The 125,543-nt window shown below is 41.4% G+C and overlaps 2 protein-coding genes across 2 annotated transcripts; both read right to left on the reverse strand.

Annotated features, from left to right (window-relative positions):
* Window positions 1–11,436: 11,436 nt before the first annotated feature.
* On the reverse strand, window positions 11,437–62,127 carry ZNF33B (zinc finger protein 33B). Its single transcript, XM_043925587.1, is given in 6 exon segments — window positions 11,437–15,718; window positions 15,720–17,791; window positions 38,570–38,665; window positions 39,324–39,468; window positions 61,333–61,465; window positions 61,552–62,127. Coding segments are annotated over 5 exon segments (2,439 nt in total). The 5' UTR covers window positions 61,348–61,465; window positions 61,552–62,127; the 3' UTR covers window positions 11,437–15,607.
* Window positions 62,128–75,814: 13,687 nt separating this feature from the next.
* Window positions 75,815–105,197, reverse strand: LOC122709172. Its single transcript, XM_043926318.1, has 7 exons — window positions 105,128–105,197; window positions 104,117–104,302; window positions 79,376–79,475; window positions 78,409–78,519; window positions 77,581–77,774; window positions 76,889–76,948; window positions 75,815–75,951 (listed from the first exon to the last, which is right to left on the reverse strand). The coding sequence occupies exons 1-6, from the start codon at window positions 105,195–105,197 to the stop codon at window positions 76,893–76,895; spliced, it is 717 nt and encodes a 238-aa protein (XP_043782253.1). The 3' UTR covers window positions 75,815–75,951; window positions 76,889–76,892.
* Between the last annotated feature and the right edge of the window lie 20,346 nt (window positions 105,198–125,543).

Raw genomic sequence — 125,543 nt, forward strand, 5'->3', positions numbered from 1 at the left:
TCTGAAATAAATTTTTTTTTTTTTTGAAATAAATTTTAAGTATCTAAATTATGTATCTCTCATCAATTAAATTTCTGATATATTGGCTCTCCTTAATGATTCCTTGTTTTAAAGAATTGAGTTACATAATTTATTCCAGAGACTGTCCATTTACATGGTTCCATTTTCATTATATGTTACTTATTTCATAGTTGTATCTCACTTATTTTGTCCTTTGGACATTCATTAATGAGAAAACACATTTAGGTTTATGAACAGATATAATGGCATAAAGTTAACAACTCTGGGAACTGCTCTTCAAATTTGATTTGTTAAACACATAAGACCATCATTCATGGCAGAACTTGCCTTTTCCACTCTTCCGGATCACGTTGGATCTCTCTGATTAATAATTTTTTTAACATGTCCACTAACAAAAAAACTTTTTGTCAGTTTTTTCCTTTCCCTTTTAACACTATGATACTTTCACTTGTCCATATGCTAGAAAAGCAGTTAGTAACATCCATGTAAAAAAATAAAATTCTTTAAGAGATGAAACTCATTTCAAAATACAGTCATAGCAAGTACAATAATGATTATCCACATAATCATTTTATAATCATTATTGAAAGAGGAGAAATTGCTCTTCTCTCAATTTCCATATTTCTATTGTTAGAGATACTGAAAACTACAAAGAAGAAATAAGCAAATTAGCTTCATTTAATGGAATATTTAAAAAGTTAAATAAGAATTTGGGGCCTTTTCTGGAGAATTAAAATATTTCAGTGCTTTAAATATTAAAACTGAGAACTCTTCCAGCTGTATTTGTTAAAGAGTGTCAATGAATTTCTGAATGCAAGAGAAATGAAGAATACTGACTGCCAACAAAAATTACAGAAGTCCTTTAATCATTCAATTCAAATGTTAATAGTATAAATGCTGAAGTAAGAGAACAACTTCATGTCAATTACTTCAACATCAATAGAAAAACTATCTCTATTTGAAGAGCAAGTATTATGAAGAATGTGGCCCGACAGTCAACACCTTCCACATAATCTCTCATGCTTTGTTTATCCTCAGAATAAACATGTCTTCACCTTTATGTAAACATCCACCAAAATTTGTATTTGTATTACATCGATCAAAAGCAGTGTAGAAACAAGGGGAAATATGTATTTTCTACATCGTAATTGCTTGCACCCATGGCTATGCTGAAAAAAAAATGAGGCTATTAAAACACTGATAATCTCTGTAATCATAAGTGAAGCTATTATTTTTGTTGTTGCAGTGGACTTTATCTTGGCACTTGAAATTATGATTGCAACTTTGGAATCAGAAAATACTCTGCTAGTACTATGTTAGGTCATTTGAGCTGAAAGAATGATGATGGTATGGAGGGTTTTTGACCTAACTGCATGGGAATTGTAGAGGAAAAGGAATAAGTAGACTGATGCAAAATACTAACAGTGTGTAACCATCTGTTGTTACCAGATGGAAAATGAGAAATTCCTGAGGAAATTGCAGGATAAGCAGAACTTTTATCAGAACAGGCAAAGAGATTAGCCTGAGGAAAGTTACCGACACATATGGTTCACCAGTTCCCACCTCTGAGATTCTCTCAATCTATCCATTTTGAGCTGTTTGCCAAGGATTTCCTAGCTGGAGGTTTTGTTCTTCTCCATTCTCCTGATTCGCTTGTCCCTGCAGTCCCTGCCTCCTCCAGACCCTGCCTCCTCTGATTCCTTCAGGAGTTGACCAGAGTAGGGATTTCTCCCTTTAGTAAAGAGTTCTGATCAGCCAACACAGAAGTCTTCAATTCTTTTCTTGGATGTCTTTCTCTAGATTATCCCCACAGTGAGTCCCTGCTGCTCAGATTTGACGTCTGTTCTTGTCGTCCTACCACTTTCCCTTAATTTGGATTTGGATAGCTGGCAAGAGAGTCAAAACAAAGGTTGCTAAAACTAGAGCACGTTTTGATCTGACCCCAAGCTCCAACCAGGGAGTTCCGAGAAGGCCTCAACAAAGCACTGATGAAAATCAGTGGGGGACGCCCATGTCTTCTAGGTGCACTGCTGCAACATCGTCCAGCTCAACATTTCTGGAAAGGCTTCAAGTACAGCCCAGCAATCCTTTTCTGAGTTCGTAACTGCCTTGGTTACTCCACAGATGCGAGGGGTGGGGTGCCAGATAGCTTCCCCTGATGTAGTGACCTTCCAGACCCCAATGTGATTGCTCTACCAAAGGAGCAAAATCTCCTAACTGCAGAATTCCATGCAGTTGCTGGTTGCTCAATTTCATTTAATAATCAGTATATATTCCCATGTGTGGGCTGTAAACTGAATACGCACTGAGGTGTACTTTTGCAAATTTCTGGGGCATGGAGGAAAGAAGCCTTTAAATAAGAAACATCAGCTGGTAATAAAGGCATTTGAATTACATGGGCATCCTGAGTCTCAATGGCATCGGTGCTGCTGGTGACCCAAATAGACTGGCTGGCTTCCTTCACATTGAGACCAAAACAAAACAAAACTGTAATCAGGGCACTTTGGTTTCCCTTCCTGTGTTTACATTATTTCAACACCTTGTTTCTTTGCTTTTTTCCAAGTGACTAGTATAGCTACTCTCCCTGTTTCTTCCATGCAGAAATCTTAATCTTCCCATGATGCTCTATCATTTCTGGCTTTCTATTAATAGCTATGCAGTGTGTGGAGCATAAGGGACTCCTGAAGGAGTCACCTTGTCTAAGACATGAAGTGGACTCAATCTAGGCAATAAAGTACATTAACTGTGTCCTCAAATTGAGCAGGTAATTTATTACCAGTTAAAGAAGCTGTGCCTAGATGGGAACCACCCATCTGAAAGATTATCACCTCCCTCTTCCCCTGATTCAGTCTGAGGCATGGAGGGGTAAAGACATCCAGGGAGCAGAGTGAGGAGAAGCAGGGTTATGAGAGAGAAAATGTATTTGTCTTGCATTACCTCTTTAATTTTTTCAATAGTTTCTTCTGGTTATCCAAATAATTTTTAAATTTCCTCTTGGAATGGTTAGAATTATATTCATCCCATAAATATCAGCAACTCGTTTACTGGGATAGACCCCCTTCTAAGAACCTCTGCAAAACTGCAAAAATTGTCCTCTGGCTACTGCAGGACTGGAATCTCATATGTATGCCAATTCCAAATGCGACAGACAGATATTAACTGTTTTAAAAAAGAGACCAGCAGGCAACATTACTGGCTTCCCATATTTTCCAACCATCCAGTGATCATGATGAGATTTTGGAGCCTATTATTACCCATAATTATTCAAAAGTAAAATCTTGAATTTGGGTGGTTTTTTTAAGATAGTATTCCAAAAGAACAGAGGGCTAGGAGGAAGAGTATTTATAATTTAGGGTCTTTTACCTGACTGTTGTGCGGCCAAGACTTTCAGCTGATCTGCCCAAATCAGGAACTACCAGACTCGTCCCATTCTTATCAAAATTGCTGAAGAAATATAATTAAAAATTTCTCCCAACATGAAAACCTATTCACCAAGGTAGAAGACGAAAGAATTTTATTAGTGAATAATCATAAAAGAAGAATGTGATGTGCACTATAGGAAGTCTGCTAAGAGATTACAAAGTCAGAAAGAAACCTCATCCTTTTATAAAGCTGACTGGATACAACTCATTACATACATGTTCTCAAGATAAACAATAACTAAACCTTAAGTAAGAGGACTTGACACCATCATTTATCATAGTTTACCCTAAATTCATCCAGTAATTGGGATGAGCATCTGTGTTAATTGAAGCTTCTCATATCTATATGAAGGGAGGTAGTTTTGCAACTTGGAGCAAGGCACCCATAGAAGAAGTTAGGCTTCTACCCTCCTACAGAAACTGAGAAATTGGGAGTGCGAACACCCTGGAAGGGTACACTTCAAAGAGATAACTCCAAGGCTTCCTGAGAAAGATATTGTAGGGGTGTAAAACTGCCAAAAGGCTTCTTAAAAGGTTCATATTCATCCTAAAGGGATGGATAAAGCATTTAGTTACAAATTTACAAAAGAAAATGTTCTAAGAAAAATAAGTGGGGATATCTCTTCTATCATTAATCCTCTTTTCATTTCTATTTGCTCTTACTCTTACCACTTCTAGGTAATATTGTACTGCAGGTCTTAGGGCAACTAAGAAAGAAAATGGGGTAAGTGGCATAAGATGGGAAATAAAGAGGTGATGCTATTGCTATATGCAGATGGCTTGACCTTGTATGTAGAAAATGCTCAGGGACTCACTGAAAAATATTAGAACCAATAAATGAGCTAAGTAAAGTTAAGGATAAAGGATCAATAATATAAATATCAGTGGAACTTGTATACATTAGCAATGAGCAATCCAAATACAAAGTTAAGACAACAGACTCATTTGCAATAGCATCAAAAGAAAAATTCTTGAGTGAATAAAACAAAAGAAGTGTAATACTTCTACAATGAAAAGTGAAAGAGATGTACACGACTTGCCAATGAAAATGTCACTGAAAGATTTTTGAAGATCTAGATAAATGGAAAGTTAGCAAGATAGCAAAAATAAAATTCCAGCCACCTCTCCCTACAGAAACACCAATTTTAACAACAATCCATGGATGAAAAACCAATATGTGCTTTGCATTATGGAAGTCACTGGACAAGAGAAAGAGAAAAGGGCAGAAATGTATTTGCATGTCAAACGGTGGAAAATAAATCTGAAAAAATTCAGGGGAATTTTACCTTAGTGAAGTTCTAGGCATTCAGTGGTGTGGAGCATGCCAAGACAGCCCCCTTCTATATGCTTGAAATGACAGTGACAGATACAGATGCTGTCGCAAAGAGCTGGACACAACAGAGTGACTAACACTTTCACTTCTCACTTGGAGCCTCTGGCAGTCTTCTTGTGAGCCACTTTCTGAAAAATCAGTCACTTGATCTCTGGAGTGTATGCATGTTTTAAATCGGATGGGGTGACAATTTTCTAATTTACAGGCAATTATACCTCTATCATTTATTAAGTTAACATCAAAACTTTTAGTAACGTAACACCTCATTTACCACTGAACAATATTCCATTGTGTAGATGTGCCACATTTTGCTTATCCATTTACCTACTGAAAGGTATCTTGGTTGATTCTAATTTTGGAAATATTAAACCTGCTATATTTTTATGCCTGCTTTTGTGTTAATGTAAGCTTTAGAATAAGTTGAGTAATCACCTAGGACAGCAATGGCTAGATTGTATAAGACTATGTTTCTTTGTAAGACATTGCCAAAGCTTGCAAGTATCTTCAACTTTAATTTACTTAAACTCATGATCCAATACATTCATTCATTCAACACTCATTGAGTTGAAAAACAACATGCCAGTTTTAGGCACTGGATTCATAGTAGTGCGTAAAGTAGATAAAATTCCAAGCTCTGAATGTAGTTTATATTCTATTGAGGAATACAGAATAATGAGACCATATTAAAATACTTTGTATGCTAAATGACACCTTGAGAAAAAAAATTGAAACATCAAAGTGGGATAAAGTTAACACAAAAGGAAAAACTATGGAGACAATAAAAAGATCAGGGGTTGGGGTGGAGATGGAAGGATGAAAAGACAGCACAGAGGACTTTTACAGCAATGAAAATACTCACTATGGTACCATAATGATGGATAAATGTCATCAACACATGTCTAAACCCATATGATACACAATACCAAGAGTGACATGTAATGTAACTGATAGACTTTTATGATGTGTCAATGTAGGTTCATCAATTGTAACATATATGCCCCTCTGCTGGGGGATGCTGATAACGGGAGGGTGTATGTGTGTGAGGGGGAGGAAATGGGAAATCCCTGCACTTTCCCCTCAATTTTGCTATGAATCTAAAACTTCTCTAAAAAAATTATCTTAATTTCTTTTTTAAAAGCTGCCAGAAGACTGATTCGATCTTTAGTACACATGTGTACTAGTCTGCCAAGGCTGCTGCCTTAGTCCACTGCGGCTGCTATAACAAACTACTAACAGGCTGGATAGCTTATAAGCAACGGAACTTTATTTTGCACAATTCTGGAGGTTGGGAAGTCCAAGGCCAATGCAGGAGCATGGCTGCATTCTGGTGAGAACAGTCTTCCTGGTTAACAGACGGCACCTTCTCATTGTGTTCTATGTGCTGGAAAGGCTGGGGAGCTCTGTGAGGCCCCATTCATGAGCATTCCACTCTCCAGACATAATCACCTCTCAACGACCCCACCTTCTAACACCATCACACTGAAGATGACGCCAACATATGAATTTAGGGGTGGGAGGAGGGGACACAAACATTCAGCTGTCAAAACAAAGTACCACCACAGATGAGGTGACTTAATGCAACTTTATTTGACTCAGTTTTGGAAACTGGAAGTCCAAGGTCAAGGTGTTCGTAGGTTTGTTTTCCCAAGGCCTCTCTCCTTGGCTTGCAGATGGCTGCCTTCTGTGTTCTTGCATGCCCTTTTATTTATGCATGCTTGTCTCTGGTGTCTCTTTCTCTTATAAGAATACCAGTCATGTTGGATTAGGGCCCACCCTTATGACCTCATTTCACTTTACCACTTTAAAGGCCCTATCTCCGAAACAGTCACATTGGGATAGATTTGGGGGGAAAACAATTCAGTCCATGATAATATACAACTGATTATAAGTATTTTTCACAAAATACTATTTACCAGTATCTCTAATGAATTCTGACATTATGTTTTATTTCATTTCTTTAAAAATATTAGCTCTGATTCACTGAACTGATTTCCCAGTTCCTTTATAGGCCAAGGTGGTTGCTTAGTAACGTGTTACCTAGACTAGGCTCAACTACATTTCTGAGTTCCCTTTTCTGTATGTTTCCCATTAGGGTGGGCCATAAAAGATATTCTTGTGCAAGACTTGGAGGGTGTAAGTGATGTAATAGCCATTTTGTATCTTCGTAACATGTTGCTGCTGATCTACTGACCACCTCAGTGGCATGAGACACCACTAGAACTATGACCGTTCCATATAGGTCCTATGGCATCTCTGATGCTCACACCAGATACGTGCGATCTCCTCACTAATTGAGGGACCCAGCTTCTGAAGGACTCCATACCAAAGCCAGAGGCAATAAGAACTGTCTCCAGGTTTAGCCCCTCCTTGTCGGCACTACTCATGGTTGTGAGTTCTCATTTGTTTTTGCTCTCCTTCATGTCACATCCATCTCCTTTCCCTTATTGTCTGCCCTGAGCACTTTAGTCAGATGTCTTCATCAGGCATGGAGACAACCTCATAGACACCGCTTAACCAGTTCCCACAGTTGTAGAAAGACAAAGCCCTGTAATAAATCCCTTTAGACATACATTCCTCTTATGGTTCTATGTCTCTAATTAAATCCTCCTGAATCACAAATGTGTACCAAATTGGGTGTTGCTTCACCAGGGTTCAATTCCTGGGTTGGGAAGATCCCCTGGAAAAGGAAATGGCAACCCACTCCAGTATTCTTGCCTGGAGAATCTCATGGACAGAGGAGCCTGGTAGGCTACAGTCCATGGGGTTGCAAGAGTCGGACATGACTTAGTGACTAAACCACCACCAATCTGATTAGAGTCAGATTTAAAACCATTAAAGATCCTGTTTCAGTTGTAAAGAGGCACTCATGGTCCATGATGTGCAGTGGCAATACAGTTACTCAAATGATTATCTCTAAGTATCTATTATCATGTGCGTTTAGAAAGCAAATTGTTGGGAATGCAAGAGTTTCTCTCATAGGTATTTTAGTGAACAAAAGGAGCATGAAACTGGTTGTTTATTCTGAATGTGTTGGACAATGTTGGAAAACAACATGAGAAGCTCGGGAATTTAAATTTCCAGCTCAAGATCCACAAACAGACCCTAAAGCTTCAATGATAATTCTGAAAGCACCTCATCCCCTAAAGCTGCAGGGCTGAGATTTATGAAAAGAAATCCAGTGACAAATCTGTTGGGTGGCTTAATTACTATGTACATTGAATTTCCAACTTTATATGGTCTCATTAAAATCAAAATTAGGGCACTGATTAGTAAAGAATCCTGAAAACTTGGATGGGGAAATAACAGAATTCAGTGGAGCTGAATCTTCAATACCTATAAATACTTTCAATATATCTATCAGGCAACCCCTCACCCCCCTCAATCCACTGCTATGGCTTCATGAGGAATTTCCTATGACGAGCTGACCAGTGAAAGAAAAAAAACTCAGGCTTGGATCAGATCATTCTGCATAGTACGCAGCACCACAGCCCCACTCTGAGATGGTCTTGAAAGTCGGTAGTGAAATCACCTGATTTATTTTGCCTGGAAGGAGGAATGGCTGAAGTTGAGTTAACACTTATTTATGCACAGTGCCTAATGGTTTGGCTAAATGATCAAGGACTAAGGAGGGGTACATTGGAAAACCTGCAAAAGGGAGTTCAGGGGAAGAGGTGCACATCTAGACCTTTCCAGATGAGGAGAGTGAAGGTCTTTGTGTACCATGTGAACGCTCACCAAAGGGTGACCTCATCAGAGGACTGAAACATTAAGTGAAGGACACATTCTGTGATGCCAATCTCCTATCAGTCAGGTCCATCACCCAGCCACTTGTCATTGCCAAATGCGCTCATGAACACAGTGGCTGCAGCAGCAGTGAAGGAAATTATGCATGTGCTCAGCAAAGTGGACCTTCACTCAGTAAGACCAATCTGGCTAACGTCACTGTTAAGAGATTAATCTGCCAACAGCAGAGACCAACAATTAATTTGGCACCGTTCCCTGGATGGATCAGTTTAGCCATGTTACAGGTTGATTGCATTAGACCATTCTCATCACAAAATGAACAGTATTTTGTACCTACCATCAAAGATATTTACCCTGCACATGCATTTGCCTTCCCTGCCTGCAATGTATCTGTCAAAACCAACACCAACAGATTTACAGAATGTCTCATCCACCAGCATGATATTCCTTGTACTCTTGGACTCCAGGAGAGACAAGAGGCTGCTAAAGTCTCCACAGTGAGAGTGTCTTTGAGGGCACTAATGGGAGTGCCTATTGATTTCAATTCAGATCGATTCTTAAGCCTGTTTGTGGAGGAGGCCCTATACAAGTTGGGCATTTGAAAGTAACACCATCAGTGAAATTAAAAACTTTAAGTGGGGGATATGTTGCCTGCAGAGCCCAAAAAGGACTAAAAGATGTATTTATATTAACATTGTGAGTATTAAGAACAGAAAATGAAAAGCAGTCTGTAGCTGCTTCTTGACAGCATCAGGGATGAAACAGCCCTTGTTTTACAAGTGATTTTCAGGAACTCAACTAATGGGCAGATCTCTGTGTGGTGAAATAACTTATGCTTTTTTGGTGAGTATTTATATGCTCTCAATGAATCTGTGAGATGAATTTCCTCAGAGGAGGATATCATCAATGTCATGTCATACCTGTGCTCCTGGAGGAAACTGGATGCAGTTAAGACATTGCCTGCAAAGACTGCGCAATGGTAGAGTTGTTCAGGTATCCCATGGGTAGCCTGGTAAAGGTACCTTGCGTCCCTTGGAGGTGAAGGTAAACTGTGGCTGAAAGGGTGTTAAAAAGAGCACTGAACGGAATGTATTAGCCAAGCTGGAATCACAAAATATTTACTACTTGCTATTTGAATGGAAACAGTAATTTCAGTAACATTGGGTACTAGGTTCTTAGCAGATAGGCCATAGCATTAAGGTTTTAATAACCCACTGTGAAGCACCATCATTACTTCCAGGCTAAGAACAAGCTATACTGGATCCTTAAACAGAGAAATAGTGGCAATGATCACTTGTTCTCTAGGTAGGTATTTACAATGGTTTCAATTGAGGTATATGGTACACTAGGGTCTCCTTTTGTCAATCCAATCTGTAAGTGCCAAAAATTTAATTTTATTATTCTTTGGATCAGAGCATCCATGCTTTCTAGGGGATTATGCTAAAATTAAGTCAGTGTGTGTTATGACCATGCGAAACTTAAGACAATAGTTCTGTTGGTTAAGACGAAACATCCTATTTGTTCCTAAATGACTCAGTCTCCCTGGGTTGCTATAATAAAATACAATGGACCAGGTGGCTTATAAACAACAAAAATTTATTTCTCACAGTTCAAGAGGCTGGGAAGTCCAAGAGCATGGCACCAGAAGATTCCCTGTTTGGTGAGGACTGCTTCCTGTTCACAGAAGGCTGTCTTTTCCTAAGTCCCCATACGGCAGAAGAAGCAAGGAAATTTTCTGGAGTCTCTATTTTAAGAGCACTAACCCCAATCACAAGGGCTCTGTTCTCCTAACTGAATCACTCCCCAAAGCCCCGCCACCAAATACCATCATAGGGATATACACATTCAGTATAGCACTGTATTTTATATTTGATAACACCTCTAAGATTTTAGGGGGTAACATGATTAAGGGGGTACCCAGGTATAAGTATAACTTGAGCCCTGTATTAAGGCTATGAAAATTTACCAATGGTACACTTCAGTATTAAAGTTAATATTAAAGTTAATTTGGAAGGTACAAAAGCCAGTCACAGCACCCTTTTATCTTTTGTTGTACAAATGATTTTAGTATATTCTGGATTTATAATTGAGTCAAAGTGTGGATATAATTTATATAATATTGTACAGAAACTACATCTCAATTTCAAAAACAAACTATGGAACTATATTTCAGTTATTTTGTTGTTTACTCTCCTTGTATCTAAGTCTCTGCCTCCCTCCCTTCATTCTTTCGTTCCATTTATTTCCTCTCTGTGGTTACTTGCTACACTTCAGGAGGGTTCTCTTTACTCTCATCAAATTTATAAATTTCTTTCTTCAGGAAAGGGTTAGGGGCCTGCTCCATGGCAATGGTTGCTTCACATGGTGCAAGGATCCCAGGCCTAAGCTGCATCTGAATTAACCTCTGTGCTGCACCTCAGGATAGGAGTTTTGCACTCTAACCATGAGCACAGAACCTTTTAAACAGGTGGTGCAGCAAAAGCATGCTGGGCCCATAACCCAGAGAGGTTGGCTGACTTAGCATCCTCTGTCTGCTATGGCTGTCTTTTTTTTTGCCATGCAGGTTTCTTTCTCTCTTATTTCTCTCATACAAATTTCCTCAGTTATTCTGGACTTCTAGCCATGTACATCACCCGTGATGTGGACATTCTGGGTAGTTACAAGGGAAAGTACCACAGTCCAGCAGCCAGCCTCACAGGTAGCTCAGACACCACCTGCCAAACAGACTGAACCCCATGGCAAGTCACCCTGGGGGCACAGCCAATGAATAATTCTCTTAGGGACAAGAGCCTCTTGGAGTGGGAAGAGATAGCAACATCCAGAAAAGAACACAGAGCAGAGCAGGCCAAAGTGCAAGCCTACCAGCAGTTGGTGGTTCCATCCCAAGCAGCCTCTGCCACACCACAGAACCTGTTAGACAAGAGCGATTAGCTAAGTGACCAGGTGACCTATCTTAGACGGACAATCCTGCTCACGCCCAGCTGTACTAACTGCCTCCTTGTCACTCTGCTGGTGGCAGGATTCATGCCCTGGGGTAATGCAGCAGCGGAACATGTGACACCTTAAACTGGACAGATGAGCTCTACATAAGCTTACTGGTTATGTCTATTCATAGGCCAGGCGAGAGGACACCACACACCAACCAGGGTCACACAGGTTACCATGCTTGGGAACAAAGGGAAAACCAGGGGTTGTGGGAGATGGCTCTGTAGTATGCAGAGGGTGCAGTGAAGTTTCTGTGAGAAGATGGGAATGGTTTTTCAGAATAATTTTGTGGGCTGGTAGGGAAGTGAAACTTGCCACTGAGGGAAAACCAAGAACTGGTTCCCCAGATAAGGAAGGAGGCCTGTCTGACTACAGTGACCTGGGGGAGGAGAATAGGGAGGGAAATCTGCAGTTAGGCCATCAGAAATCTTAGTTTCAGATGTGAAGAGACTCTATTACACTGGGCCTTAATTTCAAGCCACAGTTGCTATAATTTAAAGTATTCTGAAGACTATAAAAACAACCCAAATGTTCATTAGTGATTATTATAGCTGCAGGGCAGAAACATGTTCAGTGCAGAAATAAGATGCTGTAATGAGAGGTAAGTAATTTAAGGTAATTTCAAAAGAAGATAATAAGGCTTAGAAAAGCAGAAAGCTGTAATCGAAAATATGCCTTAGTGGTTGACAATATATGATTTCTAAGAATGCATTCCCTACCCTACTCCACCCCCACCATGGAAAAACTGGTACTGGATCATGGGAGTTTCAAATTCTGTAAATATATAAGAGAGTAATATGTAGCAGGGTTGTTTATTTAATACACTCCATTTTTTTGAGCAGTTTCAGGGTTACAGAAAAAATTAGCAGAAAGCAGAGTTCCTATATACCCCTTTACCTCTACCTCCCTCCACACTTTTCCCTTATTAATACCGTGCATTAGTGTGGTACATTTTTTATAACTGATGAACCAATACTGATACATTTTTACAACTAAAGTCCATGGTTTACATTAGGGTTGACCCATTGTATTTTACACTTTGTAGGTATGTTTTACACTTTGTAGGTTTTGACAAATGAATGACATGTATCCACCATTATAGTATCCTATAGGATGGTTTCACTGTTCTAAAAATTGTCTGTAATCCACCTATTCATCGCTCTGACCCTCACCCTGACCACCTGGAAACCACTGATTTTTTTAGTGTCTCCACAGTTTTGCCTTTATCAGAATGCATTACAGTTGGAATTATACAGCATAAAACCTTTTCAGATTGACTTGTCTCGTTTAGCCATATGCATCTAAGGTTCTGTATCTCTGTTACTTGATAGCTCATTTCTTTTTATCACCTGCCTAAGCATCATATTCGGTAACCTTTCTGTAACTGCTTTCTAGTGTCAGGAGATTTTTTTTGTTGCTGATTCTCTGGAATTTTCTACATAGATAATCATGTTATCTGTGAACATCAATAGTTTTACCTCTTCCTTCCAAATCTGTGTACCTTTTATTTCCCTTACCTATCTTGCTGCATTAGCTAGGACTTCCTGAAGGTTGCTGAAAAGGTATGGTTACAGGGGACCTCCTTGCCTTGCTCTTTATCTTACTGGAAAAGCATCTAGTTTCTCACCATTAAGTATGATGTTAGCTGTAGGATTTTTATAAAAATTTTTATAAAAAGTTGAGGGAACTTGGTAAAAAGTTTCTGTATTCCTCACTTACTGGGTTTTTTATTTATCATGAATGGATGTTAAGATTTTTTGAAAAGTTTTTCTGCATCTACTGATATGATCATATAATATTTCTTCTTTAGCCTGTTGATATGATGGGTTATATTAATTATTAAATGTTGGATACCTGGATAAATCCCACTTGTTCATATCATGTAGTTCTTTTTATACACTGTTGGATTCAATTTGCAAGCATATTGTTGAGGATTTCTGTATCTATTCATGAGATCCTGGTCTGTACCTTGGCTTTCTTCTAATGTCTTTCCCTGGCTTTACAACTAGGGTAATGCTGGCCTCAAAAAATAAGTAAAAGCTCTCTTTTACATTACGTAAGATACTGTAGAGAAGTGATACTATTTCTCCCTTAATTTGGTAGAATTCATCAGTAAAATCATCTGGGCCTAATACTTTCTGCTTTGGAAGATTAAAAATTGATTCAATTTCTTGAGACATATGCCTATTTAGATTTACCCTTCTGTGAGTTTTGGCAGATTGTTTCTTTCAAGGAATTGGCCCATTTCATTTAGGTTATCAAATCTGTGGGTATAGAGTTGTCCATAACATTCCTTTATACCCTTTTGATGCTGAGGGGATCAGTACTTATGGCTCGCTTTCATTCCTGATGTTAGCAATTTGTATCTTCTCTTTCTCTAGCTAACCTGACTCGAGATTTATCAATTTTATTGACCTGCTCTAAGAACCAGCTTTTGGTTTTATTGATTTTTCTCTACTGGTTTCCTGTTTTCAATTACTCTGATATCTGCCTAAGTTCTCATTATTCTTTTGTTTTTTTATAACTTGGACTTAATTTGCTCTCCTTTACTAGTTTCCCACAATGGAAGCTTAGACTCTGTGTATAATCTAAGATCACTAGATCGTGTAGTCTTAGGTTGTTAGCCTAACGTAATTGTTTACCTAATCTGGTCATGTAATTTAGTATATCGCCTCTACCCTACCAATAGGAGCACTGCTCTAGTTCCGTTCTGGTCAGGCTCCAGCCTCAGTCCTCCTCCCACAGAATCGACAGTCGTAAGGGCCCAGATCTCAGGGCACATCAGACCCTTGAGTTTACAGTCTAATTTATAGCCCTGAGTGTCTAGTCTGAGGCTTCCTTCCTGAACCCTGTCTTGGAAAGCAGTTGCTTACCCAGGGTCTGGATAAATTTAGGCTGAAGGCTAGAGTATTTACATATGTCTACTCAAGGCACATCATGGTCTGCAATGAGCTATGGGTGAAAGAGAAGGGGCAATGGGACTAGGGCCTAGATATTCCCATGCAGAAGATACATTTTATTGAACATTTAGTTATTTTGATTTATAAGTTTTAAAAGGTTAGACATGAGCTTCGTGGGCTTCCTTTTAAACTGTTGCTCCAGGCCTTATATTCAAGGGGAGATGTGCCTAATGTTGTAACAACTGCTAAACTAGGAGCATCTATTTTCTATTCCCAATTATGTTAAGTTCCATTTTGTTAAGAAACATATAGTTTATGTAATGTACATACCTAAGTCCTGTGAACTTAAGGGATGCTTCACTGGTGTTTAATGCTTCTGCCCTAATTATTCAATTTATCTCTGCTTTTAAAAACATTCATATTTAAATCGTTGCCAGGATTAGGGTAGCACAAAGGCTATGGTTATTATTAATAATTAATAATATTTATTAACTTCCTGTGGTGAAATCCTGATTCCTTTGTAATCTTCATGTAATACAGACTCCAGATTCCTTTTTGATTTTACAACCTGTGTTGAAGCTTACTCAAATATATAAACCACAAAATTTCATAGAAATGCACAGACAAACACAAAGATCACATGTAAACACTAGTGAAATCTGAATAAAGTCTGTATCTGACTTAGTAGTAGGGTACCATCCTGTTATGGCTATAAATACGTTACAGTTATATAACACTGTTATTAGAGTATGTTATAGTTATGTAACTATTATTAGAAGAAGCTTTGTAAAGGGCACATCAGAATTCTATGCACTACTACTACTGCAACTTCTTTTGAACCTATTTTACTATTCTTTTTAGTTTTTAAAGGTTTACATTGCACAATATGCATTATAAATTACAATCTGCTGTTTCGTACCAAAGCACAAATTCTAGCTTTTGATGTTACATTACCTCTAAAGAAAATCTGCAATCCGTAAGTCTCAAATGGACAGATTCCTCCCCTATATAAATTCTGACATAACCTAGTTATTTTTGTTAGAACTTTCACAAAATCAAAATCTGTGAGGTTTAATGCCAGTACGTGACATTCAGTGGAATATTATCTGTTAACAAATTGCCCTATACTTGCTGCAGTCTAGAAATTGGTCCTATGTTATTACTTTGGAGTAAAATAAGGCCAGTTGTGTGGATGAAGGTTACTAAACATTCAGAATGTCAACAGAGCTTTCTTCACAGTGTGAATTCTCTGAAATGGAGTAGGTGCTGAATTGTGGCTCAACATTTCTAACATTCACTTCAATCATAAGGTTTTTCTCCTATATGCATTCGCTGATGTACAATAAGGTTTGACTTCTGAGAAAAGGTTTTCCGACATGTGTTACATTCATAGGGCTTCTCCCCTGTGTGTGATCTCTGATGTTTAGCGAGGTCTGATTTACGGTAAAAAATTTTCCCACATTCATTACATTGACAAGACTTCTCTCCTGTGTGAGCCCTGTGATGTACTGTGAGTGATGATTTGTGACTGAAGGATTTCCCACATTCATTACATTCATAGGGCTTTTCTCCTGTGTGCTTCCTCTGATGCAGAGTAAGTCCTGACTTCACACAAAAAGATTTTCCACATTCGTTACATTTATAGGGCTTTTCTTCTATATGTGTTCTCTGATGTACAATTAGAGCTGACTTATGGCAGAAAGCCTTTCCACACTCACTGCATTCATAGGGTTTCTCCCCTATGTGAATTCTCTGGTGCTGAGTGAGCTGTGACTTCTGGCAGAAGGTTTTCCCACATTCGTTGCACTCATAGGGCTTCTCCCCTGTATGTGTTCTATTATGTTTAGTTAGGTATGATTTATTATAGAAGATTTTTCCACATTCATGACATTCATAGGGTTTCTCCCCTGTATGGATTCTATAGTGTTGAGATAGGGTTGACTTATGGCTGAAAAATTTTCCACACTCAGGGCATGCAAAGGGTTTCTCCCCTGTGTGAGTTCTCTGATGTACTGTGAGGTCAGACTTCAAGCAGAAGGTTTTCCCACATTCGTAACATTCATAAGGTTTCAAACCTGTATGAATTATCTGATGTCTGGTGAGTACTGACTTGTGGTAGAAAGTTTTCCCACATGCATTACATTCATAGGGTTTATCTCCTATGTGAGTTCTCTGATGTTGTGTAAGATGTGACTTCTGACAGAAAGACTTCCCACACTCAGGACATTCAAAGGGTTTCTCACCTGTATGAGTTCTCTGATGTACTGTAAGGTGTGAATTCATACAGAAAGATTTTCCACATTCATAACATTCATAGGGTTTTAGTCCTGTGTGTGTTCTCTGATGTTTAGTGAGGTCTGACTTCTGATAAAAAGTTTTCCCACATGCATTACACTGATAGGGTTTCTCCCCCGTATGTGTTCTCTGGTGTAATGTGAGGGCTGACTTGTGGCTGAAGGCTTTCCCACATTCACTGCATTCATACGGTTTCTCCCGTGTGTGTGACCTCTGATGTTTAGTGAGGTTTGATTTCTCCCAGAAAGTTTTTCCACACTCATTACACTGAAAGTGTTTCTCTCCTGTGTGAATCCTTTGATGTCGAGTAAGGTGTGACTTCTCCCAAAAAGCTTTCCCACATTCATTACATTCAAAGTGCTTCTCTCCTTTATGAGTTTTCTGAAGCTGTGAGAGGTAGAACTTCCTCCTGAAATTATTCCCACTTTCACCATATTCACAGTGTTTCAAATGTGCCTCATGATGTTTTAAAAGGGAGGACTTCACACATAAGGATTTCCCACAATCACCAAATTCATAGTGATTTTCCTTTGAGGGAGTTATCTGATGGAACAAGAAGGATGAGCTATCACAGAATCTTCTCCCATATTCATCATATGCACAGTCATTCTCTTCATTGATCTCTGTCTTGTATGTATTGAATACCACCTTTTCATTGAAGGTTTCTTGATGTATGTTATATGCAAAATTTTGCTCTAAAGTTTGAATCTTCTCAAGCTGAACAGAATCCTCATTATGACTGACAATTTTTCCACTTTTAAAAAATTCATTTTTTTCTCTAGTATGACTTTTCTCATGTTTAATATTGAGTAGCAATTTTCCACAGGCATTAAATTCATTGGTCTTTTTTCCTAAAGAGCTTTTTTTATCAATAACCAATTCTGAAATACAGTTGAAGCTCATTCCACATGAGCCACAATGACAGAGTATTTTTCTGTGAGGAAAAGAATTTGTGTCCAACTCAAGTGACTTTCCTAGTACATTACCTTGTTCTTTAGTCAGACTTTTGTTATTGATCAATACAACTTTCCATATGTGTTTAGGCTGGTTTTCTTGGTTCCTTTCTTTCATGCGATCAGTTTTGCAGATTTCTAGAAACAAGAAAAATTTATCTCACCATATGAAAATTAACACATTTCTTATGGAATGAGACCTACCTACAAATGCCCTACATTGATGGTAGCTGAAAAAGGAAGAGCAAACTGTTCTTAGAAAACATACATTTGGTTTCAAGACATTTCTCAGACATATCTGAGGAATAAGAGCAAATCTTTAAATCCGAATCTCTCCATGAATTCTCCATAAAACTTACGGATCAATATAAGGAGAGCAAATACAATAACCAACAACACATTACTTGGGCTTAACTACAGAATACCACTAACTTCAAATCATCATTAAGTAAGTAAATAAATATTCAAATACAAAACAAACTGAGACAGAGTTTCAGTTTTCATAGGTATGCAGAAAGTCAGCTGAGGACTGACTCTTTGCATATCACATATTACCATGTGTTATAAATACACGTAAAAGACGAGACAGAGAACTTAAGAGGTGATTAAACACAAATATCACATTAATCCAAGTCTATGCTCTAATCAGTAATGCTGAAAAAGCTGATGTTGAACAGTTCTATGAAGACCTACAAGACATTCTAGAACTAACACCCAAAAAAGATGTCCTGTTCATTACAGGGGACTGGAATGCAAAAGTAGGAAATCAAGAGATTCCTGGAATAACAGGCAAATTTGGCCTTGGAGTACAAAATGAAGCAGGGCAAAGGATAACAGAATTTTGCCAAGGGAATGCACGGGTAACAGCAAACACCCTCTTCCAACAACACAAGAGAAGACTACACATGGACATCACCAGATGGTCAATACCAAAATCAGACTGACTATATTCTTTGCAGCCAAAGATGGAGAAGCTCTATACAGTCAGCAAAAGCAAGACTGGAAGGTGTCTGTGGATCAGATCATGAATTCACTATTGCCAAATTCAGACTTAAACTGAAAAAAGTAGGGAAAACCACTAGGCCATTCAGGTATGACCTAAATAAAATCCCTATGACTATACAGCAGAAGTGACAAATATATTAAAAGGATTAGATCTGACAGACAGAGTGCCTGAAGAACTATGGACAGAGGTTCGTGACATTGTACAGGAGGCAGTGATCAAGACCATCCCAAAGAAAAAGAAATGCAAAAAGGCAAAATGGTTGTCTGAAGAGGCCTTACAAATAGCTGGTAAAAGAAGAGAAGTAAAAGGCAAAGGAGAAAAAGAAAGATATATGCATTTGAATACAGAGTTCCAAAGAATAGCATAGAGAGACAAGAAAGCCTTCCTCAGTGATCAATGCAAAGAAATAGAGGAAAACAATAGAATAGGAAAGACTAGAGATCTCTTCAAGAAAATCAGAGATACCAAGGAAACATTTCATGCAAAGATGAGCACAATAAAGGACAGAAATGGTATGGGCCTAAAAGAAGCAGAAGATATTAAGAAGTAGTAGCAAGAATACAAAGAACTATATATAAAAAAAGATAATGATGGTGTGATCACTCACCTAGAGCCTCATATCCTGGAGTGCAAAGTCAAGTGGGCCTTAGGAAGCATCACTATGAACAAAGATAGTGGAGGTGATGGAATTCCAGATGAGCTATTTCAAATCCTAAAACATGATGCTGTGAAAGTGCTGCACTCAACATGCCAGCAAATTTGGAAAACTCAGGAATGGCCACAAGACTGGAAAAGGTCAGTTTTTATTCCAATCCCAAAGAAAGGCAATGCCAAAGAAATGTTCAAACTACCGCACAATTGCACTCATCTCACACGCTAGCAAGGTAATGCTCCAAGTTCTCCAAGCCAGGCTTCAACAGTACATGAACCATGAACTTCCAGATGTTCAAGCTGGGTTTAGAAAAGGCAGAGGAGCCAGAGATCACATTGCCAACATCTGCTGGATCATCGAAAAAGCAAGAGAGTGTCAGAAAAACATCTACTTCTGCTTTATTGACTATGCCAAAGCATTTGACTCTGTGGATCACAACAAACTGTGGAAAATTCTTAAAAGAGAAGGGAATACCAGACCACCTTACCTGCCTCCTGAGAAATCTGTATGCAGGTCAAGAAGCAACAGTTAGAACTGGACATGGAACAACAGACTGGTTCCAAATTGGGAAAGGAGTACGTCAAGGCTGTATATTGTCACCCTGCTTATTTAACTTACATGCAGAATACATCATGCAAAATGCCAGTCTGGATGAAGCACAAGCTGGAATCAAAATTACTGGGAGAAATATCAATAATCTCAGATACGCAGATGTTACACCACACTTACGGCAGAAAGCAAAGAACTAAAGAACCTCTTGAGGAAAGTGAAGGGAGAGTGAAAAAGCTAGCTTAAAACTCAACATTCAGAAAACTAAGATCATGGCATCTGGTCCCATCACTTCATGGCAAATAGATGGGGAAACAATGGAAACAGTGACAGACTTTCTTTTCTTGGGCTCCAAAGTCACTGCAGATGGTGACTGCAGCCATGAAATTAAAAGACACTTGCTCTTTGGAAGAAAAGCTATGACAAACCTAGACAGCATATTAAAAAGCAGAGATATTACTCTACCAATAAAGGTCCGTCTAGTCAAAAGCTATGGTTTTTCCAGTAGTCATGTATGGATGCGAGAGTTGGATCATAAAGAAACCTGAGTGCCAAAGAATTGATGATTTTGAATTGTGATGTTGGAGAAGACTCTTGAGAGTCCCTTGGACTGCAAGGATATCAAACCAGTTAGTCCTAAAGGAAATAAGTCCTGAATATTCATTGGAAGGACTGATGCTGAAGCTGAAACTCCAATGCTTTGGCCACCTGATGTGAAGAACTGACTCACTGGAAAAGACCCTGATGCTGGGAAAGATTGAAGGCAGGAGGAGAAGAGGACAACAGAGGATGAGATGGTTGGATGGCATCACTGACTCAATCACATGAGTTGGAGCAAGCTCCGGGAGTTGGTGATGGACAGGGAAGCCTGGCGTTTTGCAGTCCATGGGGTTGCAAAGAGTCGGACAAAGCTTAGTGACTGAACTGAACCACAATTAAAATTACTCCCAGAAAGAAAAAGTTCCATTGTAAGTGGGAAAATACTGAATGATATCTCAGTTTTGATAAAGGTCAGACTACTAGGAAACCCATATGAACGGGCCTGGAGTAATGGGCAACTAAGGAGGCAAGAGCTAGTCAAAACTGTGAAAAAGACCAAGTGACTTCAGGAGTTAAATTGCAAAGAATCTGATAAAAGACCGAATTACTTCCCCCCTCCCAAATTCAAAGGTTGAAGTCTTAATCCCCGATGTGGCTGTACTTGGAGACAAAACTTTTTAGAACTGGTTAAGGTTAAATGAGTTCATAAGGGTACAGCACGAATCCAGTGGAAATGGTATCCTTATTAGAAGAGGAAAGGACACCAGAGCTCACTTGCTCTTCATGTGCTGCAGAGAAAAGGCCATCTGAGGACAGTGAAAAGGTAATGTCTGCAAGCTGAGGGAAGAGACCTCATCAGAAACGAATGCTGCTGGTACTTTCATTTTGAACAACTAGCCTCCAGTACTGTGAGAAAATGAATTTCTGCTCATAAGCCACCCAGTCTATGGTGTTCTGTTAGAGCAGCCCAAGCATACTAATAGCCCAAAGAGAAAACAGATTTGACTGAAAATTTAATAAATGGCAACAAGAAAGGCATAACAGCACCAAAAATAATAACCAAAGACTGAGGACAAAAAAGAAGAAGAAAACAGAATGAGTTAAACTCTGGATTTAAAAAGGTAGTCTGACTGCTGGTGGGAACATAAGCTGGTACAGACACTACAGAAAACAGTTAAGCAGGTTTCTCAAAAAGCTAAAAATAGAGTTGCCATATGATTCAGCAATCCCACTGCTGGGCATATACCCAGACAAAACTGTAATTCAAAAAGATACATGCACTGCTATGCTCACAGCAGTGCTAAGACATGGAAACAACCTAATGTTCATCAACTGATGAATGGATAGAGAAGATGTGGTACATATATATGATGGAATACTACTCAACCATAAAAAAGAATGAAATAGTGCCATTTGCAGCAACATGGATGGACCTAGAGATTATCACACTAAGTGAAGTAAGTCAGACACAGAAAGACAAATACCGTGTAATATCACCTATATGTGGAATCTAATATATAACACAAATGAACGTAACTACAAAACAGAAATGGACTCACAACATAGAGAACAGACTTGTGGTTGCCAAGGGTGAGGGAGAGTGGGCAGGGATGAAGTGGGAGTTTGTGTTTAGCAGGTGCAAACTATCATATACAGAATGGGTAACAATAAGGTCCTACTGTACAGCACAGGGAACTATATTCAATATTCTGTGATAAACCATAATGGAAAAGATGTTTCCATAAATAAATATGTTTATTTATAAATATAAATTTTAAAAAGTTAAAAAAATAAATAAAAAATGTTTATATACATATAACTGAATCACTTTGCTGGATAGTAGCAATTAATACAGCACTGTAAATCAACTATACTTAATACAAAAATAAATTAAAAAATACAGAAAAGTAAATGGAAAAAATAAACTTGTAATTTCATCACCCAGAAAAGAAGTAGGAGCAAAAAATACAATAAATATAATTAAAACAAAATTGTACGTATGATTATAGTCTTTAAAGAGAAAGAACAGAAGATAATGGGATGAATCTAAATTTAAAAAACATCATCTAAGAAAAGGCTTCCCTAGTGGCTCAGTTAGTAAAGAATCTGCCTGCAATGTGGGAGGACCTGGGTTCAAACCTTGGGTTGGGAAGATAACCCAGAGGAAGGCATGGCAACCCATGCCAGTACTCTTGCCTGGAGAATCCCCATGGACAGAGGAGCCTAGCAACTGCAGTCCGTGGGGTCGCAAAGAGCTGGACACAACTGAGTGCCTAAGCATACACAGAGCACAGCCTAAGAAAACCATCCAAAGATAAAAGACTTAATCCACATATTCAAAAGGACCACCATGAACTTGCAAAGACTGAGCTGGAAGAGTCCTCTCTAAGACATATATTAATAAAACTTCTAAAAGGAAGAAAAATTCTCTGGACAAAAAGCCTTATGTCTCAACAAAAACTATCATGTAGGTTTGGCCACAGACTTCGTCACCAATAAACAAAGCAAAGCTCAGTGGAGCATCATATTTTAGAAAAGAAAGTGGGAGTCAATGGGTTTTATCATTTATTTATACTCCCTTAAGCAGCAAGGCTATGTAAAAAGGTTTAGATATTCACAAAGGTAGGTAATACTGTAATCGCAAAACCTTCTAGAAGAGCAGAAACTTAGAGCAACCAAGATCTGACAGGAAACACTGGAAGAAAAACAGAACAGTGAATACATGTAAGACCAAAATAAAGATGAAAACAAGAACAGAAGAATAATACATAAATGTTATATGTTCTAATGAAGCAGAAATAATGTAATTTAATAACTGCAGGAAACAGGAGAGAAAAAAGCAGGAAGTAAGAATAAACTCACAAACAGCCATCTAAATAATAAAGGATGTCACTAAAAGCTGAAAAATCAAATAAAAGGGTTAAGTAAGGAAATGGGCAACTAATGCATTGTATCAGTATAAAAGTGACTACTTAGAACAAAAATGTCGGAATTTCCTAATTGTCTTCCTCCAAAAAGAACAGAAAGAGAGCAAATAAAAAATTCAGTAAACGTGATACACTTATAAATGTAACAAGACAAAAATGAGACCAAATATATGAGTCATGTCAATAATTAAGAAGGAATTTAACTCACTAATTAAAATGATCTTTAAAATGAGTCACAAACAAAACCTAAAGCTATACTGTAGAGAGAAAACACACTTAGGGAAAATGATTTTTAAAAAAAGGCTAAAAACCAGGGAATGGACAGTATCATTCCAAACAAAGGAAGACAAGAGGGAGGCAGCGGTCCAATCTTGGTTACCAGGAGGGAAAGAGAAACACTTTACACTACTAAAATCTGTAAATTTGAGTGGACAATAACAGTTATGAGCATCTACAGAACAAATAACCTTCATGAAGCAGAACTCGGAGAAGCAAGGAGAAATAGAAAAACACTAATAAGAAAAGTATTTAAAGTCAGATTAAAACAAAAAGTTAAAGGTATAAAAGACAGAAATATAACACATTATTAATCCATATCTAAATTTATAATATCAAAGCTTTATGATACAAAATACACTTGCATCACAAGGGTACATGAAACAGTCACAAACACTGACATAGATAACACGCATAGATAATAATGCAGTAAAAACAGAAATTAATGGGGAAGAATGACCTTTCATTTGAACATGAAAAACAACTCTACGAAACTGTTCTTGCATGAGAAGAGAAACATAAACCAAAGATAAGAAAGGTCTAAAACAAAAAACTAATGCAAATATTACTGATGAGGATGTATGGAATACCCATATTAGTCAAAAAGAAATTTCTCAGCATTAGATATTTCTGTCAGTGAAAAGAGAAAGAATGAAAGCAAGTGAATTCTTGATTCTAAAAAATTAGAAAAAGACAATAATGGTGTAAAAGAAAGTAGAAAGCATGAAGGAAGAAATAAAGGTAAAAACAGATAAATAATAAAAATAAAAGTTTAAAAACTTCATTTTTAAGGTCTACTAGTTTTATTAACTCCTTATTGCAAAATTCAGACTTAAATTGAAGAAAATAGGGAAAACTACTAGGCCAATCAGGTATGACCTAAATCAAATCCCTTATGATTATACAGTGGAAGTGACAAATAAATTCAAGGGATTAGATCTGAGAGACAGAGTGCCTGAATAACTATGGACAGAGCTTTGTAACTGTCAGGGAGTGTTTGACGGGAGGATGCCTACGTGCTGTCTCTCATGAGTCCTTTGTCCCTCTTCAAGCGGAACAGTACGCTGCTCCCAGAGACTGAAGTCATTGTGTGAGGCAGGCTTGGGTCTCTTTTAGTAAACATTCTCTTTTTGACAAAATTGCTTAGTCTTGCTCCCCCTTCATGAGATATGGATTGTCTCCTGAACTTGTGACTAGGATTACCCCTTGTTCCCTTGGTAACGGTTACTGTATGTTTGGCTTTCTGATCTCTATCATTCCCGAAAGAAGTTTCTTGTATCACAGCCTATATATACTCATAGAAAAATCGTTAAAGCACCTTTGCTTCATCAGAGCTTAGGTCCCCGGGTCTTTTTTTTGTCTCTCTCTCTCTCTCTTTTTCTGGCTGACTCTCTGGAGCGTGGAGACCTGTCATGCTCACTTTCCTGCCCGGGCTTCTAAGACCCTCTCGAGAAGGCACTTTGTGCCTTCGCTCCCTCGAGAGGGCGCCTGGTGACTTCGTGAGTGATGCAAGTCCTGTGTCAAGGGCTTAACTGGTCCTCTGCGTAAACCAGGGGATATCAGCCTCTTTCTCTCTTTTAGTTTCTTATCGTCGACTCCATACCACCAGGTTCCAGTCCATTAAAGGACCCCAACAGTAACACTGTACAGGAGGCAGTGATCAAGACCATCCCCAAGAAAAAGAAGTACAAAAAGGAAAATTGGTTGTCTGAGGAGGCCTTACAAATAGCTGAGAAAAGAAGAGAAGTAAAAGGCAAAGGAGAAAAGGAAAGATATACCCATCTGCATGCAGAGTTCCAAAGAATAGCAAAGAGAGATAAGAAAACCTTCCTCAGTGATCAATGCAAAGAAACAGAGGTAAACAACAATAAAAGCAACAACATGGAAAAGACTAGAGATCTCTTCAAGAAAATTAGAGATACCAAGGGACCATTTCATGTAAAGATGGGTAGAATAAAGGACAGAAACAGTATGGACCTAACAGAAGTAGAAGATATTAAGAAGAGGTGGCAAGAATACAAAGAGCTATATATAAAAAAGATTACCATGATGGTGTGATCACTGACCTAGAGCCTGATATCCCAGAGTGCAACGTCAAGTGGGCCTTAGGAAGCATCACCATGAACAAAGATAGTGGATGTGATGGAAATCCAGATGAGCTATTTCAAATCCTAAAACATGATGCTGTGAAAGTGCTGCACTCAATATGCCAGCAAATTTGGAAAACTCAGGAATGGCCACAAGACTGGAAAAGGTCAGTTTCCATTCCAAACTCAAAGAAAGGCAGTGCCAAAGAATTTCCAAACTACTGCACAATTGTACTCATTTCACATGGAGCAAAGTAATGCTCAAAATTCTCCAAGCTAGGTTTCAACAGTACATGAACTGAGAACTTCCAGATATTGAAGCTGGATTTAGAAGAGACAGAGGAAGCAGAGAACAAATTGCCAATATCTGCTGGCTCACAGAGAAAGCAAGAGAATTCCAGAAAAACATCTCCTCCTGCTTCACTGACTATGCTAAAGCCTTCGACTGTGTGGATCACAACCAACTGTAAAAAGTTCTTAAGGAGATGGGAATACCAGACCATCTCACCTGCTTCTTGAGAAATCTGTATGCAGGTCTGGAAGCAACAGTTAGAAACAGACATGGAACAATGGACTGGTTCCAAATTGGGAAAGGAATACATCAAGACTGTATTTTGTCATCCTGCTTATTTAACTTATAGGCAGAGTACATCATGCAAACTGCCAGGTTGGATGAAGCACAAGCTGGAAACAAGACTGCTGGGAGAAGTATCAATAAGCTCAGATATGCTCAGATATACCACCCTAATGGCAGAAAGTGAACAAAACCTAAAGAGCTTCTTGATGAAGGTAAAAGAGGAGAGTGAAAAAGCTGGCTTAAAACTCAACATTCAGAAAACCAAGATCATAGCATTTGGTCCCATAACTTCAAGGCAAATAGATGGGGAAACAATGGAAACAGTGACAGACTTTCTTTTCTTGGGCTCCAAAATGACTGCAGATGGTGACTGCAGCCATGGAATTAAAAGATGCTTGATCCTTAGAAGAAAAGCTACTACAAACCTAGACAGTGTGTTAAAAAGCAGAGACATTACTTTGTCAGCAAAGGTCTATATAGTCAAAGCTCTGGTTTTTCCAGTAATCATGTACAGATGTGACAGTTGGGATCATAAAGAAGGCTGAACATCAAAGAATTGATGCTTCTGAACTGTGATTTTGGAGCAGACTCTTGAGAGTCCCTTAGACTGCAAGGAGATTAAACCTGTCAATTCTAAAGGAAATCAACTCTGAATATTCATTGGAAGGTCTGATGCTAAAGCTGAAGCTCCAATACTTTGACCACCTGATGTGAAGAGCCGACTCACTGGAAAAAACCGTGATGATGGAAAAGATGGAAGACAGGAGAAGGGAACAACAAAGGATGAGATGGTTAGACAGCATCACTGACTCAATGGACATGAGTCTGAGTAAGCTTCAGGAGAGGGTGAAGGACAAGGAAGCCTGGGGTGCTGCAGTCCATGGGGTTGTAAATTGTGGAACATGATTGAGCGACTGAACAACAACAAAATTTTATTAAGGTATGTCTTAGGACTATTCTAGGTACGTTTTCCCAGGTTTCTAGTGGTCTATTTGAATATGTGAAACAGGTCTTCTTTAATTTTTGCAGTTTTAAGATGATCAGAAGTTAAAAAAACAGAAAGACAAAAATTGAACAAATTAAGTCAAAAGGCTGGTTCTTTGAAAAAATTCACAAAAAAGGCAAATCACCGACTAATCTAATCAACAAACAAGTGGGAGAAATCACAACTACACAAAATATGAAATGATAAGGGAGAAGTAATCATTGAAACAAGGTGTATTATCTTAAAAGGCTATTTTTTGCACAACTTGCTACAAATACATTTGGAAGAGAAGAATAAATAATTTCTTGGGAAAATACAACTTATTAAAATATATCCTGGTAGAGACAGAAAATATAAACAGAAAAATTTCCACATAAGCAGCAAAAAATAGCAAGTTTGCCTAAGCAGTAGAATGAGCACCTCTAAAATTTTAATCTAGATTCACAGATGGTTGAAGTTTTGCAACCATGCTTTATTTTTCTCTGTATAAAGCCTTCTTAACCATTAACTATTCTAAATTCAAATATCATGACCCATTACTCCAAATATGTCAGCATTCTATCTTCGAAGAATAAAAATGTGGTCACACTCAAGGAAATTATACCTGATAATATATTATATGTTATACAGGCCATTCATGAAGAGCAGCATCTCTGAAAATATCACGTGCTTTCCACTTATATAAATCCCTTCCTTTAACTGTAAAATTCTCCAAAGGCAGAGTGTTTAATGAAACTGGTTTAATCAAAAATTTTTCTTTAAAAAATTTCCATACTTTCTGAAATTTATCCATATGTTTCTTTGACTTGTTTTCTCACTGTTTCCTAAATTCACCCACACTGTTGCACATAGACATATATCAAAAAGACCACTGTGAAAATATACTGTAACTTACATACTGATTCCCCTATTTGATGGCTAGTCTGGTTGACTATCTAGTTTTTCTATTATTATGAACAATACAGACATTCCTCTATACAGCTGGTGTCTACTTGGAAGTGTCTCTAAAACAATGCTACTCAAAAGTGGAGAGTTGCATATCAATGCCTGTCAATATGAGGTATGTAACAAGTAGGTGATAAGATAAATACACAGAGGGCAACCATTTAGAAACTTTCACATCAATCCCAAGAGTTTTAGTGAGGTAGACATGAAGAATCAACTGAATACATTCAAACTATATAGTTTGACAAGTTCTGACACAATAATATATATGAACAGATTTATTTCTGGGCTCTGTAGTTTGATCAACTCCTCTATGTGTCCTTGAGGCTAACACCAGAGTCTTGTTTACCATAACTTTATAGTAACTCTTGAAATCAGGCAGTTGTTACGCTACAACTTAGCTTCTATTTTTTGAAGCTGTTACTCTAGTTCCTCTGACTCCTCTGAACTTCTATATGAAGTTAGGAATCAGCTAGTCAATTACTCTAAGAAAGCCTGTTGGGACTTAGATTGGAGTTGTTCTGAATCTACAAACCTTTTAACTGAGAAAAATGTTCATCATATTGAGCACTTGGATAATGACCATGTATAAAAGTATATATGTCAATACATGAGACTATCTCTCTCCAGTTATTTAGGTATTAAATTGCTCTCTGCAATGGTCTATAATGTTCAGTGAGGTCTTTCACATCTTTGCTAGATAGGTCAGCAAAAAAATATTTTTCATGCTATTGCAAATAAAACTGATTTTTGTATGCTGACTTTTATCTTGCAACCTACATGCACTTAAAAATTCTAGCCATTTTTTTTATCATTCTATATAATTATCTTTTTGTGAATAGATAGTTCTACTTCTTTTTCCACTACTGCCTCCTTTTCTTTTTCTTCCCTGATTATACTAGCCAGATTACATTATTTTACTGAGTATGAGTGGACTACCTGTCTTGTTCCTGATATTGTTTAGGAAATTATTCAGTTTTAAAATATTAAGCACATTAGCTGGTTTTCAATAAGAGGCCTTTTGTCTTATTTTCATTGAGAGCCTTAATCTGGAATGAAAGCTGAATTTTGTCAAATGTTTTTCTTTTATCTTTTGAGATCATCATACAAGCTTTTCTTTTATTTTTTTTTTAATGTAGGTTTCCATGTTACTCTGTCCATACATCTCACCCACTCCTCCCCTCTCCCCATGTCCATAAGTCTATTTTCTATGTCTGTTTCTCCACTGTTGCCCTGTAAATAAATTCTTCACTACCATTTTTCTAGATTCTGTATATATGTGTTACAATATCTTTCTCTTTCTGACTCACTTAACTCTGTATAATAGGTTCTAGGTTCATCCACCTCATTAGAACTGACTCAAATATGCTCCTTTTTATGGCTGAGTAATATTCCATTGTGTATATATACCACAATTTCTTTATCCATTCATCTGTCGATGGACATCTAGGTTGCCTCCATGTTCTAGCTATTGTAAATAATGCTGCAATGAACAATGGGATACATGTGTCTCTTTCAATTTTGGTTTCCTCAGGGTATATGCCTAGGATTGTGATTGTTGGGTCATATAGTGGTTTTATTCCTAGTTTTTTAAGGAATCTCCATACTGTCTTCCATAGTGGCTGTATCAATTTACATTCCCACCAACAGTGCAAGAGAGTTCCTTTTTTTCCACACCCTCTCCAACATTCTTTGAAGACTTTTTGATGAGGGCCATTCTGACTGGTGTGAGGTGACTGTAGTTTTGATGAGCATTTTTTCATGTGTTTGTTAGCCATCTATATCTCTTCTTTGGAGAAATGTCTGTTTAGGTCTTTTTCCCACTTTTCGACTGGGTTATTTGTTTTTCTGGTATTGAGTTAGTTGTATGAGCTGCTTGTATATTTTGCAAATTAATTCTTTGTCAGTTGCTTCATTTGCTATTATTTTCTCCCATTCTTGAGGGCTGTCTTTTCATCTTGCTTATAGTTTCCTTTGCTGTGCAAAAGCTTTTAAGTATAATCAGGTCCCACTTATTTACTTTTGTTTTTATTTCCATTACGCTAGGAGGTAGGTCATAGAGGATCTTGCTTTGATTTATGTCATCGAGTGTTCTGCCTATGTTTTCCTCTAAGAGTCTTATAGTTTCTGGTCTTACATTTAGGTCTTTAATCCATCTTGAGCTTATCTTTGTGCATGTATTAGAAAGTGTTCTAATTTCATTCTTTTAACATGCCACTATCCAGTTTTCCCAGCACCATTTATTGAAGAAGCAGTCTTTGCCCCATTGTATATTCTTGCCTCCTTTGTCAAAAATAAGGTACCGATGGGTACATGGGTTTATTTCTGAGCTTTCTATCTTGTTCCATTGGTCTATATTTCTGTTTTTGTGTCAGTACCATACTGTCTTGATGAGTGTAGGTTTGCAGCATAGTCTGAAGTCAGGAAGCTTGATTCCTCCAGCTCCATTCTTCTTTCTCAAGACTGCTTTGGCTATTCGAGGTCTTTTGTGTTTCCATATGAATTGTGAAAGGTTTTGTTCTAGTTCTGTGAAAAATGCCATTGGTAATTTGATAGGGTTTGCATTAAATCTGTAGATTGCATTTGGTAGTATAGTCATTTTCACAATATTGATTCTTCCTGCCCAGGAACATGGAATATCTCTCCATCTATTTATGTCATCTTTGATTTCTTTCATTAGTGTCTTATAATTTTCTGTGTACATTTCTTTCATCTCCTTAGGTAAGTTTATTCCTAGATGTTTAATTCTTTCTGTTGCAATGGTGAATGGAACTGATTCCTTAATTGCTCTTTCTGATTTTTCACTGTTAGTATGTAGAAATGCAAATGATGTCTGTGTATTGATTTTGTATCCTGCAACTTTGCTAAGTTCACTGATTAGCTCTAGTAATTTTCTGATACTATCTTTAGAGTTTTCTATGTATAGTATCATGTCATCTGCAAACTGAGAGCTTTACTTCTTCTTTTCTGATCTGGATTCCTTTTCTTTCTTTCTCTTCTCTGATTGCTTTAGCTAGGATTTCCAGAACTATGTTGCATAATAGTTGTGAAAGTGGACACCCTTGTCTTGTTCCTGATCTGAGGGGGAATGCTTTCAGTTTTTCACCATTGAGAATAATGTTTGCTGTAGGCTTACCATATACATGGGCTTCCCTTATGGCTCAGCTGGTAAAGAATCCACCTGCAATGTGGCAGACCTGAGTTTGATCCCTGGGTTGGGATCTAGATCCCCTGGAGAAGGGAAAGGCTACCCACTCCAGTATTCTGGCCTGGAGAATTCCATGGACTATGGGGTCGCAAAGAGTCAGACACGACTGAACAACTTTCAGTTTCACTTTCACTATCACATATATGGCCTTTACTATGTTGAGGTAGGTTCCTTCTATGCCCATTTTTTAAAGAGTTTTAATCATAAATAGGTGCTAAATTTTGTCAAAGGCTTTTTGTGCATTTATTGAGATGATCATGTGGTTTTTATCTTTCGGTTTGTTCATATGATGTATCACATTGATTGATTTCTGTACATTGAAGAATCCTTGCATCCCTGGAATAAACCCAACTTGATCATGGTGTATGAGATTTCTGATGTGTTGCTGAACTCTGTTTACTAAAATTTTGTTGAGGATTTTTACATCTATGTTCATCAGTGATATTGGCCTGTAGTATTCTTTTTTGTGTTGTGTTTGTCTTGTTTTGGAATCAGGATGATGGGGGCCTCGTAGAATGAATTTGGAAGTGTTCTTTCCTCTGCAATTGTTTGAGAGTTTTAGAAGAATAGCCATTAGCTCTTCTCTAAATGTTTGATAGAATTCTCCTGTGAAGCCATCTGGTCCTGGCTCTTTTTGTTTTTTGGGAGATTTTTTATGACAGCTTCAATTTCAGTGCTTGTAATTGGGTTGTTCATAATTTCTATGTCTTCCTGGTTCAGTCTTGGAAGATTGAACTTTCTTAAGAATCTGTCCATTTCTTCCAGGTTATTCATTTTATTGCCATGTAATTGTTCATAATAATCTCTTATAATCCTTTGTATTTATGCATTGTCTATTGTAACCTCTCCTTTTTCATTTCAAATTTTGTTGATTTGATTCTTCTCTCATTTTTTTCTTAATGAGTCTGACTAAGGGTTTGTCAGTTTTGTTTATCTTCTCAAAGAACCAGTTTTTAGTTATATTAATCTTTACTATTGCTTTTTTCATTTCTTTCTACTTGAATCTTTATTATTTCTTTCCTTCTACTAACTTTGGGGTTTTATTCTTCTTCTTTTTTCCAGTTGCTTTAGGTTAATGTTAGGTTGTCTATTTGATGTTTTTCTTGTTTCCTGAGGTAGGATTGTATTGCTATAAACTTCCCTCTTAGAACTGCTTTTGCTGCATCCCATAGGCTTTGAGTTGTTGTGCTTTCATTGTCATTTGTTTCTAGAAATCTTTTGATTTCCCTTTTGATTTCTTCAGTACACTTATTTTAGAAATGTGTTGTTCAATCTCCACGTGTTTGTGTTTCTTACAGTTTTTTTCTTATAATTGGTATCTAGTCTCATAGCGTTGTGATCAGAGAAGATGCTTGATACAATTTCACTTTTCTTAAATTTACTGAGGTTTGAGATGTGGTCTATCCTGGAGAATGTTCCATGTGCACTTAAGAAGAAGGTGCATTCTTCTGCATTTGGATGGAATGTCCTGAAGGTATCAATGAGATCCATCTCATCTAATGAATCATTTAAGACTTGTGTTTATTAATTTTATATTTTGGTTTGAGTGGGGTGTTAAAGTCTCCTACTATTATTGTGTTACTGTCAATTTCTCCTTTTGTGTCTGTTAGTGTTTTTTTAATGTATTGAGGTGCTCCTATGTTGGGTGCATAGATATTTACAATTGTTATGTCTTCCTCTTGAATTGATCCCTTGATCATTATGTAGTGTTCTTCCTTATCTCTTGTAATCTTCTTTATTTTAAGGTCTATTTTATCTGATATGAGGATTGCTACTCCACCTTTCTTTTGCTTCCCATTTCCATGGAATATATTTTTTCCATCCTCTCACCTTCAGTGTGTATGTGTCTCGAGGTCTAAAGTGGGTTTCCTGTAGACAGCATATATATGGGTCTTATTTTTTTATACATCCAGCCAGAGCATGTCTTTTGGTTGGAGCATTTAATCCATTTACATTTATTTTTTTCCATTTACATTTAAGGTAATTATTGATATATATGTTCCTATTGCCATTTTCTAATTGTTTGGGGTTGATTTTGTAGATCTTTTTTCTGCTGTTGTATTTCTTGACTATATAAGTCTGTTTAACATTTGTTGTAAAGCTGGTTTGGTGGTACTGAATTCTCTTTTGCTTGTCTGAAAAACTTTTTATTTCTGCATCAATTGTGAATCAGGTCTTTGCTGGGTATAGTAATCTTGGTTGTAGATTTTTCCCTTTCAGTACTTTAAATATATCCTGCCATTCCCTTCTGGCCTGAAGAGTTTCTGCTGAAAGATCAGCTGTTAAGTGTATGGGATTTCCCTTGTATGTTACTTCTTGCTTTTCCCTTGCTGCTTTTAATATTCTTTCTTTGTGTTTAGTCTTTGTTAGTTTGATTAGTATGTGTCTTGGCATGTTTCTCCTTGGGTTTATCTTGTATGGGATTCTTTGTGCCTCTTGGGCTTGATTGACTATTTCCTTTTCCATGCTAGGGAAATTTTCAACTATAATCTCTTCAAAAAATTTCTTATACCCTTTCTTTTTCTCTTCTTCTGGGACCCCTATAATTCAAATGTTGGTGTGTTTGATATGGTCCCAGAGGTCTCTGAGACTGTCCTCAGCTCTTTTCATTCTTTTTTTTACTTATTTTGCTCTTCAGAAAATATTTCCATCATTTTATCTTCCAGCTCACTGATTCATTCTTCTGCTTCAGATGTTCTGCTACTGATTCCTTCTAGGGTACTTTTAATTTCAGTAATTGTGTTGTTTGTCTCTGCATGTTTATTCTTTAATTCTTCTAGGTCTTTGTTAACTGATTCTTGTAATTTCTCCATTTTGTTTTCAAGGTTTTGATCATCTTTAGTATGATTATTCTGAACTCTTTTTCAGGTAGTTTGCCTCTTTCTTCTTCATTTATTTGGACTTCCATGTTTCTAGTTTGTTCCTTCATTTGTGTAGTATTTCTCTGCCTTTTCATTATTTTTTTTTTTAACTTATTGTGTTTGAGGTCTTCTTTTCCCAGGCTTCAAGGTTGAATTCTTTCTTCCTTTTGGTTTCTGCCCTGCTAAGGTTGGGGCTTCCCTGGTGGCTCAGATGGTAAAGCATCTGCCTGTAGTGTGGGAGACCTGGGTTCGATGCCTGGGTTGGGAAGATCCCCTGGAGAAGGAAATGGCAACCCACTCCAGTGCTCTTGCCTGGAAAATTCCATGGCCTGAGGAGCCTGGTAGGCTACAGTCCATAGGGTTGCAAAGAGTCAGACACAACTGAGCGACTTCACGACTTCACAGGTCACAAGGTTGGTCCAGTGGTTTGTGTAAACTAGGGTGAGATTTGTGCTAAGTTTTTGTTTGTTTGTTTTTCCTCTGATGGGCAAGGCTGAGTGAGGTGGTAATCCTGTCTGCCGATGGTTGGGTTTGTATTTTTCTTTTGTTTGTTGTTTAGATGAGGCATATGTGGTTGGGTGATGCTGGGTCTTATATTCAAGTGGTTTCCTTTCTGTGAGTTCTTACTATTTGATACTCCCTAGGGTTAGTTCTCTGGTAGTCTAGGGTCTTGGGAGTCAGCTCCCACTCCAAAGGCTCAGGGCTTGATCTCTTTCAGGAAAACCTAATTGATCCACAAATCTAACTGACATTTGAAAATGCATGCTCCTGTTATGGCTCACAGATGATGTCAGGCTCTGTCCACCAGAATTCTCCAAATAAAAGTCTTGCTTGGCCAGCAGGAAGTAAACAATCAGGAAATAGAGATCAGCTGAGCTCTGCCTCACCTGAGCTTCAGGATAAACAGCAAATACAGTACAATAGTCCAATGGTCTCTTTGATAATCTTTCCTGTCTTCACCAAGTATCTGGAAATTTTAGGATACAGTCAAGGCAGTACTCAGATGAATATTTATAGCTATAAACACCTGTGGCACAGGAGGGCTCCCCAGCTCCTACTCCGTGAATCCTCTTTCTCCTCCTCCCCTCCTCTTTCTCTCTCCCTCAGTCTCTGCCGGGCATGCGTGGTGCCAGTTGGTCCTGACCTGACCACAAAGAGAACAGGGTGGGAGGGGGTGGTGGCAGCGGTGATCAGCAGCCACTGAGATTGCTTCCATAATTTCTCTTTTTGATAGCCTGTTGTTAGTGTATAGAAATGAAACAGATTTCTGTATATTAATTTTGTATCCTGCAACTTTACCAAATTCATTGATAAGCTCTAACAGCTTTTGGCAGCACCTTTAGAATTTTCCATGTATAGTATTATGTCATCTGCAAACAGTGATAGTTTTGCTTCTTCCTTTCAAATTTATATTCTTTATATTTCTTTTTTTTGTCTGCTATGACTAGGACTTCCAATACTATGTTGAATAAAAGCGGTGGGAGAGTCAGCATCCCTGTCTTGTTCCTGATCTTAGAGGAAATGCTTTTAGCTTTTTACCACTGAATAATGATGTTAGCTGTTGCATTATCATGTATGATCCTCCATACACAGTCTGCTGAGAGTTTTACTGTAAATGGATGTAGAATTTTGTCAAAAGCATTCTGCACCAGATGAAATAAATGTATCTCTATAATGTTTTGCAACACTTTGAGAAGGGTAAGTGTTAACGCCTCTCTAAACATTTTGTAGTATTCACCTGTGAAGTCATCTGGTCCTGGACTTTTGCTTTTTATGATTTAAAAAAAAATACTGATTCAATTTCATTACTGGTAGGTACAAAATATTATCTAAAGTATCTATTTGTTTTTAAATTATAAGACATACAAAGAAACAGGAAAATTCCACCTATGCTGGGGAAATAGCAAACAATAGAAACTGTTTGTGAGAGGATCCAGATACGGGACTTAGCAGGCCTTACAGCAGCTATTAGAAATATGTTCAAAAACTACCAAGCTTAAGGAAGCAAATATTAGTATGAAGGCAGATCATCACATAGAGAGTAAGACTAAAGAGACAAATAAAAATTCTAGGTTTGAAAATTATAATAACTGCAACAGAAATTCACTGGAAGGAATCAATAGTAGATTGGTGCTTACAGGAAGAAGAATTAGTGAAAAGTGAAGAGAGCTCAACCAACAAAATGCAATCTAAGGAACAGAGAAAGAAAATATAAAGAATAAAGCCTCAAATAAGTGAAGGACACCACTAACTGCATTAACATTCATAATGGAAGTACCAAAAGGAAAGGAAAAAGACCAAGGAGCAAAAAAAGTATTCAATGAAATGATGGCAAAAATTTGGCAAATGTAAAGAAAAACATTAATCTGCAAATTCAACAAGATGAACTCCAAGTGGGATAAACAGAGAGATGCATCATAGCAAAAATATTTAAGAAACAAAGACAAAACTTTAAAATCAACAAGAGAAACACAATTATTAACATACAAGAAACTCCAGTAAGATTAACACTTGACTTCCCATCTGAAACAACAGAGTCCAGGAGGTGGGATGACATTTTCAGTATGCTGGGGGAAAATGTGTTCTAGTTCTAACTTTTTAGCGGGACCTCCATACTGTTTTCCATAGTGGTTGAACCAATTTTCATCTTAACCAATGGTGTACAAGGGTTCGCTTTTCTCAACATTCTTGCCAACACGTTATTATCTCTTATCTTCTTGATGCCAGCCATTCCAACTGGTGTGACATGGTATCTCACTGTGCTTTTGATTTGCATTTCCCTGATGATTAGTGATGCTATCTTTTCAGGTACCTGTGGGCATTAAAAATACTATTTCTATAACTCATTAAGATGCATTATTTTTCCATTACTATACTCTCAGCTCTTAAGAGTACAGTAACTACTCAAAAATTATTTGAGTCAAAAAAATGAATTATGAAAGAATAGCTAATAACAGCATGAATACAGAGCAATGGAGGCTGTAAGTTGAGCAACTGAAGCTGCTTTGAGAATTATAGAGTAACCAAGGAAAACAACAATAAAATGAGGTGGGCAAAAATTGGATTACCGGCAAATATAAGAATGATCAATATTCAAAAAGTGAATCAAAAAAAGAACATTTTTAGTAAGAGTGGTATCTGGAGACTTCATTCAAAAATTAGTATTTTAATAAATGACCCAATCAAAAAATGGGCCAAAGAACTAAACAGACATTTCTCCAAAGAAGACATACAGATGGCTAACAAACACATGAAAAGATGCTCAACATCACTCATTATCAGAGAAATGCAAATCAAAACCACAATGAGGTACCATTACACACCAGTCAGGATGGCTGCTATCCAAAAGTCTACAAGCAATAAATGCTGGAGAGGGTGTGGAGAAAAGGGAACCCTCTTACACTGTTGGTGGGAATGCAAACTAGTACAGCCGCTATGGAAAACAGTGTGGAGATTTCTTAAAAAACTGGAAATAGAACTGCCATATGATCCAGCAATCCCACTTCTGGGCATACACACCGAGGAAACCAGATCTGAAAGAGACATGTGCACCCCAATGTTCATCGCAGCACTGTTTATAATAGCCAGGACATGGAAGCAACCTAGATGCCCATCAGCAGATGAATGGATAAGGAAGCTGTGGTACATATACACCATGGAATATTACTCAGCCGTTAAAAAGAATTCATTTGAACCAGTTCTAATGAGATGGATGAAACTGGAGCCCATTATACAGAGTGAAGTAAGCCAGAAAGATAAAGAACATTACAGCATACTAACACATATATATGGAATTTAGAAAGATGGTAACGACAACCCTATATGCAAAACAGAAAAAGAGACACAGAAATACAGAACAGACTTTTGAACTCTGTGGGTTTGAACTCTGTGGGAGAAGGTGAGGGTGGGATGTTTCAAAAGAACAGCATGTATACTATCTATGGTGAAACAGATCAGCAGCCCAGGTGGGATGCATGAGACAAGTGCTCGGGCCTGGTGCACTGGGAAGACCCAGAGGAATCGGGTGGAGAGGGAGGTGGGAGGGGGGATCGGGATGGGGAATACGTGTAAATCTATGGCTGATTCATATCAATGTATGACAAAACCCACTGAAAAAAAAAAAAAATAAATAAATAAAGAAAAAAAAAGAGAGAAGGAAAAAAAATTAGTATTTTAAGTCACTTCTAAGTATTAGGACCTCTAAAGTGATATTCTTAAAAAAAGAAAATTTCAAAGTTAACCTCTAATCAGAGGAAGATAATAAATTGCCTGATGTTCACTTGTTCAACACACATTAACTCACCTGAGAAGTTTTGGCTTGGGAATTCTTCCTCCAATATCCATGGCTCTTCTCCTTGCTCCAGTCTGAAGATCACCTCTGGTTTGGTAATACAATACCCTGTCAAAGTGAAATAATTTACAATGTGGACTGAGTGGCCTAGATTTCAGGGCCTCTGAAACAGGAGAAAGCTTCTAGAGCTGCTCAATGAAGGTGTCATTGAACATTTCACTGGAGAAGCAAATACAAGTATCTTCCTGGTGCCCTAAAGTGACCTGTAAACATTGAATCTTGAATTCCAATCTTAAACATCATTAAACTTCTCATGATGTCCATAAGCTTCTTAATTAAAAGAATTTTTTTGTTACAACTTTGTGGCCAAGATGAGCCCTACAAAGAGGGTCTGATTTAATACTCATATGCATGTATTATTACTTTATGCTTTAGTCTGTTTGGGCTATTGTAACAGAATACCATAGACCAGGTGGCTTTAAAAACAGAAATTTACTTCTCACACTCTGGAGGCTGGGAACTCAGAGATCAAGGTGCCAGTATGGTCAGAATCTGGTGCGGCCTCACTTCCTCGTTTACAGAACACACCTTTTTGCTGTGTCCTCGCAAGGTGGAGAACACCAAAAGATCCCTTTTCTTCTCCTGTTTTTGTAAATGCATTAATCCCACCAAGAGGATCTAATAATTCAATCTAACACTACTTGAGGATTGGAGTTTAAAAGAATTTTTAAATACCATTTAGAATTACATCATAAACCAACCTTACCCACTGAGACAAGGTTCCTGTAGTTCTCCAGCATCACATCTCTATACAAGGACCTTTGAGTTGAATCCAGGTGCTGCCACTCCTCCTGGGTGAAGCCCACAGTCACATCCTTAAAGGATACTGATCCTTGGAATTTCGGTTCAATCTGAAATATTCAGAATTAAGATGACATGGCAAAGATGTATGGAAGCAAATCCCTACCATGATTATTGTTTACAGGTTACCAAACTGGTTTGCAGAATGTTCCTTTTGCTTTATACTCTGGGAGAACAAACCACAGTAGAAATATTCGGTAAACCAATTTGCATTAATTATTAATTCTCAAGTTTCCACAATGGATCTGGAACTATTCTAGTTCTTGGAAATATTAAGATTAGTAAAAACCATCCTGTATTCAATAAGTATATAATCTGGTAAGAAAACATGCAGTAATATGTTACAAGTACTGTGGCTGAAGTATACACTCAATAGATTAATGTAAATAAGAAGCAAAACTATTTCTGTTTTGAGCTTCACTGAGGAAGAACAGCTACTGAATAAACAGTAACACTGTGTTCTTCATGAATATAGGGCCACTGCACAAGAAAAGACTAGGGTCCTCTAACATCCTCAGGAAATGAGTAACAAGGCAAACAGCATAGGAGTTGAGATAAGAAAAAGGGCCACAGAAGTACTCAAGAAATGCACTATAGAGTGACTTTAGACCAGCAGACTCCAAAGTATGTGATCACTTTCCACCTTAAAGAATACTTTTGAACACTACAGAAGTTTGTCTACAAACCACAGAAACAAACTAACAAGAAATGTATTACAAACTTTATTCTTATTTAGACTTAAGAATGTAGGTAAAATCTAGTATGCTATTTCACTACAATACATATCTTAGGTTCTAATTCTTCCATTCAGAGACAATAATTAGGAAGTGCAGCAGATGACACAGGAGAAGATATTCAACCAAATTGTTTTCGATTTCATTCAGAGTGGAAAAAAAAAGAAGAAGAAGAAGAAAAGGGCATGTCAGCCTACTCCAGCATTCTTGCCTGAAGAATCCTGTGGACAGAGAAGACTGGTAGGCTACAGTCCATAGGATCATGAAGAATCAGACACAACTGAGCAACTAACACAACACCAGAGTGCATGCCTCTACTTCAGGCATCACTGTTGCAGAGAAAGAGCTGCCAAAGGAGACATTCAACAGTATATTGAAAATACATGACTAAGTTTTTATTTCAGACGAATTCTCTGTTTTTAAAAAGGGAATGGAAAGCAAAAGGACAAAACAACCCACTTACATAAACTTGAAACTTGGATGCAAATAGTGAAGTGCAAGTCTCTCAGTTGTGTCCAACTCTTTGCAACCCCATGGACTATACAGTCCATGGAATTCTCCAGGCCGGAATACTGGAGTGGGTAGCCTTTCCCTTCTCCAGGGGATCTTCCCAACCCAGGTGCTGAACCCAGGTCTCCTGTGTCTCCTGAATTGCAGGCAGATTCTTTACCATCTAAGCCACCAGGAAAGCACAAAAGGTTTAGAAATTAGATACAAGTTCAATATAACAAATATCAGAATATTAAAATTTTTAAAGGTATAACAAACATCAGGTGTGAAAATTATAAAGTCTTTACAAAAAATATAATGAAGGAAAATAAGAAGATCCAAATAAATAGAAGGATGTAAGAAATTCCTGGATAGACAGGCTCAGTATTAAAAAAATATAAATTCTCTCCACGCTGATATAAAAATTCATACCAATTTCAAAAAAATTCCAGACAAGCTAATTCTAAAATATGTGAAAATGCAAAGGGTAAAAATACACAAAACAATCTTAAAGAAAAATTAAGCCATAAGGAGTACCATATATCAAGTATAATATATTATCAATGTATCATAATTAAAATATTGTGATATAGGCACAAGAATTTTCAAATGCATCAATAGAATGGAAGAGTCCAAAATGTATGTATGTCACTTGATTTTTGACAAGGATAACAGAAGGACAACCATTTCAATAAACAGTGTGTTTAATTATAGTGAGCATTTATGGCTATCTTAACTGTAAACAGAAATCCATTTTAGACAGTATATAGATCTAAATTTGAAAAATTAAAACAATAAAAATTTTAGCAAATACCATAAGAAATACCTTCATGACACTAAGAATAAGCAAATACTTCTTAAATAGGATGCAAATTACATTAATAACTCTACAATATTAAGATCCTACCCTTACCAAAAGACAGAAAGAAAATAAAAGTACAACACAAAGTGGAAAGAGACATTTGGAACACATATATCTTACAAAGAAGTCCTATCTCTAATATAGAAAGACTTTTTTTTAATTAATGAGGACAAAAATGCAGGCCATCTTGGTAACAAACCTGACAGCAAATCTCTCAATAGAAACCTTGAAAGTGAGAAGACACTGGATAAAAATTTGAATGGGCAACTTGCAAATGAGAAAATAAAAATGGAATGTCATTTTAAAAGAGCTAGGAAAAATATCACCAGAAAATTCTAAATCCAGAAATAATATTCTTCTAAAATGAATATATTTTCCACATAAAGTTTGAAAAAATTGTCAGTAATACACACAAGTCAAGAAATACTACAGGTAAGGAAAATGATATCTGATGGGAAAACATGTCAATGTATGGCAAAAACCACTACAATATTGTAAAGTAATTAGCCTCCAACTAATAAAAATAAATGGAAAAAAAATTAAAATTAAAATTTAAAAAAATAAAAAATTTAAAAAAAAACTTCAGGAAGAAATAAATAAAACTGAAAATGGAATTTAAAGCAACAAATAATGTCTTTTGGAATCTATGAAAAACACTGAAAGTAAAATACATCAAAACATTAGCAATAGGATAATTAAAGTTAAACTGCTTAAACATTCTGGCACTGTCTGTGAAGAGGTAAAGCACTAACTTAAGGTAAATGAAAGTAAGAATTCTGTAAAGGAAAAGTTCAGCTCCTCTCTTTTACTCTACTCAGGTCACCAAATTAGTGGGACCTTTTCCCATCCCAAGTGATTAACTCAATTCTGAAACTACAGTATCAGATTCCAGGCTCAGTTCCATGTGACACCATTCCTACTTCAGACACCAACTGCAAACCCAGTGTATCTAACCACTGGATAAAAATCAAGGCTCCCACACCCTCTTTGTTCAGTTTAATAATCTGACAGAGTGGCTCACAAAACACAGAACAATAATTTACTTACTAGATTAATGGGTTAACATAAAGGATAGAACTCAGAAATATCCAGATGCAAGAGATACACAAAGCCCTAAGGATGGGTAAAAGGGTACAAAACTTCCATGCTCTCTGAACTACTACCTTTCCAATAAGACCTCCACATGTTCAACAACCTGGAAGCTCTCTGAATCCCATAAGCTCACAGATTTTTATCAAGATTACATTACATATGCAAGACTGATCAAATCACTGGTCAACGGTGGCTAATTCAGCCTCCAGCCACTCTCACTCCTCCTCAGAGGTTGGGAGGTGGGGCTGAGAATTCCAACCCTCTCATCATATGGTATACTGCAGCCATGAAATTAAAAGACGCTTACTCCTTGGAAGGAAAGCTATGACCAACCTAGATAACATATTAAAAAGCAGAGACATTACTTTGCCAGCAAAGGTCTGTCTGGTCAAGGCTATGGTTTTTCCAGTGGTCATGTATGGATGTGAGAGTTGGACGGTGAAGAAAGCTGAGCGCTGAAGAATTGATGCTTTTGAACTGTGGTGTTGGAGAAGACTCTTGAGAGCCCCTTGGACTGCAAGGAGATCCAACCAGTCCATCCCAAAGGACATCAGTCCTGGGTGTTCACTGGAAGGACTGATGCTGAAGCTGAAACTCCAATACTTTGGCCACCTCATGCAGAGAGCTGACTCACTGGAAAAGACCCTGATGCTGGGAGGGATTGGGGGCAGGAGGAGAAGGGGACGACAGAGGATGAGATGGCTGGATGGCATCACCGACTCGATGGGCATGAGTTTGAGTAAACTCCGGGAGTTTGTGATGGACAGGGAGGCCTGGCATGCTGCGATTCATGGGGTAGCAAAGAGTCGGACATGACTGAGCGACTGAACTGAACTGAACCAGATGGTTGGTTCTCCTGGTACTCAGTACCTCATTCTTGACAGACATTTCAAAAAGTCACTCATTAACATAAACTCAGGTATGGCTGAAACAAAAAACACTATCTTAAATGTTCTGGAGCTATTTCAGGAACTAGGGGAAAAAAAAACTCAATATTATAACAACAGATTTCCCTATAGCTTTTATCACTTAAGATATTATTAGTTTTAGGAGCTAAGTTAAGAAGCCCTGCAGGAAAATCAACATACAAATTTATTATAATAACAATATCATAAATGCAAGTTATAGTATCTAGAGTAAAACCTAAAAGAATATGAAACTATATAACTTAAAAGCTACTAGATACAAAAAGAAAATGCCTATCAAAAGGAGAATGGGGAAGATGGCAGAGGAGTAAGATGGGGAGATAACCAGCCTCTGCACAAATACATCAAAAACTCATCAAGATATGGAACAACTTCTACAAAGCATCCTCTAGGTGACCGCAGAAGACTCTAGCCTCCAGGGGGACAGGCTAAGCTCCCTGAAATGAGGTAGGAGAGAGGATGGAGACATAAAAAGGGAAAAGATGGGGACCACCCTGGTGGCGCAGTGGCTAAGACACTGCACTTCCAATGCAGGAGGCCTGGGTTCAATCCCTGGTCCAGGAACTAGATCCCACATGCTGCAATTAAAATATCCCTCGAGTAGTCAAATAAATAATATTTGTTTGTTTGTTTGTTTATCTTTTAATTCACATATTTCTTTCTTTACCATACATATGCCATAATTTCAGTGCTGTTTTCTTTGACATCCTTCTTTACTTGGTGTCCCAGGCTCACAGTTCTATATTTCATGAGCTAAACAATAAAAAAGGAAGCAAAGTAATAATTTATTATTAGTTAGGCTTTGACTCATCTCCATGGTAGAATTCTATCATGCTTAGCTGGAATATGCACATTGTATCTTTCTCCTGTACTGGGAAGTCCAAATCTGGAAATATGTCTTTTTGTTTGTTTTTAAATGGAAAAGATGGAGAACTGGGCAAGAACTTATGCCCCAAGGGAGGGAGGGAGCCCTGAAACATCAGGAGTCCCCATGCACAGTGAAATATCCCTCATAGGCGGGCCCAAGGGGGAGCTTCAAAGTCTCGGAAAACTAGGCAAAGCAGGGACTTAGAAGGCAGTAAACAGAGAAAACTGCTCTTCTCAGCCTGTTGGCAGTTCATTGACTGTGGCCCCAAACAGAAGGCAAGCTTGGGGAACCGAGGGGGGTGTGGCATACAAGCCCAGCCAGGGCACAGCCCTTGAAGCACAGAGGGCTGGCCCAGGTGGCCTAGTGTGACGTGGCAGACAAACACAGCTGGCGCAGAGTGGGACCAGGGCACCAACAGACAGGAGGAGTACAAACCTGGACAAGTGCACACAACCCTCTTGGCACAGCCAAAAGAACACCTAACACTTGTGACAGAGAGGTCAAGGGGGTGAGATGAAACACGTGCACATAAACCCCGCAATGCAGAGTGCACGCACGGGAGCTGAGACAAGTGCACACAAGGAAGCAAAGGGCAGGCCTGGGGAGCCAAAACAAGTGCACACAAGCCCTGTGACACAGAGGGTCAGCTCAGGGGCTGGAGGGAAGCCCACACAAGTCACCGTGAGGCAGAAGGCACAAGAAAAGATCCACACAAGCACCCACCTAGCAAGCTTCAACCAGCAACACAGGGCAGGACAGGGGAACAGAAGCATTATTCCATGATCCCAGGGACAAGTAGGGGGCTGGTGACACTGCATATGCTGAGAGGGTCACTTTGAAGCAGCTGCAGAAATACACGCACCTAACACCATGAAAGCTAGAACAACTGCCCAAAGGCATGCTGAACCCATAGACACTCCAAAACCTACTACTGGACACTGCACTGCCCTTCAGAGAGACGAGATCCAGCTCCATCGATTGTAACACAAGCACAAGCTCCTTCAACTAGGGGAACATCGCAGGACACTAACCCAAAGCCATCCACAGGGGCAGACTCCACAACCAAGAACTACGACCTTGAGAACCTTTTTTAAATTTCTTTCTTTTTCTCTTATAAATCACACTGTTTATTCTCCCAACATATCTTCACCATCACACTAGCCTTTACCAGTGCTGTGGAGTTTTCCTTTTTCTTGTTATAAAAATAAAAAAATTCATTTTAAGATTCTTTCTTTTTCTAAACCATAGTGTTTATTCCCCATCGTATTTCCACCTTCACATTAGCCTTTTGCGGTGCTATGGAGTTTTCCTCTTTATTTTCCTTGTTAAAGAAAAAAATTCATTTAAAGATTTTTTTCTTTTTTTCTTATAAAACACACGGTTTATTCCCCCTACATATTTCTACCTCCAAAAGACAAATGTTGGTTAGGTGGTTTGGAGTTTTCCTCTTTGTGTTTGTCAAAAAAAAAGAAAGAAAAAAATTCATTTTAAGATTTTTTTTTCTTTTTCTCCTCTTTCACTTTTTTTTTCTTTTCTCTTGATGAGTTTTTTGGATTTTATTTTTTATATATTCCACTGCTTTTCCCATAGTTCTTTACCAACTGTAACTATTCCTGAACATATATAAATCTTCTCTACATACATCTATTCATCATTCTTTTCTATTTCTCTTTTCTCTCTTTTTTAATCGTCTCCACCCCCTTTTCTCTTTTCCCTCCCTTCTCTTTTTTCTCTCTTTTTCTTATTCTCCCTTTTTTCCTTCACTCTCTCTTCTTTCACCAAGTAAGTTACATTGTTGAGCCCTCTATGCTATATTCCCCAGGTGGCCCTCTGCTATGCTGAGATCTCCAGATTGAGCATTAGATAACTCTGCTTTCAACTGGTTGATATCACCTCTGGTTTCCCTTGCTCACCAAGTCAGTCTCCTGTACTCTTCTTTAGAACACTTTGGTTATAACTGTATGTGTGGAAGTGTGTGTGTATATGTCCCAGTATTTCTGTAATTACCTGCTTGATTTCCTCCTACTAGAACACAGGCACAAGTCACCCCTAACAAGAAATCAACACAAACCACTCAACCAACATTTCCCTCTGAAGGCAAAAATCAAAAGAAAGAAGTAATACAATTCTAAAGCCTGGGAAAAGGAGACCTCAAGTGGAGCAAGTTAGAAGAAAAAAAAAAAAGATGAAAAGATAGAGAAATACAGCACAAATGAAAGAGCAAGGTAGAAACTCACAAGACCAAATAAACAAGGAGTAAATAAGTAATCTCCCTGAAAGAGAATTCAGAATAATGATAGTAAAGATGCTCCAACAACTTGAAAACAGACAGAGAAAATGCAAGAAGCACTCAACAGTTAATACAATCACCAAGGACCTAGACGAAATAAAGAATAAGCAAACAGAGATGAATAGCACAATTACTGAAATTAAAAGTACTCCAAAGGAACCAATAGCAGAATAACTGAGACAGAGGAACGGATAAGTGAGCTGGAAGATAAAATGGTGGAAATAACTTCTGAAGAGCAGAATAAAGGCAAAGGAATGAAAAGAATTGAGGATAGCCTCAGAGACCTTTGGGACAATATTAAACGCACCAACATTCGATTTATAGGGGTCCCAGAGAAAGAAGGAAAAAAGGAAGGCACTGAGAAAATTCTTGAAGAAATTATAGTTGAAAATGTCCCCAACATGGGAAAGAAAATAGTCAATCAAGTCCAAGAAGTGCAGAGTCTCTTACAGGTTAAACCCAAGGAGAAACACATGAGACACATATTAATCAAGCTAACAGAGATTAAGCACAAAGAAAGAATACTAAAAGCAGCAAGGGAAGAGCAACAAGTAACATACAAGGGAAAACCCATCTGATTAACAGCAGATCTTTCAGCAGAAACTCTACAGGCCAGAAGGGAACGGCAGGGTGTATTTAAAGTACTGAAAGGGAAAACCTACAACCAAGATTACTAACTATACCCAGCAAAGACCTCATTCAAAACTGATGGAGAAATCAAAATCTTTATGGACAAGCAGAAGTTAGGAGAATTCAGCACCACCAAACCAGCCTTTCAACAAACACTGAAGGGACTCACACAGGCAGACTGACGTAAGAGAGAGGGACGCCCTGAGGCAGACTGACACGAGAGAGAGGGACGCCCTGAGGCCGACTGACACGAGAGAGAGAGAGAGAGAGAGGGGGGGGGGGGAATGACCTAAGGCAGACTGACACGAGAGAGAGAGAGGGACGCCCTGAGGCAGACTGACACGAGAGAGAGAGAGGGACGCCCTGAGGCCGACTGACACGAGAGAGAGAGGGACGCCCTGAGGCAGACTGACACGAGAGAGAGAGGGACGCCCTGAGGCAGACTGACACGAGAGAGAGAGGGACACCCTGAGGCAGACTGACACAAGAGAGAGGAACGACCTGAGGCAGACTGACACGAGAGAGGGACGCCCTGAGGCAGACTGACACGAGAGAGAGGGACGCCCTGAGGCAGACTGACACGAGAGAGAGGGACGCCCTGAGGCAGACTGACAGGAGAGAGAGGGACGCCCTGAGGCAGACTGACAGGAGAGAGAGGGACGCCCTGAGGCAGACTGACACGAGAGAGAGGGACGCCCTGAGGCAGACTGACACGAGAGAGAGAGGGACGCCCTGAGGCAGACTGACACGAGAGAGAGACGGACGCCCTGAGGCAGACTGACACGAGAGAGAGGGACGCCCTGAGGCAGACTGACACGAGAGAGAGGGACGCCCTGAGGCAGACTGACAGGAGAGAGAGGGACGCCCTGAGGCAGACTGACAGGAGAGAGAGGGACGCCCTGAGGCAGACTGACACGAGAGAGAGGGACGCCCTGAGGCAGACTGACACGAGAGAGAGAGAGAGGGACGCCCTGAGGCAGACTGACACGAGAGAGAGGGACGCCCTGAGGCAGACTGACACGAGAGAGAGGACGCCCTGAGGCAGACTGACACGAGAGAGAGGGACGCCCTGAGGCAGACTGACACGAGAGAGAGGGACGCCCTGAGGCAGACTGACAGGAGAGAGAGGGACGCCCTGAGGCAGACTGACAGGAGAGAGAGGGACGCCCTGAGGCAGACTGACACGAGAGAGAGGGACGCCCTGAGGCAGACTGACACGAGAGAGAGAGAGGGACGCCCTGAGGCAGACTGACACGAGAGAGAGACGGACGCCCTGAGGCAGACTGACACGAGAGAGAGGGACGCCCTGAGGCAGACTGACACGAGAGAGAGGGACGCCCTGAGGCAGACTGACAGGAGAGAGAGGGACGCCCTGAGGCAGACTGACACGAGAGAGAGAGAGAGGGACGCCCTGAGGCAGACTGACACGAGAGAGAGGGACGCCCTGAGGCAGACTGACACGAGAGAGAGGGACGCCCTGAGGCAGACTGACACGAGAGAGAGAGAGGGACGCCCTGAGGCAGACTGACACGAGAGAGAGGGACGCCCTGAGGCAGACTGACACGAGAGAGAGGGACGCCCTGAGGCAGACTGACACGAGAGAGAGGGACGCCCTGAGGCAGACTGACATTAAGAGAGAGGGACGCCCTGAGGCAGACTGACACGAGAGAGAGAGAGGGACGCCCTGAGGCAGACTGACACGAGAGAGAGGGACGCCCTGAGGCAGACTGACACGAGAGAGAGGGACGCCCTGAGGCGGACTGACACGAGAGAGAGAGGGACGCCCTGAGGCGGACTGACACGAGAGAGAGGGACGCCCTGAGGCAGACTGACACGAGAGAGAGGGACGCCCTGAGGCAGACTGACATTAAGAGAGAGGGACGCCCTGAGGCAGACTGACATAAGAGAGAGGGACGCCCTGAGGCAGACTGACATGAGAGAGAGGGACGCCCTGAGGCAGACTGACACGAGAGAGAGAGGGACGACCCACAAAAATAAACCCAGTACAATCAAGAAAATGCCAACAGGAACATGTGTGTCAACAATTAACTGAAATGCAGACAGATTAAAAGATACAGACTGACTGAATGGATACAAAAACAAGACCCATACCTACGCTGCCTACAGGAGACCCACTTCAGACCTAGAAACACATACAGACTGAAAGTAAAAGAATGGAAAAAAAATTCCATGTGAATGGAAAACAAAAGAAAGCTGGAGTGGCTATCCTTATTTCAGACAAAATAGACTTTAAATAATGTTGTAAGAGACAAAGAAGTGAGAGGGTAACAGGCAGGAAGGCCAGGGGTCTTCAAATGGAGGAAACAGGCCACAAGTGTCAGACATTTTTATCTCTCCCTTAAGCGACAGGAGGAAACAAACTACAAGTGTCAGAATTTTTTCCTTCTCTATACAAAATTTAAAGGTTTCTCTTAAAATTCTGTGTTGCCAAGATGACACCCAGTTCCACCTGAACTTAACTTTTCTCAAACCTTGAGCTAACCAATGAGTTTTTCTTATGGAAATATTTATCTTAAGTTTATATTGATGAAACTATGTATTTGCTTTGTAATTTGCCTTTCTTCAAAATGGTTTCACTTAATGCTAACAGACTAACTTTTTATCTTTTCTCAAACCTTGGGCTGATAATAGCTCAACAAACTGGTATTCATATGAATTGTTTTATGGCTTCTCGATGACACAGCTCGTTCCATCCTATCTCAAAAAAGCATATTGTGGGAGAGGGGCTTGGTGAAACTCCCTTGGCCTTGAGGTGTCTCTCTTATCTGATTGATAGCTTTCTAACAGACATGAAACAGCTTGCTAAAGACTAGCAAGGGGGCACTCTTTCTGCCCTCCTCTGATGTCTATGTCAGAAGCTCTGTCTATCTCTTTTGTAACTTTAATGAAACTTTATTACACAAAAACTCTGAGTAATCAAGCCTTGTTACTGGCCTTGGATTGATTTCCTCTCCTTCGGAGGCCAAGGATCCCAGCATTTTTCCCAGCTGAACAACAATCTGTCAGAAGGACACTACATAATGATCAAGGGATCAATCCAAGAAGAAGATGTAACAATTGTAAATGTCTATGCACCCAACAAAGGAGCACCTTGATACATAAGGCAAACACTGATAGGCATAACAGGAGAAACAGACAGCAACACAATAATAGTAGGAGACTTTAACACCCCACTTTCACCAATGGACATATCATGAAAACAGAGAAACCATAAGGAAACACAAAGCTTAAATGAAACATTAGACCAAATGGATCTAATTGGCATCTTCAGAACTTTCCATCCAAATGCAGAATACACTTTCTTCTCAAGTGCACAAGGAACATTCTCCATAATAGACCACATCCTGGGCCACAAATCAAGCCTTAGTAAATTTAAGAAAATTGAAATTGTATCAAGTATCTTCCGTGACAATGCTATGAGACTAAATAGCAACTACAGGAAAAAAAACAGCAAAAAACACAAACTCATGGAGATTAAACAATACATCACTAAATAACAAAGAGGTTACTGAAAAAATAAGAAAGGAAATAAAAAGATTCCTAGAAATAAATGACAATGAAAACACGACGACCCCAAACCTATGGGATTCAGCAAAAGCAGTTTGTAAAGAGAAGTTTATAGCAATACAATCATACCTCAAGAAACAAGAAAAGCATCGAATAGACGGCCTAACTCGACATCTAAAGCAGCTGGAAAAAGAAGAACCAAAAAAACCCCAAAGTCATCAGAAGTAAGGAGATGGTAAAAATCAGAGCAGAAATAAATGAAAAAGTAATGAAGGAAACAATAGCAAAGATTACTAAAACTAAAAGCTGGTTCTTTGAGAAGATAAACAAAATTGACAAAACCTTAGCCAGACTCATCAAGAATAAAAGGGGAAAATCAAATCAATAGAATTAGAATTGAAAAAGGAGAGGTTACAATAGACAACACAGAAATACAAAGGATCATAAGAGAATATTATGAGCAACTATATGCTGGTAAAACTGACAGCCTAGAGGAAATGAACAGATACTTAGAAAAGATCAGCCTCCCAAGACTGAACCAGGAAGAAATAGAAATTATGAACAACCCAATTACAAGCACTGAAATCAAAACAGTGATCAAAAATCTCCCAAAAAACAAAAGCCCAGGACCCGATGGCTTCACAGAGGAATTCTATCAAACATTTAGAGAAAAGCTAATGCCTATTTTTCTGAAACTCTTCCAAAAAACTGCAGAGGAAGGAACACTTCCAAACTCACTCCGTAAGTCCACAATCACCCTCATACCAAAACCAGGCAAGACAACACGAAAAAAGAAAATTACAAGCAATATCACTGATGAAGATAGATGCAACAAAATTCTAGCAAACAGAATCCAACAACACAATAAAAAGCTCACAGGCCATGATCAAGTCCAGTTTAGCCCAGAGATGCAAGGATTCTTCAATATATGCAAATCAATCAACATGATATACCATATCAACAAACTGAAAGATAAAAACCATATGATCATCTCAATAGATGCAGAAAAAGCCTTTGACAAAATCCAGCTTCCATTTATGATAAAAACGCTTCAAAAAATGGGAATAGAAGGAACCTAACTCAACATAGTAAAGTCCATATATGAAAAGCCAATAGCAAACATTATTCTCAATGGTGAAAAACTAAAAGCATTCCCTCTAAGATCAGGAATAAGACAAGCATGTCCAGTCTCACCACTATTATTCAACATAGTTTTGGAAGTCCTAGCTACAACAATTAGAGAAGAAAAAGAAATAAAAGGAATCCAGATCAGAAAAGAGGAATAAAAAGTCTCACTGCTTGCAGATGACATGATACTATACATAGAAAACCCAAAAGAAACTATCAGAAAATTACTAGGGCTAATCAGTGAATTCAGCAAAGTCGCAGGATACAAGGTCAATACACAGAAATCACCTGCACTCCTAATACTAACAATGAAAAATCAAAAAGAGCAATTAAGAAACCAATACCATTCACCACTGCAACAAAAAGAATTAAATATCTAGGAATAAACCTACCTAAGGAGTCAAAAGTATATGGAAAACTATAAGACACTGATGAAAGAAATCAAAGATGACATAAATAGATGGAGAGATATTCCGTGTTCCGGGTAGGAAGAATCAATATTGTGAAAATGACTATACTACCAAATGCAAATACAGATTCAATGTAATCCCTGTCAAATTACCAATGGCATTTTTCACAGAACTAGAGCAAAAAATTTCACAATTCATATGGAGACACAAAAGACCCTTAATAGCCAAAGCAGTCTTGAGAAAGAATGGAGCTGGAGGAATTAACCTTCCTGACTTCAGACTATACTACAAAGCTACAGTCATCAAGACAGTATGGTACTAGCACAAAACCAGAAATAGAGACCAATGGAACAAGATAAGAGAACCCAGAGATAAACCCATCCACCTATGGTACCTTATTTTTGACAAAGGAGGCAAAAATATACAATGGGGCAAAGAGAGCCTCTTCAATAAGTGGTGTGGGGAAAACTGGACAGCTACTTCATTCAAAAGAATGAAATTAGATCACTACCTAATACCATACACAAAGATAAACTGAAAATGGATTATAGACCTAAATTTAAGACCAGAAACTGTTAAACTCTTAGAGGAGAACATAGGCAGAAAAGTCGATGACATAAATCAAAGCAAGATCTTCTAGGACCCATCTCCTAGAGTAATGGAAATAAAAACAAAAATAAACAAGTAGGACCTAATTAAACGTAAAAGCTTTTGCACAGCAAAGGAAACCACAAACAAGGTGAAAAGACAGCCCTCAGAATGGGAGAAAATAATAGCAAATGAAACAACCGATGAAGATTAATCTCCAAAATATACAAGCAGCTCATACAACTCAATACCAGAAAAGCAAACCCGATAAAATTAGGAAACAGACCTGAAGAGACATTTCTCCAAAGAAGACATGCAGATGGCTAACAAGCACATGAAAAGATGCTCAACATCACTCATTATTAGAGAAATGCAAATCAAAACTGCAATGAAGTATTACCTCACACCGGTCGGTCAGTATGGCCATCATCAAAAAACCTACAAACAATAAATGCTGGACAGGGTGTGGAGAAAAGGGAGAACACTCTTGCATTGCTGGTGGGAATGTAAACTGATACAGCCACTGTGGAAGACAGTATGGAGACTCCTTAAAAAGCTAGGAATAAAACCATCATATGACCCAGCAATCCCACTCCTAGGCATGTACCCTGAGGAAATCAAAACTGAAAAAGACACATGTACCCCAATGGTCACTGCAGCACTATTTACAATAGCTAGAACATGGAAACAACCTAGATGTCTGTCAACAGATGAATGGATAAAGAAGCTGTGGTACATATACACAATGGAATACCACTCAGCCATAAAAAAGGAATACAATGGAATCTGTTCTAATGAGGTGGACGAAACTAGAGCCTATTATATAGACTGAAGTAACTTAAAGAAGTATAAATATCGCATACTCACACATATATATGGAATCTGAAGAGATGGCACTGATGAATTTATTTTCAGGGCAGCAATGGAGAAACACACATAGAGAACAGACCTATGGACACGGTGGGAGGAGAGGAGGGAGAAGGGGAGATATTGGAGAGAGTTACATAGAAATTTACAATACCATATGTAAAATAAACAGCCAATGGGAATCTGCCATGTGACTCAGGGAACTCACACAGGGGCTCTGTGACAGGCTGAAGGGTGGGATGGGGAGGGAGGACCGGGAGGGAGGCAACATGGGTATACCTATGGCTGATTCTTGTTGATGTACGACAGAAAACCACAAAATTCTGTAAAGCAATTATCCTTCAATTAAAAAAGAAAAAAAAAAAAGACAAGAAAGCAGAGACATTAGTTTGCCGACAAAGGTCTGTCTAGTCAAAGCTATGGTTTTTCCAGTAGTCATGTATGGATGTGACAGTTGGACCATAAAGAAGGCTGAGCACCAAAGAATTGATGCTTTTGAACTGAGGTGTTAGAGAAGACTCTTGACAGTCTCTTGGACTGCAAGGAGATCCAATCAGTCCATCCTAAAGTCCTGACTATTCACTGGAAGGACTGATGCTGAAGCTGAAGCTCCAATACTTTGGCCACCTAATGCAAAGAACTGAGTCACTGGAAAAGACCCTGATGCTGGGAAAGACTAAAGGCAAGAGGAGAAAGGGATGACAGAGGATGAGATGGTTGGATGGCATTACTGACTCGATGGACATGAGTTTGGGCAAGCTCTGGGAATTGGTGATGGACAGAAAAGCCTGGCGTATTACAGTCCATGGGGTTTCAAGGAGTCGGATGTGACTAAGAGACTGAACTGAACTGAAATTTATCTAGTCAGTGTTTTTAACTTTCTTTTACAATTTATTTTACATGTTAGGTAAAAGATCAAAATACACAAATCTTAATGTATTATGTGATAAGTTTTGATAAATGGGTACATTCATTTATTCCTAGATATCTTATTTTTCGATGCAATTATAAATGGGCTTGTTTTCTTAATTTGTTTCTGATAGATCATTTTTTGTGTATAGAAACACTATAGATTTTATGTGTTAATTTGTATTGTGCAGCTTTACTGTATTCACTTATTCTATTTTTGGTGGCATCTATAGGATTTTTTGTGTGCTGTGTGCTAAGTCACTTCAGTTGTGTGTGTCTCTTTGCTATCCCATGGACTGTAGCCTGTTAGGCTCCTCTGTCCATGTGATTCTCCAGGCAAGAATACTGGAGTGGGTTGCCATTTCTTCCTCCAGGGGATCTTCCCGACCCAGGGTTTGAACTCCTTCTCTTACGTCTCCTGCATTGGCAGGCAGGTTCTTTACCACAAGCACTGCCCTGGAAAGCCCATATGATTTTTTATATATGGTATAATGTCATATGCAAATTATGTAAGTTTTCTTTCTTCCTTTCCCATTTGGATTTCTTTTCTTTTTGTCTTATATAACTGCTGTGACTAAGACTTCCAATAATATGTTGAATAAAAGTGGCAAGAAAAGGAAAAAGAAAAAGGAGAATGGGTAAGTAAATTGTCTTTTCATGTAGTGGAATACTATGCAGCAATACCAGAGATAAACTACTGGTACATGCAGCAACATGGATGAATCTAACATATATTTGATGAAAAAAGCCTCATATAAAAATGTACATACAAATTGTATACATCTAAGTTTCAATAACAGGCAAAATTAATAAATAATGATAGACAAGCACCACAAAGGGGAAGAAAAGTTGTTCTTAAAGACTGGAAAAGTCATGAAGGAACCTTAAGGGGTGGCGGAAATATTAAGCATGTTGACCTAGTTGGTAGTTACTATGATTTATATATGTGTCTTTAAAAAAAGGCTGTATACACTTATATTGAATGCATCTTATACACTTTATTGTATCATGATATAGCACAAAACAGAATTAAAAAATCAGACTTCAAAAAAGGGGAAAGTGGAATATATGAAACAGTGAATGAATTTATAAAATCAGCAATAAATATCTGCCAGTAAGTTGACAGCCAGTAGCTACAGGGCTTTACAACAAGATAATTTATATCTTCTGAAAGGAAAGGTTTAAAAATGTGATATTTTCTTAAGTTGCTAATAGAGAATATGTTGATAAAAATCTTGGTATCTGTTGATGTAGCTACGTATCATAAGTACTAAGGCTGACACTGCTTAAATATCTGAAGAGGGATAGTACACTGATTGAGAAGTAAAGTAAGTTGGTAAGGTGGAGAAGTAAGGTAGGGTGGAGAAACACAGTATCACTTAGGGATCCTATGTTAAAATAGAATATTGCATTGTAAGCTGACTCAGTGTCAAAAAAACAAAGCAAAATAAAATAAATCAATAAAACATGTATGAACAACCAACAAGAAAGCACAGCAAGTAAATACACTGTAGGACAGAGGGCCTAAAACCAAACAACAATAAATGAAAATAGATTAAATCACCCAACATAAAAAACAGTAATCTTAAGCTTAAAAGGTCCACCTCTTAATTTTTGACTAGAAAAAAAAATCCTAAGGAAAACAAAACAGGATTTTGTTTATATCTCTATCACAGTGAAAGTGTTAGTCACTCAGTTGTGTCTGACTCTTTGTGACTTCATGGACTGTAACTCGCCAGGCCCCTCTGCCCATGGAATTCTCCAGGCAAGAATACTGGAGTGGGTTGCCATGCCCTTCTCCAGGGGGTATTCCCAACTCAGGGATCGAACCGAGGTCTCCTGCATTGCAGGCAGATTCATTACCATTTGACCTACTGGGAAGCCCACCTTGATAGGGATACAAGTCTCTATCATAAGACTTGTAATAATATAAAAACTAAATGCCTGACATAATTCTAAGAATTGCTACTTATAAAAACTATATCTTATTCTAGGACACATAATAAATATTCATAAATGGTTGCTGAATGGATGAGTTAAGAACCAGTTCAGTTACATTAAGTGAATACTAATTACAGTGAAAGGGAGAATCATGTGTGATAAAAATAGTTGCAGTAAAGTGGAAAAGAGAGCCTAAACATAAACCCACACCACACTTAACACAGTTAATTGATTTTTGAGGGGGTGCCAATAACACACAACATGAAAAGGATAATCTCTTTAGTAACTGGTGTTGAGGAAACTGGATATCTACCTGCAAAAGGATAAAACTGGACCCTGATCTTACATCACTCAGAACAATTAACTTGAAATAGATCAAAGACTTAAACAAAAGACCCTAGAAGAAAACTCAGGGAAGAAGCTCCTTGACATTATTCCTGGCAATGATTCTTGGATAAGATACCAAAAGCACAAGCAAAAAAAGCTAAAATAAACAAACAGGGCTACATCAAATCTAAGAGCTTTGGGGGACTTCCGTGGTGGTCCAGGCGTTAAGACTCTAAGCTACCACTGTAGGAGACGCAGGTTCAATCCCCTGGTCTGGGAACTAGGATCCCACAATGCCACGTGGTGTGGCCAAAACAAACAAAAACGTTAGAGCTTCTGCACAGCCAAGGAAACAATCAAGAAAATTGAAAAGGTAACCTATAGGAAAATATTCCCAAGACATGTTTCTGATAATATACAAAATACATAAAGAACTCATATAACTCAAAAGCAAGAAAGCAAATAATCCAATTTAAAAATGGCCAAAGAACGTTAATAAACATTTTTCCAAAGACATACAAATGGCCAAAGGTGCTCAAAATCACTAATCAAATGTAAACAAAATCACAATGAGGTATCATCTCACACTTGTTAAAATGGCTATTATCAAAAAGACAGGAGATAACAAATGCTGTCAAGGATTCAGAGAAAAGGGAAGCCTTGTGCACTGTTAGTGGGAATGCAAACTGGTGTAGCAATTATGGAAACACTATGGAGGCTCCTGAAAAAATTTAAAATAGAACTATTTTATGATCCAGCAATTCCACTCTTGGGTATAAACCCCAAAGAACAAAACCACTATCCTAAAGAGATATCTGTACCCTCATGTTCATTGTAGCATTACTTGCAATAGCCAAGGGAGAAACATTCAAGAATGAATGAATGTTTAAGAAGAATGAATAAAGAAAATGTAATGGATGTATACAATGGAATACTATTTGGCTATAAAAAGAAGGAAATCCTGACATTGGGAAAAATGTAAATGGACTTTGAGAGTATTATGCTAAGTGAAATAAGTCAGACAACGAAAGGTATACTATTGGTATCACTTACACGTGGAATCTAAAAACACCACCACCACCACCAATAAAAGCCAATTTCACAGAAAGAATGAAATGGGGGTTGCCAAGGGCTAGGAAAAAGGGGAAATGGAATGATGTAAATCAAAAGGTATAAATGTTCAGTTATTAGAAGAATAATTTTGCTCAGCCACAAAAAGTAATGAAACTGGGTCATTTGTAGAAATGTGGACAGACCTAGAGTTTATCATGCAGAGTGAAGTAAGTCAGAAAGAGAAAAATAAACATCATATATTAACGCATATGTATGGAATCTAGAAAAATGGTACTGCTGCTGCTGCTGCTGAATCGCTTCAGTCGTGTCCGACTCTGTGCGACCCCATAGATGGCAGCCACCAAGCTCCCCTGTCCCTGGGATTCTCCAGGCAAGAACACTGGAGTGGGCTGCCATTTCCTTCTCCAATGCATGAAAGTGAAAAGTGAAAGTGAAGTTGCTCAGTCGTATCCGACTCTTAGCAACCCCATGGACTGCAGCCTACCAGGTTCCTCCATCCACGGGATTTTCCAGGCAAGAGTACTGGAGTGGGCTGCCACTGAAAAATGGTACAGATGAACCTATTTCCAGTGCAAAAATAGAGAAGCAGATGTAGGGAATGGACATGTGGACATGGGAGGAAGGGGAGGGTGGGATGAATTGGGAGATTAGGATTGACATGTATGTACACTACCATGTGTAAAACAGACAGCTGGTGTAAATCTGCTATAAAGCACAGGAAGCTCAGCTCAGTGCTCTGTGATGACCTAGATGGGTGGGATGGGGGTGGGGTGGGAAGGAAGTTTAAGAGGGAGGGGATATATATGTATATATATAAAACTGGTTCATTTCATGGTAAATGAACTGTAGTGCAATTATACTCCAATAAAAAAAGATAGAAAAGAATAATTTAGGAGAATCTAATGTACAGTATGTTGACTATTCTTAACTATACAGTACTGTATAGCAGAAACTTGCTGAGAGTAGACCTTAAGCATTCTCCAATATCAAAAAACAAACCCAATCAAAAAATGGGCAGAAGATCTAAATGGACATTTCTCTAAAGAAGACAGATGGCCAACAGGCACATGAAAAGATGCTCAACATCACTAATTAATAGAAAAATGCAAATCAAAACTACAATGAAGTATCACCTCACACCGGTCGGTCAGAATGGCCATCATCAAAAAACCTACAAACAATAAATGCTGGAAGAGGGGGTGGAGAAAAGGAAATCCTCTTGCACTGTTGGTGGGAATGTAAATAAAACCTGCATGCCTCTCAATAGATACTTTGTGAACATGACAAAATCTACCCAGTCTAAGCCAGCAGCTTTCATAATGAAGACATGTGGCAGGTACTCCTACTCATATCTGTTTTGCTAGTGCTTGGTCAAGAAATGTTATCCTTTTATTGTGCTCTTTATTTTTTACAGATGGGTAACATAAAATTAGGTCCTTTAATCACATTATATATATATATATATATATTTTTTAATTCCAGATGGCTTAAGGTACTAAATACTTTTTTTTTAAAAAACATGCTTGGCATTTTTAGACAAAATAAAAAATTTCATTAGGCCCCTGGGGTAAGGAAGACAAGAATAAAAAACAGAAAGCACAAAAGGATTGTATTACAATATAAAAGTTTCAGAAAATATACTATTAAATGAAAAGACAAAAAGCATACTGTGAAAAGATAATTAGTAACAGTTTTAACAAAAGATTACCATTTAAAATACATAGGGAATGCATACAAAACTCAGTGCAAAACCTGAAATGCCATACACTTATGAAAGCTGTACAACCACAATCATCAGTCACAAAATTAAAGTTTTTCACCTATTACGGAGGAAGAAATTTTTATATCTGGAAAGATGGGAGGGAAAATAATCTTGATTTTCATATCTTATAACTCAAACCTATTAATCACAGAACCCTAGAGCAGTGATTCTTAAACTTAGCAACTATCTGCATCACATGCATACCCTGTTAAAACAGACTACTGAGCCTACCCCTCCATTTCTTTGCCAGCAGGTTTGAGATAGGGTATGAGCATCTGCAATTTCACACAAGTTTCCGGGTGATGCTGCTGCTTCCAGCCAAAGAACCTCACTTTGAGAAGCACTGCTCTAGAGTCTGAGACACACCTGTATTTGTGCAGAGAGTGACAAGGATACTCATAGTAGCACAGTTTATATTACTAAAAAATCGAAACTACCTAAATTTAGGTAGGTACCTAAATACCTACCAATAGAATATTGAGAATGGAAAAATATGGTATTAAAAGGAATAAAACTATGTATCAATAGATTTCAAATTATTAATGAACCAGAAAACTGTATCACAGATACATTAAAATAGTTTATGTATTTTTAAAAAGCACCCCAAACAATATATAGTATTGTTCAACTATCTACATATTTTTCCAATGTGGGGGTAAAATGAGAAGTCTAACAGAAGCTGGAACTAAACTCAGAACTAAACTCTGGGGCACAATGAGGAGTACCCCAAGAAAAAGCCATCAGAAGAGTGGTTTCAGAAGTGAACAAAGGAGACCTTCCAGGAGAGAGCAGTCAGTAATGCAGCGTTGTTCAAGGAAGACAACTACAATTAAGTCACTGGTGACTTTTACCTGAATAGATTCTAAAGTGGAGAAGAAACAAGACAGAATGCTATGGGATGAAATCTGACTGAAGAACTCAGAAACATTCACCAGAGAATTTAACTTTGAACCATCTGTTTCAGGACTTCTACGCACAGCTTGGCTAAGATACAATAGCTTTGTAACAGGCATGCAGGCCATTTATTCCTCTAAACATACTCTAAAAATAAGTACGACTATCATAAAATTCATTATTTGAACATCTCTTTAACCCTTTTACCCTCAGTAAGGAATGGTTTGAGGCACTCATTTCAGGGCTGTCCCTGGAAATTACTTACTACATGTCCCTAGGTTAAGAGCAAAAAGGGTATCTTCCAGTAAGACTCTGTTGGGTCTTCAAAGGAATCTTTTTGTATCCAAAATACAGTGTCTCCCTTTCTGCCATGGTTATCAGAAACATCAGAAACCTATTTGCAGGTTAACTTAGAAACTGTGTTATATAAATGATCAGTATATATAAGCCAACTTGATTCTGCTCTTGATTTGCTATCTTTATATTTTCTATGAAGTTCATTTTTTATCTATTACTGATTTCCCATCTTAATGTATGGATTCTTAAAATCTCACAAAGTCCACAGTTAAACAAAGGAATGAATGAACAAACTCACCTGGAGTTTACTCATTTTCAGCTGTTCTTGGAAAAATGTAGACAACTCTGAAGATACACTGGGTTAGAAGAGGACTGGAGTCATGAAAGATCCGGCCTGTGTGGCAGCTCCTGAATTCTCCTTTCCTATAAAGCTAAACACACCACTAGATAAGGAAAAAAATGTTAATGTCCCTTTGACCTTCAAAGACAGGGATATATATTGTTGATGACCACCTACCTAATACAACTCTACTATTACCATGTAGCTCTTGGATATAAATTTTTTCAGAGTTAAGTATTTACTGCCTACGGATATTTTATAACAGTTTAAATCTCCCTTGGTGTTCACAAAATTTTTTAAATTATAAAATTGATTAAAACAAATAAAAATACACACAATGAAGGAATATTAATTACACCAAAACTGTTGTTAAAAAAAGAATACTTAGGACTAAAGAAGAAAGAAAAAGAAACTCAGGACTAGGCTGTTTAACTTCCCAACTAACGTTACTAAACCTTTGCTTAGTGACTCCACAGAAAGCTATAAAAAGCAGTGCTTTAAATAAAGACCCATGTTTTATCGTTGTTGCCATTTCACAGAAGACTCTTCTACAAAACACTTGCTTTTAGTTGTATGGAAAAGTGTAAACAGTACTGGCTTATGAGTCAGATCTTTTAGTCTTCGCCACTAACTGATCTGAACAAGGCACGAATCTTCAGAAACAAAGAGAAAGAAATTTATCCAAAGAGACAAAAAACCAGATAATTCTTGACTATCTCTCCTGAATGCTAAGGGAAGCAGAAGAGAGAAACAACATACACAAACAAGAAGTAATGGACATGACTGGAGAGCAGTTTGGAATCCAAAAAGGATAAACGGAGAACCAAAGGAACGGAGTCTGTGTACAAAGCTAACTGATCAGCCCCGACTGGTGGCTGTTCTTCCAAGACCCCACGCCCCGCACCACTCGCCCCTCCCCAGCAAGCGTTCGCCCAGCAGCCCCGCCCCGCTCCGGGCCGCCCGCTAGCCGCCGCCTCTAGTCTGTATATTAAACCCCTCCTCCTGAGCCCTTAGAAACGGCCTCTCGCGCAGCGGCGCCAACTCAGGGCTCGGGCTAGTCTGTCAGGGACTTCGACCCACTCTTCTCAATGGAGACGCCCCCTTCTCGCTGTCCCAGGGGCCTACGGAGCTGCTCCCCGCCACGGGTACTGACCTTTTCCCTCCTACTCCCTAAACTACACAGAACCCCTTCAGTCCTCAACCAGCCATCCTGAGCTCACTCGCCTCTCACTCGTCTCCGAGGGGCACTGGCCCCAGAAGAGTGCATAGACTCAGCAGCCCCGGAACCGCTTCCCAGGCACGCTGGAGAAAAACAGAAGCAGAGGCGGAAATGCATAGAGGGAAAAGGTGGAACTAGGCATGCGCAGATGGCCCACACGTAGGGCCCGCCAGTCTACGCTGACCACCAGAACTAGGTTTCCCTTTAGTCTCGCCGACCAGCGGGTTGGGATTAGCTGAGAGTCCAGCACACCTGGCAGTGGAAGATTTGGACCTGAGGTAATTGAAGCAGCTAGAGCCGGTCAGGGACTTTTCCCAAAGTTATGGATTACAGCCCAGTTCTCTGTGCAGCCAAGAATGCAGATTTACATACAGTCAAGTAAAGGAAAACTGTACGTCAGTTTCACTTTTTTTTTTTAATACTGGGAAATAGGGACTTACTTGCTGGTTCAGTGGTTAAGATTACATACTTCCAACACAGGGAGACTGGTTCAATCCCTGGTCAGGGAGCTGGATCCCACACGCCACTAACTGAGTTCACATGCCACAACTGAAGATACAGCTGCCAAAAGGAAGATCGAGGATCTGGCGACCCAGCACAGTCAAATGAAATAAATAAATACTAGGAAATAGATCCCATTAATACAATAAAAGAGTTATATTATCAGGGAAAGCTGGCGGAGATTGGGGGTGGCAGACAAGAAAGCAAGTTAAAATCATGAAAGCAATAAATGAAAATTGTAGATAAATTAAGTGGACACAATCCAAAAGAAAACAGTCTTCCTTTATGTATAAATCATCTCAGAGAAGAGCCTGGCAACCCACTCCAGTATTCTCACCTGGAGAATCCCACGGACAGAAGAACTTGGCGGGCTACAATCCACAGGGTCACAAAGAGTGGGAGGCAACTGAAGAGACATAGCACGCATATATATAAATATATTCTTTCATTTGTGACATTAAAATTACTTCAGAAAAAGGGAGATAAATCCTTTCAGAGGTAGATTCAGTATTTTTTACAAAATTCCAATAAGAATCTCAACTAATTTTTGCATCTACTCCTTTTCTTTGATTTTTTAAAGTATTGTGTACATTACAAAAGCATTCTCAACTTCATCTGGAATAAAATTAAATCTAAATTAAACAGCCAGATGTTCTTGAAGTGCTGCATTCAATATGTTAGCAAATTTGGAAAACTCAGCAGTGACCACTGGACTGGAAAAGGTCAGTTTTCATTCCAATTCCAAAGAAGGGCAGTTCCAAAGAATGTTCACATTACTGTACAGCTGTACTCATTTCACATGCGAGTAAGGTTATGCTCAAAATCCTTCAAGCTAGACTTCGGCAGTATGTGAACCAAGAACTTCCAGATGTATAAGTTGGGTTTAGAAAAGGCAGAAGAACCAGAGATCAAATTGCCAACATTCGTTGAATCAAAGAGAAAGCAAGGGAATTCCAGAAAAACATTTACTTCTGTTTCACTGACTATGCTAAAGTCTTTGACCATGTGGATCACAACAAACTGTGGAAAATTCTTCAAGAGATGGGAATACCAGACCACCTTACCTGTCTCCTAAGAAACCTGTATGCCAGTCAAGAAGCAACAGTTAGAACTGGACATGGAACAACAGACTGGTTCAAAATTAGGAAAGAAGTACATCAAGGCTGTATGTTGTCACCCTGCTTATTTAACTTATATGTAGAGTAAATCATGTGAAATGCCAAGCTGGATGAAACACAAGCTGAAATCAAGATTGCCAGGAGAAATATCAACAACCTCAGATACGCAGATGATACCACTCTAATGCCAGAAAGTGAAGAGGAACTAAAGAGCCTCATGATCAAGGTGAAAGAGGAGAGTGAAAAAGCTGGCTTAAAATTCAATATTAAAAAAAAACTAAGATTATGGCGTCTGGTCCCATCACTTCATGACAAATAGGAGGGGAAAAATGAAAGCAGTGCCAGATTTTATTTTCTTGGGCTCCAAAATCACTGCAGATGGTGACTGCAGCCATGACATTAAAAGACATTTGCTCCTTGGAAGGAGAGCTATGACAAACCTAGACACCATATTAAAAAGAGACATCACTTTGCTGACCACGGTCCATATAGTCTAAACAATGGTTTTTCCAGTAATCATACACGGATGTGAGAGGTGGACCATAAAGAAGGCTGAGCACCAAAGAATTGATGCTTTTGAACTCTGGTGCTGGAGAAGATTCTTGAGTTTCTTGGACAGCAAGGAGATCAAACCAGTTAATCCTAAAGGAAATCAACCCTAAATATTCATTGAAAGGATTAATGCTGAAGCTCCAATACATTGGCCACCTGATGCAAAGAGCCGACTCACTGGAAAAGAGCCTGATGTTGGGAAGACTGAAGCAAAAGGAGAAGGGAGTGGCAGAGGATGAAGTGGTTACATAGCATCACCAACTCAATGGACATGAATTTGAGCAAATTCTAGGAGACAGTGAAGGACAGAGGAATCTGTCATGCTCTAGTCCATGGGTCACAAAGAGTTGGACATGACCTAGCAACTGAACAACAAACAGCCAGAAAGCATTTCAAAAAGGAGAAAATTGCCTAAGAGAAATCTCAATATGTATAATATTGCTCAATTATTTAAAATAGTTTGGCATCTGCTTCATGGTAATACAATAACCATGATTAAGAGTATATTTTAAATGTAGTATAATAAATGTAGCATCTCAAAACAACCAGGGAAGGAAAGGAATATTCCAAACAGCAAGTCATTCCCAACAAAGATCACATTTGATACAGGTTCATATGGATTCAAGGTCTGAAATGCTTATAAAGTAAACCACCAAGTTAGTAAAGGAAAATAGAGATGAGAAGTTGTGACATCAAATAACCCACACATTTAATGTGAAACATTTTATAATAAAAAATAGCAAACAACTCAGCTCTAGTTTTTAAAAGACGTTAAAAGCAAATAACCAAGAAATTATATTTTTACTATTTGAAAGAAAAGAAGAATTAATAAGATCTTTGAAGCAATAAAAGGAAAAAAAACTTAAAATGGGCTATAGAACTGAGTAGTAGTGTAATAAAAAGAAAAAATTCAAACACATTTGAAAAAGTTGACTAGAATGGAAAGAAATGCAAACGTTTAAGTAAAAACATGCAAGATATCATTTACTGAGACTTAAATTTTTACTTTATATGTATACACACACACACAAAAGTTCATTTTGTCCACTTTTATGAGTTTTGACAAGTGCATAGATTTGTGTAACCACCACTGTACTCAAAATACAGAACTGCAGACCCCCAAATTACTTCATACTACCCTTTTGAAATAAAAACCTCTCACCACTCTAAACTTCTGGCAGCCACTACGTATTCTTCATGCTTATATGTTTGTTTTTTCTAAAAAGTATTTTTACAAAGACATGTAACAAATAGTATGCTTAATGGTGAAACATGGAAAGTGTTCAACTGAAAAGTCAGACAAAGATAAGGATGCATACTATCTGCAACTTTATTTGGCATTTTTTCCACAGTTCTTAGAGTAAAAGAGCAAAATAATCATGTACACAGAATATTCAAATGAAAGTATCCAAAATAAAAGTTTTAGAAATTTGATACAAATTCAATACAACAAATTTCAGAAAATTAAATTATTTTAAAGGTATCAATAGGGACAGAATAAAGAAACAAAGTAGGTGATTAAATAGTTAACACCAATAGGGGATTGTAAGTAGAAAAAAAAATACAGTAGACCCCTGTAAGTTAATGATCACTTAGAAAGCAGGTTTGTTTAACCACAAAACCAAGCAGGCTTGTGTGCCTGCTAATAAACCATGCAGCACAACATGAGACATGCCCCAAAATAATAAAACAATGGTGGTGTGAGACCCACATGCTGCCCAGTGCACTAAGTTAATGACCCCCAGGACATGCTTTTTGCACACACACAAAACAGTAATTTATGGAAAGGTGACATTTCAAAGTAAAGATCCTTATTGTACTGAGACCTGAAATAATTTTTTCACAGTGCCATGACCTGAAGAACTATGGACAGAAGTTCATAACATTGTACAGGAGGTGGTGATCAAAACCATCCCCAAAAGGAGAAATGCAGAAAGGCAAAATGGTTGTCTGAGGAGGCCTTACAAATAGCTGAGAAAAAAAGAGAAGCTAAAGGCAAAGGAGAAAAGGAAATATATACCCATCTGAATGCAGAGTTCCAAAGAATAGCAAGAAAATATAAGAAAGACTTCCTAAGTGAACAATGCAAAGAAATAGAGGAAATCAACAGAATGCGAAAGAGTAGAGATCTCTTCAAGAAAATTAGAGATACAAAGAGAATATTTCATGCAAAGATGGAAATAATAAAGGACAGAAATGGTATGAACCTAACAGAAGCAGAAGATATTAAGAAGAGGTGGCAAGAATACACAGAAGAACTATACAAAAAGATCTTAGTGACCCAGATAATTACCATGGTGTGGTCACTCACCTAGAGCCAGACATCCTGGAATGTGAAGTCAAGTGGGCCTTAGGAAGCATCACTACAAACAAAGTTAGTGGAGGTGATGCAATTCCAGTTGAGCTATTTCAAATTCTACAAGATGATGCTGTTAAAGTGCTGCAGTCAATATGCCAGCAAATTTGGAAAACTCAGCAACAACTACAGGGCTGGAAAAGTTCAGTTTTGATCACAATCCCAAAGAAAGGCAATGCCAAAGAATGTTCAAACTGCTGCTCAATTGCACTCATCTCACATGCTAGCAAAGTAATGCTCAAAATTCTCCAAGCCAGGCTTCAAAAGTACATGAACTGAGAACTTCCAGATGTTCAAGTTGGATTCAGAAAAGGCAGAGGAACCAGAGATCAAATTGCCAATGTCTGATGGATCATAGAAAAAGCAAGAGAATTCCAGAAAAACGTCTACTTCTGCTTCACTGACTATGCTAAAGCCTTTGACTGTGTGACAACAAACTGTGGAAAATTCTTAAAGAGATGGGAATGCCAGACCAGACCACCTTACTGGCCTCCTGAGAAATCTGTATGCAGGTCAAGAAGCAATAGTTAGAACCGGACATGGAACAATGGACTGTTCCAAACTGGTCAAGGTTGTCTATTGTCACCTTACTTATTGAACTTATATGCGGAGTACATCATAGTACATCATGCAAAGTGCCAGACTGGATAAAGCACAGGCTGGAATCAAGATTGCTGGGAGAAATATCAATAACCTCAGATATGCAGATGATACCACACTTATGGCAGAAAGTGAAGAGGAACTGAAGAACCTCTTGATGGAGGTGAAAGAGGAGAGTGTAAAAACTGGCTTAAAATTCAACATTCAAAACCTAAGATCATGGCATCCAGTCCCATCACTTCATGGAAGTAGATGGGGAAACAATGGAAACAGTGACAGACTTTATTTTCTTGAGCTCCAAAATTACTGCGGACAGTGACTGCAGTCATGAAATTAAAACATGCTTGCTCCTTGGAAGAAAAGCTATGACAAACCTAAACAGCATATTAAAAAGCAGAGACATTACTTTGCAAACAAAGGTCTGTCTAGTCAAAGCTATGGTTTTTCCAGTAGTCATGTGTGGATGTGAGAGTTGGACCATAAAGAAAGTTGAGCACTGAAGAATTGATGCTTTAGAACTGTGGTGTTGGAGAAGACACTTGAGAGTGCCTTGGACAGCAAGGAGATCCAACCAGTCCATCCTAAAGGCAATCAGTCCTGAATATTCTTTGGAAGGACTGATGCTAAAGCTGAAACTCCAATACTTTGGCCACCTGATGTGAAGAGCTGACTCATTGGAAAAGACCCTGATGCTGGTAAATATTGAGGGCAGGAGGAGAAGGGGATGACAGAGGATGAGATGGTTGGATGGCATCACCAACTCAATGGACATGAGTTTGAGCAAGCTCTGGGTGTTGGTGATAGACAGGGAAGCCTCGTGTGCTGCAGTCCATTGGGTCACAAAGAGTCGGACATGACTGAGTGACTGGATTGAACTGGTGATGATCCTGGCTTGACAATGTAAGGACAAAAATACTGCCCTGCTTAATCTTGAGGAAGAGCTGATGATGGAAACAGGACATCTAATCAAGAATGAGGAAGAAAGTGGTCATTTCCCCATTTCCACTTTTTCATTGATTATAAAACTGTATCTTAGTAAGTTCTTGGGGTGCAACACCCCCTCGCCCATCTGCTTCTAAGCCTCACAAGTGACATATTCTAATAAATCACTTATCTCTCACTTTTCCTCTTGCTGAATTCTTTTCTGTGCTGAATCATAAAGGACCAGGCTCTTTAGAGCTCTCCGAAACACGGCCTAACAGTTTCAGTACAACAAATTATAGCATGAAAATATGAAAATCTTTACAGAAACTACAAAATATAATGAGGGAAAATTTTTGGTTTGTTTGTCTGGGAGATGGTGAAGGACAGGGAAACCTGGCGTGCTGTGGTCCATGGAGTCACAAAGAGTTGGATACGACTGAGCAACTGAACAACAACAACAAATTTCTCAGTGGAAATTCTATAGACCAGGAGAGAATGAAATGTCATATTCCGAAGACTGAAAGAAAAAATATGTCTGCAAAGTTATCATTCACATACGAAGGAAAAATACTTTCCCAGACAAACAAAAGCTGAGGGGTTTCATTATCACTCAACATGCCTTGAAGAAATGCTGAAAGAAGTTCTTAAAGCTGAAATGAAAAGACACTAATGAGAAACATGAAAACATAAAGTATACAACACATTGGTGAAAATAAATATACAATCAGACTTAGAAAACTCTGATTCTATAATAAATGGTATGTTAAGCTACTTACCTAAAGTATAATGGCTAAAGGAAAAGAGTATTAAAATAATTATAGTTATTATGTGCTAATGAACATATATATAGAGAGGTAAAAAATGATATCAAAAATATAAAAGAGGGAGTAAAAGTACGAAGCTTTTGTAGGCTATCAAAGTTACGCTACTACCAGCTTTAAGTGGACTTTATTAGCTGAGATGTCTCATGTAAACCTCACATTAACCACAATGTAAAAAACCTAGAATAAATTCACAAAAGAAAAGAAGAAACGAGAAACAGGATACCACCACAAAAAAAATCACAAATTTACAAAGGAAGGCAAGAATAGAGGGGAAAAGAATATGTGGAGATACAAAATAAGCAGAAAGCAATTAAAAAGATGACTAGTACATGAATTGATTTCACCAATCAAAAGGCTGAGTGGCTGGATTGATAAGAAAAACAAGGCTCAAATTATATGCAGTCTACAAAAGACTCATATCAGCTTTAAGGACCTACAGTCTCTAAGTGAAGGAATAGAAAGGCAAATCCTATGCAGGCTGACATCAGAAGAAAGCAGGGATAGCTATACTTTATCAAAGAGAATAGACTGTATGCCAAAAATGGTAACAAGACAAAGAATGTCACTATATAATGATAAAGGGGTCAATTCATGATGAATAAACAATTGTAAATATATATTCACCCAATATCAGAACACCTAAACATATTAAGCAAATACTAACAGATCTAAAGGGAGAAATATATAACAATGCAAGAACAGTAGGGGACTTCTAATATAGTCTATTGCTGAAAATAGCCTATTTTCAACAAGGCTAGATCATCTAGACAGAAAAAAAAAGAAAAGTTGGACTTGAACCATACATTGGGCCAAAGGGACTTAACATATTTATAGGACATTCCATTCAACAGGAAGGAAATTAAAAAATATATTGAAACAAATGAAATGGAAACACAACAAACAAAACCTCTGAGATTCCGTAAAACTAGTTTTGAGAGGGAATTTTACAGCAATAAATGCATATATTAAGAATTTAAAAAGCGCTCAAGCAAACCACCTAACCTTACATATTAAGGAACTAAAAGGAAGAGGAAGAAACTAAGCCCAAAGTTAGCAGAAGAAAGGAAATAACAAAAATCAGAGCTGACACAAATGAGACCACAAAAAACGATAGAAGAAAATCAACAAATCTTAGATTTCAAAAGTCTAGGTTTAAAAAAAAAACACCACAAAATTGATGAATTTTTAGTTAGACTCACTAAGAAAAAGAGAGAGGACTCATATAAATGAAATAAAAAATGAAATAACTGACACTACAGGAATACATAGAATCATAAGAGACTACTATGAACAATTATATACGAATTTATTGGAAAACCTAGAAGAAATGGATAAAGTTCTAGACACCTAAAACCTACCAAGACTGAATCATGAAGAAACAGAAAATCTGAAAAGATCAATAACAAGTAAGTAAAGTGAATCAGAATCAAAACCCTCTCTACACAGATAACCCCAGGACCAAATGGTTTCATAGATGAATTCTACCAAACATTTAAGGAAGAGTTAAAGCCAATTCTTCTCAAACTCTTCCCCAAAATTGAAGGGGACAGAAAACTTCCAAACTCATCCTATGAGGCTAGTGTTATTAAATACCAAGATACCCTGATACCACAGCTAGATATGGACACTACAAAAAAGAAAAGGATGGAATAATATTCTTGATGAATACAGATGCAAAAACTCCCAACAGAACATTAGCAAACCAAATCACAGCACAAAAAGATTATACCATGACCAAGTAGTACTCACCCCTGAGATGCAAGAATGGTTCAACAAAGCATAAATCAATCAAAGTGAGACACCACATTAATAGAATGAAAGATAAATATCACAAGATTATCTCAATAGATGCAGAAAAAAAATTTCATAAAATATAATATCTTTTCATGATTAAAAAGAATATGAATAAGATGTCAGGAACTACCATAATCCTGAAGGTTTGTGTGGTGTTGGAGAAGAGAAACAGAGGATTTGAAAAGGTCAAAAATGTCAACTCTGTGCTTTAGAAATTTTATCAGATGATACACCACCACAACGAGCCAAGAAGCGTGTGTTGAACTATCAGATTTGACTAAAACCTGGAGAAATACACCCCTGAGGCCCATTCTAACCCACAAACAAATACTGCAATGTCAAGGGGTCTACCCAGGTCTGCCTAGAACTTCCCTGCCAGAGAGCAGTGTTTTTTAGAAGTGAAGGGATAAAGAATATATCAGTGTGAAAAGTTTTTTGTTTTTTTGTTTTTTTTTTTAAAGATTCTCTTATCTGCCTAAATTCATCCATCATAAATGCTTCCCTCTGGGAGAAATTACCAGGGAAGATTGGCTCCTCTGACAGAAAACAAGACGTTGGCACACTGGACTTCCCTGGTGGTCCAGTGGTTAAGAATCCACCTGCCAATGAAGGAGAAATGGGTTCAATCCCTAGTGTGGGACAATTCCACACACCTCAGAGCAACTAAGCCGGTGTGCCACAACTACTAAAGCCCGTGTGTGAAGATCCAGCACAGCCAAAAAAAAAAAAAAAAAAAAAAGTTGGCACCAGCATAAGAAACTGTCTAAACAGACATCAGAAAACTATCATGTCTCACATCTAACCTTCTAACGGCCCATATTTCTCTTTCCTGAACTCATTGTTTTCTCATAAGTGGTCTCCTCTTCTCTCCCCCATTAATATGGTATTTATGCCCCAGATTCTAACTGCTTCTTTGAATCACATTTTTCTGTGAACACTCCTGTAAGTACATGAATAAAAATCTTGTCTTTTATCTAAAAACAGCAACAAAACTTAAACAAATTGGGTACTGAAGGAATGTGCCTCACAATATAGGGGACAAATACAACAAGCCCATGTGCTATGCTTAGCCGCTCAGTTGTGTCTGACTCTTTGCGACCCTATGGGCTGTAGCCCGCCAGGCTCCTCTGTCCATGGGGATTCTTCAGGGAAGAATACTGAATGGGCTGCCATGCCCTCCTCCAGGGGATCTTCCCAACCCAGGGATCAAATCCAGGTCTCCCACATTGCAGATGGATTCTTCACCATCTGAGCCACCAAGGAAGCCATCATCATACTCATTGGTGGAAAACTGAAAGTTTTTCCTCTCTGATCAGGAACAGGCCAAGGGTGACTACTCAGCACTCTTATTCAACATAGTAATGGAAATCCTAATGAGCAACTGGGTAAGACCAAAGAATAAAATAGACAGAAGGCATCCAAAATGGGAACAAACAATTGTCATTAATGGCTGATAACATGAACTTACATGTAAGAAATTCCAAAGAATCAACCAAACAACAGTGAGAGTGAAACAAACTCAGCAAGACATAAAAATCAATATACAGAAATCAGCTGTATTTCTATATACTAATAATGAAACATCTGAAAAAAATAAAGGAAACTACCCCACTTACAATATCATCAATACAATAGTAAACTTAAGAATTAAGCAAGGAAGTGAAAGACCTGCATAATGGAAAAAAGATGTTAAAAGAAGTTGGAGAAAACACAAATCAGAAAAACTAATATTGTTAAAATGTCCATGCTAAGGTCTGTTCAAGATGGCAATATAGGAGGCTCCTGAATTCTCCTCCTCCCATGGACACTCTGAACTCAGTCACTCCCTCCTCCCTGTAAGACTGCCACAGCCCCTCTTCCTCTTAATACTATGGCAGTTCCAGCCCAGGAACAGAACTCCAGAGACGAGGATCATCAGCTCACAAGTAAACATGAGCACCGTTTATGGTTGCCAATCCCAGCTTCCTTTATTGTTTCAGGGAATGTGGCTCAGAGACCCATGTGTGGGGAAGAGACACCAGAGGCCTGAGTACATAGTTAACAGCGGTCATCTGAGCTCTGAATGCATGGGCTTTCTCTGGGTAAGGTTCTCAGAACCAGTTTAATTTTCAACTCAGTCTGTGTTTTAATTTATAGCTTAACATTATCAGCTAAATTAAAGCAGTAAAACTGTATGATTTATTTATTAAGTACAAACTTTTATTCTTTGGAAATAAGTCTAAATTTATAAAATTTGCAAGAATAGTACAAATAAACATTTTTTTTCTCTGAACCACTGAAAGTAGGTTGCCAACATGATGCTCTATCATTCCCAAATACTTTAGTAACAAGAATACTCTACACAGTTATATTTCAACCATCGAAACTAGCACTGTTGCTTGACCCCAATTGAGTTTCACCTATTTTCTAAATAATTTTCTGTAGAGCAAAATGACTCAATCCAGGATAACACACTGTGATTTCATATATCTTCAGTCTCTTTCAAAGCGAAACACTTTCTCAGTTTCTTTTCTTAACTTGCAACATCTGAAGGATTTCCCTGGTGGCTCAGTGGTAAAGAATCCGCTTGCCAATGCAGGAGAAGTGGGTTCAATCTCTGGTCCGGGAGGATACTACATGCTGTGGAGCAACTAAGCTGGTGCACCGCAACTACTGAGTCTGTGCTCTAGGGCCCAGGCGCCACAACCATTGAGCCCATGTGCCATAACCACTGAAGCCCGCACACCACAGAGCCTCTGCTCTGCAACAGGAGAGGCAATCACAATAGGAATCTCACACACTGCAACTAGAGAGTAATCCCTGCTCTCCGAAACTAGAGAAAAGCCTGCACAGCAGTGAAGATCTTGCACAGCCAAGAAATAAATGAAAATTTTAAAAATTAGAAGATTATAAGACAGTGTAATCTTTGAACAATATTCCTCAATTTGGGTTTGTCTGATGTTTCTCCTGCTTAGACTTAGTTATGCATTTTGGCCATGTTCTTCTCATTGCATCCTATCAGATGATATGTGTGCTCAGTCACTCAATCATGTCTGACTCTTTGTGACCCCAAGGACTGTAGCCTGCAAGGCTCCTCTGTCCATGGAACTTTCCAGGCAAGAATACTGGAGTGGGCTGCCTTTTCCTGCTTCACGGGATCTTCCTGATCCAGGGATTGAACCTGTGTCCCTTGTGTATCCTGCACTGGCAGGTAGATTCTCTACCACTGCATCACCTAGGACTCAATTTGTTTCAATATTACTTATGTTAACTTTAATCACATGACCACATTGAGTCAGTCCACTTCTGCCATTGTAGAGTTACTTTTTCCCATCGTAACCACATTTCTGTCCCTCCTGCCATGCTCTGTAAATAGTATATGCTTGAGGAAGACTACAAGGATGGAGGAGGGGAAAGGGACATGCTCCTTCCTGTTTATTTCCTGGGGTCTCCCCATTTGCTTCACATGCTGTCAGCGTCACTGCAGCGATACTCCTGTACCTAGGCAGGCACAGTGCCCCCTTGGAGCAGCAGCTAAAACCAGCTGAATTTTTCTAACGCTTGCAAACCAGCATCATCACACCTCATGAAACACACCAGTGTCAGTCAGCCACCACTTGCTCGGTGGCCAATACAGATCCCATTCTCATGAGCCCCCTCCTCTGGGACCAGAGATACTTAAATCAGCAATCTTTTCGGAATCTGCACTTCAACTCAGAGGGATGTCTATTCAGTTACCTTCATTTTCTCAGCCAAGGGTTGATGCATGCTGTCTGCTGTTGCTATCTCACTGATAATTTGTCCTCTCTGTTTTACCCTTTTGGATACTTGCTACCTTCGTTCTATCTCACTCTAGCTAGAACTGGGTCTGCTGTGGTCTCTAAAACTGGAGGAAGATGACACTCCGGCGACAGCTGGTGACAAAGAAAAATGGAACGGCACTCTGGCTGAGGCTGGCTTAGCTTTTGAACTGACAGTGGTAAGGATACTGGCTGAAGTTGTAGACGAAAAACAAGGACAGGTTTCTGTGATGATTCTGGCTCTGAAGAAGGAGGGAGAGGTGCTGAAGAGCCTTCTCGGGACACAGAATTGAAAACTGTGCTGCTGCTTTTTTTCTGTTATGAGCTTTTTGAGAGCTAAGGCATGAGTATGCTGTGGCTGTGGAAATGTGGCAGGTATTAGAGGTATAGTTGGCTCCAGATCTGGAGATGTATCCAGAGCTTGTTCTGGAGTAGATACTGTAGCTCCAAGATGAGAAAATATCATCAATAAGAATACTTTTCCATCTGTTTCCCAAAGACAGGAAGCATCCAACTGCCAATAACTTAAGTCTCAGTCCAAAACGCCATCTACCACAAGAAGGTCCTCCCAGGCTGCAGTCCAGGGGAATAGTGATCTGAGCCTCCTCAATGCCCCTGGCTTAGCTCCAGCCTCAGGAGGCGCTGCTCTGTGTGGCCCAGCCCCCTCCCTTCCTTCTTCGCCCCCCTCCTCCTCACCCACCCCGAGTCCTCCTCACCATGCCCCTCTGCCTCCGTGGGCTCCAGGGTCTCCCGCTGCGCCAGGAGATGGCGGGCTCGCTGCTCCAGGTTCGAGTCGGGCATGCTGAGCTCAGCGTACGCGAGGAGCATCTTCAGGCAGGGACGTTCCGGGGACTGCAGGAAGTCCTCAGGGTAAAGCTGCAGCCAGGTGCCCAGGATGGAGGCCATGGCCCTGGGCGCGTCACGGGGGCAGCAGAGTCAGAGACCTGGCCTTCCCGCCACACTGCACTCTGGGTCGCCCTGCGGGGACCCGGGCCTCTGCGCCTTCTGCCCCTGCCCATCCAGAGGCCAGTTCTCCTACACGCTCCCTCTCACCTGGCTGACCAGGCAGAGGAGGCCTGGACACAGGGGAGGGGCCACCAACGAGCCTGCTCAAGTGACAGCCCTTGATGCACGGCGTGACCATCTGTCCGCTTCCTGAGGGCAGCCTGACAGAGTGCACTGACCCTCCCCTGCCCCGCCCCCTGGTGTCACCACTGCGAAGGCAGGCCGGGCGTCTACTCTGGTCACTGCATCTCGGGAACACGAAGCGGTCCCAGGAGTATCTGGCCCAGGAGGGCACACACAGACTCTGTCATCTGCCCAGGCTTCCTGCGGGTCTCCTAACACCTCAGATTTACCTCCTACACCTACAAGCTGCCTCACCCCTAGGGACGCGCCTTCGTCTCCTCCTGCCACTAACACTCATCCTTTACCAGCGAGGGCTCAGCTGTCCCCTGAGTGCCAATAGGTCCCCTGAGCACCAGCTGAGCAACCCCAGCTGAGGTTCCACCAGACAGTGAGCAGGATGCTCTCCACACTGTGTGTTCTGGGTCCCAGGATCGGGGGTCGAGGCGGGACTGGGATGGACAGGGGACGGGTGGACTCTCATGGGGTGGACAGTGACCTCTGACCTACCAGATGCTCCTCAGAGCACCACAGACACCTCCACAGCTCTCTTGGCTTCCTTTTCTCTTTCCCAGGAGAAGGCCCCCAGACCTTGGCCCCCAGTAGGATCCAGACGATGTGAGATCCAGGATTCTGCTAGCCCTGCCCATCCAGCAACCCCATTACTCCTGGCAGCTCTCTGGGGAAGGGGGTCGCTCCCTCTGGAATCACAATCCACTCACATTTTCAGCTGGTGCAGGGGTCCACCATCCTCATCGCAGTAAGGGAGGATGCATCCGTACCTACAGGAGGCCAGGAAGGTGTGTAACATGGACAGTACTGGAGACACGCACCAATGTGACGGACAGTGCGACAGGGTTCCCCGTCTCTCCCAGCCCCTCACCCCGAGAGAACTGAAGCCCTGGGGGGCAGGACTGCTCTCTGCCCGACGCGTTGCCTGATGCTTGTTCCCAGAAGAGTTCCTGCGCCTTGTGCACCTTCCTCTATATTTCAAGAGCGAAAGAGCCCAACCAGCCCCTTCCGAGTGCCTGGGGCACCACTGATCACTCCCAGGGACCCCTGCTCTCACTCACCCAGGACAGGGCACCTCTCACACCTCACCTTGCCATTGGGAAAATGCTTTGGGCCAAAGTCAAAGGCACAGAGACAACCGAGACAGAGGCTTCCTCGAGGTGAGGAGGAACGTGATGACTCAGCACAACCCCAGCCTTTCCAGGGGACCAGGTCCCCGAAAGCACTTTCCGGGATGCACCCACGTAGTGCCCACAGTCACCCTGGGGGCTGCTCCTCCCTTTCCCCTCGTGTGCAGAAGGGGCCAACTGGGGCTCTGAGAGGTGGACAGACATTCCCACGACGCACAGCTGGAAGGTGGCCGGGTCCCCCTGAGTCCCCAGTTCAGGAGGGAAGTGCTCACCTCGTGAAGAGAAGGTCCAGCACCTGCTGGGGGGTCCCAAAAGCCCTGTAGGTGCCCAGGAATGTGGGGAGGTAGGAGGGGTCACGGCCCAGGAAGGCAGGCACCAGGTTGCCCACCAGCATCTCCAGTCTGCGTCTCTGGACGCTCCACACCCTGCAGGTCTCATTCCTGTCCCCCGCGGACACACTTTCCCCCTGGGGTGGAACACAGCAGAGACACGAGTCAGAGGCGGCACCAAAGACTCCAGGAAGGCAGGGGCTGGAGCTCAGACTGAGTCCCCAAGCGTCCAGGACTCAGGGCAGGAGGAGGGGCAGGAGTGCCCTCCGCAGGATAAACGTCCTGGCATCACGAGTGAACTGGCGCTGGGCCATGGTTACGTGTGTTAGCGTCTCGGGGCACTTTATATTGGACAGCTCTCCGGGTGTTAACTGCATCATCCCTGTGGTGGTGTCCAAAACTTCCCATTCTGTGGATGAGAACTGGGGTGAGAGGGGCTGATCCTGGGGTGAGAGACATCAGGATTCTCAGGCCCAGGTGGACACCTGGGGATGCAGTTAGTACAGGATAAACTGTAGAAAAATGCAGACAGGCTCCTTGGGGACCTTAAGTGAAATCCTATCACAATCTCCTTCTGAGATTCCCACATGTAAGTGAACAGTGATTTTGCATCTGGACAAGTCAGGGCCTGGGCCACAAGGGCGCTTCGCAGAGCTGACAGTTTCAGGTTCCTCTGGGAGCAGGACTCCAGGAGGGACCCAGGGGCGGGCCAGGGTGGCTCTGGGATCCAGAACTTCCTGGGGGTCAGGCCTCCTCCCACCTGGCACTCACCCTGTGCCCTCCCTGGGCTCTGTTGCTGGTGTGAGGCTCCTGCCCCTCGTGCGGGGAGATGGAGCAGGGGGTTCCGAGGACCGGCTCCTGTCTGCAGTCCCGTGAGGAGCCCTGTGAACAAGTGCCCGGCAGCCGGGCAGAAAGTCTCAGGCCGCCGGCCAGCCGTGTGTGGTGCTTCTCGGACCCCAGACATCTCCCCTCCAGACACACGCCCACCACTCTCTGCACAGACCTCCACCGACGATGCAGATACCCGACCACCCGACAGCCCTGGGTCCACACTGGCACAGAGAGGACCACCTCAGGGATCCTGTTTCCCCACTGCCAGCCCGTCCTCAGGTGTGACCGTGACAGGACCACCAGGTCACCACGTGCCCACCAACCTGCTCCTGCCCAGAGGGAGAACCTCCCCTCAAGCCCCACTTCCCCGCACATGGAGATGAGGGCAGCTGGCGCTGCCCAGGGAGGGCTCCCAGTGGCGGCCAGGCCTGGTGTGGCCAGCTCTAGGTCGACTGGGGTTACCTTAGGTGACCTCCTGGTAAAAGACCAGAGGCATCCAGGTTGAGCGCTCAACCGCCTGAAACATCTGAACAACCTCTCCCTCCAGGGTTTCCTGAAGCAGAAGCCCTGGCCAGTCGAGACACAGCTGGAGAACATCCTTCGGGGTGAAGACTCTCCAGCCGAGTGAGCCCCAGCTGGCTGTGGCGCTGTTGCTAGAAGGTGGGTGCCTGGTTACAGGGTTCCGAGTTCTGCTAGGGTCTGCCATCCAGGAAGTGACTTCACCACCCGGGGGCCCTTCCTTGGATTGACAGTGGACACCCCTGCACATAGCCCTCAGGATCCTGACCGCTCACCCCTCACCCACGCAGCCCCGGGCCTCACACAGTTGCACCACACAGCCCTCCACACGGCTCCCGGGCAGGCTGTGTGTGCAGCTCTGAGTTGACAGACCTGGGCCCAGACTCACCTCCCGTTTCCCACCTGTTCTCCGTCCTGGATGAGTCCCTGTCTCTCAAAGCCTGTCGGTGTCCCCACCTGCACACCGGGGATGATGCTCACATGCACTTCTAGGGATGTCCTCAGACATAGGTGGGACAAGACCTGGAACATGTGGGAGTCGTGTCTCACGCAATCTGTGCCTCCAACCCCTGTATATTATTCTTATTACCATCCTCCTATCTGTCCCTCTTCTGATCCCAACCCACAGTCCTTATTAAATGTCAATGTGAGTGTGCGTGTGTGAGTGTATCCCAGTGCTCACTCTGATAGGCCAGAAGAAAACTGCCTCTGTAAGGAGGAATAGGCAACAGTTTCCTAAGATCTCAGCGTTTCTAATTTCCAAAGCAAACCTAATGAGAGGGCTCTCAGCTTTGGCCAAGGAGAGCAAGACACTGTGACCCAAGGCATTAAAGGTGGCAGGGGCTGGAGCTGGGGTGACAGACTCAACATCGTCTGGCCCCACTGTCCACACCCAAAACCACAGGACAGGATGTGACGACCCAGCTGCCTTCACGGGGCTCGCAGCCCAGCAGACTCAGCACCTCAGGCTGGACACACAGAGGCCCAGGGAGAAACTGGTGCTCACAGCCTGTCGTCTGCCACACAGACTTGACCATCCCATCTGTTGTGGCCTTTATGTCCTTGTCCTTAAATCACCCTGTCATTTTTGAGACTGCACCCAAGCACACCATTTCAGACTCTTTTGCTGACTATGATGGCTACTCCATTTCTTCTAAGGGATTCTTGCCCACAGTAGTAGATGTAATGGTCATCTGAATTAAATTCACCCATTCCAGTCCAATTTAGTTCACTGATCCTTAAAATGCCAATGTCCACTCTTGCCATCTCCTGTTTGACCACTTTCAATTTACCTTGATTCATGGACCTAACATTCCAGGTTCCTATGCAATACTGTTCTTTATAACATCAGACTTTACTCCCATCACCAGTCACATCCAGAACTGGGCGTTGTTTCTGCATTGGTGCCATCTCTTCATTCTTTCTGGAGTTATTTCTCCAGTAGCATATATTGAGCACCTACTGACCTTGGGAGTTCATCTTTCAGTATCATATCTTTTTGCTTTTCATACTGCTCATGGGATTCTCAAGGCAAGAATACTGAAGTGGTTTGCCATTCTCTTCTCCACCAACAAACAAGCCAAAAATATAAAAGGTAGGTAAGGACAGTCTCTGCAATAAATGATGTTGGGAAAACTGGACACTTACATGCAAAACAACCAAACTAGACCACTATCTTACAATATGCAGAGAACTGAACTCAAAATGCATTAAGCCTTGAGAAGAAGATCTGAAACCACAGAACTAGAAAAAAACAGGTAGAAACCTCTTTAACAGCTGTCTCAGAAATAATTTTTGGATCTGATTCTAAACACAAAAGAAAAGCAAAAAGGAACAACTGGAATTATAGCAGAGGTCAACAAAATAAAACAGAGAGAAGTGAAATGAAATAGGAGAAAATATTTGCAATTCATATATTTTCTAAGGGGCTAATATCTAAAATATATAAAGAGTTCATACAACTGAATAGCAAACAATAAAAACCAACTTCATTTAAAAAAGGGCCAAAGGTCTCAATAGACATTTTTTCCAAAGAAGACATACAGATGGCAAACAGGCACAGGAAAAGATGCTTTACATCTGTAATCATCAAAGAAATGCAAATCCACACCAACAGAAGTTACCCCCTCACACCTACCAAAATAGCCATCATCAAGAAGAACACAAATAAATGTTGGCAAGGATGTGGAGAAAAAGAAAACACTTGAACACTGTTGGTGGGAATGTAAATTGGTGTAGCCAGTATGGAAAACACCATGAAGGCTCTTCAAAAAATGAGACTGCGTCACGATCCAGCAATCCCGCTCCTGGACATATATTGGGAGAAAGCTGTAAACTGAAAAGATAATGCACGACTAGTTACAATGCCTAAGATGTGGAAGCAACCTAAATGTCCACTGCCACATGGATAAAGAAGATGCGGCGCATACACACAATGGAATACTGCGGAGCCATAAAAAGAATGGAATGATGCCACTTGCAGCAACTTGGATGGACCTGCAGATGGTCAGAGAAGTGAAGTCAGGCACAGAGAAAGACAAACGTCGTATGATACTGCTAACATGTAGACTCTAAAAAAGCGATACGCATGAACTGACTCACAAGATAGAAACGGATACACAAATTTTAAAAGCAAACTTACGATTACCAAATGGGACAAGTGAAGGGAAGGATAAATTAGGAGGTGGAGATTAATACACAGATGCTACTATATGTAAAATAATCAACAAGGACCTACTGTATAGCACAGGGAACTCTCCAAAATATTCTGTAATACCTTATAAGGGAAAAGAATCTGAAAAAGAATAGAGCTATGAATATATATAACTCAATCACTTTGTTGTATACCTGAAAATAATACCATACTGTAAATCAACTATTCTCCAGTATAAAATAAAAATTAAATTAAAAAAGAACTCATACAACTTAATAGCAAAGAAAATAAATCTCGTTTTTAAAAGGGCAGAAATCCAAATAGACATTCTTTCAAAGAAGATATACAAACGATCATCAGGCACATGAAAAGATGCTCAACATTCTAAATCACTAGAAAACTGCAAATCCAAACTGCAATGCAGTATCACTGACCACATGCTATCATCAGAAAGATCAGAAATAACACGCTGGGGAGTATGTGGAGAAAAAAGAACCTTTAGAAGCTGTTGGTGGGAAGGTAGAATGGTACAGCCAGTATGCAAAACAGTATGGAGGGTCTTCAAAAAACAAAAACTAAAATTACCTCATGATCCAGCACTTTCACTCCTAGGTATACATATCTGAAGAAAATAAAAACACTCATGGGTCAGTAGTATCAATCATCAGTGACTAAGAAGAAGCATACATCTCTGTGGTTCAGTGCTACGTCCTGGCCATCACCTGCTGCCCTACCAGGATTCTGGAAGCCTGAGCAGAAGTTGGAAGGGCATATATATCCCTTTAGATAATAATCATTTATAGCTATCTATGACAACCCACTCCAGTGTTCTTGCCTGGAGAATCCCAGGGACGGCAGAGCCTGGTGGGCTGCCGTCTATGGGGTCGCACAGACTCGGACACCACTGAGGCGATTTAGCAGCAGCAGCAGCAGCATATAATAAGAATTATACACCATGAACAAGTGGGATTTATTTTTGGAATGCAAGAATGCTTCAACCTAGGAAAATGCATCTGGATAGCACACACATTAACAGAATAAAGGGGAAAAAACATGTTCATCTCAGTTCATAGAAAAAACAGTTGAAAAAATTAAACACCTTTTCATGCTAAAATCACCTGACAAAGTACATTTGAGGGAAATTATCATGACAGAATAATGCCATACATGGAAAACCCATAGCCAACATCACAGTCATTGGTGAAACATGGAAAATCTTTCCTTTGACTTCAGGAAGCATGCAAGAATACTGGGTTTTACCACTTCTAAGCAATAGAACTTGTAGTTTTAGACATGGTTGTCAGCAAAGACATAGAACAAAAGAAGTTGAATTAATGAATAAATCACCAACATTCAAATATGAAAATTGGAAGTAGAATTATCTATGTTCGCATGTGACATGATTTCATAAGTAGAAATCCTAAGCACGCCACAAAAATGTTATCTATAATAAATGAATTCAGCAAAGTAACATGGTACAAAAATTAACACTGAAATTCACTTGCATTTCTGTACAGTAATAGGATCAGTTTCGAAAGGAAATTAAGAAAACGACCACATTTACAAATACATCAGAAAGAATAAATTACTGAGTTTCCTTGGTGGCTCAGATGGTAAAGAATCTGCCTGCAATGCGGGAGACCTGAGTTTGATCCCTGGGCTGGGAAGATCCCCTGGAGGAGGGCATGGCCACCCACTGCAGTATTATTGCCTGGAGAACCCCCGTGGACACAGGAGCCTGGCGGGCTACAGTCCATGGGATCGCAAAGAGCTGGACATGACCGAGCAGCTGGGTACTTCACTGAGGAGGTGAAGATTTGCACAGTGAAACCTTCCAAACGCTGCAAATAAAGTGTATGACACAAATTCCATTTTCATGGATTAGATTTACCACTGTTAAGATTTCAATATCAGCCCCTGTAATATACAATTGTAATTCAATCCCTATCAAAACCCCACAGAAATAAAAAACACATCCAAAATAAAAAACCAATCCTAAAATTCACTACTTAATTAATTAAAAATCACTAATTAATACCTAATTAATGCCCAAACGGCCAACCTATATTGAGCAAGAAAAACAATGTGGGAGGACACATATTCCTTGATTTCAACATTATCACAAAGTTACAGTAATCACCACAGTCTGGTACTGTCATAAAGATAAAAGTATTAATCAATGGAAAAGAATTCTGAGCCCAGTAAAACGTTCACACATATGGTCAAATGATTTTTGACAAGAGTGGTAAGATCATTCAATGGGGGAAAGACAGTGTTCCCCAAAACATTGCTGGGACAACTTGAAATCCATATGCCAAGGAATGAGGCTCAAATCAGCTCAGTCACTCAGTCGTGTCCGATTCTTCGATACCCTGGGGACTGCAGCACGCCAGGCCTTCCTGCTCATCACCAACTCCCGGAGTTACTCAAACTCACGCCCATTGAGTTGGTGATGCCATCCAACCATCTCATCCTCTGGTGATCCCTTCTTCTCCCATCTTCAATCTTTCCCAGCATAAGGGTTTTCTCAAATTAGTCAGCTCTTCACACCAGGTGGCCAATGAATTTGAGTTTCAGCTTCGGCAAGAGGCCTTCCAAAAAATGTTCAGAACTGATTGCCTTTAGGATGGACTGGTTGCCTTTGGATGGACTGCTTGGATCTCCATGCAGTCCAAGGGACTCTCAAAAGTCTTCTCCAACACCACAGTTCAAAAGCATCAATTCTCCGGTGCTCAGCTTTCTTTAGAGTCCAACTCTCACATCCATACATGACTACTGGAAAAACAACAGCTTTGACTAGATAGACCTTTTTTGGGAAAGGAATGTCTCTGCTTTCTAACATGCTGTCTAGGTTGGTCAGAACTTTTCTTCAAAGGAGTAAGCGTCTTTTAAGTTCATGGCTGTAGTCACCATCTGCAGTGATTTTGGAGCCCTCAATATAGTGTGTCACTGTTTCCCCATCTATTTGCCATGAAGTGATGGGACCAGATGCCGTGATCTTAGTCTTCTGAATGTTGAGCTTTAAGCCACTTTTTCACTCTCCTCTTTTACTTTCATCAAGAGGCTCTTCAGTTCCTCTTTCTGCCGTAGGTGGGGTGTCATCTGCATGTCTGAGGTGATTGATATTTCTCCCAGCAATCTTGATTCCAGCTTGTGTTTCATCCAGCCCAGCATTTCTCAGGATGTGGCTGGAGCTGTGTAAACAAGATTTAGAAAGGCTAACTGGAAAATGAATCAAGAGACATAGCCAGAGATAAACCTACACACCTATGTTCACCTTATCTATGACAAAAGAGACAAGAATAGACAATGGAGAAAAGATAGCCTCTTCAATAAGTGGTGCTGGGAAAACTGGACAGTTTCATGGAAAAGAATCAAATCAGAACAATCTCTCACACCACACATAAAAATAAACTCAAAATGGATTAAAGATCTAAATGGAAGACTAGGCACTATAAAAACGTTAAGAGAAAAACATAGGCAGAACACTCTCTGACATACATCGCAGAAAGATCTTCTATAAGTCACTTCCTAGAGTGATGAAAATAAAAACAAAAATAAAAAAATGCAGCCTAATCAAACTTAAAAACTGACCCCTGGCAGACAGTGTTCTCCCAAAATGAAAAGACCCCCAGAAAGGAAGAAAATATCTGCAAATGAAGTGACCAACAGGGGATTCATCTTCAAAATATGCAATAGCTCATGCAGCTCAACACTTAAAAAAAAACAAACAAACATATATCCCCAATCAAACAATAGGTGCAAGATCTAAATACACATTTCTCCAAACAAGGCATACAGGTGGCCAAGAGGAACATGAAAAGACAGTGAACATCACCAATCACTAGAGAAATACAAATCAAAACTCCAATGAGGTATCGGCTCATACCAGTCAGAATGGCCATCATCAAAAAATCTACAAACAATAAATACTGCAGAGGGTGTGGAGAAAAGGGAAGCCTCGTACATTGTTGGTGAGAATGTACACTGGTACATCCACTATGGAAAACAGGATCAGTTCAGTGCAGTTGCTCAGTTCTGTCTGACAGGATGAAGGTTCTTAAAAGACTGAAAATAAGACTTACCATATGATATAGTCATCTTACTCTTGGGCATATATCCAGAGAAAACCAGAATTGGAAAAGATACATGTTCCCCAATGCCCGTTGCAGCACTATTTACAATAGCCAGAAGACGGTAGCAACTAAATGTTCCTCAAAGGAGGAATAGATAGAGAAGATGTGGCTCATGTTTACAATGGAATACTACTGACTCTTAACAAGAACAAAATAATGCTATGTGTGCAACATGGATGAACCTGGAGATTGTCATACTGAGTGAAGTCTGATATAGAAAGACAAATATCATATGATGTCACTTACATATGGAATCTGAAAGAATGGTACAGATAACCCTATTTACAGAAATAGAGTCTCAGATGTAGAGAACAGACTTACGGTACCAAAGAAGGGTGAAGGATCAATTAGGATCGACAAATACACTCTACTCCACAGAAAATAGAGAAAGACCTACTGGAGAGCACAGGGAACTCTATTCAGTTCTTTGTAATAACCTACGTGGGAACAGAATCTAAAAACAGAGGGTGTATACATATATAACGGATTCACTTTGCTGCACAGCAGAAACTAACAGCACTGCAAAGAATGATATGACAATTAAAATTTAAAATAATAACACAATGAATCAAGACACATAAATCTAAGAACTGAAAACACAGAACCTCATCTCTCTCTCACAATGATTAGAAGCACTGTTCATTGTTCTGACCCTGATGCTTCCTCAGGATATACAGGATTTTAGCCAAGTGCCCTGGGGCTGGGGCCGATGGGTGGCGGGGAAGGAAGCAGACTCAGTGTTTTGGGGATAGAAGACAATCTGGGCTGGCCTTGGCTGTGGTGAGCAGACCACCCCCTGGACTGACTCCCACTGAGACCTACTGCCCACCTGAACACTGTCTCCCAGGGCTCAGGGACACACCCAGTGTCATAGGAGCAGATGATCTGCTACACAAACACTGACATCACAAGGAAAGATCAACATGATTGAAAAATAGCTCTGATAATGTTACACAGATTCTCCAAAGGCGTTTCAGAGAGACAGTTATCTATAGCTGGATGAGGGGGAGAGAAGAAGAAACAAAGGGGCTGGCACAGAATTTTACCCATCGATATCCAGCTGGTGCAGTGGGAAAGAACCCACCTGCCAATGCAGGAAACACATGAGATACGGGCTCCGTCCCTGGGTCGAGAAGATTCCTCTGGAGTAGGAAGTGGCAACCTACTCCAGCATTCTTGCCAGCAAAACCCCATGGACAGGGGAGCCTGGTCTACAGTCCATGGCATCACAAAGAGCTGGGCTTGACTGAGCGGCTGAGCACACAGATGTGTCACAAGGGACAACCTTCAAAGAGGGGCTCCCCTTTCATGTGTTCCTTGTAATGGCTTTTCACTCGTTTCCAAATGAAACTGGAGATGAAAAGCATGGAAATATATTTTAAAGAAATTCCCTTAAGTTTATCAAATATGTTCTGAGGAAGTTCAACTGGAAAAGGACTCTTTTGAATGGGGTAGTCATTCAGTTCTGTGGCTCAGTCATGGCTGACTCTTTGCGACCCCGTGGACTGCAGCACGCCAGGCCTTCCTGTTCATCACCAACTCCCGGAGTTTACTCAAACTCACGCCCGAGTTGGTGAGGCCATCCAACCATCTCATCCTCTGTTGATCCCTTCTCCTCCCATCTTCAATCTTCTCCAGCACCAGGGTCTTTTCAAATGAGTCAGCTGTTCACATTAGGTGGCCAAAGTATTGGACTTTCAGCTTCGGCATCAGTCCTTCCAACAAATATTCAGAACTGATTGCCTTTAGGATGGACTGGTTGGATCTCCTTGCAGTCCAAGGGACTCTCAAAAGTCTTCTCCAACACCACAGTTCAAAAGCATCAATTCTCTGGTGCTCAGCTTTCTTTAGAGTCCAACTCTCACATCCATACATGACTACTGGAAAAACAACAGCTTTGACTAGATGGACCTTTGTTGGCAAAGGAATGTCTCTGCTTTTTAATATGCTGTCTAGGTTGGTCAGAACTTTTCTTCAAAGGAGTAAGCGTCTTTTAAGTTCATGGCTGTAGTCACCATCTGCAGTGATTTTGGAGCCCTCAATATAGTGTGTCACTGTTTCCCCATCTATTTGCCATGAAGTGATGGGACCAGATGCCGTGATCTTAGTCTTCTGAATGTTGAGCTTTAAGCCACTTTTTCACTCTCCTCTTTTACTTTCATCAAGAGGCTCTTCAGTTCCTCTTTCTGCCGTAGGTGGGGTGTCATCTGCATGTCTGAGGTGATTGATATTTCTCCCAGCAATCTTGATTCCAGCTTGTGTTTCATCCAGCCCAGCATTTCTCAGGATGTGGCTGGAGCTGTGTAAACAAGATTTAGAAAGGCTAACTGGAAAATGAATCAAGAGACATAGCCAGAGATAAACCTACACACCTATGTTCACCTTATCTATGACAAAAGAGACAAGAATAGACAATGGAGAAAAGATAGCCTCTTCAATAAGTGGTGCTGGGAAAACTGGACAGTTTCATGGAAAAGAATCAAATCAGAACAATCTCTAACACCACACATAAAAATAAACTCAAAATGGATTAAAGATCTAAATGGAAGACTAGGCACTATAAAAACGTTAAGAGAAAAACATAGGCAGAACACTCTCTGACATACATCGCAGAAAGATCTTCTATAAGCCACTTCCTAGAGTGATGAAAATAAAAACAAATATAAAAAAATGCAGCCTAATCACACATAAAAACTGACCCCTGGGAGACAGTGTTCTCCCAAAATGAAAAGAGCTCACAGAAAGGAAGAAAATATCTGCAAATGAAGTGACCAACAGGGGATTCATCTTCAAAATATGCAACAGCTCATGCAGCTCAACATTAAAAAACAAAAACAAAAACAAAAACAAAAACTAATATCCCCAATCAAACAACAGGTGGAAGATCTAAATACACATTTCTCCAAAGAAGGCATACAGGTGGCCAAGAGGAACATGAAAAGACACTGAACATCACTAATCATTAGAGAAATACAAATCAAAACTCCAGTGAGGTTTGGTATCGGCTCATACCAGTCAGAATGGCCATCATCAAAAAATCTACAAACAATAAATACTGCAGAGGGTGTGGAGAAAAGGGAAGCCTCGTACATTGTTGGTGAGAATGTACACTGGTACAGCCACTATGGAAAACAGTATCAGTTCAGTGCAGTTGCTCAGTTCTGTCTGACAGTATGAAGGTTCTTAAAAGACTAAAAATAAGACTTACCATATGATATAGTAATCTTACTCTTGGGCATATATCCAGAGAAAACCAGAATTTGAAAAGATACATGTTCCCCAATGTCCGTTGCAGCACTATTTACAATAGCCAGAAGACGGTAGCAACTAAATGTTCCTCAATGGAGGAATAGATAGAGAAGATGTGGCTCATGTTTACAATGGAATATTTCCGACTCTTATTTTTTTTTTAATTTGGAGTAATTTTTATTCTCTTTAGTCCAAATGTTTTGTAATGTGATAGTACTTTAGTAATTGACAATAAAATACTGCCGTTTTGATAGCAGTCAAGTAACAAAGCAGTTGTGCTGAGTTTGGACTTGATCTGATATTAATGCACATGATCACCTGGAGATATTATCCCACTGTCTGAATAGTCATTTTGCATCTCCAGAGAGGACATTCCCTTCTTGTCGGGTTCTCTGCTCAGACACGGCTTGCTGGAGAACAGAGGTGCCTGTGTTTTCACAGGTTGGGTGAGACGAGTGAGCACGGGAGAGTGTGGCCTGAGTCTTGGGGTCACTCTGCCAGGGACAGGGCACTGTAGCAGATGGCCGTGGATCTAGCACATCCCCGGGACAGCAGGGCTGAGGCCACTGGGAGTTCCCAGTGGGGTGTGCTGGAGCGTCTGCCAGGAAGAGCTTCGTGGTTTGTGTGCCAGCTCTGTCGGAGAAAAGAAGGAGCCAGTGGAGCCCAGGAGACGATGCTCTGAGTCACAAGCCCGGAGGATGCAGGTGGAGGTGGTCCCGGAGGCTGAAGTCCCCGGAGGCGCAGGGCCAGGGCAGGGTGCATCCAGATTCATGTGCCGTTTCTTACAGTTTTCCGTGATCTCATTAGAAATTCCAAGTCTTTCATCCTTGTGTTGTTCTTCCTCACTTATAGATAAAGAAATAAAGACCCAGGATTACCGACTCTTAAAAAGAACAAAATAATGCTATGTGTGCAACATGGATGAACCTGGAGATTGTCATACTGAGTGAAGTCTGATATAGAAAGACAAATATCATATGATGTCACTTACATATGGAATCTGAAAGAATGGTACAGATAACCCTATTTACAGAAATAGAGTCTCAGATGTAGAGAAGAGACTTACGGTACCAAAGAAGGGTGAAGGATCAATTAGGATCGACAAATATACTCTACTACACAGAAAAGAGATAAAGACCTACTGGAGAGCACAGGGAACTCTATTCAGTTCTTTGGAATAACCTGCGTGGGAACAGAATCTAAAAACAGAGGGTGTATATATATATAACTGATCTTTGTAATAACGTACATGGGAACAGAATCTAAATTAAAAAAGAACTCATAGAACTTACTAGCAAACAAAATAAATCTCGTTTTTAAAAGGGCAGAAATCCAGATAGACATTCTTTCAAAGAAGATATACAAATGATCAACAGGCACATGAAAAGATGCTCAACATTCTAAATCACTAGAAAACTGCAAATCCAAACTGCAATGCAGTATCACTGACCACATGCTGTCATCAAGAAGATCAGAAATAGCATGCTGGGGAGTATGTGGAGAAAAAGGAACCTTTAGACGCTGTTGGTGGGAAGGTAGAATGGTACAGCCAGTATGCAAAACAGTATGGAGGGTCTTCAAAAAACAAAAACTAAAATTACCTCATGATCCAGCAGTTTCACTCCTAGATATACATATCTGAAGAAAATAAAAACACTAATTCAAAAATATACATGGACTCCAATATTTGTACCACATTATTTACAATAGCCAAGATATGGAAGCAATCTAAATGCCCAGCAGCATATGAGTTGATTAGAATAAATTACACACACACGCACACAATGGAACACCACTCACCTACAGAAAAGAGTGAAAATTTGCCATTTGTAAAGCATGGATGGATCTGGAGAATATTATGCTTAGTGAAATAAATCAGAAAAATACAAATACTTACTGTATGTTATCACTTATTTCTGGACTCTAGAAAATAAAACAGTGAAATCCCTGGTGATTTAGTGGTTAGGACTCCACACACACACTGCAGGGGGCCTAGGTTTGCTCCCTGCTTGGGGAACTAGAATCCTGCAAGCTAGGTGGCAGGGACTAAATAAATAAATAAATAAAAATAAAAACTGAAACACTAAGTAATAAAACAGAAACATACTCACAGATATAAGGAACAAACACGTAGTTGCTAGTGGTGAGGAGCAGACAGACAAGATGGGTTAAAGGATTAAGACACACAGACTTCTTTGTATAAAATAAATAAGCTCTGTATTGTCAGGAGTTTTCACATGTACGTTTTAAACTTAAACAAGGCACAGTTCTAAAAATGGGGATTTTTTTATTGATGCTAAGGCAAGGGTAAAAGTACCTCTATAAAATAAATTGCAGTTTTCCAACAGTTCAAAGGAATCAGTTCCTCAGGCCATCCCTAAATGAATGTGTGAGCAACTGTTAACATAATTTTATGAAAGTGGTCTGTTTGAAGTTTCTGTCTACTCTAGATTGAAATTTGGTAATTTTTGTTGTTCAGAAAATTATTCATGTAGCCTATCATGTCAAATTTATAGGTATGAAATTGTTCAGTATCTTTACATAATTCTGTTTTATACAGGTTTTCTAGTTTTATTCATAATACACTAATTTTTTTATTGGCTTCACAGGGTTCATTTATTTCCGTATAGAAAAATAATACTTTCCTTTTCCAAAACCCAGCATTTAGTTGTACCAATGAAGCACAGTATGTACTTTCCAATTGGTAATTTTAGGTTTTCCAGGTTTAATTCATCCTTCATTTCCAATGTGTAAAATTTTCGCTTCTATTCCTAGGTTGAACAATTGCTCTGTGTAACTTCAATCTTGCTAAATAAATAAACAAATTCAAGTTTTTATTGGAAAAACAAAGCGAAGCACAGTTGCCATAAAGGAAAAAGGACACCAATGAGGTTATAGTAAGTGACAGATGTGAAAATATATTTTCAACATAGATAAGACAGATAAAACTCAGTGACACATAAAAAATACCTCAAATAGCAGTGGGTCCTCATTTAGCCCCTGCACCGCGCATGCGTGGAGCCCTCCCGGGAAAGCGGCAGGTGTGGGCTCCTCTGTTCCCGTACTGAACATGCTCAGGGCCCTCAGGAGTCATTCATATGCTGAAATCTTAACCTCTAAGGTGATGGTATGAGGAGGTGGGGCCGGTGGATGTGATTAAGTCAGAAGGCAGAGCCCTCAGGGAAGAAGAGTGCTCTTGCAAAACTCTCCCAGGCCTGGGAGAGCCCCTCCCCTCTTCTGACAGGGGGGAGTGCACTGAAAACAATCCTCCTGTGAACCAGACAGTGGTTCCTCACTGGTCATGGGATCTGCATTCACCTTGATCTTGGACTTCTCAGCACCTATAACTGTTAAGAAGTAAATTTCTGCTGTTCATATGCTACTTGGTCTATGGTATTTGTTACAGCAGCCCGGATGGAATCAAACAGCCTCTGATTCAGGCAGCCAGTGTCTGATTATAATTGCTACGGATATAACTAGGCAAAGGAAGAGGGTGAAGGCAGGGAGTGGGGGATGTTTTCTTTTAACTGGAGTGGTAAGTGACATCTTTCTGTTGGGAGGAACATGAAGGAAATGATACTTAAGAGGAATTCTAAATGTTCTTCTCCATAGGCCCTGGAATGCATTTGAGAAAATTAAAAATCCTTTCCTGATTGAAAACCAAGATAACACTTAACATAAATGGCAACAGGTAGAAATGTTTAGCTCCATCACATGAGCAAAAACAACAACAAGAAAACATATTTATATACATATCAAACCCTACAAACCAGCAAGGATCCACTATCAGCAAAACATGCCTTTATGGCACCATGAACGAGGGTCAGCAGAGACTGCACTGGGAGGATTAGACCTCAAGTGCTTCATGAAATAGAATAACTTGACTACCTTATAAAAGAAACTCCTATAAATCTGTTAAGGTCCTAAAAGACACTACTGGAACCATCAATGAATAAGACACTATGAAACACACCCATAATGGAGAACAGTATGGAGGTTCCTCAAACCTCACCCTATAGTAATGGACTGTGGAATACTAAAGACAATTGGAGACTTTATCACAGAGCAGGGAAGGCAGACCAACTGAGACCCAACAGGAGCCCAGTCACCAGTCACAATTTAGCAGGAACACAAGGGAAAAACAGCGTCAGATGCCAAAGGAAACATCACAGAAACGGTCTGTAGATTTTTCATTCTAAACTATCCCTCAAGAATAAAAGCAAAATAAGAACATTTTCAGATGAAAACATTTTCAGACTACGAGCATTTGCCTCTCTCAGGCTCTCACTGAGAGTGAGGAAGGATGTAGTTTGAGCGAGTCCCAGAGGGGAGGAGTGCAGTGAGACGTGGGGGCAGGAGATGGGCAGATGCAGGTCTAAGGCAGAGAGTCACTGACTGTGCGAAACAACACCCCTGGATCAGCAGTGATAATCATCATGAGTAATTAGAAGCATTAACTTCTGTGGTCCAGTGCTGCGTCTTGGCCACCTGCCACTCTACCAGGGTTTAGGAAGCCAGAGCTGAAGCTGTGAGCGTGTGTGTGTGTGTGTGTGTGTGTGTGTATATATATATCTATATATATATATATATCTGTAATCATTTATATCAATTCATATAATAAGAATTGTACAATATACACAAGTGGGATTTTTCCTGGAATGCAAGAATGCTTCATCATAGTAAAATGCATTGGTATCATGCACCACGTTGGAGAAGGAAATGGCAACCCACTCCAGTGTTCATGCCTAGAGAATCCTGTGGACAGAGGACCCTGGTGGGCTGCTGTCCATGGGGGTCGCACAGAGTTGGACACGACTGAAGCGCCTTAGCAAGCAAGCAAGCAAGCAAGCAATGCACCACATTCACATAACACTCGGAAAAACCATGATCTCAATTAATGCAGAGAGAGCAATTTAAAAACTTCAAAACCTTTTCATGATTAAAAAAAAAAACTTGACAAATAACACTTGAAGGAAACTACCACCATAAAGTTCAAGTCCCTGATGGCTCAGCAGTAAAGAATCTGCCTGCGAAGCAGGAGAGGCAAGAGACAGAGGTCCGATCCCTGGATCAGGAAGATCCCCTAGAGGACGAAACATCAACCTACTCCACTATTCTTGACTAGAGAGTCCAATGGACAGAGGAGCCTGGTGGGCTACAGTGCAAAAGGTCGTGAAGAGTTGGACACAACTGACTACACAAAGACAAGTAAAACTCACAGCCAACATCACAGCCAGTGATGAAGACTGAAAATTTTTCCTCTGAGATTAGGAAACACATAAGAATGCTAGGTTTTGCCACTTCTATGCAGCACAGCACTGAGAGTCTTAGCCATCACAGTCAGCAAAGACAGACATACAGACAGATAAATCAGTGACATTTAAATCTGAAAAGAGGTAGAATTATCTATGTCCACCCCTGACATGATCTCAAATGTAGAAATCCTAAGTATGCCACAAAAAATAATGTTATAAATAAAAAATTAATTCAGCAAAGTAACAAGGACATTCACCAAAGTCAATGCTAAAAATCAGTAGCATTTCTGTACACTAATGATCAAAGTGAAAAGGAAATTAAGAAAACAGTTTTGTTTATAATTGTTTCAGAAAGAATAAACTACTTAGTGATTAACCTAACAAAAAAAGTGAAGACTTGCACAGCGAAATGTCAAACTTCGTGAAGACATTAAAAGTCACAAATCCTGTTTTCATGCATTGGAAGACTTATTGCTAAGATCTCAATACTAACCATTGCACTGGACAATTCCAATGCAATCCTGATCAAAACTCCACCTGAAACCCAAATGCCTATCCTAAAACATTTTACAACTAATATACCCCAAAATAGCAAAACAATGACAAGAAGAAAATGTAACATGGGAGAATACCGTTACTGATTTCAAAACTTACTGCAAAGCTATAGTAATCAAAGCAGTTTGGGACTGGCAGGGATCACAGCCTTGCAGTGAGGAAGGGGTTTCCATAACTCAGTGAAGCCATCAGCCGTGGTGTACAGAGTCACCCCAGATGGATGGGTCAGAATGAAGAGTGCTGACAAAAAGTGGTCCACTGGGGGGTGAAATGGCAACCAACTTCAGTATTCCCGTCTGGAGAACACCACGAACAGGAAGAAAAGGCAAAAAGGTATGACGCTGCAAGATGAGCCCCCCAGGTCGGAAGGCATTCAGTATGCTGAACTGGGGAAGAGTGGAGGGCAGCTACTAACAGCTCCAGAGAGAAAGAAGTGGCTGGGCCAAAGCAGAAATGATGCTCAGTTGTGAATGTGTCTGGTGGTGAAAGTAAAGTCCCATGCAGTAAAGAACAGTATTGCATAGGAACCTGAAATGTTAGGTTCATGAATCAAGGTAAATTGGATGTGGTCAAGCAGGAGATGGCAAGAGTGAACTGAACATCGACATCTTAGGAATCAGTGAGCTAAAATGGACTGGAATGGGTGAATTTAATTCAAATGACCATTATATCTACGACTGTGGGCAAGAATCCCTTAGAAGAAATGGAGTAGGCCTTGTAGTCAACAAGAGAGTCCAAAATGCAGCACTTGGGTGCAGTCTCATCAACGGCAGAATGATCTCTGTTCGTTGCCAAGGCAAACCATTCAATACCACAGTAATCCCAGTCTATGCCCCAAACACTACTGCCAAAGATGCTGAAGTTGACCGGTTCTTTGAAGACCTACCAGACCTCCTAGAACTAACAACAAAAAAAAAAAAAAAAAGGAAAGGAAAAGATGTCCTTTTCATCATAAAGGATTGGAATGCAAAAGGAGGAAGTCGAGAGATACCCAGAATAATAGGGATATTTGGCCTTGTAGTACAAAATGAAGCAGGGCCAAGACTAACAGAGTTTTGTCAAGAGAACATGCTGGGCATAGAAAACACCCTTTAACAACAACACAAGAGATGACTCTATCCATGGACATCACCAGGTGGTCAATACGAAAATCAGATTGATTATATTCTTTGCAGCCGAAGACGGAGAAGCTCTACATAGTCTGCAAAAACAAGACTGGGAGCTGACTGTGGCTCAGATCATGAGCTCCTATTGCAAAACTCAGGCTTCAATGGAAGAAAGTAGAGAAAACCACTAGACCATTCAGATATGACCTACAATCAAATCCCTTACAATTATACAGTGGAAGCGACAAACAGATTTAAGGGATTCGATCTCATAAACAGAGTGCCACCCAAAGATTCACATCAGAAAGAAGGGGCAACATGATTGAAAAATATCTCTAACACATTACATAGATTGTGAAAAGATATTTTTCATAGACAGTTGTTTATCGATGAATGAAGAAAGGAGGGGACAGAGGTGGACAGAGATGGGGGGTTTAGACATAGACTTTAAATCTTTGTAATGTCTCACAAGGGAAAACTTCCAGTCACTGGCTCACCTTGTATTTTTACTTGTCCTGGATTTTGACTTTTTCCAAGACATGTTCTGTGTGTGTGTTAGTTGCTCAGTCATGTCCGACTCTTTGTGACCCTGTGGGCTGTAGCCCACCAAGCTCCCCTGTCCACGGAATTCTCCAGGCAGAAATACTGGAGTCACTTGAAATTTCCTGATGAAGACTAACTAGGAAAGGGCCCCTTTTAAATGGGGCAGTGTGTTTGTCATTAGCAGAGAACACAGAGGCAGAGGATGGGTGGATGCAGGTCGAAGTCAGACAGTGCCCTCTGCTGGCCCTAGGGGCTCTGTGGTTCCTTGTGCAGAAACAGTCTGAAGGTTTCATTCTAAACGACCTGCCTGCGATGCAGGAGACCCAGCTTTAATCCCTGGGTTGGGAAGATCCCCTGGAGAAGGAAATGGCAACCTACTGGAGAATTCCATGGACAGAGGAGCCTGCTGAGCTCCAGTCCATGAGGTCGCAAAGAGTCGGACATGACTGAGCTACTAACACACAAACTATCACTCAGGAATAAAAATGAATTAAGACTCTTTTCAGATGAAAAAGACTACAAGTGTTTGCCTCTCTTAGGCTCTCACTGAGAATGAGGAAGGGTGTATTTAAGGAAGAAGTGAGTGAGTCTCAGAAGGAAGGAGTAGAGGGTGAGAAACAGAGGCAGGAGATGGGCGGATGCAGGTCTAAGGCAGACAGTCACTGACTGTGTGAAACAACACTCACGGGTCAGTAGTATCAGTCATCAGTGACTAAGAAGAAGCATACATCTCTGTGGCTCAGTGCTACGTCCTGGCCATCACCGGCTGCCCTACCAGGATTCTGGAAGCCTGAGCAGAAGTTGGAAGGGCATATATATCTCTCTAGATAATAATCGTTTATAGCTATCTATGACAACCCACTCCAGTGTTCTTGCCTGGAGAATCCCAGGGACGGCAGAGCCTGGTGGGCTGCCGTCTATGGGGTCACACAGACTCGGACACGACTGAAGCGACTTAGCAGCAGCAGCAGCAGCAGCATATAATAAGAATTATACACCATGAACAAGTGGGATTTATTTTTGGGATGCAAGAATGCTTCAACCTAGGAAAATGCATCTGAATAGCACACACATTAACAGAATAAAGGGGAAAAAACATGTTCATCTCAGTTAATAGAAAAAACAGTTGAAAAATTAAACACCTTTTCATGCTAAAATCACCTGACAAATTACATTTGAGAGAAATCATGACAGAATAATGCCATACATGGAAAACCCATAGCCAACATCACAGTCATTGGTGAAACATGGAAAATCTTTCCTTTGACTTCAGGAAGCATGCAAGAATACTGGGTTTTACCACTTCTAAGCAATAGTACTTGTAGTTTTAGACATGGCTGTCAGCAAAGACATAGAACAAAATAAGTTGAATTAATGCATAAATCACCAACATTCAAATATGAAAAATGGAAGTAGAATTATCTATGTTCACATGTGACATGATTTCATAAGTAGAAATCCTAAGGACGCCACAAAAATGTTATAAATAATAAATGAATTCATCAAAGTAACATGGTACAAAAATTAACACTGAAATTCACTTGCATTTCTGTACAGTAATAGGATCAGTTTGGAACGGAAATTAAGAAAAAGACCACATTTACAAATACATCAGAAAGAATAAATTACTGAGCTTCCTTGGTGGCTCAGATGGTAAAGAATCCGCCTGCAATGCGGGAGACCTGAGTTTGATCCCTGGGCTGGGAAGATCCCCTGGAGGAGGGCATGGCCAGCCACTCCAGTATTCTTGCCTGGAGAACCCCCATGGACAGAGGAGCCTGGTCTACAGTCCATGGGATCACAAAGAGTTGGACTTGACTGAGCAACTGAGCACACATATGTGTCAGAAGGGACAACCTTCAAACAGGGGCTCACCTTACATGTGTTACTTGTAATGGCTTTTCACTCGTTTCCAAATGAAACTAGAGATGAAAAGCATGGAAATATATTTTAAAGAAATTCCCTTAAGTTTATAAAACATGTTCTGAGGAAGTTCAACTGGAAAAGGACTCTTTTGAATGGGGCAGTCAGTCAGTTCAGTGGCTCAGTCATGTCTGACTCTTTGCAACCCCACGGACTGCAGCACACCAGGCTTCCCTGTCCATCACCAACTCCCGGATGCTACGGAAACTCATGTCCACTGAGTCGGTGATGCCATCCAGCCATCTCATCCTCTGTCATCCCCTTCTCCTCCCGCCCTCAATCTTCCCTAGCATCAGGGTCTTTTCCAATAAGTTGGTTCTTCGCATCAGGTGGCCAAAGGATTGGAGTTTCCGCTTCAGCATCAGTCCTTCCAATGGATATTCAGGATTGATTTCCTTTAGGATTGACTAGTTGGATCTCCTTGCTGTGTTTGCCATAAGCAGCTACACACTGCCCTCTCGTGGCCCTGTAAGAAATAGCAGGAGCACTGCAGGGCTCCATGGGTCTGTCTGTCAAAGAGGCCAACAATCAGTTGCCACCTTCACAGTCTTGCTATGAGTAAATCAAATTCTGCAAGTCTCAGTGTTTGGGGGGAGCCGTCTAGTGGAAATCATTGTCTTGACTATGACACAATACATCACTCTCCAAGTGCAGAATTTCAGAGAGTGATGGTTGAGCCCCTGAGTTAGGCCCTGGGACCACAACAGAGAAGAGAGAGGAGGTAGCCACCTCTTGGGACCTGCAGGGAAAGGGTGGGAACCTGCTGGGTGGGATCCCTTGCCTATGCCCCAGCTCTGTGTGTCTAGTGTAGAGATTAGTCTATCTAACCAAAGAATTTTCATAGCTTTCTTCTGAGTACGTTAACAAAATGTTTTAGAAATTTGGGAAACTATCATTCAAAATAGTCTGCATAATTTTACCTACAATTACATAGCATTTTAAAAAATGGGATTACCTGATATTACCGGTGACCTTTTCACTTCATATGAGTAATTATTCTATCCATTTATAAATTTAAAAGATGTGAATTGAACAGCTGCAAATATTCCTTATGATACCTTGTATCACAGGACCTGTTTCTACAGCTCCTGATGCCAGCTTCCTCTGAACGTATCTTGTTCATCTCTGAAAGTGGTGTCCAGAACCTATCAGCTCCAGGCAACGTCCAAATCTAGTATCATTCCTTGAATTTTCAAAGCAGGTTCTCTTTTATCCTTTCTGCTAGGACAGCAGGCCCTTCAAACCCTGTCTCCTCTCCTTTAAGAGCTCCTCCCAGACCAGGACACTGCTTAACCGATTCTCAGTCTGCTCTGTGCACAGTGCACATTGTATGGGAAATATCCAATAGAGATTTGAAACACAATAGGTCTAAATGAGTTACTTGTTACTGCTGATGTCATCCTAAAGTTGTAAATGAATTCCAGAAAACAATCAGTGTTACCTGAAGCAAAAGGACAGGGTACTGTCCGCAAGGTTTGCAAACTGGGGACACACAATTCTTGCCTGTAACTGAAAGCACATTCCCAGGGCTGAAGGGAGGGAAGAACTTTTAAAAAGCAAAAGTCCCAGAATGCTCAGCCGGGAGACTTGTGAGGGGTTAAATGGCCCTGTGCAGCCTGAGCACAAATCCTGGCAGTGGGACCGCAGTCTGCCGTGACTGGCGGTCAATGGAACGTCTCCTTCAGAGTGCTCACAGGCAGGACCCTTAGCAGGATCAGAACGCTTCAGAGCTTTTGTTTGTGGTTTTCTAAGAACTCAGAACATTACTTCATCTCAGGTCTGTTATGACCTCATGACTCTATTTTATTTGGGGTCTCTGTTAGCTAGAATGGGTCCATTTTCTATGCTCTCTTAAGGAATTTCTCTCAGTTTTACTTTTCCTTGGGGGTTACTATTTTATTTTTACATGGACAATGTTGATTTTCCATGAAAATTCACTGCCCTTCCTGGGGCACACCACTGGAAGACTTCCCAGCTTCTTCTGTGGCCACAGGACCACATCATGGCCAATGAAGTAGGAGAGAAACTGATGTTGCATCCTGGCCTATTATAACGTCCCACAGGCATTTCTCCAAGTTCCTGCCCCTTCTGCTGATGGATACAGATGGGGATGAGATCCTTGGGATGGAAGAGGCCAAGGAGAGGAGAAGTCTGGGCTCCTGAATGACCACATGAGGAAGTGCCGTCTCCCCAGGATGAACACCCACTCAGCACTGTCATGTGGGAAACAGAGTGATGTGCTTCTGAAATTTTAAGTTATTTGATAATTCAGCATGAACTATTATACCCACAAAAATGTTCATCATAGGATGAACTTAAATAGCCATCAATCTAGTACACTTAGATAACAAAAGTAAATTTTGTACCATTAATAGTTTTCACATCCAGTTTAACCTTGTTAATTCTGACTCAGTCATCTGAACTCAGAGAACTTCAATTCCTCAACATTTTACATTCTGAGCTTCAAAAAACTGCAATAAGAATTATAATAATATTTGAAACACAGTGTAGAGAAAGTATTTTCAAGAGAAAACTTCAATAGGAGATTTTAATCCCTTGATCTTGATTTGAAAACACAGCACAGAAAACTAGTTGTGGTTTATCCATATTTATTTCTAATTGAAAATATTTTAGTTGGGATTCATTTTAAAAAAATAAATGACAGGTTTCTTAACCACATCACAGCTGAATGACTATAAATATCCTTTTTGGGAAATTCTTTAGTGATTAGTACTTGTATGTGGTTGACTGACTTGGGTCAAATATCAGCTATCAGAAAATTTCAAAATGTTCTTTTCCTTTCATCAATTTTCAGTCAATAATACATTTGATCTCATGGAGTTTTATATGGTGTGGAATACTTCCACTACTGATGATTTCCCTAATGTTGCAAGAGGCCTGAAGATCAAAATTCTGGCATCCAGTCTATTTCTTTGAAGACAGTGATTAAGTTTTAGTCCAGCTTTTGCAACATTTGCCCCCCAAGGCTCCACCACCCTCCCTTTCTGCCTAACTCAACAGAGAAGAAGATGTTCTCAGAGCTACTTACAAGGTTCAGGGAGATGAAAGCTACACAATGGATCTCGTCATGTGCCTAGGAATTGAAAGGATCTTTCCCATTCAAATATCCTGGTAAGGAACCACACTTCTAGTTTCTTTGGGAGTCAAGAAACATCAAGGAAAGGAAGTCTGTGGTTGGGAAATGAACATACGGCCAATCCATCTGAGAATCACTCCACCTCCTCCCCTTCCTCTGGGTGTGTGGTGCACGGAAAGAGCCCGCGGTCATCACCAGGTGGTTCTCCTTCTTTTTCCCTTAGAAGAGAAACTCAGCTTTATTGCCGACACCAATGCACCGAACTGAGCACTCGAATTTCTCTTGTGTACCTGTTGTCCATCTTTGAAATGTCTGCCATTATCTTCAACAGTGAAATAACGTTCTTCCTAATTATCAGAGTCAGAACTGCAGGGTTTTAAAAAGTCATTCCTGACTGTTTCAAGGGAAAAATTTGCTAACTCAAGAAACAATTTTGATAGAGAAAGACAACCTATCTCTGTGTTACAAAGCATAGTACTTTGCACCAATCACTAGTTTTAATTAGATTGTTTTGAAGCCTCCTAAGTAGGCACCTCTTTCACTTTCATCAAGAGGCTTTTTAGTTCCTCTTCACTTTCTGCCCTAATGGTGATGTCATCTGCATATCTGAGGTTACTGATATTTCTCCTGGCAATCTTGATTCCAGCTTGTGCTTCTTCCAACCCAGCATTTCTCATGATGTACTCTGCGTATAAGTTAAATAAGCACAGTGACAATATACAGCCTTGACGAACTCCTTTTCCTATTTGGAACCAGTCTGTTGTTCCATGTCCAGTTCTAACTCTTGCTTCCTGACCTGTATACAGGTTTCTCAAGAGGCAGGTCAGGTGGTCTGGTATTTGATGAAAGTGAAAGTGGACAGTGAAAAAGTGGGCTTAAAGTTCAACATTCAGAAAACTAAATCATGGCATCTGGTCCCATCATTTCATGGGAAATACATGGGGAAACAGTGGAAACAGTGTCAGACTTTTTTTGGGGGGAATCCAAAATCACTGCAGATGGTGATTGCAGCCATGAAACTTAAAGACGCTTAATGCTTGGAAGGAAAGTTATGACCAATCTAGGCAGCGTATTAAAAAGCAGAGACATTACTATGCCAACAAAGGTACATCGAATCAAGGCTATGGTTTTTCCAGTGGTCATGTATGGATGTGACAGCTGGACTGTGAAGAAAGCTGAGTGCTGAAAAGTTGATGTTTTTAAACTATAGTGTTGGAGAAGACTTTTAAGAGTCCCTTGGACTGCAAGGAGATACAACCAGTCCATCCTAAAGGAGATCAGTCCTGGGTGTTTGTTGCAAGGACTGGTGCTGAAGCTGAAACTCCAATACTTTGGCCACCTCATGCAGAGAGTTGACTCATTGGAAAAGACCCTGATGCTGGGAGGGATTGGGGGCAGGAGGAAAAGGGGACAAGATGGCTGGATGGCATCACCACTCGATGGACATGAGTTTGAGTACACTCCAGGAGTTGGTGATGGACAGGGAGGCCTGGCGTACTGCGATTCATGAGGTCGCAAAGAGTCGGACACGACTGAGCGGCTGAACTGAACTGAACTGAGGTAGGTACCAACAAACAGCACATAAAAACCACAGAACAAAACCCAAACTATTCTCAGACAAAATATGCGTTATCTGGAGAAAATCTGAGAATTTCCCTGGGTTAGATATTCAAAATTGCAAAAGGGTGCACCACAATTTCATGAAATGAACATTTCTCTGGATTCCAAAGTCTTCCCTTCAAGCAAAATTTACCAAACAACCACCGAGCTCTTTGTAGATGCTAGAATTTGAAAATACTTTAGCATCTATGATTACTGTGCAGAAATAAACATTTTAACTTAGAGTAATGCCGTTTCTCCATGGTCTGTTGCTGGAAAAGATGAACAGAAACAAAAACAAACTGTTCAAAAAGCCCTCCATACGCAAAAACATTAAAAGGCGGGGACTACTTTACTTGAAACTTTGCTTAGGTGCTAGCATGTCACGAATTACCCTCCTGGAAGCGCTCGGTGAGTTATCACAGTCAGTCAATAAAGCCCGAAAACACTGAGCGTGAAAGTGAACTTTAACCTTTTGTACCTGATCCTCCAGAAGGCTTTAGGAAAGAGCACGGAGTCCCATCTGAACAGCCGCTGCTGCCGGCGGCCAGCGAACAGGATCCCCGAGCTGTGCGCCCCCATCACCCGCGCGCATCCCGGGAGCAGAGACCCCTTCACACCTGCGGACCCACCGCGCCCGACGCGCACCCGGCGGCCCCAATTTCGCGCTCCTCGGCGGCACCTCCCCGTCTCGCATCCGCGCGCCCGAAGCGACGGGGCCCAGGCAGCGTTCGCAGGCCCAGAGGCCGCCCCCCGCGGTCGTGGGGCAGCCCCACCGAGAGGAGACTCCAGAGGCGCCGGGCAGGGAGGGCTGCGAGCGCGCGGGGCGCCCACCGCTCCACGACCGCCCTGGGGCCCCGGCGCGGCGTCCTCACCCTGCGGCCGGTGGCGGTGACCCCCGAGCAGAGGACCGAGTGAGGCTCCCGCTCCTCTAGGAAGGAGGAGTCAGGGGCCGCTGGCCGTTGGGCAGGCGGGGGCGCGCGGTGAAGGGCTGCGGGTAGAGCTGCACTTACTCGTGTCTGCGCTGCTCCCCGGTCCGGGGCGTCTCGCACTGGGGACCGACCCAGTCTCCACCTTCCCTTCCCTCAGCGAGGGTCCCGGGAGCTCAGGCGTCCCCACGCCTCCGCCCTCGCACCTGCCCCCGCTCACGCCTGCGCACTCGCTGGAGATGGAGCCGGACCTCGCAGCCACCCTCCACCCTCAGCACCCCTGACCTGGATATTACTGTTTATTTTTAATTTACTGTAACTGTTTTACTTGGGGTCAAAAATTTTTCAAATAGCAAGGTTTCTTATCTAAATCATAATTGATGATTTATAGATGTGCCTTTCCCAGAGTTTCTTCTTTTTGTAAGATTTCTTGATGATCATTATTTGTACTTGGTCAACTGATGGTCAACTGACCATCGATTTTCAGTTAGTAACACATTTATACCATGTGGAGTTTTCACTGGTGTTGATTATTTTTCCTAGAAATCACCATGATGGCCCACGTATCCCTAAGTCAAACTATGGGTGTCCAATAGGCCTACTTCTTTGATGACAGATACTCTTTTTTGACAGATACTCAGTTTTGATTCACCTTTTGGAACTGTTTTCCCAAAGAGTCCACCCTCTGGTCTCTCCACTTCATTCGAAAATAAAAAAGGATTTTCTCTCATCTGCTTCCAAGGTCCACGCAGATGAAAGCCACCAAATGGTTCCCAGTCACCTCCTGAGGAACTGAATCTTTTCCTCTCAAATATCCTGGTTAGAAACCACATCTCTCATTTCTCTGGGAACAAAGAAACATCAAGAAAAGAGAGTCCATGGTGGGGAAATGAACAATTCACCTTAAAATTATACTGTCTTGAACTCTTCATCCTGGTATTTAGTGTAGGAAAAAAGCATTGAATTTCATCAAAGCACGAGAAATTTGACAGGTCAATATTCATATCCAGTAAACAATTACTCTAGCACAAATGGATAACAGTAGTTTTTAGCATTATACTACTCTATACCACATTATAACATGACACAATTTACTTATGTTTCTCTTGGTGTGTATCAGGTCTTTTAGAGCATCATCAGAGAAAGGCTGACATTCAGCAACCATGCTGACTTCAGAGAAAAACCATTTCTTTTTATGCCATCAAGTTTAAAATGAACTGTTCAATGAAAACAACACCATTAAGATATAGTCATGGGCCTCCCTGGTGGCTCAGTGGTTAAAAATCTCCCTGCCAATGCAGGAGACACAGGTTCCATCCCATATCCCTTGAAGCGACTAAGCCCATGCACCACAACTATTGAGCCTGTACTCTAGAGCCCAGGAACAGCAACTACTGAGCCCATATGCGGAAACTACTGAAGCGGGAACGAATGCTCTAGACCCCCTGCTCCACAACAAGAGGAGCCACCGCAGTGAGAAGCTCACACACCGCAACTACAGAGCAGCCGCTGTTTACCACAACTAGAGAAAAGCCTGTGCAACGAAGACACAGTACAACCACAAATGAGTAAGTAACATTATTTCTATAAAAGGTAGTCATGTCAAAGCTATCCTTGTCCATATAATTATTGCCTCGTCAATTAAAGCCCGTCATTAAGCTTTAGCTCCACAGAATCTACTATTCTGACATGACATCCTGAAGGGAATCAGAGGTGATCCCTGAGCCCTAGAGTGGACAGTCACACAGCAGGACAATTAAGGAGGCCAAAGCCCGTGAGAGGAGTCAGAGAAGATGGTAAGATTTGACCTGAGAAATACCTAGGACCAAGTCCATCCTGTCTGAGAGGTACTGTGGGAAGGCCAGCAGGTATACAGGGCCTGGCAGGGGAGGAGGCAGCTGATTTATGACGACCTCCTATTGGGACAGGTCTGGGAGAATCCCAGTTTCAAATACATTCTCAAATCTGTCAGGTCCTGATCCCAAATGTATTTATTCAGCAGTACTGGAACATCTACTTTGCCCAGTACTGGGCTGGAGGGCTGTAACAGTCAAAATCAAGGAGCAGTCTCTGCTCCCAGATGGCTGAGCAGCAGTGATAACAGAATGCAGGTTGTTGGAGGCAGAGTACCAGGTCATTAACATCATAACCTTATCTCTCTCCCAGAATTACTACAACCATCACTCATTATCTTAACCCTGACGTTCCTTAAAATAATCAACATTTTAGCAAAGTTCCCCCAAGAGGGTAGACTCAGTGCTTTAAGGATAGGAGACAGTGTGGATGGACCTGACCCTGGCTGTGCTGAGCAGATCTCCCCGTTTGGATGACTCCCACTGAGACCTATTGCTCACCTTCACACTGCTTCCCCTGGTCTTATAAGCAGTCCACTTACTACTGAAACATTCACGTCACAAAGAAGTAGGAACATGATTGAAAAATATCTGATATGGTATGTAGATTATCAAAAGATGGGTTACACAGATGCTTACAGATGGATATAGAGAGGAAGGGACAGAGGTGGACGAAGAAGGGGATTGGACACATAATTTTACATGTCTACATGTCACAAGGTAAAATTTAGTCAGTGGCTCACTTTATGTTTGTTATTTGTAGTGAATTTCCATTAACTTCCAAATAAGATTAAAGAAGAAAAGCAAATCAATATACCTTAAAGAGGTCCTGTAAGTTTATGAAACGTGTTCTGATGAAGGCTAACTTGGATCAGTTGTGAATGGGACAGTGTTTGTCAGAAGCAGCCACACTGCCCTCTGGTGGCTTTTTTCAGAAATGGCAGGAGTGCTGCATGGCTCCATGATTTTGTCAGCAAAAAGAAGTCAACATTTACACTCGCCACATTCACAATCTTACCGTTAGAGCAAACCAAACTCTGTAAGGCTCAGTGTTTTGGGGGTGTCTGTCTTCACACTGTCTTGAGGACTTCAGCCAGGACCTGGGTCCACAGCAGAGAGTAGAGAGGAGGTTGTTGCCACCTCACCAGCAGAGAGATGGTGGGAACCTGCTAGGATCACTTGTCTACACCCAGCTCTGGGTGTGGTGGATAGAAATTAGTCTATCAAATCAAAGCAATTTATGATACTTTTCTGTTTATATTAGTAAGACAGTTTAGAAAACTACAAAACTATCATTCAACATATACGTATGATTTCATCTAAATTTACACAGAATTCTACAAAATGGAATTACCTTACCTTACTGGTCTCTTTTTCATTTAATATGAGTAGTTATTCCATCCATTTGTAATTTTAGAAAATGTGAATTTAATGGCTGCAAATATTTAAGAAAATTGGAGATTTAAGTGAACATTTCATGCAAAAATGGACACAATAAAACACCATAAAAGACAGAAATGTAAAGACGTAATAGAAACAGAAGAGATTAAGAAGAGGTGGCAAGAATACACAGAAGTATAGAAAAAAGTCTTAATGACCATGGTAACGATGGTGTAGGTGCTCACCTAGAGCCAGACATCCTGGAGAGTGAGGTCAAGTGGGCCTTAGGAAAGCTTACTACAAACAAAGCTAGTGGAGGTGATGAAATTTCAGTTGAGCTAATCAAAATCCTAAAAGACGGTGCTGTTAAAGTGCTGAACTCAATGTATCAGCAAATTTGGAAAACTCACCTGTGGCCACAGGACTGGAAAAGGTCATTGTTCATTTCAATTCAAAAGAAGGGCAATGCCAAAGGATGTTCAAACTGCTGTAAAATTGTACTCGCTCCTCTAAGATTATGTTCAAAATCCTTCAAGTCAGGCTTCAGCAGTACATGAACTGGGAACTTCCAGATGTACAAGCTGCGTATTGAAGAGGCAGAAGAACCAGAGATCAAATTGCCAACATCATTGGATCATAGAAAAAGCAAGGGAGTTTCAGAAAAACATCTACTACTGCTTCATTGACTATGCTAAAGCCTCTGACTGTGTGGATCACAACAAACTGTGGAAAACTCTTAAAGACAGAGTATCAGCCCACCTTACCTGACTCCTGAGAAACGTGTATGTGGGTCAAGAAACAACAGCTAGAATCAGACATGGAACAAGGGACTGGTTCCAAATTGGGAAAGGAGTATGACAAGGCTGTATATTGTCACCCTGCTTGTTTAACTTCCATGCAGAGTACATCATGTGAAATGCCAGGCTGGATGAATCACAAGCTGTAATCAAGATTGCTGGGAAAATATCAACCACCTCAGAAATACAGGTGATACCACTCTAATGGCAGAAAGTGAAGAGGAACTAAAGAGCCTCTTGATACGGGTAAAAAGGAGAATGAAAAGGCTGGCTTGAAACTCAACATTCAAAACACTAAGATTATGGCATCTGGTCTCATTACTTCATGGCAAAAAGAAGGGGAAAAAGTGGAAGCGGTGACAGATTTTCTTTTCTTGAGCTCCAAAATCACTGCAGATGGTGACAGCAGTCAGGAAATTAAAAGACACTTACTCCTTGGGAGGAAAGCTCTGACAAACCTAGACAGCCTATTAAAGAGCAGAGACATCAGTTTGCCAACACAGGTCCATATAGTCAAAACTATGGTTTTCCAGTAGTCATATATGCATGTGAGAGTTGCACTCTAAAGAAAGCTGAGTGCCAAAGAACTGATGCTTTTGAACTGTGGTGCTGGAGAAGACTCTTGAGAATCCCTTGGACTGCAAGGAGACCCAACCATTCAAACCTAAAGGAAAGTAACCCTGAATATTCATTGGAAAGACTGCTGCTGATGCTCCAATATTTTGGCCATCTGATACGAAAAGCCACTGGAAAAGACCGTGATACTGGGAAGGACTGGAATCAAAAGGAGATGGGGGCAGCAGAGGATGAGATGGTTAGGTACCATCACCGACTCAATGGACATATATTTGAGCAAACTCCAGGAGGTAGTGGAATACAGAGGAACCTGATGTGTTGCAGTCCCTGGGGTCACAAAGAGTCCGACACAACTTAGCAACTGAACAATGACAACATAATATTCTTTATGATACCCTGTATCGCAGGACCTGTTTCTACAGCTCCTGATGCCAGCTTCTTTCACAATCATATCTGGTTCATCTCTGAGAGTGGAGTCCAAATCCTATCATTTCCAGGCAGCTTTCAAATCTAGAATCATTCCCTGAACTTTCAAAGCAGGTTCTCTTAATCCCTTTCTCCTAGGATGGCAGGCACTTCATACTCTGTCTTCTCTCCTGAGGATTCAGAACTCCTCCAAGATCAAGATGCTGCTCAATCAATTCTCAGGTCACACTCTGCACAGCGCTTGGTGTAAGGCAAACAGCCAATAAAGAGTTGAAAACTAATTAAATCGAAATGAATTACTCACGGTTGCTGACAACTTTAATTGTTCTCCCTTCCTGGGGAGAACAGTTGGAAGACTTCCCAGTCTCTTTTGTGGCCACAGAAACGGATTGTGGCCAAAACAGCAGCAGAGAAACTGACCTGTATCCTTCCAGAGCTGGCTCATCATAAACTTCCATATGCATTTCTCCATATTCTTGCCCCCTTCTGCTGATGGATGCAGATGGGGATGAGGTCTAAGGGAATGGAGACGGTTATAGGATGGGAGGAGTCTGGGTTCCTGAATGACCATCTGAAGGAGTGCAGTTTCCCCAAAGTGAATACCCACTCAGTGCTGTGATGTGGGAACCATAGTGTTGTGCTGCTGAAATTTGGGGAGTTGTGTGGTAATTTAGCAGAAACCATTATACACACAATTATGCTAATTATATGATCAACTTAAATTGCCCTCAAGCTAGTACATTTAAAATGACATACATCAATTTGTATTACTGACAGTTTTACCCTCCAATTTAACCCTGCTCTTCTGAATCAGTCATTTGACCTCAGAGAATATCAATTCCTCAACAGTTTTTATTCTGAGATTCATACACACTGCAATCAGAATTACAATATTTGAAAAATAATGTTGAGAAAGTTCTTTCCAGAGAAAACTTCAGTAACTTTTAATTCCTTGATCCTGCTTTGAAAACACAGCATAGTAAACTACTTGTAGTTTATCCATATTTATTTCTAATTAACAAAGTATTTTACTTGGGATTAATTTTTAACACATAAATAGCAGGTTTCTTGTCCACATCACAGCTGAATGACTAAATTCTCTCTCTGGAAGATTTCTTTACTGACCTTTATTTGTACTCAGTCAACTGATCTGGGTCAAATACCAGATATTAAAAATCTTCAGAATGTTCTTTTTCTTTCATTACTTTCAATAAGACTTTGACCACGTGGATTTTTCTATGGTCTGGATTATTTTTACCAAGAAGCTACATGATGTTGCAAAAGACCTTAAGGTCCAAATGCTGGTATCTCATGAGTCTGTTCCTTTGAAGACAGTGATTCACTTTTGCTCCAACTTTTGGAAAACTTGCCCCAAAAAGCTCCACCACCCTCCTATTCTGCCCACTTCATCCATTAGAGAAGAAGATTTTCTCAGTGTTACTTCCAAGGTACAGGCAGATGAACGCTTAGACAATGGATTCAGTTACCTGCCTGGGAACTGAAAGGACCTTTCCCATTCAAATATCCTGGTTAGGAACCACGTTTTTAATTTCTCTGGGAATTAAGAAACAGCAAGGAAAGAGGGTACGTGGTTGATAAATGAACGTCAATTTTTCTGCAAATCACTCTGTCTCCTCCCTTCCTCTTGGTGTTCAGTGTAGGGAAAGAACCCTGGTCATCACCATGTGGTTATCGCTCTTCTTCTCTCCGAAGAGACAAGCCATTTCATTGAGGACATTAATTCACCAAACTCAAAGCTCGAATTCCTTTTATGTACCAGATGCCTATCTTTATAATATATGCCATTATCTTCAACAGGGAAATGATATGCTTTATTCCTCATTACAGAGACCAAACTGCTATAGCAAAAGTCACTCCTGAGAGTTTTACGTGGAAATTTACTAACTCAAGAAAAAATTTCTGGAGAAAAAGACAACCCACCTCTGTGTTACAAAGCATTGTTCCTTGCACCACCCACCAGTGTTAACTACAATCTATTATGATTTGAAGCATGCTAAATAAGCAGATTGTACTAAGAAAAAAAACACACAAAAAACCCACAGAACAAAACCCAAACTATTCTCAATAAAAATATCCATTTGCTGGAGCCAATCTGAGATTTAACCAGGATTAGATACAGTTTATATACTTTAAACTGCAACACTGCATACCAGAATACCATGAAATAAACATTTCTCCTGATTTGGATATCATCTCTTCCTAATGCAAACTTTACCCCGACCCCCACTCCCCCAAAAAATCCAAAAATCTCAAAACCAGCCAGCCAACAACAAAAAAAAAACCAAAGACCCAAAACCAAACAAAAAACCAAAGAAACCACGCCCATTACTATACTAGAATTCTCAAATATTTGAGCGTCTATGGTAACTGCTCAAAGTATTTTTTAAATGCTCATTTAACTTAGGAGCTTCCCTAGTAGCTCAGTTGGTAAAGAATCCGCCTGCAATGCCAGAGACTCCGGTTCGATTCCTGGGTCGGGAAGATCTCCTGGAGAAGCAAATGGCAACCCACTCAAGTATTCCTGCCTGGAGAATTCCACGGACAGAGGAGCCTGAAGGGCTACAGTCCATGGGGTCGCAAGAGTTGGGACACGACTTAGCGACAAAACCCTCACCATTTAACTTAAGAGCAGTGCAGCTTCGCCAAAAGTCGCCCTATTGCTTGAAAAGCCTAACGCAATCAAGAAAAACTGTTCACCATACCCCAAAACATAAAAAGGCGGGAATAGTTTTATTTCAAACTTTGCTTACATGTTAGTATGTCACAAACTGCCCTCCAGGAAGCGCTCTTAGAGTCAGCGACCGTCAAGAAAGCCTGAAAACGCTGAAAGTGAAATTCAACCTTTTGTAGCCGATCCTCCAGAAGGCTTTAGGAAAGAGCACGGAGTCCCATCTGCCGCTGCCGGCGGCCAGCGAACAGGATCCCCGAGCTGTGCGCCCCCATCACCGGCGCGCATCCCGGGAGCAGAGACCTCCTCACACCTGCGGACCCACCGCGCCCGACGCGCACCCCGCGGCCCCAACTTCGGGCTCCTCGGCTGCACCTCCCCGACCCGAACCCGCGAGCCCGCGGCGACCGGGTCCAGGCGGCGCCCACAGACCCAGAGGCCGCCCCCCGCGGTAGAGGGGCGCCGAGCAGGGAGGGCTGCGAGCGCGCGGGGCGCCCACCGCTCCACGACCGCCTTGGGGCCCCGGCCCGGCGTCCTCACCCTGCGGCCGGTGGCGGCGACCCCGGAGCCGCGGACCGAGTGAGGCTCGCGCTCCTCTGGGCTGGAGGAGTCGGAGCCGCTGGCCGTTGGGCAGGCGGGGGCGCGCGGTGAGGGGCTGCGGGTAGAGCTGCACTTACTCGTGTCTGCGCTGCTCCCCGGTCCGGGGCGTCTCGCAGTGGGGACCGACCCCGTCTCCACCTTCCCTTCCCTCAGGACCGGCCCCGGGAGCTCAGGCGTCCCTGCGCCTCCGCCCCCGCCCCTGAGGCCGCTCGCGCCTGCGCACTCGCTCCTGCAGCCGCTCCCGCCTGCGCTCTCGCTCCGGGCCGGTGGGGGCGGGAGGGGCGTTTGTCAGCCTCAGGGCTCCCGGCTGGGATATCCTCATTTTACATTTCCTTCAAGTGTTTGACTTGATATCAGTCTTTTTAAAAATAAATGTCAAGTTTTCTTATCCTAATCATAATTTCATGACTATAGATTCTGTCTTTGTAAGATTTCTTTAAGAATAATAATTTGTACTTGGTCAACTGAGTCAGATAATAGGTACCAAAATTATATATTGCTTCTATAAATTTTCAGTCAATACGTTTTAGCCTGTGAAGTTTTATTTTGTGTGTGTGTGTGTGTGTGTGTGTATGTGTGTGTTACTACCAATCAGCCTTGGCAGGGGCAGAGTCTTGAGATGAAGCGAGAGTTAGGATCTCCTAGGCTAGGGCTGTCTCCCTGCCGCATAGTTTCCCGTGGGAATTAGAGGTCCTGAGACCCCAGGATGTTTTGGCAATGTGGAGTAGATTCTCTGGGTGTGCGCACAAGCATACACTGACACACATCAGAGGAAGGCACCATAGGGAGTGGGGTCAGGGGAGGGGTGGGCCTTGGGGGAGCAACAGTGACAGAAACATGCGTCATCTTTCCTCGGACTAAGGCAAAGACCACCTTGTTGGACCGCATATGGAATCAAGGTCAGAACATCTGCACTGGCTGTGGTGAGGAGTCCTCAGAAGGGCATTAGACACCCCACGGCTGAAGTGGGGGGAGGTTGAGGGTCCTCTTCAAGGTCCCTCCCAAAGCCCCTGGTTCCTGTGGATCCTGTCACATTCCCTCCTGGGGCCCAAGGAATGTTGGTGTCCTGAAGTCTCTCAGAGGTATGGTTTGTGCTGTGGTTTCCCTGCTTGGTGTGTAGTATGAGTGGTTCCCATCAAAGGGGTGATGTGTCCAGTCCTGGGGCGAGGAGAGTGTCCCTTGTACTCCTACACATTCCCCTGCCCCTGACCTGGCCTATACCTCCTCCTGTTAGCATCCGAGCTTCTCAGTGGAGGAATGGAGCCTCTTATCTACTCAATTACCAGCTGTGCCCTGAGCATTCAGTGGGGGCTGTGATGAAAAGAAGCACCAGGGTCACAGTCTGGAGGGGGAAGTGGAGAAACACAGAAGGAAGCAAGTTCTATGTTGAAAAACAGTAGGTGCCACAATGTGGTCATGGAAAGGCTGCACTGAGGGGACATGTCTGTCCCCAGCAGGGTAATGAGAAGGTGCCAGCCATTCACACATCTGGGGATAATTATCCTAGAAGAAGGCTCAAGTGTATGGACACACAGAATGTGTTTGTCCAGAGATGAAGCCAGAGGGAGCTAGTGTGGCTGGTGGGAGCTTGGGAGGACAGTAGGGGACAGCGGGGAGGGAGGGGCCAGGGCCTGAATGCTTGATGGCTGTGTGAGTGGTCCATTCTGTGTGACAACATTAGCCAATCTTGAGTGACTTAAGCAGCAAACATTTATTATCTCACACTATCTGTGGACCAGGAATTGACCATGATTCACCTGGAGGCCTCTGCCAGTGTCTCCCTGGGGTCTAGGACTGTGAACTCACTGAGTCAGGACCCAAGGGCTCCTCTGTCATAGTCTCAATGCTAAACCACACATGCCTCTTCAGATGGCAACTTGTAATATACAGGCTTGTTCCTTAGAGTGAGGGACCAGAGAGAGAGAAGGACGGAGAGAGAGGAAACTGCAATACAAATGAAGAAGTGGAAATTAGACACCTAAACTCTGGGGATTGTCAAATGGTACTGCTGCTGCTGCTGCTAAGTCGCATCAGTCGTGTCTGACTCTGTGCGACCCCATAGATGGGAGCCCGCCAGGCTCCCCCGTCCCTGGGATTCTCCAGGCAAGAACACTGGGGTGGGTTGCCATTTCCTTCTCCAATGCATGAAAGTGAAAAGTGAAAGTGAAGTCGCTCAGTCGTGTCTGACTCTCAGCGACCCCATGGACTGCAGCCCACCAGGCTCCTCCGTCCATGGGATTTTCCAGGCAAGAGTACTGGAGTGGGTCACCAGGGCCTTCCCTGTCAAATGGTTATAACCACTGTATAGAACACTTCAGCAGTTTCTCAAAAGGACAAGCCTACAGTTTTCAGTCAATCCCAAAATTCCCCTCCTACATCAATACCCAAAAGCATGTGAACACACATATTCTCATGCCTGTACAGAGGTATTCAGAGCACCACTGTTCAGAAGAGCCCAAAGGTGAAAACTCTAATGTCCATCAACAGATGAAAGCCAGATGTGCCGGTTCCTGGATGGAATATTCTTTAGCAATGCAAAGAGTGAAAATGTTCTCAAATAGACATTTAATAGGGCTATGTAACATTGTGAATGAACTTATTGTAATTTACATTTACAGTCTAAGATAATCAAACTATTAAATTTTCAGTGAACTTTATATCATAAACAATTTAGTATACATTAAAGAAAATACCAAAAATGGACTTGCTCTAACTCTGGAGCTCTGGTGGGCAGTAGAGGTGTAGTTGGCTCCAGGTCTGGAGATGTCTCCAGAGCTTGTTCTGGAGCTGGTGCTGTAGTTCCAAGGAGAGAAAACATCAATAGGACTGCTTTTCCAAGTGTCTCCCAAAAACAGAAAAGAAAGCTTCTCACTGCCACTCAATGATCTCTCGGAGATGCCAGCCCCAGAAAGTCTTCCCAGACTGCAGTCCAGGGCAATAGTGATCTGAGCTTCCTCATTGCTCCTGGCCCAGGTCCAGCCTCAGAAGGTTCTGCTCTGTGTGGTTCAGCTCCCTCCCATCCTCGTTTGCTCCCATCACCTCCCCCTCTGCCTCAGTGGGCTCCAGGGTCTCCAGCTGTGCCAGGAGGTGTAGGGTTTGGGGCTCCAGGTCTGAGTCAGGCATGCTGAGCTCTATTTAAGCCAGTAGCATCCTCGGGCAGGGAAACTCTGGGGGCTGGTGGAAACCCTCAGGGTAATGGTGCAGCTAGGTGCCCAGGATGGTGGACATGGCCCTGGGGGGAGTCAGGTGGGCAGAAGAGTCAGAGACCTGGCCTTTCTCCCACTCTGGGCTCCAGGGCAGCCCCGTGGGGTCTGGGTCTTTTTGCCTTCTGCTCCTGCCCATTCAGAGGCCAGTTCTCTTCCATGTCACATCTCCCTTGGTGGTTCTTTGGAAAACTGAGTCCCTCCCTCTTGAATCAAAGTCCCACTCACATTTTCAGCTGGTGTAGGGGTCCACTGTCCTCATCAGAGTAAGGGAGGATGCATCCATACCTAGAGGAGGCCAGGAAGGCATCACATGGACAGTGCTGGAGACACGCCCAGATGTGATGGCCAGTGTGACGGTGTGAGCCCCGGAGAACTGAAGCCCTGGAGGGCAGGACTGCTGTCTGCTCAATGGATTACAGGATGGTTGTTCCTAGAAAAGTGCCTGCGCTTTTTTTTTTTATTAGTTTGAGGCTAATTACTTCACAACATTTCAGTGGGTTTTGTCATACATTGATATGAATCAGCCATAGATTTACACGTATTCCCCATCCCGATCCCCTCTCCCACCTCCCTCTCCACCCGATTCCTCTGGGTCTTCCCAGTGCACCAGGCCCGAGCACTTGTCTCATGCATCCCACCTGGGCTGGTGATCTGTTTCACCATAGATAGTATACATGCTGTTCTTTTGAAATATCCCACCCTCACATTCTCCCACAGAGTTCAAAAGTCTGTTTTGTATTTCTGTGTCTCTTTTTCTGTTTTGCATATAGGGTTATCGTTACCATCTTTCTAAATTCCATATATATGTGTTAGTATGCTGTAATGTTCTTTATCTTTCTGGCTTACTTCACTCTGTATAAGGGGCTCCAGTTTCATCCATCTCATTAGGACTGGTTCAAATGAATTCTTTTTAATGGCTGAGTAATATTCCATGGTGTATATGTACCACAGCTTCCTTATCCATTCATCTGCTGATGGGCATCTAGGTTGCTTCCATGTCCTGGCTATTATAAATAGTGCTGCGATGAACATTGGGGTGCACGTGCCTCTTTCAGATCTGGTTTCCTCAGTGTGTATGCCGTGCCTGCGCTTTGTGGGCCTTCCTGTGTATTTCAAGAATGGATGAGCCCAACCAGCCCCATCTGAGTGCCTGGGGCACTACTGATCACACCCAGGGACCCCTGCTCTCACTCACCCAGGACAGGGCACCTCTCACAACTCACCTTGCAATTGGGAGTCAGTTTGGCCCAAGGTCAAAGGCCAAAGACAACTGAGACAGAGACTGCCTTGAGGGGAGGAGGAACATGATGACTAAGCACAATCTCAGCCCCTCCAGCAGACTTTTCCATGGGGCCAGGTCCCTGGAAAGCACTTTCCAGCTTTCTAGGAAGGACCCACTGAGTCCCCACATTCACCCTGAGGGCTGGTTCTCCCTTTGCCCTTCTGTGCAGAGGGACCATCTGGGGCTTAGAGAGGTGGAGAGAGATTGCTGTGACTCCAACTGGAATGGGGCCAACTCCCCAGTGTGCCACAGCGGGAGGAAAGTGCTCACCTTGTGAAGAAGGCCCAGCACCTGCTTTGCTGTTGTTGTTCAGTCACTTAGTCCGACGTTTTGCAACCCTGTGGCTGGCAGTACACTGGCTTTCCTGTGCTTCACTGTCTCCTGGAGTTTGCTCAAACTCATGTTCACTGAGTCAGTGAAGCCATCCAACCATCGCGTCCTCTGTTGTCCCCTTGTCCTCTTGCCTTCAATCTTTGCAGCATCAGAGTCTTTCCCAATGAGTTGGCTCTTTGCTTCCATCAGAATATTTCCCATTGAGTCAGCTCTTCCCACCAGGGGGCCAAAGTATTGGAGATTCGCTTCAGCATCAGTCCTTCCAATGAATATTCAGGACTGATTTCCTTTAGGATTGATTGGTTTGATCTCCTTGCAGTCCAAGGGACTCTCAAGAGTCTTCTCCAACAACACAGTTCAAAAGCATCAATTCTTCGGTACTCAGCCTTCTTTATGGCCCAACTCTCACATCCATCCATAACCACTGGAGAAACCATGGCTTTGAGTGTATGGATCTTTGTTGGGAAAGTAATGTCTCAGATTCTTATACGCTGTATAGGTTTGTCATAGCTTTTTTGCTTTTTATATGCTGTGTAGGATTGTTATAGCTTTTTTCCCAGGGAGCAAGTGTCTTTTAACTTCATGGCTGCAGTCACCATCTGCAGTGATTTTGGAGCCCAAGAAAATAAAGTCTGTCACTGTTTCCATTGTTTCCTCATTTATTTGCATGAAGTGATGGGACCAGATGCCATGATCTTAGTTTTTGAATGGTGAGTTTTAAGCCAGCTTTTTCACTCTCCTCTTTCCCCTTCATCAAGAGGCTCTTTAGTTCCTCTTGGCTTTCTGCCATGAGGGTGGTGTCAATCTGCATATCTGAGGTTATTGATATTTCTCCCAGCAACCTTGATTCCAGCTTGTGCTTCATCCAGCCCCACATTTTGCATGATATACTTGCATATGGGTTAAATAAGCAGGGTGACAATATACAGTCTTGATATTCTCCTTTCCTGATTTGGAACCAGTCCATTGTTCCATGTCCAGTTCTAACTGTTGCTTCCTGACCTGCATACAGGGATCTCAGGAGGCAGGTAAGGTGGTCTGGTATTCCCATCTCTTTAAGAATTTCCCACAGTTTGTTATGATCCACACAGTCAAAGACTTTAGCGTACTCAATGAAGTAGATGTTTTTCTGGAACACTCTTGCTTTTTCTGTGATCTCCAATGAATACTGGCAATTTGATCTCTGGTTCCTCTGCCTTTTCTCAATCCAGCTTGAACATCTGGAAGTTCTCAGTTCATGTACTGTTGAAGCCCAGTTTGGCAAATTTGGAGCATTACTTTGCTACCATGTGAAATGACTGCAATTGAGTGGTACTCTGAACATTCTTTGGCATTGTTGTTCTTTGGGATGGGAATGAAAAAAGACCTTTAGGAACACTGCTGAGTTTTCCTACTTTGCTGGTATATTGAGTGCAACACTTTAACAGCATTCATCTTTTAGGATATGACATTGCTCAGCTGGAATTCCATGATATCCACTAGCTTTGTTCATAGTGATGCTTCCTAAGGCCCACTTGACTTTGCATTCTAAGATGTCTGGCTGTAGGTGAGTGATCACACCATCGTGGTTATCTGGGTCACTAAGATCTTTTTGTATATTTCTTCTGTGTATTCTTGCCACTTCTTCTTAATATCTTCTGCTTCTGTTAGATCCACACAGTTTCTGTCATTTATTGTGCCCAAGTTTCTTGTTCCCTTGGTATCTCTAATTTTCTTGAAGAGATCTCTAGTCTTTCCTATTCTATTGTTTTCCTCTATTTCTTTGCATTGATCACTGAGGAAGGCTTTCTTATCTCTCCTCCTTGCTATTCTTTGGAACTCTGCATTCAGATGGTTTTATCTTTCCTTTTCTCCTTTGACTTCAGCTTCTCTTCTTTTCTCAGCTATTTTGTAAGGCCTCTTCAGACAACCATTTTGCCTTTTTGCATTTCTTTTTCTTGGGGATTGTTTGAGAATGGCCTCCTGTACAATTTTTACGAACCACTGTTCATAGTTCTCCAGGCACTCTGTCTATCAGATCCCATCTCTTGAATATGTCACTTGCACTGTATAATCGTAAGGGATTGGATTAGGTTTTACCTGTATTGCATAATGCTTTTACCTACTTTCTTCAATTTAAGTCTGAATTTTACAATAAACAGTTCATGATCTGAGCCACAGTCAGCTCCCAGTCTTGTTTTTGCTTACAGTACAGAGCTTCTGCATCTCTGGCTGCAAAGAATATAATCAATCTGATTTTGGTGTTGACCATCTGGTGATGTCCATGTGTAGAGTCATCTCTTGTGTTGTTGGAAATGGGTGTTTGCTATGAGCAGTGTGTTCTCTTGGCAAAACTCTTGTTAGCCTTTGCCCAGCTTCATTTTGTATTCCAAGGCCAAACTTGCCTGTTACTCCAGGTATCTCCTGACTTCCTACTTTTGCATTCCAGTCCCTTATGATAAAAAGGATATCTTTTTCTTGGTATTACCTCTAGAAGGTCTTGTATCTCTTCATAGAACCATTCGACTTCAGCTTCTCCACCGTTAGTGGTTGAGGCATAGACTTGGATTACTGTGATATTGAATGGTTTGCCTTGGAAAGGAACACAGATCATTCTGTCATTTTGGAGACTGCATCCAAGTACTGCATTTTGGACTCTTCTGTTGACTAGGAGAGATACTCCATTTCTTCTAAGGGATTCTTACTCACAGTAGATAGCAAACGCCCTGTAGGTGCCCAGGAATGTGGGGAGGTAGGAGGGGGTTGCTGCCTAGGAAACAGGTACCAGGTTCCCACTAGCATCTCTAGCCTATGTCTTTGGAAACTGCACATCATGCAGGTCTCATGTCCCCTGTGGGACACATTTTCCCTCTGGGGTGTAACACAGCAGACACACAAGTCAGAGGCAGCACCACGGACACCAGGAAAGCAGGGGCTGGAGCTCAGACTGAGTCCCCTGGACTCACGGCAGGAGGAGGGGCAGGAGTGCCTTCTGCAGAATAAAGGTCCTGGCATCACAAGTGAACTGGTGCTTGGTGATGGTTTCATGTGTTAGCAACTCGGGGCAGTTTTGATTGGACAGCTCTCCGTGTGTTAACTTCATCATCCCTGTGGTGGTGACCAAAACATCCCATTCTGGGGATGAGAACTGGGGTGATAGGGGATGATCCTGGGGTGAGAGGCATCAGGATTCTCAGGCCAACATGGATACCTGGGGATGGAGTTAATACAGGATTAACTGTAGGAAAATGCAGAAAGGCTCCTTGGGGAACATGAAGGGAAATCCTATTACAACCTCTTACTGAGATTCCCACATGTACATGAACAGTGATTTTGCATCTGGACAAGTTAGGGCCTGGGCCTTGAGGGCAGGTGGGAGAGGAGATGGGGCCCAGGTGCCTTTGGAAGCAGGACTCTAAGAGGGACCCAGGGGAGGGTCAGGGTGCCTCTGGGACCTGAGCATGTGCCTGCCATGGGCTCTGTCGCTGGTGGGGGTTCCTGGCCCTTGAGCGGGGAGATGGAGCAGGGGGCTCCGAGGACCGGCTCCTGTCTGCAGTCCCGTGAGGAGCCCTGTGAACAAGTGCCCGGCAGCCGGGCAGAAAGTCTCAGGCCACCGGCCAGCCGTGTGTGGTGCTTCTCGGACCCCAGACATCTCCCCTCCAGACACACGCCCACCACTCTCTGCACAGACCTCCACCGAGGATGCAGACACCCGACCACCCGACAGTCCTGGGTCCACACTGGCACAGAGAGGAGCACCTCAGGGATCCTGTTTCCCCACTGCCAGCCCGTCCTCAGGTGTGACCGTGACAGGACCACCAGGCCACCACGTGCCCACCAACCTGCTCCTGCCCAGATGGAGAACCTCCCCTCAAGCCCCACTTCCCCGCACATGGAGATGAGGGCAGCTGGCGCTGCCCAGGGAGGGCTCCCAGTGGCGGCCAGGCCTGGTGTGGCCAGCTCTAGGTCGACTGGGGTTACCTTAGGTGACCTCCTGGTAAAAGACCAGAGGCATCCAGGTTGAGCGCTCAACCGCCTGAAACATCTGAACAACCTCTCCCTCCAGGGTTTCCTGAAGCAGAAGCCCTGGCCAGTCGAGACGCAGCTGGAGAACATCCTTCTGGATGAAGACTCTCCAGCCGAGTGAGCCCCAGCTGGCTGTGGCGCTGCTGCTAGAAGGTGGGTGCCTGGTTACAGGGTTCCGAGTTCTGCTAGGGTCTGCCATCCAGGAAGTGACTTCACCACCCGGGGGCCCTTCCTTGGGTTGACAGTTGACACCCCTGCACATAGCCCTCGGGATCCTGACCGCTCACCCCTCACCCACGCAGCCCCGGGCCTCACACAGTTGCACCACACAGCCCTCCACACGGCTCCCGGGCAGGCTGTGTGTGTAGCTCTGAGGAGACAGACCTGGGCCCAGACTCACCTCCCGTTTCCCACCTGTTCTCCGTCCTGGATGAGTCCCTGTCTCTCAAAGCCTGTCGGTGTCCCCACCTGCACACCGGGGATGATGCCCGCATGGACCTCTAGGGATGTCCTCAGACACAGGTGGGACAAGACCTGGAACATGTGGGAGTCGTGTCTCACGCAATCTGTGCCTCCAGCCCCTGTATATTCTTCTTATTACCTTCCTCATATCTGTCCCTCTTCTGATCCCACCTCATAGTCTTTATTATATTCACTGTGCACCTGTGTGTGTGTGTGGAGTGCTCACTCCAAGAGGTGAAAAGAAAACTACCCCCACATGGGAAGGGATAGGCATGAGCTTCCTAAGATTTTCCCTGGTGGCTCAGATGGTAAGAAACCTGCCTTCAATGCAGGAGACCCAGGTTCAATCCCTGGGTTGGGGAGATTCCCTGGAGAAGGGAATGGCAACCCACTCCAGTATTCCTGCCTGTAGAATTCTATGTTCAGATGAGCCTGGTGGTCTACAGACCACGGGGTCACAAACAGTCGGACACAACTGAAGAACTTTCTTTTTTTCACTTTCTTAAGATCCTAGGGTTCCTAATTTTCAAGGCAATTCCTTCATGGGGCTCACATCCTGGTAGGCTCTGCTTTTCTGGCTGGACTTACAGTGGGCCAGAGACAGATTGGGAGATGATGGGCTGCCAGCATCAGACAGACTTGACCATCTGATTTGCTGCTGCCTTTATGTCCCTGTCCTTAAACACCCCTCCTCAAGACTGAGGCTGGCTGTCTCATTTTATCCAGGCCCAACTCTATATAAATACCAGGATGAAGAGGATTTTTAGTTAGCTGGAGGTAAAAGCTCCTCAGCCTCACCTGAAATCCCGATAAGTAGTTGCTCCCAGTGACTTAATTAGGAAAGGGGCTTACAGCTTACCTAACTTCATAAGTGTCTAAGATTTAATTGGCCCCAAATTGCCCTCCGGACATCCCTCCCCCGCCCCCCACATCCATGCAGCAGCAGCTCCATCTCCCCAGCTGCTCAATCCAGCCCCAGGGCTCCATCTGCTCCCTCTTTCCTCCTCACCCCCACATGTCATCACCCCATCCCCTGGCCTTAGAGCCCAAGTCTAGAATGCTTTCCTCACCTCTCTGCCCTTCCCTCCCCTCTCCTAGTCCAGGCCCCTGCCAACACTGTCCCTGATTCACTTTCTTCTGTTTCTCACTCTCTCTGATCCAGGAGGAGGAGGTTGAACAGACAAATCTGATCCTGTCACTCTGCTGACAAACAGGAAACCTATCAGCTGCACTTTGGGGAAAAGCTCCAGTCCTCAGCCAGACCTCAAGCCCCTCCTCCTGTCAGCAGATCCCTAGCCTGCTCCCCTCAGTCCAGTCACACTGGTCTCTGGCTGTTCTTCCAAGGATGCCCCCTCCCCAGCCTTCAAGAGCCCCAGACTGGGACCCCATTGAACACTTTACTTGGATGGACTCCTCCTTCAGGTCTTGCTGGAGGTTGTTCCCAGTGCTCTCTGTTCCTCCCCCAGGGCTATTTCCATAGTTCTGGGAGTTGTTCTTCTGGCCTGCTGGGCCCCAGTACTTGCCAGAGAGTAAGGCAGGAGGCTGGGACCCCAGATAACCTCAGGTGCTCAGACCTGGTAATCCTTCAGCCACTGAAGGTGGGCAGGTGAGAACAGAGGGCTCCGTCGCTGCCTGGTGACCAGGGAGAAGAAGCCTCACAGTACTTTCTGAGCCTTGCCACCAGGCTGGTTTTCCAGTCGTAATTTGGAGACCAAGAAAGCAAGTCAGAGCTGGGGTGAGCCTCCAGAGCCCCGGCTCCCACCCAGGCCTCGCCCCCTTCAGTCTCCTAGGTTGGTCTCTTAAGGATCAGTGCAAGGTGCAAATCCTGACTTCTGCTGTTCCACCATGCGGTTGGTATGGCTGTTGCATCATTTTTATTCTTTTATTAAATGTGCCTGGAAATATTCCAGAATCCAGGAGTGCCTGCCGACTTGGAGCTTACAACCTAGTGTGGGGAGACTGATTATCAGTACGTTTACCTGGATCTAGACTCTCCCATCCGTCTCCAACTACTACCCCATCGCTTCTTGTCCTTAATGCAAACACTGTCAAATGCATGTCTAGACTCCCCTCCCACTGCTCTGATGGAAAGACCTATCTGGGAGAAGAAGATTCTGGGCGGAGGAAATAGCCAGTGCACAGGCATGTTCAAGGGATTCAAATAGGCCAGCATGCTGGGGTGGGTGGGAGGGCACAGTGGGATGAGTCCTTGGAGGAAAGTGTCGTGGGAGGTGTGCTTTTCCTCCCAGGGAGGCGAGGGCAAGAGGCTTCCTGGCCTAGGAGTGGCAGGATGGACACCTGTAACTGAATTTCTTTGGCTGCTGAAGCTGAGAAAAGACTGCAGGGGACAAGAGATGAGTCTTGAGACCATTATGGGCTATTGCAATGGGCTGAGAAAAGGCTGGATTCTGGTTCTAAGTGGAAGAAAGAGCAGACAGGATTTACTGTTTGAGGGTTCAAGGGATCTCAGAAGTTTCTGACCATCAGAAAGGTTGGAATTATCAGAGTGTCAAAGACAGTTGGAGAAGCATGTTTGGGGGAGGGGAGATGAGGAGCTCACCTTTGAACACGACCACCTTTGAACTGAGTAGATGACCTCTAGCAGTGATGCTGGTTACATGCTGAGGATACAAGAGCCAGGAGTTCACAGGAGATCTAGGCTGGAAATCAAGGTTTGGGAGTCACGGGCAGATGGCATTTAAAGCCCTGGAACCAGTTGAGACCATCCAGAGAGTGAAGGTGAAAACAAAAGAGTAAAACATGTGGCTATGCTGTGGGTGGGGTGGATAGTAGAGTAGACTGAACCGGAGAAGCCGAGAGGTAAGAGGAAAACCAAGCAGGAAGCTGGAGGTGGTAAGACCTAGTGAAGGGAATGTTTTCTGTAGAAGGGGATGACCATCTGGATCAAGTGCTGGTAGGACAAGATGAAGACTGAGGTGGGAATCCCAGGTTTCAGCAACATGGAGAGGTACCTGTGTAACCATCACCTGGGGTTAAAAAAATAGTAACACCTCAAAAAAAATCTTCCCAGTGCTCCTCTGCAGTCAGAATCTTTCCCTTCTGCCCTAGATGTATCACCAGTCTGCCTTCACTGATGTTATTTTAAAAATAATTTTGCCATCTAAATGTACTCTGGAACCATTTGGACTGTTATTTAACTTTGTTTTTTTAAAATTTTAGTTAATTTTTTCCAGCTTTATCAATGTATAATTGATGAATAAAATGTAAGCTATTTGAAGTGTACAGTGTGATATTTGATATGAGTATACATAGTGAAATAATTCTCCTCATTTTAATACATCTATTACCACTCATATTTACTTTCCTTTAGGTAAGAATATGTAAGTTCTACTTTCTTAGCACATCTTAACTTTATAATGTAGTGTTATAAACTATATAGAGTCACCATGTTATACATTAGATCCTGAGACCTTATTCATCTTATAACTGAAGGCTTATATCCCTTTACCAACCTCTCCCTATTTCTCCTACCTAAGCCCTGGAAACCACTGTTCAAATCTTTCACTCACTCTTTTAAATTGGGTGCTATTTTAGTTCTTTATTGTTGCATAAAAAACACCCTAAAACTTAGTGGCTTGTCACCAACAATAATGTACCTTGTTCACAAATCTTCAATATGAGCAGGGGTTGGCCTCAGCTGGGATGATTCAAGGCTGGGATCTGAATTAGCTAGACAAGGGCTTCCTCACAGCATGGGGGTCCAGATACTGTCAGATTTCAAGGGCTTCCTCACAGCATGGGGCCCCAGATACCATCAGATTTCTTACAGAGCAGCCTGTTCCCCCAGAGCAAGCCCTGCAATACATCTGGCTGGGAGCTGCAAGGCTTCTTCTGATCTGGTCTTGCAAGTCCTGTGCGTGCTAGGTCGCTTCAGTTCTGTC

This window comes from Cervus elaphus, chromosome 15 (genome assembly GCF_910594005.1).
Source record: "Cervus elaphus chromosome 15, mCerEla1.1, whole genome shotgun sequence".
Lineage (NCBI taxonomy): Eukaryota > Metazoa > Chordata > Mammalia > Artiodactyla > Cervidae > Cervus > Cervus elaphus.

Coding starts and splice junctions, on each gene's coding strand:
- LOC122709172 (XM_043926318.1), bottom strand. CDS start 105,197: ATGGTTGCTGAATGTCAGCCTTTCTCTGATGATGCTCTAAAAGACCTG. Junction 77,775..78,408: donor GAGCCCAGGGAGGGCACAGG/GTGAGTGCCAGG, acceptor GTTCCACCCCAG/GGGGAAAGTGTGTCCGCGGG. Junction 76,949..77,580: donor CTGGACCTTCTCTTCACGAG/GTGAGCACTTCC, acceptor GGCCTCCTGTAG/GTACGGATGCATCCTCCCTT.